General features: G+C 46.4%; 4 protein-coding genes across 7 annotated transcripts; 3 read left to right on the top strand and 1 right to left on the bottom strand.

The window, feature by feature from the left end:
- The first annotated feature begins 25,447 nt into the window (after positions 1 to 25,447).
- Positions 25,448 to 89,532, top strand: LOC131259663 (TLD domain-containing protein 2). Of its 4 annotated transcripts, XM_058261207.1 has the most exons (20): positions 25,448 to 25,495; positions 26,995 to 27,736; positions 44,083 to 45,029; positions 50,587 to 50,658; positions 59,246 to 59,352; positions 60,236 to 60,529; positions 62,504 to 63,434; positions 63,910 to 64,555; positions 64,622 to 64,764; positions 65,285 to 65,419; positions 66,287 to 66,426; positions 67,404 to 67,439; positions 68,384 to 68,546; positions 68,627 to 68,768; positions 68,845 to 68,901; positions 69,223 to 69,300; positions 87,222 to 87,343; positions 87,415 to 87,574; positions 87,661 to 87,830; positions 88,450 to 89,532. In XM_058261207.1, exons 3-20 carry the CDS (start codon positions 44,122 to 44,124, stop codon positions 88,583 to 88,585), a joined length of 4,440 nt encoding a protein of 1,479 aa, XP_058117190.1. In that variant the 5' UTR covers positions 25,448 to 25,495; positions 26,995 to 27,736; positions 44,083 to 44,121; the 3' UTR covers positions 88,586 to 89,532. The 4 variants fall into 4 exon arrangements, with proteins under 4 accessions (XP_058117190.1, XP_058117191.1, XP_058117192.1 ...); XM_058261208.1 differs by lacking the exons at positions 65,285 to 65,419; positions 67,404 to 67,439; positions 69,223 to 69,300; XM_058261209.1 differs by lacking the exons at positions 25,448 to 25,495; positions 26,995 to 27,736; positions 44,083 to 45,029; ... (11 more) ...; positions 68,845 to 68,901; positions 69,223 to 69,300 and adding an exon at positions 75,365 to 76,041.
- Positions 89,533 to 96,903: 7,371 nt separating this feature from the next.
- On the bottom strand, positions 96,904 to 99,512 carry LOC131272202 (lipid scramblase CLPTM1L). The gene is made up of 7 exons (XM_058273861.1): positions 99,093 to 99,512; positions 98,833 to 99,025; positions 98,411 to 98,767; positions 98,274 to 98,342; positions 97,802 to 98,202; positions 97,482 to 97,733; positions 96,904 to 97,409 (listed from the first exon to the last, which is right to left on the bottom strand). The coding sequence occupies exons 1-7, from the start codon at positions 99,344 to 99,346 to the stop codon at positions 97,295 to 97,297; spliced, it is 1,641 nt and encodes a 546-aa protein (XP_058129844.1). The 5' UTR covers positions 99,347 to 99,512; the 3' UTR covers positions 96,904 to 97,294.
- A 664-nt stretch (positions 99,513 to 100,176) lies between these two features.
- Positions 100,177 to 101,237, top strand: LOC131258513 (leucine-rich repeat-containing protein 57). The gene is made up of 2 exons (XM_058259840.1): positions 100,177 to 100,241; positions 100,312 to 101,237. The coding sequence occupies exon 2, from the start codon at positions 100,338 to 100,340 to the stop codon at positions 101,052 to 101,054; it is 717 nt and encodes a 238-aa protein (XP_058115823.1). The 5' UTR covers positions 100,177 to 100,241; positions 100,312 to 100,337; the 3' UTR covers positions 101,055 to 101,237.
- An 817-nt stretch (positions 101,238 to 102,054) lies between these two features.
- LOC131261256 (innexin inx2) lies at positions 102,055 to 117,079 on the top strand. Its single transcript, XM_058263241.1, has 3 exons — positions 102,055 to 102,101; positions 102,462 to 104,524; positions 114,174 to 117,079. Exon 2 carries the CDS (start codon positions 102,629 to 102,631, stop codon positions 103,703 to 103,705), a length of 1,077 nt encoding a protein of 358 aa, XP_058119224.1. The 5' UTR covers positions 102,055 to 102,101; positions 102,462 to 102,628; the 3' UTR covers positions 103,706 to 104,524; positions 114,174 to 117,079.
- Positions 117,080 to 144,179: the final 27,100 nt, after the last annotated feature.

Raw genomic sequence — 144,179 nt, 5'->3', positions numbered from 1 at the left:
TCTATTGCATTCTACTTCAATTTAACCTCTGATATTAAAATAATCAAACAAAATTCAATCGTAACGTACTAGAATTTGGACTGTCTCATGTCCAATTTTGTGTTTCTGTCAAGTATTCCAGTGGTGTTTTACTATTGCCCCCTCCTTCGAGGTGGCGTAGTGCTTCCCCCGTCGTTCGAGACTGGTTCTTTGTTTTGCCTCCGACAACAACGTCTGCCGGAGAGATTTGCCACCCTTGACGCGATTGTAAGGGTGGCGCGTGTCAAAAGGATCGTTGCCGCACCCGTTGCTTGGTAGGAAGTGAGAAGCGTTTGTTTTTATTGACCAGCGTGATTGAAATATCATTTTCAATTTATCCTACCCTCAACCTCTGGCCCCTGGCAGAGGGCCGGGGAGGAAGACCAGCTTCTAAGGAGCTTCAAACAGGAGGAGGTAGTTGGGTGCAGTTTGCCAATTTTGTCCAATCAGCGAACCGGAGCTCGCGGGCCCGAAGTGCCCAACAATGTGCCCCCCTCGTTTGACGTTCCAACGCAATTCCATCGCTCAATTGAACTCGGCCAGAAGGTGCGTAGGGCGCAGGAACGGGGCCCGGGGGGGAATGGTTGTGTTTGTTTTTTTTATTTCGCCAATGTCCGCTGGATGAACGTGACTTGTCACATTTCGGTGACGCTCAAGTGACGCTCTCTAAACAATTCAAAGCAGACGAACCAGGAACTTAGAACGCACATCCGCGCTTGTGTGGGGAGTGTGTTTTTGTGATTTAAATTCCTCTCCAATCCTGTTCTTTGTGTCTTTTGCAGCGACCCGCGCTCGCATGGCACGCTTCTGCGTATGGGGTGGGTTTCGTTAATCGTGCGTGCCTGAAAAACACCGTGCACGCTAGAGTGATTAAGAATATTAAATCGGGCCCGCCATGACGGGAGCTCCGTCCGAAATTTACTACCGCGGGTTGATGACGTTGCATTTCAAACCGGCCTCACGCAATCCAGTTTGCGACACTTTGGCTAGCGAACGACAAAATTGGCTCAAGTCGACGACTGACGGTTGCTTTGACGCAAGGTATCCAAACGAGAAAACGGTTGGTATATTATTTTTTTCCTTTCTTCTGACATTTGCTAATCCGTTGTTTCCGTCAATCGACGAAGGGAAAAAAACTTCAAATCGCTGCAGTGATGTCTTCCGGTGCTCGGATCCCAGACTGAAAAGAACCCACCGGACGCATACGCGAACACCTCGGCCAACAATTTCAGCCAACAACGGTTGTCGACAGGTGGGTGGGTAACGGGACCGGCAACAAACGAACCCCGTTGTTGGCAATAACAAAAAGCTGAGCAACGGATCATTTTAAACTGACGTATCTGACTGTCACGCTGACGAAGGGTGAACAGGCGGTCGGCCACGCTAACGCCACGACCAAAGGATGTCCTTGACTAAAGCCCCAGCCAACCACGCCGGTATATGGGGGCCAGTAAGCCCTTTTGCGGTTCGCCCAACAATCTCGTTGGGCGCTGACAGAAATGAGTTTTGTGAACTCCTCAACGGATCTTGTTTTGTCTGTGCCGGGATGTCGATCGCGTCGAGTGCTCGCCGGTACGACATGATGCGGCAATCTTCAGTCCTCGCCTAAGCTCCCGATATCGCGTGATTGTCAAATTCTAATGCCCTTTTTCAATGCCAAGCGCACTCGGCGTAGGTTCACGGATGTAGGTTGAAGGGCTCGGAGTACTCTGTTGTGGTGGTTCTTTATGGCTCACGTTATGTTCCGTTTACCGCAACGGGGTTTGCAAGTGACAAAAAACCCCTTTAAGACTGAAATGAGCAGTCAATGCGAGGTCATTACACCACCGGAAGCAGAAGATGTTGCACGGTTGTTTTGATTAGCACCAGACTTCCAGTTCCTAGTTGTGTGTGTGTACAACACGTGGTAAAACTACATATATTTATTAACTTCGATGGTTTTGTGTGTGCGAATGATTCCCCGTGAATCATAACCACCCAAACGATTCATGAAACGTTCGTCGGAGATGAACGTCGTGATCATTAAATGGCATGGCACGTTAATTCATTTGTATGATCATTGTTACCTTACAGTCGTTGCCACCTATCTTTGCCTCCAACCCACCCATGATCGAAATAGTACATCAACGTCTGTCTCTAACACACCCGTGTTTGGCAATAACTCGTTAGGTTTTGTTACCCGATGGATATTTTGTCCCTATCTAAAATTTTGGTTAAGAATTAATATAAATATGAATATTTTTGTTCGTACTAAAAATAATTTTATAAAGCTACATAAAAAAGGAAATGAAACAAAATTATTAATAAACTAAAAACATATTACTTAACAAAAGTTTTAAAATATACGAAATGTTTGTAAACAAACAAAACAAGTGACGTTTAGCAGCTCAACAAGTGACGTTTAGCTTCTGCTAGCAGCAGAAGGCACCGCTTGTGTGTGAATTTCGCAATGGCCAAAGAAAATGTGTTTAAAAAAAGACACAAGTTAGTTTTAAAGCATTAATTAATCAATGTTTGTTGTTGGTATAGCGTAATAATTCAGGAAACCCATAATTATTCTTTTTATTTTCTTGTTTTTGACTAGAGACAAAACCTCATGAGTTAGAGACAAACCAAAATGCTTTAGAGACAAAAGTGGTTGCGCTATTCGAAAACTAGGTGCCTTTCGAGAAGTTTTGTGGCAACGGCTCTATTCCATTTGTATTAAAAAAAAAAACACCACCGACCCTGTGCTGTGTCGCTCTCAACGTTAATGTTATCCATAACGACAAGCAATAAACAATTCATATCCGGCCATAGCCGGATGAGTTCCGAGAGAGAAGGAGGGCTTTTTAAACGTCTCGTGCCATTTAATCTAAACCCTGGATTTATCGCTGCACAAACTACCCGTGACCTACGCTGAAATACAACCTCGCCTCGGTGGTTTGTGTTATTTTTCATTTGCATACGGATTGCACTTGAATCGTTTGCGGAAGGACAAAAAGGAACCAAACAGATGACCCACCGGGACCATTAAATCGTCTGTAAATTGTGGCGATAAGACGCGCTTTCTTGAAGATACTTTGCGTGGCATACTTTATAGCCGCTCCGAGATGTGCCAGCAGAACATGGATAAAATTGCATCTTACACGCGTTTACACCCAGCGTGAGGTGCCTTTTTTTCTTCCCAAACAGTCAGCGTTATGTTCCCTGGAGAGTTTGCATGTGTAGGCCAGAGTTTTTTGTAAAACCAAAACATATTCCCCTTTCCATTCGTGTCCTGATTCCATCGGATTTGCACGAACTGCAATGCCTGCATCCAGCCGGATTGAACACCGTCGGATGCGTGTAAAATCTGGAGCATAAACCAATTGACCTTTGGCTTCTTGGCTCGAACCGTTTCATTTGCCTTCCTCCCGTCTCCCCGGTACCATCGGGCGGTGACAGTGGGAATTACCGACAAGCCCTATCTGCGGTCGGCAGCGCCAATCACCGACGCCCGCGAATGATTTAAAGTTCAATGCAATTCATCGACCTTCGTCGTCCGTTCGGAACCAGAACAAAAATGCACTGCCCCGGCTGTGGGATGGTGGAAAAATGTTAATTTTCCCCTCGGCTCGATTACACGGCACTCTTTTATAAACCTCTTTAGGCATGCATTTCTTGTCGTGCCGCTGTTTTCGTCCTTTCGCACCATTGAACTCCCTGGGTTTCGCGTTGTAACTCGATCACCGATTTGCCACGATTATGCGATAACAATTACGGATTATTAGCATCATTGTTTGGTACTTTTCTGTTCTGTGCTTTGTTGTTTTGTTTATTTGCATGCTCTTTGTAACACTCAAGTGCCGTGGCGGATTGTGGCGCGGTAGTAGCCTTAAGGCACGATTTATGTGCGTGCTTCTTGAGCAGCAAAAGTAGTTAATCCTCGTGAATTCCAACCAATGCTGTCTGAGCGGTATCCTAAGTGGAAAATTGGAAGGCGCGATTGTTGGTAAAGGGCTACAAACGGGCCTTGTCACGTATAGATTATCCGTTATTATGAACAATCGAATGAAATAGGTTTAAGGACGTTAAAAATAGTGTAATGCAATAAAATTTATTATAAGTATACTCTTTATGATATTGTGTAAACCCTCGACAAGCTGTGTAACGAATATGTTTGATGCATATTTGGAACATTCACGAAATCGTTTACAGTATCCCGCGGGCACTAATTGTCGTTCTTATCTACGGCTGCCGGTCGAGTGCTCTTTCATTAGTCCGATGCAAAATTCCCCTGTAATTTGCGCGCCACTCGGATTTCCAACATAAAAGGCGATGCAGAAAGAGTGCGTATTGTAGGTTGGGGTGAGAAAACTCAACGGCTCGCAACCGCCGTGTCCTTCGGACCAATCGATCCATCGTATCGATCGATCAGTTCTGCGTACGGGCGTAAAACCAATCCGGTCCGGATAATAATCCATTTCCTTCCAATCAGAACCAGTGCGCGACCTGGTAAAATAAAATTATAACGCAAAGAAACTTTAAAAAAAAAATACCCTCAAACGAACGGCACCACCATCGCGACCTCGCGTTGCCCTCTGACCCCACACAGCCAGCACGTGGTGGACCTGCCGCGCCGCTGCACCGGGGAGGGTGGAAGGTCACCTACGGCGAGCCAGGTTGCGCGCCGGTTCATAACTTAATCAATTTCAATATTAACTTAACCATTATGGCCGTTGAATTATTCATAAGAGTCCCCCCGGTCGTGCGTCTCGCCGGTTGGCCAGGCTAGCGGGGGGAGCCGGGCGTGCGAGAGCATGTGTTTGCCATCGGAGTCGATTGGCGTGTCACGCCGGTGATCGTACTACTTGCGGGAAAATCTCGTTAAAATTGCATCGTCGCGTTCGGGTGGGAAGCTCGCTCGAGCGTCGAGTTCTTAGACGGTGTTGGGGGCAAAGGGACAAATGGGAGAACACGGGCGGGCACTAGGCTGCCAACAAGTTTAACATCGACCCCCAACCGTTTGCGATGCACAGGAATGTTGCGAAACTAGTACCCAGGAGAAGAAAAGTCCTTCCTTCGTTCAATAGAAAACCATCACCACAATGGGTTTTGTGCCTTCCTGGCCAACTATTGGCCCTAGGAAAATTTACCTCACCCCGCGTCACCATTGGGAAAATGTGCATCCCGCTCGGCTGGGAATAAAAAGTAGGGAAAACGTTATTCATACTCTGGAGCACATAATTTCAAATGTATTATGTTCGTACAGCAGTCGACAATAATTAGTTTTCCCAGCACGTGTTGTGTAATTATTTTAAGCTAGTTTGACAAGTCTTATACTGAAAATGAATCCTTGTTTGAAAAACGTTGTTTAGGAGATGAGCATCATGCATTGTTATTCTTTTTAGAAAAAAATACGAAACATGTTATGTAAAAATTAACTCCCAGAAATTTTTAAATAGAGGAAATGAAAATTTTTATCGAAAAATATATACATTCAGGCATGAGGAACGTGGATCGGTTATTATTATTATTTCATTATAGTTAAATATTAAAAACTAATCTTGCACAACTTCTCAAAATGCAGATTAATGGTCCTTTCAATAGGATTTACATGAAATGAAACTTTTCAGGTGCGCGATCGCATAACGAACGCTCCTTCCCGTAATGAACGAGAAAATCGAATTCAAAAGTCATCCTTCGTTAATGGCAACCAACCCAGTTCGCAGCGTGTCTACCTTTCAGGTCCGCGCACAGGACACATCTAGCGTTACTGATGATGATAATGCACTAAACCGACCTGTTGCTGCCTGAACGGGAAATTTCGCACTACGCTCCATTTATCCCGCAGAACATTTGACTTTCCAACTCCTCCTTCCCCACAAGGGGCAATGGTGTGGGTGGCCGATGGGAATGTTTTCCCAGGGTAGACGACACGGGCCTTCCACTCGGCGTAACGAAATTTGGTTGGCAATTAAATGCAGTGGCTTGGTCGGACGGAAAATGTCGCCCGGTGACCGCGACGATGCACACAAATCCCCGACGGCTTGCCAGCTTGCACCAGCATCATCCGCGTGGGCTGGATTAGATTGATGGACGTAATCAAATCAGATGGCTCGAACAAGACGCCCAACGTTGGTTCTTTTGTTACATTTTTTTCGTTTTTGCTTGTCTTTTAGCCCCAAATGTAGTGGGACTGTTGGTTTCGCAAGAAGAAATGCCCTGGTTAGCAGAAGGCCGTACGTCATCAGGTGGACACGCGCCCTGTTTCGATATAATTCCACGTCATTCCATGCCCACTCATCCAGCCGCAGAGTGCACTAAATAATGTTTGTGTCGGATTCAATTATGTCTGCCATTTTTCACGTCCAATTTACGCCGTTTGTTTCATTGGCGCTGGCGTTGTAGGTTTTTGTTTGACGACTACGAACGCACGGATATACGATTATTTCTTTTATTTGCACTTTTCAAATGTAAAATAAACATGAATACCTCGGTTGTGAAATAAAGGATATGCTATAAAAGTAAGGAAGGAAGGAAAGGAAGGTTACGTAATAAATTCAATTTAAACTCTTGGTATAATTTTAAGCCGAACCACGAGTTCCGTAGAGCCTCTCGAGCCCGTTTAGATCTTGATAGGAAAACATATTTCTGCCATCCAACCATTCGGCGAAATAGGATGGCACACGATTTCAAATCAAATCGCAATATTTGCGCCCCAACCGGGCACCAGGCTTTTTTGTGTGCAACCGTGTTTGAACCGTGTGTTTTAATACAAGTTCCCCGTGTGCGTTACCGGTCTCGGATGGTTTCGCATTTGGTCGGCATTCTTTTCGCCTTTTTTTGCATTTATTTCTCCGCCGATAGCGGTAACGCTCGTAACGAATACATTTGCATCTCATCAGGGCCTGGAAGTTGGATTGTTGTTCCGGTTCACCATCGGTTAGTTGGACGCGTCGTCGGGCCTAACTGCGCCATCCGACCAACATCGAAGAAATAACATTTTATGCTCGCACACCCCCTCGCATGCTCACCCTACCGACGCGTCGGCCGGATGTGTCAGCACCGGTGGCCGAGGGTGGACGATGACACACCCACCACCCGGCCTAATGACGGATAGAACGATGCGGTTATGCTGTTTTGTTGTTTCCTTTTGGTTTCGCTGGGTAACGCTCGTTTTATCTTTCCGGCTGTGCGCTCTGCGAGCCGCGCGCGGAATTCTAATTGCGCGCCCATAATCTGCCCGGCCACCAATCCTTCGCAACCCCGTCGACCGTTTCCACCGGCGAGGCGTGTTTGCATATACTTTAGATCCACCCTGGGGCGCAAGTAATTACGCACTCTACGTGTGGCAGAATGTGCAGCATTCGGTATCATCTGGGATGGGTCGTTTTTCCGTCCTCTTCGTGGTGGCACACTCTTGCTCCCAGCGGGTAAACGATGCTGCTCTGCTGCGCAATGCATTTAGAGGACATCGTTAGCTGCTCTACGTGGCGTCCGAACACTTATTGCTTATTGCGAACAGCTTTTTCATTGGAGGAATTCAAACATTTTCTGGGTAATCAAGGAACGAAATAAGAGATGGAAAATTATGTCCTGCTTACAGTGACCGCGAACCTCCAAGGGTCAAGTTCACAAGATTTATATTCAAACAAATATACTATAGAATGCTTCAGCATTGTTTAATGTTCGACGGGTAATACATTGGAACGGAGACAGTCGTAGAATAATGGGTAATTTTACTGTATCCTGTAAAAATCAATGCCATAACAAAATAATGTCCGGTATATAATCAGAGTCGAAGAGATTAAATAGTTTAATAGTAAATCGAAAGCAACAAACATGTATTTGCATCAAAACAACAAGGTTTTCGAAAACATCATTTTTAACATATTCTGTTAATTGTTGTCATACTTTTGAACCCATTCCGAATGAAAACAGTTATTCGTTCTAAAACTAGGTACTTAGTTAAACGAGTACTTTTAGTGGATCTTAATCGAGAAGTACATATAATGACATAATTTTCCTATCCTTTTCAATGAATAAGAATTGTTAGACAAAATTGGCAATATCAAATATCCCGTCGATGTTTGAAAACCACATGAAAATGTATTGCTTGTGGAAAAAAGGTATCATTGAATTTGTTGAAAACCATATAAGCATAGAAGCAAAGCAAGACGAAAATCTAAATACGAGGTAGAGTGTAAACCCGATAATTTAAATTGATTTTGTTTATTGTTTCAAAATAAACAACAGCAGGTTATTTAAAGAATCTAGCATATTTATTATTCAAACGGGCTGAAATATTTCGTATGAGAATGAATTTCATAAAATACATGAACATGTTCTAGTGTGGACAAAATTTAATCGAAAAATTAATGTTAATAACACAAGCAATTAAGCATGAAAATAGTTTAACCACTTGAAATAACCAATCATTTTTCTTCATAATTGATTTGAACTGGATGCGAAGCAGTCCGACTACGATCCTCATGCACAGATCAGGTCGGCTTAGTCGCCGCAACCACATGCGCTCATCCATGCGCACAAGGGCATCGGGGAAATTCTATACGCATTGCCTAACCCCACGCCCAGCCGACCTTGAGCCCTTGCTGAACCGCCTGGCGAGATGCACGGTGGGTTGCAACACTTTTCCTCCCGCCGAGAGCGAGAGTCAAGAAAAGCTTCCCCATCCCCGTCGGCGTCCCCGACGATGGATGCCCTCCGGCGGACGTTCACCCCGTGTATTCACGCACCCACCCGCCACCTTGTGCCACACCGCGCAGCCGAAGAAGGGTTGTTTTACACGGTGTGAACCCCGGGCGCGCACGCAAAAAGCCGGCGAAAACGGTCTCCGATCTCGATCCGTTGGAGACAAATCGTGTGCGACTGGTTTAAGATTGTTATACATTTCGTTTTGCGTGCATATTGCATCTTGTTTACGAACGGGCCACTGTCGTTCGCGGGCGACAGCAGGAGCGGTAACAAAACCACGCACTCGAAGAATGATAGTTACCCTTTCAACAGGAGTTTTACATGTAAATCAAATCAATGAACATTTTAATGGCGACAAAACCGACTCGTTTCATTAATGGTCGAAGGGTCCTTCTTCTTCCACCGCTTGGTTACTATCTTTATCGCCTTGGAAGCTACCAGTAACGATCGGTAAAATGCAAGGAAATTAATTATGTTTCGAAAACGAACGAGAGAACCCGATCGTTTTCGGCTGGTTGGAGTGTGATTGGTATTGATTGGGAACGCTGCTGTATAAGTAATCGAATAATCAATGTTCAAGTTCAGTATAAACCCTCAAATGTGAACAATTTTAGCTTATTGTATGTGCTTTATTAATCAAAATAATATTTAGTTTATTAACAATGTAATATTAAGAAGGAAACATTATAACGATTGGTCGTACAATTGGATTATGTAGTCCTATGTCAAACATATACCAAACTGTAAGGGTTAAACTGCACTTCAATTCACCTAGATCTGGGAATCCCTCAATGCTGGTCGAGTCAGTCGTTCTAGAATGTTAAGTTGTTTCGCTCCGATACTGGTTTAGTTCCGCCGGTCCTGAGGCAGACAGGAAGCTGTCGGAAATCGCGCAAACTTCGCGGCGTAATTAATTACGCACGTCGGCGTGCAGCATGGAATTACACGGCATTACTGAGAAGCGAGTGGCGAATTGCGCAGCTTCGAGACGGAATTACGTCGACGGTTTTGTTGAACCACAGCACCTTTTGATCCGGTGCAATGTGTATTGTAAATTGACCAAAAATTCTTGTTTTACGACAGTACGAAGTTTAATTGAAAAGATGAAGAATTTAATAAGCAGTCACCTGATCTCGCGTGTGACGCGTCCCATCTGAACAACAAGTGACGCAAATCATTAAAAAAAAGCGACCTCTCGTAACCTTTTCCGATTGCTAAGTCCAAGCCGGTCTATTTTATAGCTCAAAATTCGAAGCATTGGGGGTTAAAAGATGAAGAACCATAAAAACTCGTGCGCAATAGAAATGGTTCGCTTGCCGGCTTGATGGCGCAATACTTTGTAATCAAATTTAAGTTCAAAGTGGTTCACAAACAAACAACAGCCGAACCGTTACGGTTGTGGGGCACGCACGTGTTGAAAGCGTCCCCATTTAAAATCGTTCCAAACAACCGTGATTGGCACGTCGATTGCAAAGCGAACGTTAACTTGTTTATATTGTTTTTATTTTTTGTAGTTAACTTTTTTTCATATGTTGACCGGTGCGTTTACCACGACGATCTATTTCGTGTTCGATCAACCAATAGGGCTGGCATTTTCTTTGTGTGTTTCGAAGGGAACGGACGGCGTCCGGCCGGCTCGAAATAAATTGAAGTCGATCGAAACCGATCGCAACCCGCGTCAAGACACGATCGTGCTGCCCCCCCCCCCCCCCCCCCCCCTTTCGCCGATCGCAAACGAACCGTTGACAGTGAACATGAAAGATTGTTGTTAGCGAAAAGTGCATAGGTTGCGGCGCACGCACCGCGTTTCGCCCGGGCGGTCCGCGAAATCACGAAGTGCATCAGGGGGAGAGGGGGGACAGCATCGATCGCAAGGTTTATGCGCTCGTAAATCGTCCACCGCCGAAGGGACGGGAACCATTTTTCATCCCCCAATCGCCGTCGCCGCGCCCGAAAGAATTATGTCCGCGTCCACACGCCGGACACATTTATGATGGTCCGTTTAATTAAATCCGGTCCGCTCCCGTAACCCACGCCGTGGCCGCATCCATCCGAGTAAAGGGCCCCACCGGGTGATCGTCGCTCGAAGAAGGCCCATTAAAAAATAGAGCAAAAGTCAATGTCAAATGTTGAACTGCAAAAACCTTCGGCCATCCGGTGGGCTCTGCAGTTTTTCGTACTTCGCCCCCGTCACGTGTCACAGCAGCGTACAGCAGACGTACGCTAGAAGCTGACGATGCGACCTCGGCCGCGGCCGGTCGGAGAATTGAAACGGCTTTGCACCGGTTTGCCGGACCCTGGTGCCACCTTGAACCGGGCCGGGTTTTTCTTCACCAACAGGCAACACATCCTCCGACGGCGTCGCGCTGTGACGTCCGTCCGACCGGAAGACCTTTGGCTGCGTTCAGGGCCCCCCGAACTCGACAACGTCTCAGCAGCGCGCGCTGGTTGGATTAATTGATCGAAATTGTTTGGACAGCGCACACAAAAACTACCAAAGCCCAAAAGATGCTGCTGAACGGAAACGGAAAGAAGAAAATATAACATCACGTGCGCGAATGGTGGTGTTTGCGCCGAAATGCGGAACTGCTTGCCAGCTGGAGTCGGCGGCTTCCAATCGGCGCTTAATTGGTGACAAACCACAACAGAGCCTAATAAATGGCGGTCATAAATTGGATGCAATCAAACCTAACTATGTTGCGAATCGTCGCTCCGCGTACCTTGGGGCCTTTTTTCGAGTCAAAACAAATGCTTATTGGTGGTCGAAACATCTAAACTAGCTTTTTATGTACCTCGTCCAATGTTAATATTTGACGAAAGATTTGCTACCAAACTCAGTCACGATTTTTTGTGGTGGCAACCATCAAATCTCCATTTTAATTTTAATTTACTTTAATGACTTCAGAATACAAACCCTCTTAGAACGTGTGAACAACTAATTTTTATTAAAGCCCAACACGTTGTTAAAAAAAAATTAAGCAAGATTTTCAAATTGCTCATTTTTTTTGAACGATTTTTTTTTATCTCAGAAGTTCGCATTCTGCCTCCAAATTCTTCCAGTCCAATTAATCACTCGATGGATCAAGGCATTCAAGGTGTGCGACCGGATTGTTTGTCACCGAGAAAACCATCTTTCGCACCACCATCTCCCGGTTTAAAAAACCGTTCACCTACACGAGAGACGTTGTTTGTTGTTTACCACCACCATTCACCTCGGTGACAACGCTGACAAAGACCTGTCCACGCGGGGCCCGTTCGCCGGCTTAGATTAATCCCGCTGAACAAAATGTTTCGTCCTTGAACTCACGTGTCACACGGTGCCTGCTACTGCTTGCTCTATGTACTGGGGAGGGGGGTAGCTAGAAAACATTACGATAGTGAATGACGGGGCGAAGGCAGGTTGACGGAGGCTGGAAAAGGACCACAGAGTATGGTATAAGGCGACAGCCCGCACGATTCACTACGAATTGCTCCAGTAAAAGGCTGGCACATTTTGCGTGGTACGATGATTATTTGTAACCGGTGCTCGCAGCGCCATCTGCTACGGAGTGGTGGGAAGTGGAGGGGAGAGAAAGAAAGAAATCCGAACGACCATGTGCCGGACGGACGGATTCCTTCGCAATGATGATCAAAAGCTTTGCGAGGTGTCGCTTCCGGGGAGACAAGCCTGGCTGTCATTCCGCCGAGCTTCCAACCGACCGCATGGAAGCAAAACAGGATGCCATACGGAGGAGAGGTTGGTGGTGGTACCACAAACCCGGCCACGGTTCCATTTCCGACATTCCGACAAAGACACACAAAGACCGGTGAGAGTGCGTGCCATGGATGGGGGAGGCGCTCACACAAGACCAAGGTGAAGCAATGGCGGCATTCGAAAGGAGTAGTTCTGGTACCCGTGCGGGGATAGCCCCCGGTGGAGTGTTCTGGTGTGGAGGAGTTCCCGCGAGGTGACTATTGTTTGGGGTGGCAGAATAATCATATGCAAAGCGTATGCATCCGCTCCGGCGCAAGCGACATACTTTTGCATACATTAATAAATCGATTTGTCCGACCCGTTGGCTGAGGAGCTGACGGATGTCGGAGGACTTAGCGCTTCAGTTCTACCGAGTGCCGGAGAGCTGGAAACGGGGCAAAGGCCTGGTGGATGGTGTGGATGAGAATTACCATACCTTTCCTTTCGCGCAACAACAACAACACACTTCGAAACTCCACCACAACCGCCACATCGGAGTTCGGAGGGCAACCCCATCTGTCGACCCGGCTGTGATTCGGTCTCGTGGGGCTTTTAGTCAGACCGCTGGAAGGGCGGTCAGGGTTATGATTCCAGGAAACGAATAAAAAGCAAGTAGCCTGACCCTGCCACGGCTCCAGGAATCATTACCAGTGCGTCGCCAAAGGAAGCCTGTGGAAGGGAGTTTTTATTTCTACGAAGGAGAGATGCCTCTTAAGTAACGGACGGCGTCCGACGATGCCGCACGTGTCCTTGAGTGTTGAGTTGGACTAAAACTTTGGAAGAACGTTGTTTTGCTCTTGGGGTAGGGGGGGATTAACTTTTGCACGAGGATAGAATCGCATGCTACAATTAGCCCATCGGAAGGATTACTCAAGTTTTAAGACACGTGCAGATCCCTGAGCTCTCTTTAATGGACGAGAGACTAAAAGGCAGTTCCGTGTTGGGGAATCCAACCATAATCTTTATCGGAACTACGTAAAAGAATCTGCACAAATGCTGTTTTAATGTACTTGTTAATTGCACTTGGAAGAGAATTCCGTTGTTGGTTATAGGCATCTTTATACCCATTAACTCATCGACCTTTATCCCAATATCTTGTTCCTCCTCCCAAGATTTCGTGCTATTTCGATCGCGAATTCGTACGCGATACACATCCCGTGCCGATGGAGATAAGGGAAACGAAATCCCAGAATGCTACCTTGCTTATTGCGTGCACTTGCGAGGATTACTCAGAAGAAGTGCGCACGTGACCAACCACCACCTCCACCGGCCCGATACGATTCGTCGTTCGGCGGTTTGAATGTCACGGCAATTAATCACACACGGGGCGGATTCGGAAGAGGTGGCGGCCAGTCGCGACTTCTCCACATTGTTCCTCGCTCCGGATCGCTCGATCAAACTCCGCTCGTCATATCGCTCGGTGATCTTTATCCAGGGTTACCGTCGCCGATCCTACCATCGATCATCGGCGGCCTGCCACGGCAGGTGCGCGTCCCTCACCTCACCTCTCCCCCCCCCCCCCCCCCCGCGACCATTCCGGCGAGATGAAATCACGGTTCGGTCGACAAGGTTTTCCGGGGACCACGGAGACGCTGGATCGCGCGCAGACCTTGCGTAGGCGCAAAGCCGCCCTGATCCTCGACCTGCACCGGGGGTTTCATTCAACTCCGACGCAGCTCCGGATCGACCGATACGAACGGGCTTTGGAAGTGTTGAACGCTTCTCTAGGTCAACCTCAACCTCTAAGTGTATGCAGGTCTGTGTGTGTGTGTACCTTCACTAGGACCACCGGAATCGTAAAGGGTGCTGTCATAATTTGATCAAGGATATGTGCTTTAGCTATCTCAAACCGACTACACCTCCACATCAGACTCTCCAGAGACACCACCTCCTTCCTCAGACCCTAAGACGTCTCTCAGGACAAGTGTCAGGTGTTATTTGCGAATCGCAGAATCGTACCAAATTGCTGTCTCCTCCCCCCATTCCGCCTGGAGCAGGTTCCATTCTAGTACGTTCGCGATTGTGCGAACACGCTCCGCACCGCGTGCGTTATTGAAACCACTTCCGACTGTTTAACGTCACGGATTAAAGAGGTAAATAATTATCTGCTCATTAATCACCTTGTCGATCGGGTTGGATATATGGATTCGTTTGTTTTTCCCCTTCATTGAGCCATTAAGATATCTTTTTATTGCGTTGCAAATTGATAAATTAAATGTCATTCACTTTAGATTGGCGAATGTCCTACAGACACCTGAAACACTGGTTGTTGTAGGAGTTTTACATTTAAAGTTAGTTATTATGATTTTGTAGCAGAGGAATTCATTAGAAATCTCAATATGGAGCAGATGCATTCAAAACAGGGAGAAATGTTACCTTTTCAAAACTTCTCTTAAAGATCTGGTTAACGAATACCCATCCGGCGTAGCTTTGGGTTGGAATAGGACACACTACCACTGAGCGCGATTACGTCAGGCGTTGTTTGGTCATGGTTTTCCTTTTCTTCCCGCTAGTAATCGCTTCGTTTAATCTCTTCCAAAACTCTTTTCTCCGCAACCGCGAAGTTCAACAAACGATTCGCCACACCAAAGGGTTTCCAATGGGCTGTCGAAGCTCATAATGTCTGTCAAATATGGCGTCCCGGCAAAGGTGTCGAGTGGCTCGTTGTACCATTAAACACCACGAAAAACCGTTACACAAATCGATTACCCCCGCTATTTTCATTCCACCCCTTGGCAAGCCAACCGGTGACAAACATTTGTCATTGCGAAACCCAGCACACTCACACACACACACATAATCGTACGCAAGTGGCCAACATTAAAATCGATCGCTTGATGACCGCGTTCCGCGATCGGTTACGGTTTTTTTTTCCTCCGTTACCTTCCGGCCTGCCGTTAGCCTTCCGTGTGTCGGCCGAGGGTGCCGGCGGAGGGCTCGTAAAACCGTCTGACATAATTATGGCCGCGCTTTGCGCCCCGTGCACCGCATGACTCCCACCCCCGTGCGCGAGTGTCGTAATTGATTTGATTTTATAATTAATTTATCGCCGAACGTTAGCCGAAGGTGGACTGTCGGGAAATTATTGCTGGCGATTTTTAACTTTTTACGCACCGTACGACCGAAACGTACGCCGAGGTGATTGAACTTCAGGAGTCGGCAAGGCCATCCGAAAGAGGACCCTACAGGGAATAGTTTGTCCACCACATTTACGGGTAGCAGCGTAGGTAAACAACCCCGTGACGTCGTTTCAGTGTTATACAAGTTTTTCCCTTTTCCTTGTTCGTCAACGTTTGCCATCACGTACGAAACACTGTAAAAACAAACCGCGAGCTTCCGAACAGTTTATAACCGAATGAACTCTCAAATGTGGGGCAAGTGTGAGCCAAGTCGGTCCTGACGATGCAACAGATGCACGAAACCCGTGAGTCAATTTGAGCAATGTTGTTGCCAAAATTCCGCGGAGGGACAAAACCCATACTGCACTCTACTGATAAGGTGAGCCTTCGAAAACACCGGGCTAGAACAATGATTTATTGCAATGTACGAAAACAAGAAAGAAAAAACTGGAACCCCAAATAGGCAAATTCATAAGTTTAATATGTACAGGCGTCGGAAAAGATATCCACGAGCTGCTCTAAATAATCTGCAACTGTCATACGAAGGCTTTCGCCATACTGCAAACATTAAAGCTCCACGCGTAGGATCCCTGTCTTCCTTCCCCTGTAGCGTCCGGTTTTGCAAACGGTGGAGCCCTTTTTCTCGCGCCGCTCGCTTTTCCTTCTCATCGTGCATCTGCGCGGGGTGGTAGTGTGTGTTCTGTTTGCCGGGTTGATTGAAATGATTGATTGGCCGCAGGGATGTTGACTGATGAGTCGTCGCTCTTCCACCAAGCACCCCTTCTTCCCGCGTGGTGCGCAAATACGCACTCCGTCACGCCACCCCATTGAGGGGTGGTTTTATTTGCGCTCATATAACGAGAAATTGCAACTGCTGCCAATTGCCGTGGGCAGTGGGTGTGAGCTGTGTGCAACCCTGCTGCGAGGGAGGGTGCGAAGGGGAATTGGCACATCTTTGCAGAGGCTGGTAAAATATTGAACCATCCCGGACCGTAAGGGCCACTACAGCTCCTCTGTATCAGCAGGAGACGAGACACCGGCCACGATGGTGGTGGTACAAAGTGCTGCACCACGTGCGCGGAACCGTATCGGAACGCAAATGGTTTGCAACGTTTCCGGTATGACTTTCTTGCGCCACGAATCAATCAAGCGATGAATTCCGCCCTGCCATGTTGCTATTGACGGCAATTCGTTTGGTGCGAGACGTTCGGTGCACATTGTTGGTCAATCAATAAAAGCAATAATCGAATGAATGGATGGAAGTATCTTATCAAATTTCTCATTGGGCACTTGAACCGCAGCACTCGTTGAATAAAGCGAAGCAAAACTAGAGAATGTTTTCGAACAATCGCATCTTACATAACTTCGCTAAACTATATATATTTTAATCTGGTCTATCAACTCCAAACGTTGCCTTCATATAAACCATAGTCCAGGTGTTTATGAGAAAAATTCTGTCACATAATCTGTAGAAAACAATAATTGTTTTTATGTAGGACGACATCCTTTAATGGGACAAGAGCGAAGAGAACGCTTTCTGTGACCGAAAAACGGTATATAGATCGGTAGTTAGCCGTTCGTAATACCGGAAGGGTGCCAGACTCGAGATTCGATCCCACACCTGTGGCGTGATGTTTCCTCGCTCTACCGCTGCGCCATGGGCACCCTCAGAAAACAAAAAATATTTACCTTTTAATATACTGCTGATGATAATGTAATTAATTAATTGATGTAATTAATCTCACAAAAAAGGATCAATTTTAGACGCTTACCTTTATTTGACTGTGTTTAATGCTCCCACTTTTAACTGATTTATTAATTAAAATTATTTAACTTTTCTACTGTCCCTTCCGCCCTCTTAATCACCAAAGTGATCAACTATAATTATCTAAAGCAATCCGTTTTATAGGGTTTGTAGTTCGTTTTGCTTCCTCCTTAAAGTCAGATACCAAAAAAAAAAAATACTGTCGCATGCTCGGCAGAAGTGAAAACGCTAAATTGTAATTTACTGCCTTAAATACCAAGTGTTCGTCGTGCGTCTAAATCTAATCAACAGTAGCTTGTCGACAGAGAGGTGCCATATAACCTCATTAGGACTAATGCTAATGCTCGCTCAGGATGATCCTTGTGGTTCAGTAAATTGTACAAACAACGGCTGAGAAATACTTCTCCCGATCGTCCTTCACTGAGTCGGAAGCCAACATTAGTTAGTAAAGAGGCAAGTACCCACTTGCCAAGGACAACGAGCATAATGTGTCCGTTTTCCGATCGCCACGATCGCGTTTGTTCGCCAGAGTCCGCGCATTACGCATGCGAAACACGAGCGCACGCGTACTTCTCCAATGCTAACAACATAATCATGCGCCAGTGCGACCAGCCAGCTTCCCGCGCGACTGTAGGAAATAAGTTCCAGCTAGTGGAAGAACGACCAGACAAAAGCTTAACCACTGTCCGCGCCCTTCCTTCCCCCTTTTTACCTACGCCAATGAGGAACGGGCGGTCAGAAAGTGCAACCATCATGTCATTACCATCGCGTAAGTAATCGCCAGTCTGACTGATTGCTCCTGCATTACCATAATTGATAATTTGATCGTATTCTATAAATTTTGCACCCTCTGCGGCTGCCAAAATGCCGCCCTTTCCCCGCCGTTTCGTCGCTAAGGCGCCGGAAGTTGGCTTAATTTATGTTATTAATGTCCTCCGACCGCCATTAGTAGGGATACATTAATCGTTTGCATCCAATTCTGGCGTATCAATTACAGAAGCAGAAACCTTAAAGGTTCAGTTAGTTTCTACTCAGTACACGTGGCAGACACACGTTAAGGGGTTTTATCTTAAAGGTCCAACTTTAGTTACAAACATCGTCAAGGGAGCTATACAATCGATGAGTTAGTTTCCGTACCCCGAGCTACTCACCGCAGCGACTTACATTGGTCCACTACAGAAGTCAAAACGAGATTGAGCACGTCCATTTATCAACGCCAGTGCGACTCGCTTGACCCAAATGTGTAATGCAAATAGTCGTGTATCAAGGATTCCGGTCCCCGGGACATAAACGGGGCGGGACGGGACGGTTCCCTCCACCCCGGATATGGGAGGTGGTTTCCCGAGCGCAACTGTTTGTTTGTGCACTCCTCGAAGCCATATCGGCCGCGGTACCGATGCTACTTGCCACCTTCAACCGGTATCTGTTCGCACGAGGGCTTTACTTTAGCTCGAGTGTCTGACCAAGAAGGGAGGATGGGGAGGGGTGGAGGGAAGCCGTGTCCATAGCACAAAGTAGATCGACACCGCACGACAGCCCGTGGACCGTGGTCGCGCGTTTCACCCGGATGACCTTATGACCGGCTCTCTCCGTCGGCCCTCCCGAAGTCGATCTCTACCCTCCCGACCGTATCCCTTTTCACCGGGGGCCGGGGTTGGTTTTTGCTTTTTCCTCGCGTGCGCATGCCCTTTGCTTGTGCTTGCTCCAAGCATTCGTTTCGTGCGCCGGAGGTGAAGGTCGTATCCTCCAGGTCGGTCGCTCGAGCCGGGTTACACCAGCATTACGCTGCCATCGTTGAGGTATTGGGTTCCTTATGCAAGGATTTGATGTTCATATGCGTTGAGAGCTGTGTTGTAATTCTAAATGTAATTTTAGAAGTACCAGTAGCACATTTTCTTGTTTTATTACAACTCCGAAATGACTTAAACCATCTTTTATATATAATATATTTCTCGGAATTTGAACATGATCATACGATGAGGAACATGTGAACATTCACGTGAACATCAACAACGCTATGTGCCCCACCAGACGATGTTTAAGGCTTCAAAACATATTTCATGGCATGTAGTTATTTTGGTACAATATGTCTCAATATATAGTAAAAACAAATGGTAACTAGTTAACATTACAAAAGTGAAAACAACGAGTGGAATGATAATAAAACTGAGCCAACACTTGTCCAAATGCAGTTGATGTTCACATTATTCATTGGCCTGAGGATCCTCCAGGATATAGCTTAGCCTCGTCAACATTGCTCGTCAATCTATTAAGCTTATCCATCGATCCATGGATAGCTTGTCAATTCGTTCGTCCATCCATAGATAGCTTGTCAAAGAAATCGTGCACGTATACGGTAAACGTCAACATTGCCAAAAAGATTGCCATCGTTTGGCGGAACTTTATCATAAGCTAGGAAAACTACTTTACAAATTTCTCTCAAATCTTGAAAAATTCATACCAAAAAATGACCTCCGTCGGGTGTAGCAGACTGCCAGACGTTGCATAAAATGGCGAGAATCGCCACAAACAGAAACCCTGTGATGCAGTGCACAACTAAACCCATTCGCAGACGCGCTCCACCCTTTTCGCTCGAAGCGAACTTTGTGCCTGCTTACGGCTACATGTGCTACGGCTTACGTGTACCCTCAGAATGCACCCTAAGATCCATTGCCGCCGGGTTGGTGGGCCACCCGTTGTTGTCGGTGTGTTGTGTCCGCCAACTACTCACCCCCAACTCCTACCCCACCGAACTGCAGGCACGTTTCTCGAAGATATAAATATTGCACCGTGGCAAAAAACAGAGACACGGTGCGGTCGGACGATGGTGTAGCTGCACGGACCAGCGAACAAATGTTCTACCACGTTGGCGCGACACGAGCATTTCAGCATTCTACCACCGTGTTGGGGTGGAGGTGATTTTCACCCTTTCTCCACTACACGAATTATTTTTAAACCCCGCTCAACCGGCGGAACATTAGAAAAGCAACGAAGTAGATGATAAACAAACGTAGGAAAATGTAATGAGGATTCTATTTGAATCCTTGTTGGGTTTTACCGTGGAAATCGACCCGGTCTTTCCTCGTATTCCTCAAAAAAAAAAGATTACCGTCTCGGTGGTTTGAACTGGTATTTTATTTGACCGTAATCGTGTGGTAATGTAAAGTTGTCATGTTTCACTATGGGACTTAAATAGTTACTTATCGCCCTACCGACACAATGTGTAGAACCCATTCCCGATCCTTTGCAATTCAACTTGTATTGTCACCAATTTTTAAAACCCGATTTAAAAACTGCTCATAAAAAATCGCAAACAAATAAAAACCCCATTCCGGTGTCATAAATTCGCTCGGTCTTCAGAGGACAAGCGAAACATATCCAGTCCGCTTTGGTAGCAGCACGCTTTACTATTTGTTCGAAAAATCCGTCCATTTCGGTCGATAAAAGGGCGGGCGGGGAGGTGAAAAACAAAAACATTCATAAACGAACCGAACCGAAATGCAACCGTCTCCGGCGAACGCCCCGGACATGCATACACCCCGCAGGGTGCAGGGTTGCAGTAGCGCACGGGGAAAGTGGAGAAATATTACGTTACAAGTGTGTTCGGTGGTTCGGTGCGGTTGGCTCATGGAGCAAGCAAATCGGGGACAGCGAAAGCGGAGAAGGCGATTGGAGGGAGCTTTAAATGGCAATAGTGGCATACCGAAAATACTTCAACTTGCAACCCGAGCTGCCGTTGCCTTTTCCCACCCTCCTGTCCGTCTACCTCTCAGTGTTTCAGGGTCGACGGGAGTGCTATCAACGTAAAAACCCTGGTACGGAGTTTAACACGAGTCCATTGATCGAAAATTCCCCTGCCGAAACCGAAACAACGGCCCTCCGGTGTCCATTATTTTCGTTTGGACCATCGGAAGGAGAAGAGTTACTCCTGCTGCTGCTGATGACGATGATGTTGATGATGCACCATTGCAACCCATCGGCACGTTTGTTTATTGTGTGAAAATGCCCATAAAAGCCACGCTTGGCGTACCTCTCGAGTGGATCTCGAGTCGAAAAACAAAACACCCCGGGAGAGAGAGAGCGAGGTGGTTGGAGGATGGTCAGCGTGATTATGTGGCGCATATTTAAGACAACAGCCACTTGCATTTGCTGTGAGTCCCACGGTCGAGTAGTGGACCGTTGAGAAAAAAAAAAAACAACTAGATAACATACGGACGCATTTTTTGGTGATTGTTTTCTTCTTCGGTTTTGCCTTCATGCTGTCCAACCGGTAGCTGTAATTCTGTAAGACCAGCTTTAAAGTACTGCTACCCCGTGGATGGGGATTTACAGCGACGGGGGTTTACACTCCTGGCGATGGGAATTCCATACGAGTCGAGAACATATTGCCCCGCCCTTACGTGGTTCGGACCATTCGGTACGAACCCATGGTTTCGGTTCCCTGACAGATGGACAAGATTTATGACCCCGGCGGACCAATGGGCAACTCCTGCCCGGGGGTCTTATCCATGCAGAATCTATACACACCATGGTCCGCTGGGAGCCGTGCAGTTGATGCAGTTTAGTTGCAGCAGTAACACGATTCGAGTCCCCTCGCGTGTCCCCGCTGGACCGTCGGAAGGCGGAACGGAAGGAGAAGAAAATTCTGCATTACCACCGGAAACACTGATGCACTTGCCAGCTCAACAGCCGGAGGTTGGTGCTCCGTCGCACGCTTTACGACCTGCTGAACCCGCTCAACTGCTGGCCGAATAATTTATCGACTTTCGCCGACCGACGGTGGTAGAATATTTCTTGACATGTTTTTCAGGAAGAAATTATTTATTACAGTCAACCCTCCTAATCTCTTTTTAGTTTAGTTGGTTACGGAGTGTGGAGGAAAATAAGTGTGGTTGATGTTTCAAAAACACTAGCACGCATGGACGAAGCCTTAAATTGACCGTTCTGTTATGGTTACTGTTAGGTTACGTTTGTAACCTGCTTGGTCTGTAACCTTGTAACTAATTAGGGAACGCGACTAGAGCGACATATGGTAGATATAATGGCAATGAGTTTCCACCGGAAAACGGATAAGATCTTTTTCACACCTTGGTCGAGATCGGGTTGTTCCGGTGGCTATCGAGAAATTTGTCGCACAATCAAAGGACACATCACTCACTCCGCATGCCTGTACTCTACATTGACGAACACTGTACGGCACTTTGAGCATCGGCTGTGGTCAGGTAGGAAGCTGGCCCGGTGAGGAGTCGTGAAAACGCAAACACTATTAATCACCGCACCGTGAAGCGCGTTGTGCGCGTGCCACATAAGCCACGTTGCCTGCACACACACACACACACACCGGAGGTTCGCATCGTGATCGTCACGAGTCCCGTGCCGTTGGCACGTTGGGGTTCGTGCTCTTCCTGGCGTTCGAGTTTATTTAACGCTCCAATCAAGTGTGACCTTTACGGAAGTAAAGGAACGCATGGAAAATTGCAAAACAAAAAATAAAACAAACAAACAAAAGTAACGCATATCTCAGCCGACTGAAGTGGCTGAACGAAATAATAATCATCATCGTCGGCATCGTTGCCGACTTCGGAGGGTGCATCCTCCGGGAGCCGGGAGAGGACGTGCACGTGCAGGGATGTTATTTATCGTTCAAGGATCAAGGGTACGATCATCGCCGGGCTCCCGCCATTGGCCTTTTCAGCGCACTGCCCCACCAGGCCCCACGAGAGGGTGCATCGTATTTTTAGCACCGGTAATCACCGGATGATAGCACGTTTTGCATTTTACAACCTGTTCGTTGCGGTGACCTCCGTCCCGGTGCATTTTAATGTTATTGTTTATCGGTCGTTGCAAAAACAAACAATTGCACAAAATGACTGTATTATTGCCGCCGTTGTTTCGTGGCTCGTGAAACGCGCCGATGGTTCAGAGCATAATCGATCGATAAGACATTTTATACAAATTCTTTCGAGCACACATCTCGCTTTTATCTCATCTCGCGGCAACTTATAATGGCCTCGCAAATCGGGTCCATCGTGCAGCGAAGTGTATGATTATGAAGCAATCAAAGGGTCACCCCGAACATGATTCGTTACAATCTTTCATCTGCTAATGTTGCGATTGGTGAAACCCTTCTCGAGAGAACCAAGTCCCGTCTAAACAAACTCTCGGACAGTACTTGCATGGCCGGCCTATTTTGAACCGTTCTTGCCCGGGGTTAGGTTGTTCGAAAAGTTTGACACATTCCTCTCAGTTGTAGCACCTGAAGGGAGCTGCACTTTGCCGTGGCAAGGGATCGGAACCCGCTTTTCTGACAACCTCCTCCAACCGTTGTGCTATAAATTGGTCGCTCAGAAGTGACAAGCTGCCAGCGGTTTGAAGCGTTTAGCTTAACAAAGTTAGCCAGCCCCGCCTTCGCCCCCTCCCCTAACGCGCACATGGGTGAGAAGTGTGCCGGCCCACGGACGGGTCCGCCTTAGATCACGTACACGAGCGCACGGCACAAGCGGTGGAAGCTCACGATTGAGGCGAACAAATTGCACAAATTTGCGTGAGAACAACAACACTCCACCACCTGGGTGCAGCGTTATGGGTAATAACCAACACCGTCCGCTTCCAAACGGATTGGGGGGGAGCTGAGTGGGGTAGATGCTAATAATGGAGGGTATTGGGGTGGAAACTAGGTTTTTGCATAGGTGGCGCCTTCTACTGTCTGCCGCTGCACCGTTGTTGCACCGAAGCATCTACGAGCACTAGAAATATGGTCAGAGGTAAAGTGACCGTCTCTGTCTGGTGGCCACGTGAACCTACCTTTCACTTTCCGGCCAGCGCACACGGGCAATAGAGGGCGCAACGCACGAAGCCTGCAGAACACTGGCCGGCGCATGCATCTATAGTTCAAAGTCCGCCGACTACTTGTTGGAACTTGTTGTCTAGACACAAAAAACAGACCCATTTAGAAAAGAATGCTCGATACACCTCCAGGTAACAATGTTGTACAACTGATCGAAGATTTTCTTTAAAGCACGACGGCAAGAGTTCTCGACCCCGCCACCAAGGTGACCCAACAGGTGACCGGACCATTCCACCCCGAGGGAAAACACTTAATTGACCCTTTTGTCCTGACCGAAGCGATAAGTTGTGATATAGTTCGAAAGCACTACAATGTTATGATGCTAAATGATACATTTCATCAGAATAACCATTTCGAAAGCAAACTGAACATGAAATATAGTTTTGACGCAAAGGTCGTTAAATAAATGTGCCAACTATTTTTAGTAAGATGATTTAAAATCAATTAGAAATAGCTATCACGATAAAAAGCTTTTCTCAGGTTTAATACAAAGACAAAGATCGTGATAACTCTCTGACCATTTACACAATTTTAGACTTACCTGAGTCGTTTTAAAATATAGACAATCACAAACAAAGAACATCTTGGGTCACCAAAACTCCAGGGAGCAAACAAATAATTTATGTATGCAATGATGATTGAAATTAAAAATGTAAACGACACAGCAAACCATCATGAGCATGAGTTATCTGCATACAACGCAGATAAAACAGTACCAGACAACAGTACAATAGAACAACGTATGAGTTGTTTACTCATCACACGATCGTAACAATCAGTGCGTTTAAACGATGAGATTACTTCAAACGTAAAAGTTTGCGATCACTGATCCCGGTGTTATCAAGCTGCATTAAATTGCGGTCGAGATCTGCACGCTTTGGCGGCGACCCGCGTTGGGGCAGGGTGAGTGAACGATCACATGAGAGTACACGCAGCGCCGTACGTGGTACCGCGCAGCATCCGCAACAAAACAAAACAACAAACAAAAAGGAAAAAAATCGTTTTAAGCGATCGCACTCAAAAGCTCCCCATGAGGGCCCCTCCGAACCGTGAGTGCGCGTTGGGGCGCGCACCGCGAGTTCTCCGAATCGCGCGAAGCTTTTATCCCCCCGTGGCGCGGTGAGTTCCGCGAAGAACCGATCGTGGGCCGATCTTCGCCTTCGTGTCTTGCGTCTTGTGCCGCCTTCACGCGGGCGCCCCGCTCCACCGGGCAAGATCGAGTGCGGCGTTCGGGCTATTAAACATTTTCGAACGGCAGCGGCACCGTTTAGTGTCCAACCAGTTGCCCGACCGAACGCAGGCGCTAGCAAAAGGCTCTCTCTACCTCTTTGGCTGTCAGTTGGTTTTTTTTTGTTTAATTATTTTTCCTATCCCCCTCGCTCCTCCGATCTCCGGCGGGAGGCTTGTGTGTCCTGCCAGTGGTTCACCAAAAAAAGTTGTGTGGCGACGGAATCTATCGACTTCCGTGGCCCGATCCGCAAACGCAATGCAAACCGTGGAGTAACAAATCGAAACAGCGCAACCTCGCCCGTGTGGCGCTTCCTTTGCCGTGCGTGCGCCCGGTGTGTCGTTCCGGTAAATGACCAGAGTTTGCAGAAGGAGGGGAAACAAAATACCCAACGTGAAGATCGGTACGTGCGTGGCCGCGCGTGTCCAGTTCGTAATCAAAGTGCAAAACGAGAGGCTTGTGTTTTTTTTTGCCGCTTCTGTTCACCAGCCTTCAGCTGGTATCCGGCTGGCGGAAGTGTCGGTTTGGTTCGCCGTCCGGATATCGTGTGCGTGTTGTGTGCGTTCCGACTCATCGGTGAAGCTGTCAAGGCGTGTGTACTACTGGCCGAAAGTGGATCCAGTGCCGTTCTCAACGGACTACTGATGATCGTGGCTTCATTTTTCATCTGTCAAATTTGTGTGGCAAACCCGAAACCGTAGCACCGTTGCCTCAAAAATGGACCTTTGTGCGATGGAGCCGCCTTTGTTGGCCGGGCGAGTGGTTAACAGCAGGTTTTCATCTCAGTTTCTATATTTGTACTTTTTTTTCGATGTCAGTGACAGCTAGCGGGACCCCGGTTTCACGCGTAGACACGGGTACGCCTGGTCGGATTGCAGTTTACCCACGGCCCGACGATCCCAGCCAGCGTTGTTGCGTCCAACGACTTCTGGCTGTCGGAATGTTTTCGTTATCGTAGTGCGGCATGAAGAGAGCACGTCCGTTGAGCCATCACCGACGTGTATCGGTGCCGCTGGGAGGGGGGCCGTTTTGCAGACTGCTGCTGGCCACTCTTTTGCAAGTGAAAGTTAGATGGGCATGAGATGGGGCCACGCAGTTTGCCTGTCGCGCACGGCGGTGGAGGCTTCTCCGGCCTGGCGGCGCTGGTGTGTGAGTGTGTGGTTTTTCATGCGCGGCCGCATGCCGATCATCATGGTTCTTTTTCAAACCGATATCTTTCGCGCTCGCTTTCGAGCGCTCCGATATCAGCACGAATACATGTTGCGCCTGTTGTGCAGAAGGGCGAAGATAGACGTAGCTGCAGCCATGGCTTAGGTGTGGTACGCCAGCGTACTCTCAGATGTAGTAGAAGAGGCAGAAACAGTTCTTGAGCCCGGTGCGAAAGCTGGATCCGAACAGCCACGAGGAGTTCGATCTGGTGTACAAATGTAAGCTTTGGGCAACTTATGTCAAACTTCTGCAGTGTAGTTACGAACTCTTCGTTGCGAGAACCATTTCTTTCTATTAGGACTTCTTTTGAGACTTGAATTAACGTACATCGTCAAAAGGTCGGTTTCTTACTCTTTCACAAGAAAGTGTAATAATTTTTCTTGTTTCCTCACACAGTGCAAAGAAAACCAACAAATGATTACTAGTGCAATGTGACTGCCAACACCAACATACTAACGTAAAAAAAAAAGAAATTCGACTGGCCCTTTTGTGCCACGAAAAGTGTCCCTCCAACTTCGACGCCGCCACTTTTATACTAATTAGGAGTGTGTGCAAGAGTGTTATCCCGATTTTGTGCTAGTGTGCACGTTTGAATTGTATTTTGTGTGTGTCTGAATTTGTGTGCCCGTCTACCATCTTCTGGCATCCTAGCCACGAGGGTGTAGGTCGGTGTGTGGATCCTTCCACACTTCGTGTCCGTGTTCGAAAATACAGTGAATGCAGTGGCCGGTGACATCCAAAACAGCCGAACGCCATTTGTAACACGTTGATCGCAGCAGGCTAGGACGACCATTTACGATACCCGATCCTGACCTAACCAACCTTATTGCTGCCGTGTCTTATCTGTGTGTTCTGTGTGCCATACTGCGACGAAACGTCACCATCCTCACCAACGTCAAACATCCTTCGATACGGAGCAGACAGCATCCACTTTTGAAAACGAAATCGACGAATACACTAACCACGAGCTGTCGAATACCAGTCAAGCTCCTGAGAAGTGAAGACCGCATCCGTACGTTTTCAACTTGACCGAACCGTTAATTGTTTCCTTTGTCTGTGACACCGAACCGGCGATACATCGTCCAGCGTAGATAGTGACCGATCTTCGAACTCGGAGTGTTTCATTTGTTTAACTGAAGTGAGTTTTTGGTTATACATTAAGTGTGCAATTTTATGTATTTTTATTTTACATAATACATCGATAATGCTCCAACGTTACAGCTGCAAACGATCGTACTTTAATTCTTTCGAACGAATTTTATTGTGAAAAATGATGCTAGGGTATACAGTTTTATGTTCCGATAGATAAGGAGATTCCGCAAACGACCGAATCCTTCCTGGCCTTCCTTTTGGGGGAATACATTCCGAGCACTTTTCAAATACAAAATAAATCAACCTCTAACCCGTACAATCGGATTTCATTTGCCTCGTTCAGCTGTTCAGCAGCCTGACGACGTCACCTTAAGCGAACATCTGATTGCCAGGCGCGAGTAGAAAGCCAGCCCCGGATGGTATTGGTACCCTTCACAGGTCGGCTAATAAACTCACACATCCCAACGACTTTTGCCGGTTAAGTATTACACTTACCAACGAGCCTGCGCAAGAGCCCCGCTCCGCAGCACGAGACTTCGGTCCCGTGACGCAAAGTGATCGCGTGGAGCTACCCGACCGGGTCCGAGATCCGTCCGGCTGGAAAAGGGAGGAAAGTCCATCCGTCTAACGCCGTGGCACGCACAGTGTCCGGATCAATCCGGTCTGTGTCTCTCGGGGGATGAAATTAACGGTGGATGGCCCGACGAGTTGGCTAGCGCGGACGAGCGCAGATCGTGACCAGTTTCCGATGGGGCTCGTTTCGTTCCCTGCGAGTGGCCTGCGATCTGAAGAACACGATGAGCATACGGGCCTTAAATATTTCCATTTCGAAAGAGAGGGTGAACGTGTTCTATATAATATATTTGCCAGAATATCTCCAGAGTGGCATATTTGAAATTTTCTACCGCTGGTTAGGTTGTTAATCTTTATGTCCTGATTTGAATGCTGTCTATCTTAACTACTTTTCAAACATAGACCATGTGTATGGCATTCCGATTCTCTCATTATCATAGTTTGGCAATTAATTTAAAATCAATCTTAACATTTTCTAGCCGAAGTTCATTCTAATCGTGTCTATTCTGCACACACTGGACTGGACTATACGCCACCCAATAGTGCACGGATCGGTAGACATCGCAACTCAACGACGCGCGTTAACTTAATCTGGACACATTTGAAAGCAGGTTTTCGTCTACTGCTCCAACCTGCCTGCTTTCCGTACTCAGCTGCGTAGTCCGTTCGCTCGGTTATGTACGGTGCGATTTGTTGTTTGGTTTTTGCTCCTTCTTCCTGTTTGCTGCACGGTTTCGCAGGGTCGGTCCACTAGAAACCGCCAAACCGTGTGTTTCAACGCACCGCATCGCCGTTTGGAGCCGGGCCCCGCGAGAAATTAAAGCAAAGAAAAACAACCCCATTCCCTCCCACGAGACGCACGAAAACCTGTTGCCGTGCGGTAGTTTCGGTCCGATTCGATGCCGAAATAACATCCCTAGTGTGGCTAGTTGTCTTCTTTTTCCCGCACGAGAAAACGCACGTGGAAATCTTGAACACACGGGCACACCATGCGCGCGCTTCGTCACGCCCGGCCGGTTGGTGTGTTGGTGAAATCGGTCGATTTACCGATATCTTCGAGACGGGTGGTGCGCATTGTGGCGATGGCATCAGGAGGTTCTTGTACACAAAGAATCGAGTTTGGTTTGGAACCGGCCCCGCGAGACCACATCCGCGAACGAAAGGTCAGCCTGCAGTCGTAGTTTAACGAGTTTTAAACTACCTCTCGCGGAGGCCGGAACGATCGTCGTCAGATCGTGTAGTAAGCGCTCCGTCTCGGATGTGTCCATCGGTGGAGTGTCTGGCTAGATCAACATTCCTCGACTGAGAAGCACTCCAGCGGGGAGGTCGAGAATCTTCAGCAATACATTCAATGCCGCATGAGGAGTTTAGAGGCGTGTGTAAGGTGCATAGCTCCTCAAAAATTTTGAACAGATCTCATACTTGTATATATGGAGTTGAATTGACACGGAGTTCCGTTGCTTATGATGTGGTCATCGTTCGTGCTTCGTGGCGTCCAGTAGTTCATTTGAAGGTTGAGTATTCAACTACACGCTGATGGAACGAGGAATTTGAGACAAACAAATCGTTATGCATCATCGGATGATACTGAAAGACCACAGATTGGTTTCAAAAGGGATGCTGTACATAGGTACACCTGCTCAACCAAATGATGTACGATGAAGAAAAAGAAGGGTGCGATGGTGCGATTCGATTGCTTTTTCGATTCCGTACGGCAGATTACGACTGCAGTCGTTGAACGGGCAGCAAATGCCATTCGTTACACCAGTGAGAACAAACACTGAGTGACGCAGAGTCTTAGTGATTTTTTTTTCGAGATCACTGCGAAGTCGGCAACCACCGACTTAGCAGGGATCAAGTTTTTCGACGTCATCACAGGTTCCTTCTTACTGTATAAGAATAAACTTCGTTCGACTTCGATTTCATTTCACTTTATTTAATATGGATCACAGGGGTTCCTTCAATAATACCTCTGCTCCATGTCCCTGTTTATAACGTCTGAATATTAATGATGCACACTAGTTCTAACACCAACGGGATTATTGAATAATCCTTACCTTAATCGTATCCAAGAAAGATCGCTCAGCGCTTCACGGCCATACAGCTTGGACATTTCGAATGGCTTAAAAGGGGATGGCCAGCATGTTGAAATTTGTCACTCCCATCAGAACCGATGACGTAAACAACGTGGAAGATTGAAAAGAAAGGCTCCAGAGAAAATCCCCTATCAAACCTTTGCGGTCGGTGCCCTTGGGCTGGGTGATTCCCTATCCGAGTCATAGTTTTCAAAGTTGAATTCTGCGTTATGACTGCTTGCCTGTCTCCAGCGGTGACGCTTAAGCTTTTGGGAACAGAACTTTTATTTTAGAACTTTTGTTTTAGAACACAACTCCACTAATACTAGATCACACTCCCTTAAATGACCCTTAACATCGCTACGAGCCATGGCGATTAGCACGGTACGCTTCACTTTCGACGGAGGGCGCTCGAGACAAAGTGGCTGACCCTTGGCAGAAGGTGTGCAACCTTCACGTGCCTCAATTCCAATGCATACCACCCGACTCGCCATAGATACCAGCTCGCGTACCTGGTCGTGCCACAAGTAGCAGCAATTGCGACGCTCAAAGTATCACGGTGTTCGCACCGATCGACAGAACCTGATGACGTCCGGTGACAATAAGAGCACGGCCTAACGTGCGCACGCATATTGAACTCGCGATGTCTATATCCACAAGCTCTCGTGCGTCGTGCGACCATCCGATCCGCAAAGCAAAGTGGCGACAAACCGTGCACCTCGCTGGTCCCAGGTCAGGTGCAGTAATCCGTGGCCACGGAAATAAATCCGCGTATAGGCGCGCATGCCCGTGTATGCGTGTGTGTCTGTCGCGATGAACTGAACTTTTACTGCGGGGCCACTAATTAGCACCGGTTAGCGTTAATTATCGCTTCCTGGCTTGCGGGGCAAGGAACGCGCCCGCACTGAAGAGAGATACAAATAAGGTCTCATATTGGCCTACGGAGTGGAACGACGCACACTGAACCGCACAGAGATGAAAATATCACCCCATTAGCACACTCCCGGCCGCATGGGGGAAACCCTTACCCGATGGGCTACAAAATCTGTCCAGTTCGAACCAAACCACCGGCGGGCACTCGACTTCGGTGTTTGCGCTGATGATGAGACGGTTAGCGCACCCGACGGCAATCGAAAGCGAAAGGACAACCACATCTCTCCATTCGAGGCTGAGCGGGTCATTTAAGTCCGTTTGGATTTTACTGCCGCGCTCGGTGCGCTTCTCGTGTCCTTTGTTCTCGGTCAACTCACTAAGCGGGATTGGTGGGTTTTTGAAAAATGGATTCCAATTTGCGAAAGCACACCACCATACTGTTGTCTGTACAGCAGTATCGCAACCTGCTCGTCCTCGAGCAAACTAACATTGAACCGTCAGGGACGGACATTAGACATACTTTGTTGGATTTAAATCCCAAAATTATTCAGAGGGCTTGGCCATAGCCAGGATTCGATCATCTAGTCGCTGCAGCAACGCTCACATGGTGTAGAATATTTCTTCAAACCTGTTCCATGACAAAGACATTCGTAATGCCTTCATTAAACCGCACACCAGTACTCCCAAAGTGCAGACCAACGGTACCATTCGGAGCATGATGAATCCATAAACAGTATTTTCTTCCCACGCCGAGGAGGGGTGGGACGGTTGTAAATATCAGGCAAAGGATGCTGAACTTTACTACAACCAATAAGCAGTTTAAATTCACTTAAATCCAACCTTGAACGACCCGCCAATGGTTGGCGAACAACTGCTCGAATCGCGCTCGACCAGCCTGGCGCGCTCCATAAAGTAGTCGCTTGCAGTCGTAAAGTATGACTTTAAGGTGCATATTATTTCCATGGATATATTGAGCTGCAGGGATCCCCACGACGCGCCCGCAAACTGTTGCGCCCCTTCCGCAATCGCGTCATACTGTGGTGGACCAGAAGTACCGTTACCTCTACGCTTGTGCTCCCACCTACCCTTTAGGTGGACGAACTCAAAACCCCCCAATGTCAGGTGTGGAAAATAAACCCCATACAGCCGGTAAACCACAAATCCGACCCCGAGAGGACGCTCCGGTTGCCGGTACGAGCCCGTTTCCACCAGGTTGCGCTTGTTCTTTTTACCCCACACGAAAGAGGTAGTGAACGGGAGGGGAAGTTCTCGCGATCGCGCCCTCGATTAGCGGTTCCGCGGAAATATGAAGCCGGCCGTTACCTTGAAAAGTGCAGCGACAGCAGTTTGCCGACTCGTTCTTTCGGATCGGTCTGCGTCGGTTCGAGCACGGTTTTAATTGATCCGCGCGACTACGGTATGAATTTATCGATCTGCGATACGTACCTCCAAGCATCCTATAGACCTAGCTTGCCCATCAAACCCGAGCGCAACCGAACCGGTGACCGGAAAAGGAAAAGACCTAACTCTAGGGTGAGCTTTAAAATCGCCATCAAAAACCAAAACTGCTGCCCCCCCGGGTGATTCCGGTGTCCGATAAATCCATCCACTTCGATAGGGCACTTGAATTTTATCGATTTATTTTCATTAATCTTAACTGACAACCGTGTCGAAATTGGAAATGAGCTAGTGTGTTCCGTCCTGGGGGCAAATGTTCACCTAATGACATTTATCCACAAGAGCAACACCTCCCGCCGCGTCGGGGGGCAGACATTGATTTTATCTCCGCCGAATTGGTATGCTGGATTTCGTGTTGTTTTTTTCTTGTTCATTAGCCGGTGCGTGATTAGAATGTGACGATTTTTGAAACCGTTGGAAGGTGAAAAACATTTGTTAATCAGAGGGTTGTGCACAATAAAACATAGATTTAAAAATCATAAAAGATATCTCTATCTTAGGTTGGTTCAGCAAACGAATAAATGTTTGATTTGACTAAGCCGTTTTTTGCAAATTAAAACCGAATGTTTGTCGTTCACATGGTGGAGGTAAACAAAATGTTCCGCTCGATCGGACGGTGTTTGTGTTTGTCTTACGACGAGTGGTTCGTGGTCACCTCTTGGCATCTTCCCACACGCTCGGCCGTCTCGTGATCGTCACCGTCACACAACACGACACACCCTACTGGCAACGGAATGCTGTTTCTGCTGCAGCAGGTAACAAACAACACCACGGTCCGGTGCAGAACCACCACCGAACGTGCTATCACGACAGCTCTTAACGCTTAGTGCATGGTACTACCACAGGCGGGCCCTTTTGACCACTACCGATACGAAGTGCAGCGGTGCATCGGGGGTTGTGAGTCGCTTTTTTTTTTTTTTGCACAGTCCGGCAATCGACGGCGATCACGTGTTAGCCTTGACGCCGGACCTGAGCCAACACTCCAGGTTGTTCTGGGGGCAGCCGACCCAAACGCTCGGCCACGTTTGAGCGCGCGATTCGCGTTCTCGCCGGTGCGCAAAAGGAAACGCAACGGCAAGCCATATCCGTTCTGGGGAGCCCACCGTAAAACACACACACACACACACCCTCTGTCGCCGCCAACACGCCGATGATTGGCACACGTAAATCGAAATGTTTCGAATCAAAAAAACCGGTCCTCGGTGCCGGCGCGAACGTAGTGTGGTAGTACCCCGTGCTGCACAGCAACGCCGTAGGACCACGCAGGTGCCTTGGTTGCGTTCTGGTTGCACAAGTCGTGTAGGTAACATTCTGGTTTGCAATATTACATGGTCTGATCTTATTTCGTTTCCAAAGAGACGGTGCTATAAAATTGATTTTTATATCATAGAAGTAACACTATAATAATCGTTCAAAATCGAAGACATTTTTCAGAAGAACCGAAACGGTGCATCATAATTCAAAGAAGAAAAGCTTAAAGTCGTAAACCGTTTCATGTGGGCCGCTCCCAAAGTGGCAACGCGCACCGATGGGAGCTTCCAGCAACGGAAAACCACCCTCTGCTTGCTCTGGCAGAAAACCGTAAATATTATTGTTGGCTCAACAGCTTCAGCAAAGGTTCTTTACCGACGGAATGTACGCAGTTTCTCGGTGGTACGATTTATGACTCTTTTTGTCGACTCTAAGGAGGGCGATGACAGTGTAAAGAATATCTATATTTCTCTAACGCCATCGTTAGTCCGTTTAATTAGTCTTGGAAAAATTCAACGCCCGTCCCTGTGGTACGCACGATTCTAGGACGCAAAAAAAGCACGCAGATAACAAGATAACGTTTGGTGCGTGGTCCAAGCACAGCTGATTTGCAAGCAAATTACACTCATACCTTCTGCATCAAGAGACGAAGATAAAGTTGTTTTTGATGTTCCTGATTTGTTTCTGTACGAACGAATGAATTAAAAACGATCAAAATTGTGTTCAGTTAAAACAAATTTTTCTGCCTTTTCTCTCATATATTTCAATTCTTGTGCTTATTTATTCTCGATGGCAGGAACAGCACGCAACGACGCATTAAATGATAAACCTTTTTTCATCATACTCACCCCGCATATTAGAGAGTCGCTGCCAGTGCGCACCGGTTTTAGAGCTCTACCCTATTCCCACGTGGCGTGTCCTCGGCGAAGGTGGCAGTTAGGTGACAATTAAAACCGGAACGTGTTGCGCTCGATTTTTTTTGCGCCCCACCAACCCCGTTGTGTGCGGTTGAGATGGTCCGGTTTTAATATTTCATTTGAATATGTTTGCATCAGGAATACCTACATCTGGATATAAAAGTCAGGCTGATGGCAAAGTTGGAGAACTCTCTCAGAGGGATCAAAGTCTGCGGTACCAAACGTTACCCCAGCAGTGTTGTAGTATTTCTCTCGGCCTGCCCCTCACGGCGACCATCGTGCAGCCTCCATTCCGACGCAGGTTCTGATTGACAGAGACCTGCTTTTTTAAAAGGTCTTGCAGAAGGTGGTCTTTGCGGACTCGTTACAATTTTGCCACTTTAGTTTTGCTTATTTTTTTTGCTAATGCCGGTGTCTTTTTTTGCTGACAGAATACCATCCAGCAGTACCACTGACGTTGACTGGCGCAAACCTTGAGCGCTAGACAAGATGGTAGGGAGACCGGATTGTTTTAGATTTGCTAAAAAAAAAATAAACAGTATATGTTTAAGCCATAAAGCAGCGGCCATTTGTGCGGCGAATGTTTGCATTCTCGCGCCACCACCACACGACTCGAGAGTACATGCCTGCTCTGTTCACTAAGAGCACTCGTCGAAATGGAATGAAAACATGATCCTATCCAGTTTTGGCCGCGGTTTGACCTTTGAGTTCGAACTTACCTACTCCCAACGAGACACATTTTTAGCACACACACCCTTCATTCGGGCTCGGTTCAGACGTGAAACCGTCAAACATTAATTTATGTGCTTTAGATCGAACGGATTTTATGGAGCTTTGAATCCTCGAACCTAAACTTTTCACCCACACGGGGTGGATTGGTCCTGGGAGGGGTTGTACAGCGGTAGCGTATGGGGGAGTGTGATAGAGACGGAATGGTTTTACGGTACTTCGGGAACCGGGACGAACCGGATTTACAGGCGAGAATATAAAATAGACTGTAATTAAACTGATATCGTATTTTTATCACCGTCTACATTCACGTTCGTGGCGCGGTCGAGGGTTGACCGAACGGAAGTGGTAGCGTGTGTGTTGGTGGGGGGAAGGTTTTGCGGTAAGCGTTGATCATAAAATGTGTGCCCCCTGTCCCCTCCATGCGCCCTCCATTGCGAGTTTGGATACAAAACTCTCGTTATCCCGAACGCCAAAAAGATTCGTGTAGCTTTATGTGTTGTGTTTTTAATTCTTTGCCCATAAAAAGAACATTATTTCTGCCTCGAAATGGTATGTTTTAGATTTTGTACTGTTGTTTCCTTCCATCCTTTCCATTGACGGTGGGAATGGATTACAAAATCAAGCAAGATTCCCACGTCGTCATGGAAAAAGAACGGCGTAATTTCGTTCGATTTCCTAACGCGCCACAAGGTGTCGGTGAGTCACCACCCGTTTTGGTTGCGATGGTCCTCATCCGGGGCTCTTCTGAGCGCGAACCGAATCCATCATCCCGATGGGTGCATCATGCAGCTCACGTTTACTTTCACGACCCGTCGCCAATCCGGTAATGTATGAGCGGCACCTGCTGTTTCTGCTGCCTTCGAGGATGCCGATGATAAACACACCCCCCTGTGGGAGAGACGGAGTGGGAAGGGTGAAGTGCAAGGGGACTTAAAAATACGCTTACGATGTGCCGCCATGCATCGTGCGCGCACGGTGTGAATGCACTTGTTTCCCCACTGCAGGAGGTACTGTACCGGCACGGTGGTTGTTGCACGGTACAACTACCTGGCCGTCGGCCAAACGTTGACCGGTGTTGTGCACTGTGCGGCAGGACAGCGGCTCTTGCGGGCGTGAGATCACACCGTAGGAAAATGCAAAAGCGAAAACAAACGCCTTCTGCCGAATGGAGGAAAAGTGACAACTTTGCTTGTTTCCGTCTGGCACCCCCAGCCGTTTGGGGCAGAGAAATCTTGGCGCGGTTTACAACAACGAAAAAGAAAAGGGAAAGTACATCCCCAAATGATACGCCGCCGAACATAGGGTGGCGAAAGGAAAGTATGTTTGTGTATGCTTTTCCGCATGCTTAATCCCAAAAGAAAATATGTTTATCGTATCTTGCGGAAGTGATAATGTAATTCTTGCATTATTGGTCCCTATCCGCGTTTTTTAGAACGAAACACTGGGGAACTGACGCAATTTACATGTATTAGCGGAACATTACAGATTTCAGAGATATTGAACACAAGTTTATCTATTCTAGTGTGGATACTCAGCAGGTTTAGAAGAGAATATTGGTTATTCTTCTGCTTCGTATGATATCTGTAAACAGACAAACATTTAGATTTTTTCATTTCAAAGAACCCCCAAAAAAAAAAGAACTCGACTTTGTAGCGTAAAGTATTAGGCCAAAATTGAGAATCAGTAATAGTTCAACATAATAAAACAAGTGAACATCGGAAGATAGACAAGTACTTTGATCTTTTGATTTAAATAAGGCTTTGAATCTTTCGTTGCTGTCTTACCTTTAGGCTCAGAAGAACAAAAAACGAACTCCCTTGCAATTGCTACATACAAAAAGGAAACGAAGAGTGCTTCGAGCGTAACTACATGTGACAGGCTGTCAAACCAGAGACTCCCCAAGTGAGCCATTACTGGGTGTCCTGTAATCGCCTTCATCCATCGATGGCCGCTTTCTTCGCCACCGAGCCGAGTGGATGCCTTCGGGGCCTTCTGACAGCGTATCCTTTGAGGTTTGTTGCACCAAATCGGTCAGCAATTTGCCTTACTATTATTTTTTTCCGTTTAATTCCAATTCCCAGCGTTTGGAGGGACTTGTGGTGTGCGGTGCAGAGCGCCAGGGGGTGAACCAGATATAACGACTTCTTTCGGGCACGCCAAACACGAAACGGTGCGGACTAGAGTAGGCCTGCTGAAGCTGTCCAGCACCGACCGGTTGCAAAATCCTTCGAAGGGCCATGCCCGAAGGTTACGTCGGAAAGTGGAACGGAAATGAAGGGCCGCTTGGAGACACCTCCGCGCGCGTGTTCACGTGTGTTTATGAACGTGGGGCGATGGCTATTTCTCCGTCAACTGGCCGGAGGGAGCGGTGGGAGGACCACATGGTGGATTGTAATCTACGTGATTACTTTTTTCGCTAGTATTATTACAGTTTCGTCCGGTTAATCAGCACCACCTTAGCTCCGGGTGTCGTTTTGGTTCTGTGTCCCATCCCTTTCGGGAGTAGGTATGCGAGGTACAAAATGGGCCATTTCGTGTGGAATTCTCTTCTAATTGGCGTCATTTTCCAATTAAACGTGACTGCTTTATCAACTGTCCCCGCTATCTGCCAATTTTACCTTTTTCGATCACGAGAACTTCGAGGCTATATACTCTAAAATTTAGTGTCTGCTTACATCATTCCCGACACTGTTTTGTTTTTTAACGGTTTCACTTACATCCCATTTTAGTTTTCCGCTGTAGTTTAATGTTGTTAACATTCGGAGACAAAAGTTGTTGTATTTTGGAATTACAATAACCCCAGGTAATCGGATGATGTAACTGAACTGGTACATTAGAGGCTCCGACTTGTTGGTTATATCGTAAGTACAATAAATCCAGTCATACAGGCAATGGTACATCAGGACACATTACCTGTTAACCATCAGATAAAACCCTCCTGAAGACACACACGTTAGGCCCTTAATGAATGGTCATATATCAACGAGGCCGAAGCATTAGCCTCTCTGGTTGGCCCCTTCAGCTTAATGCGCCACGAACGTTCAAGTGTGCGCACACTTTGCATTACGATTGATGTGGTGTGCACCATTGTTGGGCAGCCGGGATATTTCATACCCAGTGACGGCTCGAGCCTTCCTTTTTATTTGCTACCTCATCCGATGCCGATCCGATATTTGGGCTCTCACTGCGCTTCTGGTGGTAACGGCCATGTGCAGCCACAACAAACCACGGCAACAAACGCAATCCGGGAATGATGCAATGGACGGGCACCTCGTGCCACGCCACGGCGCGGGCCAAGATTAATCAGTACTTACACAATTTATGGTATTTCGTAATTTTCATATTTTCCTCCACGCGTGTCAGTTCGAGCGCTTGGCGTGCATAACGGCATCGGCTGTGCAAGCATCGAAATCCTACTCCGGACGGACGGTTGCTGCACCTGCATCGGTCGATCGCGCGGCCGCTGGTTCGCGAGGGCAAAATTGCAAATGTGTGTTTTAGTCTTTTCCTTCTGCCTTGATGGTTTTTCAACGTACCCGTTTCCCTCGTGAGCAGTCGGAAAAGTGTGGTGAAATTTGGTTTTATCTTTCAACTGTCCAATAAAAGGGCGTATGATCCGTCGGGGTGATCGTGCAGATTTTTTAGAAAAGGAGAAAGAATATTAGAATGGTTGATAGCTGGAAATGTTTTCCTATTTTTCTCACTGAACTATTCCAAGTGGCCTATATTGTAGACAACTTCGATCGTCAAGAGCTTTCTTGAACAACTTGTATAGGATACATTTACCTCGTATAACATTTCTTTTACATTTTTGTCCATAATCGATGACGCTACAAACACTCCCAGCAAGTCTTTTGCAACGAATCCTTGGTGCATCGATTCAACACACATCTGGAACGATCCTGAGGTAGTTTTCTAGTGGTCGCAATCGGAAGAAGGTTCCAAACGATGCGTTCGAAAACACGATGGCATCGTGTTGCAACGAACGTTTATAACGCTACCACGCGACCACACAACAAACGCAATCGCTTTGTTTCAGTTCCATCTATCGTCAAGTTCGATCAATAACTTCTTCCATTTTTTACCACAACAACAATGTTGGAATTTAATGAATTCGAAACATCTCTGAAATTGATGGTACGTACTTAAAAACAAAGTCACCACTTTATGCTTGATGATAAACTTGTTGCTATAAATGTGCGTAAGCTAGGCCTACAAACAGTAAAACAAATGAAATATTACACCTCGTAATTTATTTTAATTGCCAACAAATTGGATTTATATATGGCTTACGATTTCTTCATTCCCGCCCAGTCCGTCGTCCACTTTTGAGTCGCGAATTGAAGCACCGTGCGTACTGTTTTTATTGCCCATTTTTTCTGCTACCGTCCTCCCCAACTCTTGCCAATGTGAAATAATATTGCTCGTTACGATTAGCATAAAACCCATCGCGAACGATCCATCCGTCTCTAATATGATTTACGAAACCGGTTAGGCCGAATAATAAAGCGCCCGGCCGATGGATAGTTCATAAATTTACATTATGATTCCGTCTGCACCGGCGTACATTAAGCGGGGATTACATTCATTGCATTTTGATGCTATGGTGTTGCTTTGATCTCATCGCTATCGGTTGCAGTAAAATTAAAAAGAAGGGGGAAACGCATGGCAGTTTATTGCGATTTTTCTCCCATAGTATGACCACAAACTTTACTATCGAGCGATGAGGAAGTGATGGTAAAACATAAAATTAACCCCGTTCGCTATTTCACGCACCATTGGCGATCGGTAGATCTGGTCAAACCATAAAGAAACTATGTGGCTATCGGAGCTCTCAACGAAGCAATCATTACTGCAACCACTGAACCGGACGGTAATTGACTGGACATTCATATTCTACACCGTACAGCATCTATCGATTGCTTTTACGCAGTTGTTTTCCAGCAAAGGGCACTACTAATTCATTTACGACGGAACGAAGGCGCCGTGCTGAAAAGATGCACTTGATGCGACGATCGTATGCATCGCCTGGACCGGGCTGCCCCGAATAACATTTGACGGGATGTTTCTTCAACTGTTTCCAACGGGTTTTGCTCATTTTCATAATTGATCACTTGATCGATCGATCGACTGACGTTGCGGAAACAAATGTGCGCACACGCGTGCACGGACAATTAGCGTTTCCATATCCCCTTTCCCATCCCACAACCCCACCCGCTGTGGAGGCGATTAGAACGTCATTCGACCGACTTCGTTCGATAATGGAAATGCAGCCTCCCCGTTTTCTGCGCGCACCGTGCTCGATGCAGATGAAAATTGGCGATCAATTACTTTCCTAATTATTGCCAACGAACGAGGAAATGGCTCAATAGAATGGCTTGCACGCGGATCGGCTTGGCTTTTTCGGTAGAAGTTGGCCATAGTCACGTATCAGCTCGATGCGGAAAATACTTCGTGCAGAAACGGTGGCGGGGAAAAAAACGGCATAAACAACTATGAAATCAACAACGGAGACATCTGTACATTCATGAAATTAGATTGTTTTAACGATAAATTTGCTACATTTAAATTACGTGTTTTTGAGCACCTGCTATGAATCCCATGTTTTGCATCGAACATATGTCTATAATACGCCGTTTTTGGATAACATTAGGATTCCACCAACCCTATTTCCATTGCCAAAGTCACCGACTCACCACCTCTCCTAGTTTTTGACACATCAAAGCGCGAAATCGAATCGATTATGAGCCACCCAACAAGCCCCCGTATCATAGTTTTCCCATTGATACGCTAGCAGCGCATTCGAGTTGCGACTGTGATTGCATATCCTATTGTGTTACATTTTGTTACAACAATTTCATTTTCTCTCTCTCCAACTGCCTTTGATCGTCTCTTGGCCGCACGGTGCTCCACCGCTATTTAATTGGCTCGTGGGACCATCCACTACCATAATATTCCGCGACCGCGGACAAAAATATATCAATAGGGGGCTGAAGAGTGCACACAAAAAAAAATGCATCGGCCAGACAAATAGCTCGGGGTGGGTAACAAGTAAACGCAGAAAAACCCCGGACCAACATTTGGAAACGGCTGATGCGGTGACACGGAAGGGAAACTGTGTGTGGTTTCCAATTACACGTATCGAGAGACTCCATTGGTGTGCATGCGAACCAATTCGCAATGTAAAACGAAAATTTGGTTTTTAATCAACGTTCAATGGCCGCAAATTTGAGGGGTGGCTGACGGTGTGTCGTTCTTTGTGTGTGTTATTGTATGTGTCCAAAAATCCATATGGTATATTGAAGTAAAATGATTGTTCATTTCCAAACGGTAGATTGTTCGCAAATACTAAAATATTGACATTGACGCGAATACTAAAAGATGTGGACACTATAATTTGGAGGATTGTACTTCAAGAATCAAAATTAAAAACATCTATTCCCTCGTATTGGGAATAGTTCAAATAAAAAGCTGGGTAAAGAAGAATGTATTTTGTGGAAAATGAACCGATTATAAGACTCTCCTTTTCAAAATACGATATCAGAAGTAAAACACTAACGTGTCTGAAAAGACGTTCAACTATCATCTGATACACCCGATTGATAGCTCGTGAAGCTAACAAGAGAAAAAAGTATTTATCAACCGCAAAGCGCCACCTCGACCTAGCGCGCGCGTTACTTGCGCATCAGTTGTTCAAACACCGTCTGACAAGATCTTAAATGGAAATCGAAAGCACCCATTCCAGTCGGCGGTTCGTAATGATTGCTCCGCGAATGCGGGCCGGCACGATCAGCGAGATTACCGGCGGCTGCAATCTAGCGACGATTATCCACCGATGAAGATAGCACTTGCCGTGCGAACACCCCCGGGACCGTTTAACCGACGTCCCGGCCCGTCGTCATTTGACAACAAGAAGCCGTTCGCACGACGGCAGTGTGTGCGATATGTGTACGCCACACGTTCATTATGTTTTAATGGTTGCCCATTTCGTCGCTGCTGCTGCCACCGCGATTAAAATTAACCGTCTCGAGCCGGAGCCTTTTCTCGGTTCCGGTGGCCTCACTCGGAAGCGAATGGAACAATTTGATGGAGTATAGAAGTCCCGTCGAGGTTACGGCGGTTTGACACGATAGGAGCAGAGCAAAAAAAAATGGGAAAATATCCTCTCAAGGTCACGGACAACCCACCGCCCCATGTTTTCCCACGCATTTGATTTTCCCAAAGGCTTTCAGCGTTAGAATGGGTGCATAATGGCGGCACCAGGAGCACCATCACACCAGCGCAACAACGCGCACGCCCACGTGGAGATGATAAATTAATTATTTATATGCCGCGCCTTGCGACAAGCGTCATCTACGGTATGCCGCAGTTCCTCGATGGGACCAGTTTCATTTTTGCTCGAACATTTAAGTGAAACCAGTGAGGAAGAGGCGCGACCAAAGCTGGACTTGGCTGGGGGGCACGACAACCTTGATCATGAAACGGCGCCCCGCTGTAAGCGTGTGCACACATTCTCTCTCTCAACAGCGACAAACGCGACGTTGCGACTTATCAGAAACAAAACGTGACCGCTTAAGAAAGCGAGTACGTGCTGTATAATAGCGGCTGCTACTGTAATGAAGCTGCTTTGGGGTCCGAACGAGTATCGTAAGGTGCCATTTGAGTTGGGGTCTATTTTAATAAAACGTTTAAACGTGTTATTTTCGGGAAGGTGTTATACGCTATCTGGTTTTTCGTAGTGGCGCGCTTTTAATGTAAAAGTTAGACGTGAGGAAATCTGATACCTTATCTTGAACGACTCTGGCACCATTGATTAAGGAAGAGACTTAATTTGGCAGGATCGGATTAAGATTTATGTTCATCATGTCTATACGCCTTTGACATGCAGCTAGCTGTCCAAAGCTTGATATAACAATCTCCAAACATGCATGGTTATGGTCATGGTAAGCCGAAGACTTCCCATCCCTGAACTAGACTTAATTTAATCGGTGACTAAGCTATATCGGATGCTTTAGATTAGCCTTGGTGGATAATCCTCAGGGTGTTATTTTTCGATTACACACCCCTAGAGTTGGATTATTTTTGTTTTTATTTTTATTTTCTCGGGGCTGTATTTTAAACATTAATACTATCTGCAAATGACCTTAGGTTTACTCGATATTAGAGGCGTAAATCTAAACTGCCCATACAGGCGCTCCAAGAGGGATATTTCACTGTCCCGTCCACGACAGGGATCTTCTGACCAAGAGTAGGATTATGCGATTGGGGATAATCCTGGAGAATGAGGGAATTTTTAAATAACTCAGCGAGTTGGATAGTAATCACAGTTCGACCACAATATAGCTGTCGTCACCGTCTAGGGGAGGGAGAAAAGTACGATCGTTTGCAAGCGTTTGCAGCATTATCGATGGACAGGTTTCACCTAACCGCCGAAGGAGAACTTCCTAGTGTGAAAAAACCACTTGACTCAACTGTTTCTTCTATTCACTCTTCAAAAACATTCTCAACCACAGCCCGTAACGCCTTGTGACGTAGCCGATCAGCAAACCACTATGACCAGTATACTGTCTGCGCCGGGGAAATACCGGTCGCGGAAGGACATCAGCACCGGCTCGATCCCGACGCTAGTGTCGCTGGATGAAGAATCTAGTCTATCGACCACTACGACGACCTCCGTCAGCAGTGACACGGTGCTGTTGCAGAGTCTGCGGGCCGCTGCCAGCCCGAGTGCGGGAAGCGCAAACAGTGCCGCAAGCAGCAGCAGTAGCCATCTGAATATCAAAAATGGTCTGGCAAGCAAACCGCCCCGGCGTAGCTCACTCGGACTAGCACTCCTCGGTGGTGGTGGCGGTTCCCGTAGCTCCAGCAGCTCCGAGAAGGGCAACAAACGACGCAGCTCCATAGCGGTCGTGTTTCTCGGCGGAGGTCGCAAGGACTCGAAAACAACACCTTCCCCAGTGGCAGCTAACGGCGGTAGCCAACAGCATCACCACCATCACCACCACAACCAAAACCACAACAGCCATCACCATCATCACAATGGCCATTCGATCAGCACGATCCCGGAGAAGTACATCAAGACGGGCGAGTCGGACATCGAGAACGATTCGCCGAACACGGACACATTCACCATGCTCTCGCCGGGGCTGGCCCTCGGTGATGGGTCAGTCGGTGAGGGCCTCGATTCTTACGGTGCCAGCGGGGGCAGCGGTGGTGGGTACGACAAGAAGCGCCGCCGTTCGTCCTCCTGGCAGACGAAGCTGGAACGAAGGCGCCGCAAGGGTATGATGGCGCTGGACGGTGGTGACCCGATGCCGCAGGACTCGGCCAGCTTCAGTAGCTTCGGGTCGGCCAACGGGCTCGACACGTCACCGTACGCGAGTGGATCCGGTGGAAAATATGGACGGGAGAAGCGTCACTCCTGGTGGAACATCTTCGTGCCGGACAATCTCAAGCAAAGGTCAGGATCTTTCACGAACCCTTTGAGGGTGAACTCGTCTGCTCTTTGTGACTACGAGCCACAGTAAATGGTTGTTGAAATATTTGCTTACTAACGAATGTCTGGATCTTCTTCAGTCGGCCGCATATCTAACAAAAAGCGGATAAAGAAATGCACCAGGTTGATGACTTTGTTTACCATCATCCAGTTTGCCAATTCCTGTTCATATTATCACAGCACGACCGGTGCTAATTATCACATCTGGAGTTCAGAGTATACATCCAACAACTGTTCTTGGGTCTGGAGACAAAACAAAAAACGAACGAAAAAGAAAGAGTGTAAATCATTGCTCCGTCGGTCAGTCTCGTTCCTACAAATATTTACAGTTTTCCTTACAATCTTAAGCCGGTTAATCATCTTTAGGCCTTGGGGGAGAACTGTGTGTAGACAAAGCGCGAAGGAGATGTCTAGTTTTATCTCCCTGCGGGTTTATAGAGATTTCTCTGCCATTGTGATAACTTGCCTTAGCTCACCACAATAGTAGTCTTATCAACAGCATTGCAACATTGGAATGGCAGCAATAGCCCCAAGAAGGGGGAAGTTATGGAGATACCTTTTGTGTGATGCACCGTCCACTGAAGAGAGATTGTGTATACCCATCGGACCATGACCTACATTACACGCCTAGGAATTTACATTCTGCTATGGTGTTACGCGTCCGCTTTATGTCCATAATCTAGTTCCATTTAAATCGAGCTCCAGAATCGTTGCTGGACATCTCCGATTCGTGGAACTTCCGGAAGCCACACAACCGCTTTGTATTTGTTTGTTTACACAGCCGATCGATGTTCGATTTTGAATTTATACTTGACGCGTGAAAAATACAAACACGTGCAAACTTTGGTAGCCGGTTCCTGCAGAGAGTCACGTACCAGTTCCTCCATCGACGAAGCGGGAATAACATTCACGGCTTGCTCTAGCACCAGATTCGTGAGACTTCAAATTGGATACGGGCGATGTGTTGAAGCATTCGTTGACCTTTTGACCATGTTGCAACGATATCGCCGTATATTCTTGGCGTCGTCAGCGTCTGACGGTTCTTCAATTATTTTCCGTTTGTTACTTCTCGTTCCAATATCCATCATTCACCTTCGATGGAGCTTGTAGCAGCCTCCACACGTTGTTTGATGTCGGCGGCGTCATCGTTGAGGGCTACGTGACTGGGTACAGGCAGCGTGTGCGTGTGACGACGCGTGACATCATGCCATTGATCCGCAGAGCTCAGAACCCCTCCCCCACAGGAGCCAGGATATGATCAGCGACGGAATTGATGCTATTTTTAACATCGGATGCCACGACGTAGACACTAGAATGGAGCGAAGCAGGCTGTTGAATTGTTATGGAATACGCAAGGGCAACTTACAAGCGTCTGTTCTGCTGGTAGATGCGTTTTTGAAGAACACTAGCTGCACAAAATGTGTGTTGTGTTCGCCAGCGTACAACCTATGGAGATAAAGGATTATGCAAACACTTTTTGCTAGTTCACACGTTCGGAGTACAACACGTATCTTTTCGCTCCCTTTTGAAGCCGCCACTATCGTATGCACATAACGATAAAATAAATCTCATAAAACTCGCTCAACACGGTCTTCGGTAGTTATTCCACACTGCCGACGGACGGTTAAGCTGGCAAAAGTAAACACAACCATTCGGCCAACCGATCCAGTTGCACTAGAATAGTTCCACTGATAGGCACTGGTCCAATAAAACTGCGCTCCATTCACGACCTGTCGCTTGGCTTTGGACGCAATCGAAAAATCGATGAGTACTCGATGTGAATGCGGCGGGCATTTTCTTCAAGTGCTCGGTAGGTTTTGCGCAAAGCTAGAGTGGGATCAAAGGTAGGTTAAAAGGGGATAACATTGACATCGATGACTTCCAATTGATGACACTTGCGTTGATGAGTGTCTCGGGTGGTATGGAATCTCCGAACGGTGGCATTCCCTGTAGAAGAAAAAAAAAACGGGGAAATCTTTAAATCCGTAAAGGAAGTCTTTAAAGCACACCACTTGATGTGGAACGTAGCACGTCATGCCGTTATCCATGTGTACAACACGCGGTCACTACCAACTGTTACGTTGCCTGTAGACGCAACTGAATAAATAGCTATTTGCGTGCAGAATAAAGCGGAAACCTTGTGGACATTTTCTTGCCGGGAAAGGATGCCATAACAGTGTGCCGCGATACTTCCCGGACTGCTCGGTAAATCGGTCCAAGGTCAGGTGCAAGTTATTGGTTTGGAACAACGCTAGGCTTATGATGCAACAAACTGAGTAACGTATTGGAACCTTGCCTGGGATTAGACCAGATGCCGTCGGTTTCGGTTTCCGATACGCGGCTGCTTACCCGTTTCTAATCAATCACCCCGCGTGTGTCAGCATTTTTCTCTTCCTTCGTTTTTTCATCTTTAAAGCCAGCCTCCAATTTTTCCCGCACGCCCTTATCTGGCGGCCTTCGGCCGAAAACGATAAATCAAATCAACGGACAACAAACAGTCAGTATACCTACGCGGGTCCCTGCTTGCGTTCGTGAATCACTGTTTGTCGAACTGTTTACATCGTGTCCGTCGGCTGGATTCTGCTGAAAAGAGCGCAAAAACAATCATCGCACCCCCCGCCACAACCGCCACCAACGTCGACTCCGACGGTCTGGTTGAGTGGCGGAAACGGCGAAACTTGTTTTACACCGTAGCCTACATATTGCTATCTATTGTTTCTAAAGCTCCGTTCTGGCCACGACCGGTCCCTGATAAAGGTCCGACTGGGCGGCGATGACTAATAGACAAATATTGTATGACCCCAGAGCGTACAATCTGGGACCAGGGATTAGACAGCGACAGGCAGCCGAGTCTGTCGCCCCCTGTACACGTCCACCAGCCCGGAAACCCAGTGGAGTGCGTTAATGGAAGCTCAAGGGGCAAAAGTAAAACCAGAATCGGCTACTCAACTTCAGAGCAAACAAAGCATCAAACCTAATCTGCACGTAATACAAGGTCCTTCATAAAAGGATTACGAGTACACTCTCTAGGTGGGCCGTAAGTACATGCGAATGTGTGTGTCAACACTAGTCCCAGCCGTATGCCGACGGTGTGAACCGCATCGATCCGCTATCAGTAGATGTCACGTGACGCTGGGAGTTTTCAGGCGCAACCAGACCATGGACTCGTGGAGCAGGTGAACGTACGGGATATTCGAGAAACTGGAAGCTAGTGATAGGCGTTGTGGAAGACTTCAAGACGTTCGATAAAATAAGAAACACACGCTGCACGCACACTCATCTGATGCGTTTTTTTTTCTCGCATCATCTTGACACCGCCGTCGTATGCGGCCAGCATTATTATCGCCGACGCTCGGGAACGCCCGGATGGTCGGCGCGGCGATAAGCGCCCGAAGTGGTGGCACACACAGTGCAGGAATCAATATTTGGAAACCAACCCGATATCCCTTGGTCAACCATTCCATCCCCTCCTGCTCTTCCCTTTCGGGTCGTTCAGAGCTTGTGAGCTTTGATGCGATAGTGAAGTGTGGACGACTAAATCTTACCCAAACCAGCGGTATGGCCGTTAGAGGCGAGGGCAGCGAGACTTATCAGTCAGACTGGCTGAGCTTGATGGTTCCCCACCGCGGCCTAAGGGCTACCGGGGGGCTCCTACCTGTATGCACCATCGTGACCACCACGATGTGTGTGTGTGTGGGTTAGTTTTCTCCTGCTCGCTCCTTCTCGTGCGAGCTTTGCGCCACCACTGCCATCGGCGCTTATCGGTAACCGGTGGCATTTTCGGGCCGGCTCACCATCGACGCACTATCACACGGCACCGCGCTAGGAACGGGGTCGACCATTTGTGCGATGCTGCATCCCGCTAATAGGTGCTGCTGACCAGTTTGACCGAGCGAGAGTTACGTGACACTATTGGTGTCCAGCGGGAACAGTGCGCGCCTTCCTTCGGCTGGCGGATTGCAGTAAAGAAAGATAGATTGCAAGGTTATTAAAGAAAACGTGGATTAATGTTGACTGTGTCGCCGAACGAAAAAGGCAAAGTTTTCCTGAAACGTGTCGTCAGCAAAAGTTGACTAGTGACAAAAAGATAATATTATGAAACAAATCAGTAAAGTGCGAACACTGTATTCGTAGCAATCCATGAAAACATATTTTGTTAGCGGGGAAAGATTAAACAATTCCGTGTGTGAATCTATTTGAACGTGTGTGTCTGTTAGTGTGTTTTATGTGATCAGTTTGAATGTGCATTGATCCTGATTGTGCCACAAAGCCACACACATCATCATGGAGCAACCGAACGAAAAGTCTGGAAAATCTAAAAAATTGAAAAATCATTTATCAAAGTTTAAGGAGAACTACTGGTAAGAAAGGAGAACTACTGGTGGCGTGGTTGGCCACCGAGCATCCTATCATACGATAGTGTTCATATCAATGAATGATACGAAAAAAAAAAACCCGGCGTCTCATCAACATAAATCTTGATGAATTTGTTTTGCGAGAGATACAAAGTGTTGCGTAAATCAAAATAGGATGATTTTTAATCATCGTTTGCACAAACGCACACACCTATGCACAATCGCACAGATCGATTTCGGTGGTTTCGCATCGTTGGGGAAAAATGTTTGTTTGTAGGGAAAAATAATTAAATAAATCACAAATCTTTTCGTATTGTGTTCGTTCGCTTATCGCAGACATTCATGCAAAAGGGGTAGGTGGGGTGGAAAAAAGCGGCGGAGGTGAAAGATTAAAAACAAATCGTATCTACGCAGGTTTCGGTAGGGTGGAATGAAAATGCTCAACAGATTGTCACCTCACCTCGTCTAGTCTGTAGTCATCACTGTTGCATAATGGTGACGTAGTGATGACTTCCCACTTTAAAACGTTGGAAACGTAATAAGTACTGTACGGTTGTTTCTTGATTGTTTTACATTCCGTATTTTTCAGCTTCTTTTGAATTTTAATTCATACCTTATTTTCTTGTTGGCTATTTTGGTTATTATTAATTTTAGTATGAACGGTCAGGCCATCCGTGTTGGTTTATGTGAGGCTAATAATATGAATTATTTGTCATATTTTTACACATAATTGTTTCTACATGCACTTACATAACATTCTCTACACTTTTGAAATTTTTCATTTAGTTTTATTAACAGGTTTATGTTAGTTAATTTTCCTCACAATCCATTTAAATCGCCAAGCTACGTTTTGCCAATTTTAAGTTATTAATTTCTCTTCATTTCTGTTCTGTTTTCTTTCCGTTCTTTCATTTTCGTTCCCGATCTCCATCTACTGCGCACGTGCTCGTATGTTGTGTCTGACCTGTTTATCGTGATTTATCCTGCTCACTCTGCTCCTGCCTGGACGCGTGAAACCAAACCTGTTAATCCTGAATCCGATCAAACCCAATTCCTGTTGCAACCACGTGCTCCTAATGGCACGCCGTACGTTGGTTTTTTTTCACCGAATCGCACCATCCACCGTATACTGACCTCGACCTTGGTTTTCATCGCGAGACCCGCAGGACTCGTAGAGCTAGTCAGGATGTGATACTATCGAAAAGTTCGGACACGCTCAGTAGCCCACCCTACAGAAGGTTAGTTAATTTTTATTGTTTTTTTTCTATTTTTTATTTAGTTTAAGTTTGTATGTTTTAACCCTAGGTTATCGGTTCGCTGCTGGTATTACTTATGCTAAGTTCGTTTGTTTTCAGTTTATATTCCTTATGGACTGTTCCACCGTGTTCCAAAGTTGGACTATTTTTTCCGCTCTGCCAATTGATTTATTTACTCCCGCTTCCTCACTTACCGTGGAAGATTGATCAGGTATTATTAGTCGCGCACCACGGCGTCCAGTGTCAAGTTCAGCGCCTAACGGCTTCACGATAATTTGCGATCATAAATTCGTCCAACGCCTCGTATTCGTCGTGAGCCCGTTGAAGGCGGCTGTCATGAAGGGTCACGAAAACATCGGTATTTAGATGGATTGGATAAATAGTGGCTGCTCGTTTCGGTGCTAGGTTGTAATTTTTATTTTATGTTGTTTGATTAAGCACTTGACCCTTCGACAAAAGAAAAAAAAAACAAATAAAACAGCTTTTGTTTTTCGGTGAATGGCTTGCGCTCGCTAACAGTTCTCCAGTTCTATTTTTATCTATCAAATCTCGAGTGGCCGTACGGAAGACAAGCCGATTTCATTCACGGGCCTCCCGGGTGTTGTTGTTTTGAGTGGTGAGCTCTCGGCCCAACAGGACGGCCCTTTTGTCGACTGGATGGGCGCCGTTTTGCGCACTGCTGTGTGCAAGACACCCCATCGTCAGTCGGTCAGCACGGTTTCACCTCCCTCCCCCTGACCTTCACCTGAAGTGATTCCGTAATAATAATAATAAGCCCTTGTGTCCGGCGAGCGAAAGGGAAGGGTTCCGTTTGTCAAAACCTTGTGCGTGTTATGTGATCGCGGCACCATTCGCCGCTGATATTCTACCAAGCTCCAAGTGTTACCAGCTACTGTGTGTGCGTGTTGTGTGTTTATTTCCTTCGACTGCCTTCCGCTTCCTTCGTATCGAGCCGAATCACCATCTTGGTCTTGGACCTTTAATGATTGAACCTGTGCGCCCTACTAGTGGAATATTTATTGCTATGGTGTCCCAATCAGATGGATCCAAATCGATTGACGGTCAGCTGTTGGCGGTCAAATATTTTGACTCTTCACACGCCGTCCATCACGCCGCGGCTCCTTCTCGCGGCTTGTTGACAGTCGAAATATTGGTGCCCGTACACGTGCCCTGCCCCACTCGAGGGCCCCTTTGCCCAGCAGCATCGATTGTTTACATTCTGTCGATACTTTGTCCGATCGGGTACAGGTGAAACAGCTAACAACTACCACGACTGCTGGATGGTATGCCGCGTTGTTCCATGTTGTTGACAGCGTGTATTCTGTAATAATTTACGCCCGTTAATTAAAGCAACATTGTGAGAACATATGCTTCTGACTACTTTCAATAAAAATGTTCTCAGACGTGAGTTCCCTTGACATGTGAACTAAGAACAACCCGTTAGATAAAAGAAAAGTTATCACATTTACTTGAAATTTAGATTTAGTACTTAAAATGATTTTTGGATGGTATGACTGCTGGATGGTATGCCGCGTTGTTCCATGTTGTTGACAGCGTGTATTCTGTAATAATTTACGCCCGTTAATTAAAGCAACATTGTGAGAACATATGCTTCTGACTACTTTCAATAAAAATGTTCTCAGACGTGAGTTCCCTTGACATGTGAACTAAGAACAACCCGTTAGATAAAAGAAAAGTTATCACATTTACTTGAAATTTAGATTTAGTACTTAAAATGATTTTTAACAAAGTCACCTGCTTGACTTTCAAGGCATTACTTAATTTGATTTTTTTTATGGCCTGCGTACTAGTTGCCCCAGCTCTTTGCCTCAAAATCGGCAACGGTCCCCGATACGTTTGCCCAAGGCCGCCATTGCGTAACGTGCGTTACTTTGGCGTTGAGGTTACTAAATATTTGAAAAAAAAAAGTACTTTCCCCTATGGCGTCCGCTCTACATGGGGCGAAATCGACCCCACTGTACCAACTCTCAACCCCCTCCCATGCCCTGGAAATGATAAAAGCGACGAGACGGCCGAATTTAAAGGGAATCTTTCCACCTTGGAGTGCGCCCGGTCACCTTGACACACACAACGCGACAATCGAACCGCGGTGCGTAGCTGGAACTAATCCAAAACAATTGCAACCTCTCCGAGCAGCATCGGCAAATGTTGCGGGAAGAAACGTGTACTTAAATAAAAAAATTTAAAAAAAAAACTATCAGGGCACCCCAAAATGGCAGCACACGCTGGCAAAGACCTTCAGTGGTGGTTTTTCGGTTTCAATGACGGGATGGGATATGGCACGCCATCGGAACCCTGATGCATGACTAATTAATGGTTTTGAAATCGTATGAAAAGGCACCGTACTACCCAATGGGCGGTAATGTATATAGTTTTTAAATTTCAAAAAACCGTCAACATCGACGAATTTGCCTTTCTACCGGATGAGTGGCAGCTAGTATTCCTTTCAACCGGATGATTGGAAGATAAACCTGCAGTTGAATGGTGTTCGATGTCGATACTAGGAAACCGAGACAAAATACAATAATCTCTCGTCAATTGGGAAACTCTACTGCTGGCAGTGAAGTTCAAAAGGCAGTTCCAATCCAATGGATATAAAGGGCTTCTCCGTAAGGCATCCAATATTGTCTACCCAACGGCTCTTGGCCGTCACAAAGGTTCATTAATTATCGATCATATTCTCCTATGATCATGTCCCACGGAACCAACCCCTCGGGCGAACGTGGCGTTGCGATGATGATACAATTTAACTACCCACCCTGTAGTGAATTTTCCAACCTTTCGTCAGTCTCATTAATCCGCCGGAACATGGAATTAAACTTGGATCGCACAGGCCACAATTATGTTGAAGGCTTGTTGAGCTTGATAAATAGGCGGTAGCTCGAGTACGATGTGTTCGGTGGGCTTTGTCAGTGAACAGTAAGGACAAGTCTGTACAAAGTCAAGTAAAAGACAAATCGAAAGTTCCCTTGCTGCTTTTATGTGATAAAGCTTTTTAATCGTCATAGAAACAGAGGATGGTAGTCGATACGTCTAACCACTAGGCCGAAAAAAAGAAAGATTAATAAGAGGGCAATCGTACCGACAAGAATTTCACTACCTTCGTTTTCTATTGATCGAGTAGAGAAGAGTTCCAAATGCGTCCAAAACCAACTGTAGAATTTCAATACCTGCTATGGAAGAGAGCTTCCATGAAAGGTAAAACACAACTCATCCTAAAGAACACTCATTGAACCGTTGGTATACCGATAAAATTAATTTCATTTTTTCGCTATTGATATATTTTTGCTTCCCTTCATCAAATTTCTGCCACTTGTTTTTTGCACAATGGTTGATGATTATCTCATGACCTCGCAGCATCTGCTACATAAAACAGTGAGCATGGAAGCAACCGGCAACCGTCACATCACCACCATCGTGTCCAATCATGGTCTCGTTTCCGATGGCCATGAATTCTATGGCCGTATCACATGCGTTTCTTCGGTGCACTGTTCCGAAATGGGAAACAAAATGAGAACGGATTATGTTTTCTTCTTTTATCATGTTCGACGGCAGTCCAGTTCCATCCCGTGGTCACTCTCCTGACCCTGTTTAGTCTAGAAAGAGCCGGTTAAGACTGCATGCGCGCGTATCCATACGTAGAGGCCTATGGATCCATTGACGTCAAAGCGGTTGATCATTTACATTCGAATGATTACCGTAAAATGTAGCGTTAAGTTCGTTGTATTGGCATACGGAGAAATTTCACTTAAATTGTAGAGTTTTAAAATTAGTTTTATCAGGTTGAGGCTTAAGGGAATAAAAATACATTGTGTTTGATGGTATACCAAGTTCTGCAACTGCAATTTCATCTTCTCTGGATCTCGTCCACTGGAGCTTGCTTGGTGCACAACTAAGGACACGAAACTGGAACATCTCCCCCAAGGGATTTGAGTGTCAGCCTAAGTGGATTCGCTAAAAATTGCTACCGGCTCGAAAGCCACCCAAAACCCAACCGCAAACTGCCAATCAATGGAAGCCAGACGGAATACCAAAGGAAAGCCCTCCGGTGAAACAGAATTGCCAAGTCCTCCCCTCTGCTTCGCTCCTCCAATATGGAGTGAAATGATCGCAACAGGACTTCTCGGGGCAACCAGTTGCGCCAGTGCGACGGATCTGACTCCGGAAATGGGTCACCACAATTTCCGAACGGCGAGTGTCTGCCACGGGGTTCAGCTGGTTTGCCGATGCTCCTGCGTTCCTTGATGTAAACCATCGGCCTTCACTCTTGGTATCTGGAATCATCCTTTCGGCAAAGAAAGAGGGTATAATGCCAAACGCTTTTGCATGAAAAAGCTGTGCCACTTGCTTCATTGACTTCGACATACCTAAGCCTAGGGCTCTCGTGGTCGGATGGGTTCAATAATGTCCGGAGTTGTGGTTTTACCGTGAGCGAAAGGGAAAGACTGGCATTTCGATTGCGTTCGATAGCCGTCTTTGGCAGCCAAACTAGATCAATCGATTGAGGCGATTGAAGTCCAATCCGGGTTTGCTATTAAAGCGATGACCGGAAGAAACGTTTGCGCAAACGGTGCCGGAGCGATTGGGTACTTTGAACTTGAAATTCTTCAGCTAGCTACTCGTAACACGCCGTGCGCGTGCATACATGTGGTCGAGGTAATCGCTGGTTCGCTGAGAGTGGTAAACGCAGCTCGTGCAAAACATACTCGTACCCCCAACTTCCTGGCATGCCAGGACTGCAATCATGCGGAACCATCATGGCAAACCGTACCGCCAAAGACGCAAATACTACATCTCCATACCGTACGAGCACATACCCGACCGGTGGCAGCAATGACACTCACCGAGCGCGTTCAGTGTCCTCTACGGCCCTATGGGTTGAACAAGTCTTACGACAAAACTAAAACTCCCTTCCGATCCGTACCGAATTGGGACTCAAACATGGTGAATCGACGAAGTGACAGATTTATCGAGTCTATAATTTAATTATATGGCAACCGATCTTGCGCGCGACCTCAAAGGGGGGACACACTGTCAAGCCGATCGCTTTTAGTGTCAGGTGATAAGATCTTTCTCCTTAATCAATACCTTCCCTCCCGGGGCCTAGGGCACCGCGTAGCCATACCGAACCGAGTCTCAAGCAAGTCAATCTCTACAGCCATCTCCCGCAGTTCGTCTCTCTTTCGCACTTGTTTTATGCCGCTTTTGGTTGGCCGTTAAGTGCTGAACTCGTGGGATCCCTTGTGCAGGTCAGAGCTCTAAAAATATGTTCCACTGCATGTGGATACGGCAACAGAAGGGAGGCTAGGTGTGTAGGTAGTATCGGTTGCGTTACCGGTAGGGTACTGAGGACTACTATGGCACACGACCACCACACCAGCCTACACTAGCCTTCAACAACGGAGTAGTGGCGATCACACTCAAAGCAACATCGAGCAGGTTTCGTGGACAAGCATGTCCATCGGTTCTGCGCCCGCCTATACATCACATGGTATCGGTAGCTACCGATCGTGTCAAATTTGTGTTATAATTATCTTGATCCACGCCGAACTGTTCGTATCGGTTGTGTGTGTGGTTATATGTAACAGTGTTGTTGCCAATGGCGGAGGCCTACAACCAAAGTAGTACCATATGCACAACCCTCCCCGGTTGGTCGATCACATCGCACCGCATCTACGGCCATCTCTTTGCTTATCGGTTGCCTTACCGGCGGGTAAATAAGTGTCGCTGAACGAGAATGGCTGCAGGAGATGTAAAGCAACACCATGGCACGCCACGCGAACCTTTTGCAACCCATGCCTGCCAGTAGTTGGTCCGCTTGCCACTGCTGACCCCGCCGGCACCGCTGAGCGCACGACAAGTTAATCGTACCGTACCGGAAGCATAAATCTGGTTTAATGTGTGCAACATTTTTCCTTGGTGGCCAGCCCCCCTCCGCGTATGGGATGTGTTGCTACTTTCCTCTCACGTGCTCGCCTCATGGCGTTCCTCCGTTCAAAACGCACGGTGACCGCGAAACGGTCGCAACAGGTCACTGGCTTACACGCGACTAATAGTGCTTCTAACTCCGGTCCAGTAGTGCTTTGCTTTGCTACTCCGACAGGTGTGAGCATTTGCTAACGGATGGAGTACAACCCGGGAGAAGTCACGATCGTCATCGAATGTGGCGCGATCGGTTTTGTTATCGACGTGGAGAAGGAAATAGGACCTTCACGATCACGTGTGTAAGGTGCCTTTGACCCGATCGATTCGCCATTTTTCGCGCCATGAAATAGCAAGCATTTCTCTCGCGTAGCCACGACCCCGCGAGTGAGCGTGAGTTGGTGTGCCGATGATTTATGAACCTCCCGGTGAGGGAGACACACTGCTCCACACAGTGGGGGTCTCGGTGGCCAAACGGAGTATCACCGGCTTTGCTCTTCCATTGCATCTCAAAGGCGGCCGCTGCTGTCAAAGGGCTACCCTACCGTATTTACTGTTCGCGGAGAGCACTGTTCAATTCGCTTGTCCCTGAGGGGCAGCGGCAGTAGCATCAGCATAACATAAATCAAATCGGCGAACAAAGTTGGTCCCAATCCAATGCACGGCCCTGTTTAAAGATCGGTGAAACGAACTTTACCATTCATCATGGGAGCATCATCTCGAAAAGCGAAACAAAAAAAATTGCCATCCAACACTTGTTCCACTTGACTCGAGGAAGAAAACGTAGGCATCGGCTGCTAGGATCATGTTTCGATTTGGCGAATCACGACTGCAAACCGCGCGCCGCATGGAGAATGCGAGCCGGAGTTCCTTCTCCGGTAGCCTTCGGGGAAGTGCTGGAGTGACAGCCCGACCCAATCAATGTCAAATAACTGCGTGTCAAATGCACCCCCGTGAATGGCAGTTTTCCATTGGAATGGATCCGATTTTGTTTGTCTATTTAAAGGCATTAGTAGTGACACATTGGTGTTGGGCAGCGTGATCCTCTCGTGTTGTGCGATTGCGAGGTATCATAGTATTTCAACGATAGAGTCCCTATGGTGTGGTTGATTCTCGAAGCTACAGTAATAAAATGGCTTGCGCCACACGAGACCTGTTAACATTACAATCTTTTCAACAATAAATCATATCATGCAAACGCGTTACTGATTCCAAGTAGTCCAACGAAGCGAATGGAGCGTCCGACGATAAACTCGTTTCCGACGCTTGAATCATTCCATGCGACCTTCGCGGAGAACGAATTCCGGAAATAATCACGCTTCAGGCATGCTGTCATCTTGTATAAAAAAAAAGAATGGTTTTCGATAAGCAAGTCGAGTCCACAAAATAACATAATACTTTTTACAGACAGCAGGATCGAAGGTACGTTGATTGGTATTCGCTACCCAAAAATGCAGAGGCGCTAGGTACACGGCAATCCTCACAGTGAATGGTGTTGACCGCAATCAAGATTCGCCCATGTGCTCGCCGTTCGCTTCCGAGTCGATAATCTCCAATCGACGCGACAGTCCTCTGTCCTTCTGTCAATCTGCAGAAAACAAGTGGATTGTTACCTTGCTTGCAGAGTGTTGTCAGTTGCCCATGTCTTATGTTTTTACTCCGGGATACGCCAATTACCAGAATTCTATCACCTTAAAAGGGCGATCGATCGTGAGATCTTGTGCCGGTGGTAAAAGAATTCCAGTCGTTACAAATTCGCAAGCGCAATGGCAAAACACTGCCGAACACGTTAAAGCCCTCAGTCCAGGGCATAGTTGGACCCTGCAATTATCCAATTAGCGAATGGTGTTCTGCTTTCGCGATCGACAGCCAACATTTGCACACCGCGGACCACAGGGTGCTAAAGCTTCCGTTTTCGCACCTGATAAAAATAGAAATCAAAAACAAGACGACATCTTAATTCAGCAAGACGGTGACAAAAACGTCCAAACAAACACCCAAAATGTTGTTTGTCCAGACAATACAACTGGTTGCAAATAAATGTTAATGAAACCAGATTGTTCGCATGCGGGATAAACTTGACTCCAGTTGTGTTGATGAACGTTAATTGTTTTCGCTAATTGACATGACTACTAAATTAAGCAAATAAATTAGGAATCGGGCGAGTTTCTCCGTAACGTCCATCCAATGAATAAGGTAAAATATCGGAATCACCGAAAAAAAATTTTGCATTATTTAGCTCACGGTTTATTTTAAGACGATCTAAAAATTAATTAATCAAACGTGTCAGGTAAGTTATAGCTGTATGATATTGTACAACGGTTTTGCATATGAGCTTCAGCTTAACTCTAAGCACGTAGGATCTTTTGCGGAACGTGTGCATGCAATTACTGTTCTTTGATGCTATCTAGTGTGTCCTCTTTCTCCAACAGGTTTTGGAATTCTTCCCACCACACAGTAAAATAGCCAAGATTACTTTTATTACCCATTTAAGTAGCTTATAATTACGTTTACGACTCCTACAACGTGCCTGCGGGATCGTTGGAGGCATCGTATTTGAATTCTGTCGTTATGGACAACTTTTAAGCGAATTTTTTCTTCTCTACTTTTTTTCCCCCGAAATCAGGAGCAAATCCAGAAGTGTAGATCATGGGCTAGCCGCACCATTCGATTTGGATTCGCTGCGCTCGAAGGTAGAGGGCCGGTTCGAAAGCATCGATCGACTATCAAAAGGTAAACACTGAAGATTCCGGGGATGGTGGCGTACGTAAATGTTGAGTAAAACGTATCAAGGGTTTGCCTAGTTTGAGAACTAGAACAATATTCTTTCCATCGCCAACAATGTAACAAAATGTTGATGAAACATGAGCTCGTCCCGGCTGTCGAACAGTCAAGAGGGTATAGTTTAAGCCGGATACTTTGTTGTTCCTTTTTCTTGCCGATCAGCGTATTACGAACATAAACCATAAGACCACTTGCATGCCAGATGATCTTTTTCCCAGCTCGCCAGACAATAAGTTCTGTTGCTTGTTTTCTTCGTTGAGAGGCGCACTGATTGGGCACTTCATTTTGGAATAAGATTTGTCTCCATTGGCAATAATAATGGTGGCCTTATCGTCTTTGTTTATAAATATTATTCCTTTGCCCTTATGTGAACGTTTCAATGTACTTAACAAACAAATGAAAAAATGTCTGGATCAGCATATTTTACAAATCTCTACATTCATACAATGTCCGTAGGCTCTCTGCGGCGTGGCATTGGTCATCAAGCTAGGTCGCTAGCTTCAGATGTCAGAAGATGTGTTGCGTTTGTTGAGTGCAGACCTAGTCGGTTTCTCCGTCGAGTACGATGAGTGGATCAAGTTTATACAATTTAAAAAAAGACGCGCCATATCGAAAGTGTATCTACATTTTGTGTCGGCGTGAGAAACCGTTGCTCAAGTACAACTTTGTCGTTGTTTACTCGAAGTGTTCTGGCATACAGAAAGTGTTTAACATTGATATTTCGTACGACGCACTAAAGTACACAGATTCAAAGAGCCATGGTATACCTGCGAATGGGGAAAACATATCTTAATCTCCAGCATTGAAATTCGAATCTGATCCCTATTTCCAGATGGCGAAAAGAAACGCTCGATGCCAACCATACCCACCATAACGTACACAGTGAAGGACCGGGACACGCTGACGTCCGTGGCGGCGCGCTTCGATACAACCCCATCGGAACTAACCCAGCTGAACCGTCTGGCCAGTTCGTTCATCTACTCCGGCCAGCAGCTGCTGGTGCCGGACAAAAATGCCAAATCGGCCGCGGACGGTGAGTCCGACGCCAGCACGGAACGTTCCTCCAACAGCCCCACCGACGGCCGCCGCAAAGGTTCCCAGGAAGATTTGTCACAGGATGAGAAAGGTAAAGTAATTTTGTCCGATCTTCTCTGTTCTTTCCAGGATAGAAAAGGAAACAAGTTTTTTCTTTAATTTTATGGGCGACCGTTAGGTGTGCATAAAAATGTCTATAATGGAATGTGTAATTATTTCACGGCAGTCACGGAGCAGATTCAAGAAGGCTTGCTCACAGATGGCGCTGCAATCTACTTCCAGCATAGCTTCGTTGGAGCAGTCTTGTTTCAAAATAATTGTTACATCGTGTGATTTTAAAATCGAGAAAAGATGGAACAATGTTATTTTTACAAAGTTATTTGCCTCAAAAAGACTATTCAACGAAGAGGCTAATTGTTAAAATCGGTTCAGGGTATGAAAAGGTTTTCAAAAATTTCGCAATTATTTCAACTTTGACAACCTTTGACAACTTCATGGTTGAAGCTTTGTGCTAGCAATCTTGGGCAAAATGTAAATATTTTGCTACACTGTCAAGAAGCCAAGAACCAGCTGGCACTCGATACTTGCAAAAGTGAATTCAATGTGCAATTTCCAGTTTGTAGTGCATTCTTTTCCCAATTGTCCTCGTGATACTCCGTCAATGTTATCAGCAGTCAGTCAATGTTGTGCAGATGGCTGAAACGATAGAAATATACCATCGAAAGTGTGCGGTATAACTGTTTGATGCAATGATGAAAACGGCAGTGTTTTGCAAAAACGGAGGTAAGCGTGTAATGTGAAGTGTATATCGTCGTTTTGCGGCATTTAGTGACATTTTTTATGCATTCTTAATCTGATGATAGATTTTCTTATCGTTGATCGATAACATATGGGGATATCGATTACCTCCTTTGTGCTGCGCGGATACGCCGCAATACATGCCATGCCGCTTGTCGGTTTATAAATTAGCGATCAGGTGTTGATGTTTCAAATAAACTTTGTTGCTTTTGGTATTTACCATCCACCTGCAATGAATTTTAAACTGAAAGTTATATTCGGCCAGTATCAGTAAATTTCAATTAAGTGCGCGAAAACATAACACAGAAGGTAGTACAAAATAGTTTCAGTATGTAGTGTTACTGACCACGTTATAACTACGACCATAGTTATTAATAACGCCACGTTTTGTGCGGAAGTAAGCTGATGTGTGCTTTAGTTCCGGTTTAGCAAATCAACAATGAGAAAAGAGCAGATTTGTAATTACCACCTAAAGGCTGATCTTAGTCAAACGATCACTGGTGCCACTAACCACTGTCAAGTAATCTTTACCGGCAAATGGTCGTTTATTAAAATGACTGCCATAGCCCCTACCTGCCGGCTGTGTATATGGTTTGTTGATGAAAACAGCCCGTAGGCTTGTAGTACAATTGCTTCTCTACAGATATATTGTACGGCACTGTAGTACATGATAAGAAAAAAGCTCATATCGTTGTCACAAACACAAAACCATCCGTACTGCGGTCTGCTGGATGTGTTAATAAGTATTCTTTACGGCCACGAAGCAGCCAGACGGACGGGGATTGTTGCGACCGGTGGCACAAATCGAAGTGCCCTGGCATGTGTGATAAGGGGCCGTGTAAGGAAAACGCACAGCAGCAAACAACTGTGACAATCTGTTCGCTACTTCTACGTACAAACTGGCAATCAAATGAGCTCACAAACGGAAGTTCTAGTTTCACGATACGACAAGAGCATAAATAGCGATCATAGCGTGGAAGTTTTTCCGGAGCGTGTAGTGTGACGATCGTATCTGCAGTAATGCAATCGTGGACCAGAGACTTCGGCGCTATGTTTTTGCGTGATAAACTGACAGGTTCGTGGTTTGGAACAGCAGGGTTTCGTCGGTGTTTACTTTTTGCTGACGACATTGGCTGTGGTATAGCCATGTTAGTTACGGCATGAATAACACGTACGGCTCGCTTTACGTTTTGTTCGGATCGTCTAGCTATAAATTGTTAATGTTAATCATAATTTTTAACAAAATATTTGTTTTTTATTATTCTAGATTTACTGGAAGGGCTGCGCCCTGGATCACCAAAACCGGGTCACATCGAGCGTGTTGCCTCGCCGAACACACAGAGTGGTGGTGGTGGAGGCGGAGGAGGAGGAGGTTCGACTGGCAATGCGGCCACCGGCGGTGACGAGGACGATCCCGTCACTATACAACGCTTTTTGAAGATCAATGTGCGACACATTACCGACGGACAGGGGGTGGTCGGAGGTGTCCTGCTCGTCACACCGAACGCCGTCATGTTCGACCCGAACGTGTCGGACCCGCTAGTCATCGAGCACGGACCGGAAAGTTACGGCGTGATCGCACCGATGGAGTTCATAGTGAACGCGGCCATCTTCAACGATATCGCACACATGCGCGTGCAGGGTGCGGCCGGCGGTAACGAGACGGCTGAGAAGGCCGAGATCTACCACCCGGTTCCGGTGGAAAAGCCATGCTCGCGCTGCGACACGCACTCGCCCGGCAAGGATTCGCTGCTGGTGAAGGATGAAACGTTCCCGGAGCTCGGTGTCGGCTCGGTGGAAGGATGCGACGACCAGGAATCGATCTGCTCGAGCAATGAGCGCGATGGCGATGCGTTCCCGAAGGCGTTCGAGCGGGATCTAGTGACGCCAAACAATCTGCAGCGCTTGCACGGCGATTCGACCGAGAGCGGCGGTAGTTCGGTGGAGCCGAAAGCGTCGTCGGCGGAACCGCCTATGTTTCTGTCGTACGATCGTGACTCGTCCCAATCGCACACACCGAACTCGCTCGACAACAGCGCGACCGGGGCGGCGGCAGATCAACAGGCGTCGAAGTCCGGTGGCGATAAGACTGACCAAACCAAGACCAACAGTATCTTAGAGGATCCCACCATGCGCTCCCTGGAGGAACGACGGAGAAGTCTGCTGGATCAGCACTGGGCCATCCCAAGCAAGGACAGGTTAGCACGTGTGCCAAGCTCTCACTCTTTAAGTACTTTGTATTCATTTCACCCTCCTGACAACTCACACGCCATTGCATGCAATCATCTGAAATTTACTAACAAACTTGTCTCAAAAAGGCTTTACTTTTGTATAGGAAATATTAAAATTGTGTGACAGATACTAACCAATTTCACTTTTTGCTGTTGATATTGTTTAAAGTTTAAGTAAAGTTTCACCAATTGCAATATCAAAACAACACAATAGATATTTTGTGGATCAGGTGAAATCTAACGGATTTAATTAATAATAGAGAATGTTAGTAAATTTCACTATAATCTTTGTTTTATATTATGTTTTGCTTTTATTTTGGAAATACCGCTTCATGTTTCCATTGTGACCTGTCCTGAACCTATCTATTCCAAACTGGTCCATCCCGCGATCCCATTGCTTCATTCATGTTCACCGACGTCCGCCTCCGCCCGCGGAGAGTAGACTGAAATGTAATTGCGATCAATCGTCATCCCGAAGATCTTTGGACGACGAGGAAGCGGCCAGCACGGGCAGTGGAGCCACGGCGGCATCCTCTTCAACGGCTGGGGCGAGCTCGATCGGTGCTGGCCATCACGTTCCACCGATCGCTCCGATCGCCGAGGTCGCTGTTGGTGGCGATGGACAGCTGGTGAAGCAATCGTGCCACGACTCGGGTATCGACATCCGCGACCCGGGAGCATCCGGTGTGGCGGCTGGTGGTCATGGGGCTCTACTAGGCCTCGGTGGAGCAACCGGTGGAAGCGGTAGCAGTGCAGCCAGTTCCGTCGCCAGCATTCCGATTGTGGCTCCGATCGCCACTAAGAAAGTATACAGCGATGCGGATATCGTGCTGAGCGCGGATTGGGTGCCACCGTTGACGATTGCACCGACACATCTGCACGACAGTTCACCCCGCAGTAGCAGCTCGCTCGTTTCCTCGTCCCAGCACGGCTCTACCACTCTGTCGACGGTGACGTCCGATGCTGGCGGGCGCAAGAAAACATCCAGTGTTAGTTTCAGCGTGGATGAGCACGACCCACACGGTGCTGCCGGTCCGGCCGGTTCCGGATCGTTCGAGAAGGGAGCTGGTGAAACGAAGAAAAACAAGGTATTTTCATTGAACCTTTCACCCTATTGCGATAAAAATACTTACTCCATTTGATCTCCGTTTTAGATGCTTAAACGACTCTCCTACCCGCTTGCATGGGTTGAAGGATTGACCGGTGAAGGCGGTAGCAGTCACAAGTCGGACTCGATCGAATCCGCACCGAATACGGGCGACTCGAATCAGAGCGTCTTCTCAAAAGTATTTTCCAGGTAAGTTTCGGCATCCATTTGGGCTATCGTTTAGTGAAAAGATACAAACCGAATATGCAATGGTTGCGATAAATTTAATCTCAAGTTTACGCACCTTTATAAACTGCACAATTTATGGATTTTCCTTGGTTTTCGTTTTTGGTCTGCTTGAGTTAGATCTGTTCACTTCACAGCTGTCTCGCGAGGCGAGACAGGTTTTGGAAAAGGGAATGAATCTTTTCTCGCCAACGTTCGTTTAACAATTGAAATTTGAAAAAGCCTTTTGGTTTTGACACACGACGTACACGTTTTGTTTCAAAGATTACATTATACCCTTTAGTTGATATGGTTTGATATGATTTCCAAACGCACCCTTGCTCGATATAGCATCTAAGTTTGTAAAACTAACGCGCAGCGATTAGAGCAGCAAACTAATCCGTAAACCTGTCACTTTACTCAAACTATCCCGCCGGCCCTCTTATCGTACCTTCGCCATCCCCGCAAAAAAAAAACACAAATCAAATAAACACATCAAAAACAGCTCCCCCATCACATTGGTCTCGGAGCTGGGTGGAAATTTGTTTTTGTCCAAAACCCCGTCGGAAGACTCCGGAGGCTCGCCAGTTCCACCGCTGACACCGCACGAATCGCAGGCAGGGGGGTCGGTTGCGGCCGGGTAAGGATTCGCAAGCTCACCCAAATACCAGCAAAGGGAAAAGCCATCCCGCCTTCTTTCACGGCGCACTCTGTGCTGTGCATTTCTATCACGAACTCCTCTATCCCTCTGTCTTACTCTCACTCTATCACTTTTCTATCACTGTGTTTGTAATAAGGATGTTCTGATATTGTAATTTGTTCGCTATACTTTAATTTCGCCAACCACAACGTGCCGAGGCAATCGTGGATATATATATATATTTTTTTTTTCATTTTGGTTCACTTGATCTTTCCATTGTACTGTACTTTATGCAAAAGTGTGTACATATGTTTGGTTATGTTATTCATCCCTGTTGCCATAGAAATAAGTGTACCCTAATCGTGCCAGGGGACATAAAATTTTTAATTTCGCTTCATAACCTGATCAATAGGATCAAACCTGTAACAGTTCATTATTTTCGGTTTGCTGATATTAAATCTTTTAACCTGTAAACGATATGCATCGGAAGCTGTTGCTATCTTTGGCATTTTCTTTACCCTCTGATACAATTTCTTTTTGACGATCGTATCCTTTTGTGTTAATTCTGTTGATGTTCGTTGATGTTAAAAAAAGGAGGATGAAAGAGAATATTGAGTTTCCATTTCTTAAGCGAATTAGACCACTAGACACACAGTAGAAAACTAGAGCTCCTGCACCTCAACACTTGCGACTTCGCGTAGTGTGAAAGTACTCTTCCTGTGTAGTGAATGTTGTTAGACGGATACCCGTTGATGCCGCGTATAATGGATGTATTTGTTATGCCTGTAGAGAGTGAGACTGCCTGTCTCCGCTCGAATTAACGATCGATATCTTCGACGAGTAACATGATTCCTTTGCTATTCACAGGCGGTCGTCCATCGGTACCTTCATTCGGCCGCATCCCTCCGAAGGAAGCGCCCATAAGCAGAAACAGGCGCCACCCAAGCTCGACTACCGCTCGATGGTGTCCATCGATGACATGCCGACCTTATTCGTTAGTTTCGACAGTAAGTATCCTGCGGTAGTTCCGGCCACGGCGGCTTATCGCACCACTGAATTTTGAATGCCTGTTGTTTACTTACGAAAGTTCATACATTAATGTTGGTTCTTTTAAGAGTGAACAGAATTTCTTTTTATCTTTTAACTAATTGTTTGGATTGATACATTCATAATTTTTATTTGTTCTACAATTAAGCAAATTTGTATTGGAAAAACGACGGTTAAGATTATTTCCCCTTCAAAGGGAACTGTTCATTTTAGATTATTATCACTTAGGATAGATCGTTGTTACTTCTTAATATTTCAAACGCTGGATAAATTACTGTTTTTCTTACCTATTTCAACCACTAATTGCCGAGTTAAAGTAGTCCTTTTACTAAGCTAACCAATAGAAATATCGCAGTTTCTTGTATAAAGCGCTACAAATTAATTCAATCGCACCTCGAAATGTAGTTGCCACTCATTTAGGATTTAGCTGTAGATACTTAGACGCACTCTTTAGCGAATTAAGTGGCGCTACTTATTAGAATTGCTGCGGAAGACAGGAACATTCCATGATAAATATGTTTCACATTTCACACTAGACAGAGATGTGAGAGAGGGTATTTTGATTTATACAACTCTCTGTTTCGTTGTTTCATTGTCGTTTTGACTGTTCTGTTCTAGATGTAAATTTATAATTTGGATTCTTTCTTTTCTTCGGATGTTTCTTTCTTCTCTCACTTTTTCTATTCTTCTATCCATTGTCATTTACGCGCTGCGCTCGCTCACGATTCCAATCGATAACTTCTTTACCACAAACATAAATCATTTTATTCCCACCTGCTTTACCACAAACATAAATCACTTGCGTTTCAACATCAACCACTATTTTCAACTACTACAACAATCCTATCTACAACCGCTCGTCATGAACCAACAACATCTACAACATAATGTACAACAAAACGATTCCAAACAACCAACTTCTTCTACTCGCACCCAGTGAAGGCACCATTGTTTCCTCAGCTTGAGAAACTTGGTAGGTTGCGCGCGCGTGAATGTGTGTGTGTGTGTGTATGGGTGAGGGTGTGTGTATACAGACCAAACAAAAATACTGTGTTTTGTAAACAGTGATCATTCTATACAGCATCCATCCGTTGATCATTTCATTTCTCTTTAATATTCATCACAATACACCTTCTATCAAGCAAATGCGTGTAATCGTCTGAGGTTCAAATTGGTTTCATGTGTACAGTTTTGGATTGTAAATAAATCCTTCACCTCCGTCTGCATCGTCAATGTGGGTTTTGTTGTCGTTGTTGTTTCAAGTATCTTGCCACTATCTTTCATGGTTCCGTTCGGTCGCGATCGAAATGGTAAATGTTAGCCCTGCTAGCATCTTTTTTCTTTTCTCCATCAAATTAGATGTTCTTAGATAAATATAATTTAAGTTCTGTATCGTTTCAATAGGTGTATCCTTTTTCGGGCTTATATAGGGGGTTAATTGTGCTTCTCTTGATCTCTATATAGTAAATAATTCTTCTTGGAAGGTGTAACAATTAATATTTCTGCTGTAATTTATTGTTTTTTTTTTATAATCTAATGCTGGTTTGCATGTCAGCTTTCATTCGAGTTGCAATAATTTACTGTTCATATGCTTAAAAAACGTATGAAAGTTATTGATTGGTTGTGTGTAATAACCTTACTTATATATAAGTGCTAAATTTTCGAAAACAGATAAAAGATTTAAACGCAATCAAACGGTACACGTTTGTGTTACTCGATGCTTTCCTACAGTGTTTAATGCAATAATTCTACCCAATGCGGCACGTAACAGTTTGGCAGTGCATGATACTCGTGCTAAATGTTTCTAGTTCAATGTCTAACCAAAACAACGGACTCAAAAACAAGCCCACCCTGATCTCATTCTGGCTTGTTGCTCTCCCGTTTGCTTTCATTTCATCTACTTCCCCCCGTGAACAGAGCTCATTCCGCGACCGGCACGAGCCTGCCCGGATCCGCCGATGTACCTGCGGTTGCGCATGGGACGTAAGATCGGCAAAAATACACCCCTTCCGACGACAGTGATGTCCTACGGCAAGAACAAGCTACGGCCCGAGTATTGGTTCAGCATTCCCAAGAACAAGTAAGAGCGAGATGATAACGGACTCGCGGGTTTTGATCGTAGATGATTACCTATCTTTTCCCACGCTATGTCTGTTGCAGGGTGGATGAGTTGTACCGCTTCCTCAACGCATGGGTGCAGCATCTGTACGGCGAGCTGGACGAAGCTGCCATCAAGGAGCGAGGCTTCGAACTAATCCAGATCGACACCGAATGGTCAGCGAAATCTGGCAGCCCGTCGAAGGTAATATTTTGTACAGCATGAATCCATCTTGGAAGGGACTTTATTTTAATTTCCTCTTTTTTAAAATCATTTTTAGGACGGTCGTTCCGCTAGTGAAGGAGAAATCTCCGAGTATACACGCGAATCGTGGGAGGTAAGTGTGTTGTGGCAATTCATTTATGCTGCCTAAATGTTTATATCATATTGAAACAAATTGTTAATGTTTTACGAGACTCAAAAACGACCCAGATGGTCAATCTCAGTATGTCTAGTTTCTTTCTCATCTACAATCGTCGATTAAGTGCCTGTATATCTACCGAAATGGAAGGATATCGTATAATTAATCCATCTTTTCGTCTTATCTCTCCTTGTCTCTCTCTCCCGTTTGTTTGATTATTTCTGTGTATTGATTTTCGTTTTTCTATACCTTCCCGACCCTCGCCCGGGGCTGTTCCTTCGTCCTGCCCCAAAACAGCTGCTAAAGGCACCGTTCGTTAAAACCTACAATATAATCAAAAGTCAAACGGGATCCAACGATTTGGACGGCTGTGAGGTTAGAGCTGAAAGCAATTAAATCTTACTAGTCACAAACAATTTCAATGAAACACTCACAGCTACTTTACCCCCCCAAAAACACTGTTGCTATCTAGCGACTCCCTCTCCACCACTCGTACAAATTACAAAAATATCCTCCCTTTATTAGGCTCTGCTGCTCACTATCTGTACACACTGCCAATGTATTTTCGTAACCGTAGTAGAACCCCCGTTACCGTCACACAAACTGTCACACATACATAGACATGTTCTACGTTTTATACATCTCTCGATTTCTCTCTAGTCTTCTTGCCTATACTACCTGCTCGACTGTAGTGTATATTCATACTTTAGCGAACAGTTAATAGAACGGTTGCTGTGTATTGTTATCTGGAAATAGTATGTATGTTACATCTGTCTATTTCCCTATCCGTACTATTCGTTTGTTAGATACTTCATTCAAGCCGCAAAGAAAAGGATTTGAATTTTTGAGATAGAAAATATCTTTGTTGAATCATATACCGAATTTGCATTTTGTTATCCACCCAGAATCTTGTGAATCTCTAAACGTTTCGCATGTTAAATTACCATTTTTTGCCAACACAAGCAGAACGTGTTTGGCCCACACGAGGATACAATTTCTACGGCTAGAGATTTCTGGAAATCTATAATAGAGAATTTTTTTATTTTGCATTTTTGTTGTTGTTTTGTTTTTGTTTTTATCGAAATATAATCTAGTTTGCCTTTATTCTTCGAAATTGGAGTATCATAATAAGCTAATTTAGACAACTAAACAAAAACTATACTTTGAAAAAAAGACACACAATATGATGCCATATTTTGTGCGTGTTATGCCATTCATTCTAATGTTACTCGTTCGGTCTATGTTAATCGCAAAATTGCATCCTTAGTTCACGCTGGTATGTGTTCAATGTTTAGGCCACTTATTCTATCTCCTTTTTGGCAGTTAGCTTTTATGATTGTGATTTAGTTGCTACTGCTTGTTTTCTTAGCAATTAGCCCGCGTAAGGACACGAGTAGGATTCGAAACAGTTGTTGTTGTTAGTAGGATTCAAACTTCTCAAAACTTTACTACAAACAAATTATTCTCGACCATGTTTCTCCTGTGTCCATGTCCCAAACACATCGTGCTGTGAAACATATCTGTTCTTAAAATAACTGTTATAGTACTAGTTCATAAGTCTGATAAACGTGGATCGCAAACGATTCTGATTCGCAAACGAACTTATTATCTCGCAACTTATAAAACATTAAATTCTGTATTCTCGACATTAAGAGGGCATTACAGCTAGCAAATATTCAAGTTCAACAATCGGTGCTATTTTTCGAACATCTGTTTGTAAACTTCTGTACCTCGTGTGCCGGAATTAATGCAAACATGGTGTGATGTAAGTACCTTGAAGAAAAAACAACATTGAACGAATCTCACATTGAGGTCAACGAAACTGCCTACAAGAAGCAAGATTATTCAATCTTACACTACTGGTCGAATCGCGTTTGTTTACTCAAATCGTCTCGCCCATGCCCTTTCCATTCTAGTATTCCAGTTATTTGTTTAAATTTGCGAGCAAAAGAAGAAATGATAAGAAAAAATCAACACCATCGTTTGTTCCATCGTCTGGCATGTTTCGTTGATAGAGGAGCAAACATCACACTCGTCACGCCAAAAATATACAGACGATCGTGTGCCGGCTAAATGAAGTGTACGCTCGCGCGTGGTTTTAATTTTGGAAGAAGAAAAAAAACAACCCAAACAATTCATCATCAGTAAAACGGTGACATAATCTATGTTCGTGCCGTCCACTAGCGAATTGTTGACCGTTCTCGCTGCGGTAGTTGAAAAGGTTATCGCAATAGTCTTCTTCGTCTAGCCAATTGGGCGAATGCTCCAATTTAGCGGATCAATTGCGTCGCGATCAATGGAAGACAAGTTTTCCTGACCGGTGCAAAAGTTTGGTATGAAAAGCTAATATGACAATACATACCAAAATTGTCAATCTTTCACTCATGGGAAAAACAACATTTGTGCGTGCCAGCAAGCCCCTACACAACTCTTCTTCTTCATCGTGAATCCTTTTTTCTCCTGCAACAGCATCATAATGACATACATTATCTTGCCATTGTACGCCATGCAAACCTGTTTATTTGGCGAAAAAACACATCACATACCCATAAAAGGGGTTGAGTAAAGGAAGGAAACGAATGAATCCAAAAACAGGCCTCTTCTCTTCCAAAGCAATTTGTGGTCTAAAAATAGCGTTCGTGCGAAAATACCGGTTTTTTCGGCAGGTTCGATCGGGTAGAGGAGGGGTAATTCTGAAGACGTGACATCCAAGCACCGCCAATGATCGTCTTGTCGCACTCAAGACGTGCACGTTTGCCGCCGTACTCAAGAAAGCCTTCCGTTTTATCGTCTTGCAGCAGCGATGGGAACTGAACTTTGGGTGTTTTTTTTATTAATTTGACTTTTGTTACTTTATACGAAACGCGCCAAATGTTCGTAGTGCTGTCAACAACAATTCGTACATAGATAGGGAAAGGAGGGATTCACCTTCAGAAGGACGTTCGGTCACGGAATTCGCCTTGCGACCGCAAGCGTCAGCAGAAATCCAAGCATCAGGCACGATCGCGTGACTCGGCTACAGTGATGCCACGTGAGGAACTCACCACCGTCTTGGCGATAGGAAAGGGAATGAGCCACCCATATCTCCACCGTCTTCCAAGGACCTACTACACCGATCGTTGTACAGATTTTGATCGCCAATTGCTTGTCGTTGGAATGAGAACAGAATGCATGCTCTCGACTTTGGAACCAAGGTTCGTTTTCCATCCTACGGGGTTCTTAACACTGTCCGAAGGACATACCGGAGGAGACCGTTCCTTTCTCAGCAGGATTCGCTTCTGTTTCAGATAACTCTTCCAACGATGATGCAGTTGTCTTTTCATTTCCCTACTCCAAACATGGCTATCAATCGCGCCTTCTGTCGTGTGGTGAGGTGCGTAAACGACACCCGGGCACGAAGTTGTAGCACCAAACTCGAAACCCCTAGCCGCCAGACTAGAGGCGATCGCAACAGTAGCAACAGCAACATGCGCAGCACACGGGCACATTTGGTTCGAAAGTCACCATCCTTGATACACCGAGCAAAACTTCTTCCATGCCGATTTCTGGCCCGCTTCCTGTATCTCATCTGTCCTTCACCGTCTGGTGTCGATTTCGACGGTACCGCTGGGCAGATCATCTTGCAATGTGTTGTGGTCGTGGTGTAGTTTTTTTTTTTCTTACTCCATGTTTGCAGTTGAACTTAAAATCAAAACAACCCTTATCACGTGTTGATGCAAGTTATTCCACCATGCGCCGGTTATTTCGAGATATCAAGGTTAATATAGCGATCGTATCACCGGTGAGCAACGAAATACATCAAACCTACAACATACGATGAGTTATTTTAGAAAGTTCATGAAGGACACGCAAATCGAATCTTTTGCCTGCTTCTGTTTTTGAACATGGTTCTAGCATACTTGAACGATTCATGGATGATACCACCCTTCAATCGTCACCTAAACGATGACCCCTCGAAACGTGCACTAACCGTACCAACCGTAAGAAAGATGATGATCATCATCGATAGTCAAAAGTTTCAGCCACAATAACAAAAAACAACAGGTCCACATTAAGGTTACAGCATAGGAAAACTACGAACAGCCGGCGGGAACTTGTCCCTTTTTGCCCCGCGGCCAAGGTAGTTTTCCTCTGACAAACAATTTGAGAGCTACCCACGACCGATCAACAGACTTAGGGTTTCGGTTGGATTCCGGTCTTCCGGGTCCACGTTAAGGGTATTCATCCCTGACCGGTTCTGAAACTGTACTGTTTGTGTTGTTATTTGGTCATTAGAACACTAAATTCCCTGTTTGACTGCTACACAGAAGGTGCATCTTTTATCGTACCATCGGTGGCGTCGTTTGAATTGGAAAAAAGTGCCCCTGTTTTCGCCCGAGCCAGAAGTTGGAAGAAGGAGAAGGTTGCCGGACATGCGGCGAGGTTCGGGTGGTTTGTTGTTGTTTTGCGCTACGATTGCGCGATCACCTTGAAAACGCCACAACATTCGCACCCGGACGGCGGCACCCCCCAGATACGTTGGAATTTGAACGGGTCAGAATGTTTTCACTCACGTTTCTGGCCGCCATTTTTGTTTACCCCTCCGCCGAGCGCGCCCGCCGGTAGTAATTTCCCGTGGCCAGCGTACAGCAGTCGCCGGGCGCTTGTTGAGAAAGTGGCCGCAATGAGCTGCACAGTTGAACCCCAGTGTGTTTTCCTTCTATTGCTATGAACCGCCAAATGTGGTGTTGTTTTCCATTCTCGCATTCCATTGTGGCGAAAAATTGTAAATGGGGTGCAACCACGGCTACACAAAGAAGTCTTTTTCGTCCAACCATCCGCGGATGGTCGGAAAACAGCAACACACACACACACACACATACACCCAGCCAACAAAGGTGAGCTGCAGAAGAAATCGCGCATTCGCCTCTCACCGGGACCGTGATATTCCGCGCGGTTCCGCTGGCGATCCGCTGGCGGGTGGGGGTTTTTATAGTTTGGTGGTACTATGGTAACCGCGATCACCTTGCCCACGCACACACACACACTCGCATTGTACGCAGTGAAGAGGCAAGGCGACGCAGACTTTCTCACAAGTCGTCCCCGCGACGAACGTCGATCGTCGTCCGCCTGGCCTAACCGTCCCCTGGCGGCATGGACCATTTCATTCTGCCATCCGCTGCGACGGACGACACGCAGAACTTTTTCCTCCACCGAAGCACACGGTTTGGAAGCTGTGGTGATGGGTGCGTTGTTATCGAATTGAGTTTGGTTCGTGTGTGAGCGGATCGATTGGATTTATTATACTTAGTGTACTACAAACATGTCGAGTCCCAGCGTTGAAGAAGCGGTGTAAAACAAGCATCAAACCCAACTTTGCTTCCAAAAGTGCAACTATTACAAAGGGCCTTCCGTGTGAGGTGTCTTGTGTGAATAACGTGTAGTTTTTGGATTTTCTGAAAAAGAAAAACATTACTTTGTGTCGAGAAAATATACACCGTGTTTTTTTCACAATTAGTTTGGAAAACCCCTGGTTGGAAGGGGTCACAGGTGCGCCAGTGAGAAAAAAACGAATATTCCATTTCTATGCCACCGAAACCCAGTGATTCACCGGGTTACGGTTGGCTGTTTACCCGAAAAACGGACGAGTCTTTCTCAAACGTAGTCAGTCAACGTGTGCCACAGTGTACTTGCGCACGCGCGCGCTCGTTTTTGAACTGATTTCCTTTCGACCAAACCACCGGCACACGATCGCCATCGTTAATCATCGCCTCAGCGCGCAGTGTAAAGTGGCTGTAACGGTGCATGAGTTTATTTTTCGGATCATCGAAAACAACGATCGCACACTCAAAAAAAAAAAACTAATCTTTGTTGTTGGTACCATTTCTCTCTGCCCGCCATCGCCGGATGGATGCCTCTGTGAAGCTGCGATCTTCGCGTCTGCATGATCGCGCTCTCGCCGTTGTGGTGGATCGCGACCGCCAAAGAAAAGAGTCGAAACGATCTTCCTAATCATTCGCGCAGCTCTCCACTGTTGGCCGCGATCCGCGCTTTCCACTGCTCCGCTGTCCGTTTGGTGGGGAAAGCTAAGCTCACAATAAAAAAAACTAGTAGTAGTATACTGTCCCAATAACGCTTACATCCAACCGTACGTTCCCGCTCTTTCTCTCTATCTCTCTGTCTCAGTGCATACTGGTTTTCTTCTGTGTAAAAACGTGTGCAGATCAGTTACATCGGCGACCCCGGATCATCCACCAGCGCACTACGGAAACTGTCGATCGAAAAACATCCCGTAACGAGATTCCGTTCAATTCCATCCCCTCCCCAATACGGTTCGAACCATCCCGATTGGCCCGGTTTTTAGTGACAGTCCGGTCCTGTCATCGGACGGAATAGGTTTTGCGACCTACCAAAGAAAACGCTCGACGACGCGAGTAGTAGAGGAAAAAAGTAGCATCAAGGAGCTGTACCGAAATCTGTACACTATTGAGGTTGTTCGAGTGTGCGTGTGCGTTTGTGTGTGTGTTTCTAGGCCGAATTAATGCCAATCACGCTAATCTTCTTTCGCCGTGTCCACTGTGTGGTGTGTTGATCTGCAGTAACGGTGGTCAGTCGTACGCTCTCTTCCTCGCTGGACGGGACGATCCCATCTCGAACGTGTGCTCTCTTTTAGTTTTGTAAATTTATATTTCATCGAAAGTAGTAGGCCATTTACCAATTTCGACACACTTATCTAGTGACAGGCGGGAACTGTCAACATCAAAATCCTGCATCCTGATCGACGTACCTGAAACTGTGTCGAGAGAAAACGGGAAAACTAAGCCACCACTAATCGAATTTCTCTGTGCTGTGATATAATTTTGGTTTCAATTGCAACGATATACTCAAATACCCCTCTCTCTCGTGATTGTATTACCGATTGCCGATCTGCATACCGTATGGTGATAACTCCGTTGGCGTGTTTTATCAGTTTATTTATTGACCGGTTGTAGTGTATTCGTGTGTGTCCTTTTCTTGAACCCGACGATCTTCGGCTACCGAAGCTGTTTGTTATCTTATCGCCACTGATAATCAATCCGAGCGCAAATGATGTCGAAATCGAAAATCAACAAATTGACGAAGTATTTAAAGACGAAGGTAAAAATTTGGTTTTTTTACATTAACTTTTGTTCGTAACTTTTACCCCATGGCGGGCAATGCTGCATATTTGTAGCACTCATAGTACTTATCATATTATTTTAGCTTCAAAGTGCCAATTGAAACGTATCATCATGATCAATTGTTCAACGTGGAAAGCAACTAAGCTATAAATAGAATCATTTAACTTCCCACAAGATGGCGCAAGTTTGTTTACACATTAGACCAAATAAAGTGGGGTGGCAAATATCAGCAGGCTTTGCCTAATAAAGCGGTTCCACCTGTGCTGCTGCTCGTAGGTGCCAAGAAAATGCTAATCATCCTAGACCTTCCACGCACATAGTTCAATTCACGTTAAGGCAAACCCGCTCCTGCCCGTCGTAAAAATTAAAAAAAATGCGACATGGAACCGACCCGTGTTTTATACCTTCGACAGGATTGTGAACAAACTGTTGTGTACATAGCATGCTCAACGTGTTGTTGGTTCTTTTTTTCTCTCTTGCAGTTAATATTATTCACAAGCACGTCGTCTAATTACACTGACTGAAGTGAGGGCCCGTGCGGTCATTGGTCAAATTCTGTGCAAAAAGGAATTGATAGATCCGGTCCCTCTCGCCCGGGCACATTGTGCTGTAATGGAACCGACGGGAAGGAAGCTCACGTTTACGACCATGACCGGCTCCTGATCGGTTCCGTCGATTATGATGATGTTCGCTTCGATCGACGGACTACAGTGTGCCCTTTTATAAGATTTTTTTTCCATCTTTGCTATGGTCACGTATCTGCCAGAGCCTAAATTCTAATCTATAGCTAGTGCAGGCTCGGTGAATGTTCCGGTTTATCCTCGATAAGGTCATCTAGCATACAAAATTTTGAAGAATGATGGAAAAGATACAATTGGTTCTTGAGCTTACGATTAAAAATAGTTCGCCTCATTAACTAGGTAATATCGAAGCATACTTTGATGTGCATAAAATATCGAAGTGAGTTTCATATAGTAGAACCAAAACAGGAAAATATTCATTTAAAAATGTCATCGCTTTTTCGCTAAACCAAATGTATCATTTGATCCTGTGGTTAAACTGAGCGCGAGTTTTTTGGTGCGAAAATACTACCCCTGCCCAATGGCAATGCAAATGAAATTCACCCTTGCCCACACGTGGACGTTAATGGTCAGTGGGAGGAACATTCCAAAAGCGACCATGCTGCTGTCCCCCGGCTGAATATTCATTTGCCATGGTCGTATTTCGATTCATTTGCTTGCTCGTCACACATTCGTACGTTCGTTCCCACAGCAAGCCACCGCCACCCCCTTCGTAAAACACCCTCCGTATGCAACCGAGGGAGTGTCTCCGTTGCATTAAGTGAGTGGTTTTTTTTTATTACGATCCTAACGATCATCATGATGATGCGGCTGGCTTGTGATCACAGTTGCGTTGGGTTGGTTGAAAAGTACCAGCCATAGTAAAGTAAAACTTATATAGTGTCTAAATACAGGCTAAAATCATATTCAAATGTTATTTAAAAAATATCAAAATTCATCGTCATTAATTGCTATGACCGTTTATGAATAGAAAAGCTTAATTTTGCCAGCGACGCATGTTTATTCGTCCTTCACTCTCGTGTAAAACCGCCGAAAACTGGACCATCGAAGGGGTGCTTCGGTCCACACCGTCCTTACCACCCGGCGAAAGAGTGGAAACGAAAAGCGAACGTCTATGTTGACCTTCATGCAGCACACAGGTTGCATCCATAGAAAGGATTTTGAAATTTAAACCTGATACATTTTTTTGCCTTCGAAACATACTTAAGAATATGACTGTTATTTTTTACATCCTCTTATCAACTTTCACCAGGCGATAACGGAAACCCGCGATAGTGGTAGTGTATGTCTAAACACGTGTTGATTGTCACGTGCTCTAGAGGAACGTAAAGGAACTTTTGGGGGGAACAAACTTCTAAAGCTACGTGCAACCTAAACCGCTTGCAAAAGCTCATCTAACGAAGGAGCAAAAGCTCGCTGGCGTTATAACTATGTCAACGACCTTGCCCTGCACACGCATGCATTTTTCTGCAGGCCCACGGGATATCCCCCCTTGCTTCGACCCAGCCCTTTGCCGGATGATGGTGGTCTATGCTCCATGTCTCCCCTACACAAACATAACGACACCATAATCTCAGGCACATGCGCATAAGGAGATGGCGCCTCCAAACGACGCACACCTTCCTGCGTATCTTCGATCCGTGCACCATAAGCCAGTGTGCGTTCCATCGTTGCTCCGTGTTCAGGTCGCGAGTCCGCGGGGTCTCCCTTTTTCGCTGTGTGTGCGCCAGGTGGAGCCGCTGGTGGTATGGACTGTCAAAAGCCGTGTCCTCCTTTCCAGTTCGGTCGGCGGCGGTTTGCGTGTCGGTGGCTTTATCCGCTGCGATTGCTCTGTGACACAAGGCCGAGACAGCTACCAATCTGTGGCCATATTCCGTTGCTCACATTCGAACTCTCGTTGGGCTGAAGTTTATTCTGTTCTTTTTAAAATCCACACAGAAGCACCAATTGTTAAACTTTGTGCCTTTAATGTCGGAAACTTGTGCACCGTTCGTAAAGTCGCGTTACGAGTGTAAATAAAACCGGTGATAGATGATGTCAACATGCAATCTGATGCACTGAATTAGACATTTTCGAACTCGAATTTTGGCTTGCGCAAAAGTGAATGTGCTGTAGTTTTCAACCAGTGTTGCTGCAACTAAATAATACCGGTTCTGCAAGACTCTCGTCGGACGGCAAGAGCGAAAAAAAGGCGGCTCACTATCGACCGTAAATGTCACGAGACCATCGGAGCCAGTGTGTGGCGTAGCGCACCGACGACAACAACACAGCCAATCCGTGTGAAGCGAACACATCCCACCCCTTGCGATGGCACCACACAACAGTCAGCGATATTTTTAAGCCCTCCACACACGAACCCCTTTCCGGTGCGGTTTATGTTTACTGTTCAGAAGCAAAAAAAAACCACACATCACTGTATCACGAACGACGCATACACACTCGTACCTTTCCCCCCAGAGGACTGTGGGCGGCCAAAGCCAAAAAGGTCTCCCCACCGGAGATACATCTCTGTGTTGACGGGGTTGCGATGTAAGAAAGCAATCTAACAGCACCACACTACCACCAGCAGGAAAACGACACGCCGGAATCGGTTGGGTTCCGATAACCGTTCCGACATCGCAACACGAATACCATCTCCGTCGTACTTCGAGCCAAAGTGTTGGTACTACGGGCGTCGGTGCGCGTGATCGCCCGCGGAGCATAAACATAAACATTAAAACATAACCGCTACACGCCGGTAGTGCTTTGCTGGTGCTTTTTCTGCACGCCATCTCGCAAGCTTACGTGTATCCCCCGGAGCTCCATTTACCAACGGAGCAACAAGTTGCCGTTGCAGGTGGTTTGGGAAAAAAGTATCTCTAAAGACGAACCACAGATAAATTAAGTTCCGCTACAATGTGGTACCTCGTGCTGGTGGTCGCCTCGGCCGCCATTTACTTCGCGTCTCGACGTTGGGGCCGAACCCTGTACTACCGATGGGGGCGCCTAATACCGTTTCGCCGGACGATCGTTAGCAAGTCCCGCCCACCGACACCACCGCTCATCGAAACCTCCATTCCGCTGACCGGTGCATCCGGGATCGACGGGGAAGGTGGCTTTCTTCTGCAGACGAACAGCAAGGAGGAGTACGATGACGATCGATTGCACACGGTAGGAAAGGGCGGGAAGTGTGACGTGTTTCCTTTCATTCAAGGGGGTTGTTGTATTTGATATTTTGTTGCATCCATGACATTTTTCTTGCAATGTTGAGGTAAGATGATTGTAATAAAAAAATTACGTTTAACGTGTTAAAGTTTTTTTAAACATCACAAATCTCATTAAAATAGTTTGTCTGGCATATCAGTAAAAAATAATGATTTTCATGATGCATGCATCAAAATGGAATAGAATGTGGAATGATGAATTCTTATAAATAGGTCCTTCCTTTATCGCGCGTGTATGCGAAGGAGGATTGCAAGGGGAATGGGACGATCTTTCTTTCTTCTGTACATTTTATGTGTTCAAAAATGCCTCGTAAACCTTTTCTCTAGAAAAACGGTTGATGGGAACAAGCGTCACATCTTTGTCCTCTGCCGCCTTACCGGAACAGGTGATTCTAGGAACAGTACTATCAGCATTTCCATCTTGCACTTAGTAACACAGAAGTTTCCTATATAAATTAAAACACATTGATAAGCAGAAACATGAATCAACACGCGGCAGGGTGCAGTGTAAACAAATCCTTTACCAAGAAAAAATATGCAGTGAAGGAAGAGTTGTTGCTATACTTACACTTTCCCTTGCGGGAGACATGCGTGCCTTTGAGGGTTAACACATCCGTAGCACCGTCCATCTTCCGTGCCACCCTCTTCATGGCGATAACGTGTACCGGAATGGGCGAGTAACCCTTCAATCACCCAGATGGCTTTCGTCACTGATAAACGTGACAGCTGTTCGTGGGGGCCATCTTCCTGACCTAGGCCATCAGTCAATGCGATCCGCCAACGAACTGGCCGTGGAAGGAATTTTCCACTGTCCACTAGCAAAGAAATGGGAATGCATTCTGTACTGTAGGTCGATACTGTTTGCATGTCGGGAGTCGCGATCACTGAAAGACCCGTTACATAACCGGTGTGAATGAACTGCCTTGTGGTGGGGTCACACTCACTCTGTCCGCCGATCGAGCCTGTTAGTTTTCAGTTGTTCTTGTTGTCGTCGACGTCCGCTAGCCTGTCAAGCGCTTGTTCACGATGACAACAAGGTTAAATCTGAAGCCCTCGTCTATTGCCTCCGATAAGAGCGATCAGATCAGATGATCAATTAACTCCTAATGACTGCCGAACCAGGCGTGAGGTGCCAGTAGTGCTGTGGAAGTATGGATAAGTCATCTTGTTTATGGCGTTGCGGTAATGTCGATCGTCATCGTTGGTTTCCGACAGCACGCGACACTTGCCCACGTCCTTATGGCGTCCGGTGTGTGATCCAATTAATAAAATCAAAATCGTCTCGATCAGAGAAATATTTTCTCAAACACATGCAACGCCGGACCGGCTAGACGCTTTCAGGCTCAAGTCCACCGGAGAGCCACATCCAAAGTGGAACTGATGGAGCAATCGTGTCAGGAGGTCGATAAGGAAGTACCGCATCGCTGTCAGGAACTCCAGCCAACTGAGGGGAGTCTGGTGGAGAACTCCTACCTTGCCAAATAAATCACACGGCATATACGGCGTTCGCCACACAACCTACCGTTTGGCGCAAGGATCAGCGTCGATATGTGAAGTACAACCTGAGGGTGATGCAATTGGTCGATTCGCGCTACTCAACAGCAGGCGTTTCTGAAGGGCGGCGCGCCGGCACGATTGATAAACGGTCTGTGTACAAAATTTCAACTAACTGTAACTAGTAGGGCCGCAGACCACATGTGCATTAGAATTTGCCACACCGCCAATGTGTGTGGAAAAATGGCGCACAATGTCTGAGCCGCTTTGGAGAGGTAGCTAGCCTGCCAAGGAGGAAACCATTTTTAATGCACGGAAAAACCTGTTCCCACCAAGGCCAAGAGAGAGAGCAACCGTGCACGGTGTACGCAACTGCGGGGATATAGGATATTCCATGGTCACCGTGGTTTGGTGTACCGCGCACACACACCTACAGTGTCCGGGTGTGTTCCCTTGCGTGCGTACGTCGCCTCTAGTGGGCAATGTATTTTATCAACTTCAAGCTGCTCTAGGAACTCACGATCATCAGACACGGGTAGATAGGGTGTGATGACGTCTCGGTGTATAGTCCCACTGTTCACTGAGGATTCGTCAGACCCCTCAGGCCCACGGAGATAGTATCGCACATCAGCTTCCTATTTAGCTGGCGTCTATTCGCTCCACAATAGACAGTCGCGCATACTCATGTGATCGTTCAGGTATTCCCACCGCTACGTCAGTGGAGAAGCGTCAGCTCAATGGGTCTTTCAATCAAGACCCGACGCGTCCCGGAGATCATCCGCTGGACTCCACATATCTCCCATCCGTGCGCAGTCAAGCTGTAACCAATTCGACGAATGCTCTCTACCTCGACAGTGCGATCAGATTAAGCAAGATCAACTGTTTATGCATCAGCTCCCCTTGTCACAATACATCTCGGCTTTATCTCCGAACTACCCTGCGGGTGAATCAGTAGTGGCTGGTGACGTGTGTAACCTGACGCATGGCATACATGATGGTGGGGCGGATTTAGTTCGCAAAACGCATCTATTAACTCACTTCCGGCGGATTAACGGCTATCTTACATCTGGAGTGCGAACTAACTGCATTACCTCATGCGCCGCGGTGATGATTGTTTTTTGCTCCCCTTTTTATGCATCATGTTTAGTCATTTGCAGATTCCGGCTTAGTTGGGCTAGTACATGAAATAAAAACTGTCCTATTATTTGTATAGTCTTACCTTGTTGAAAACGATTCCCTATCGAGTAAGACATCAATCACTGGCATATTAATTTCAAGAAAAAACAATAGCTCTGGCTAGTATTTGGCTTATTTTTTCAAACAATTAACATTCATGTTACTTCGCTCGAATTTGGTCATTCAACAAAATGGCAAATGATTCGTCAATTCATCTGTTCCGCCTCCTTTTGGCATTAGCGCCGGGGAGGTTCCTCGTTAGCACCTCCAGTTGCTAAGCTACGACTCCAAAGTGAGCCTAAGCCCCGAAAACTACACGTGCGTTGGTACTCAACTGTTTGCAAGAGAAGATCACCGTCTCATTCGTGACGGGTTCGTGAGTCTCTTAATAGTGTCTTCCCTCGATGAAAATTAGCCATCGCAGTGTGCCTTGTGCGCTGTCCATCTCCATCGTCTATCAGTCACGGGTGGCGCTTTTTTGCCTATCATTTTGTCAATGCCAGGTCCCGTACCTTACCGTACATTTCTGGCGATGGCCGATCACCTGGCCTGTTTCCGGTCCATGCTCTGTTGTTAAGCTGTCGCGCGATCATCCTGTCAAAGAGGGGTGCTCTGCTGTTCGCGATATTTGCCATAAGTATTCACAGTGCTTTGATTGCACAGTGTCGAGGCAATATCTCCACAACGATGGAGCAGATGTTCTGCTGGGGCGCTGGAGTGTGATAAAGTGTCGACATTAATTTCCTAAGTACTTTCGACTAGTGCAAGGATCTTATGCCGTAATCTTCTATGGGTGATCTGCTAAGTATTTCTTAAATATTCTGAATTCACACTCGACAAAGACATGATAAATAATCGCTATCCAGATCTGTCGAGACGCGTTTACAGGTCCCGTTTGGATTTTGTACTCGAAAGTAACGAACCATGGCACGAGAAGTAACTTGCCTCGCCCGACTCGCGAATGTGTGTGCATATGGGCACACAAACACCGTCTGACATCGTCTGACCAAGATTGTACCTTGAACGCGCTCTGACCGATTCCACCAGGCACTGCAAACCCGACCGACCCCAACCCGGCGCGCTGGGGAAACCAGTACACAAAGCGTTTACGCGCAGAGCGTTCTGTTAGTTTGGCGCGAGACTTCCACCGGACTGGAAGTGTGAAACGACGCCTGGTGTCTGCGCTTGCGGTCAGTAAAAAGTGTAGTTGAACCAAGTGAGGTGTGAAATTTTGTACGCACAAACATCCATTGGCGCGCAGTGTTGTTAACGCTTGTCGGTTATTAGGGTGTGCCGCATGTTTTCGAAGCGATCTACATGTTGAACGTTTTCATAGCACATCCTCGAACGTGCTTCACCTTTGCGGGGTTCATCAAAACAACTAAAGTGTTTTCCCATCACACTGTGACGCGAGGGCGAGATCATTGTGCGTAAATAGTAATTAAACTGGACTCGCAACCTTCTCAACTCACCTCTCAGGGTGCGAGAGCGGATCAGTAGCTTGAGATAAATGCAAGAAGACTGTCCTGTCGCCTTGTGTGTGTGTAAGTGGCTTTGCTAGAAGCACAACAGTGCGTTGCCACCGCGCGTCCTGTATTTTATCCGCTGATTGTGCAGTGTGTAAAGTTTTGTGAAAACATTCAACCTACACAAAACGTAACGTGTATGTTTCAGTGACATATCGTACCCTAGGTACCTCCTGATACCAAGATCCTTTGTCGCCTCTACGCCAAACGGCCGTTGAACCAACGATTCAAACCAACCGCGGAACCATGTGCGAACTACTCAATATGGCACCGTACGGGGACAAGGTTATTATTATGATGTTTTATTTTATAAGCACTCTACACGGAACATTTAAAAACTACCACTTAATGAAATTTTGCGAACTTTTGTAATTGGCCATACCTCTAAAATATTTTTCTGGTGGAATGAACAAGAATGAATAAAGAATAATTCATCGGTAGCGCGATCACACTTCGTAGTTACACAGTTGCTTTAAAATAGGCAACAGTCTTTTGGAAAACCATCCACTTAGCTTACTCAGCATTATGCCAAAAACAATCCTTTCGTCGATTCACTACGCCGAATTAAAAGCAAAATAAATCGCTCGAAAAACATACTCTGCCGTAGCAAATTATTCTTACTCGACCATGAACACACATGAACCCTTGATGGGCGAAGCACCACCGAGCGACAATTGTGTTTACTATTGTTAACGCTCGAGTGCATTACAAAATTATCTTCGCCAATTTGTTTTTCCTTCTCTCCATTCCGATGTGACTTTGTTTTCTATGTGCGCTTGTGCGATTGTTCCAGCAGGCATCATCATTAGCATGGCGCGGATGCAACGGCCATCGCCAAGTGGGATGGACCGTAATAGAAGCTACAATTGGGAGGATGACTGCTTCGTAGCGGCCGCGGCAGTCAATTATCTGATTATCTCGCATCACACAGAATATTCGAGAATTTGGAGCAATTTTCATTGGAGAGGTGTGGGGTTCAAGCCAATTTCAAGCTATGTCAATTGCGGGTCGATTCCAGATAGTATGAAAATTGGTCTGATTCACCACGAAATCGACAAATCACATTCCTGATTTGCGGGAGAGTTTAGTAATAGCTTCATATTCTTTCCCTCAAAATGAGGCTCATCTATTATGAATTTTCAGCATACCAATGATCATTAAATTTAAGTTTGGATCATGTCTGGATTAAAGAGGCTCCTAATAATATTTTTGAACCTCTTGAAAATACAAAACAAAACAAATTAATCAGTTACACTTTGCTCATGTGTAGGTTTGTTGTTCATTCTTTTCATACAAACTGACTAATTGCGTTCCAGTAGGTCGTTCAGATTAGAGATCACAATGTTAGCATACAATTGCACAACGTTGTTACCATGTATCGTATGACGCGCTGCTCGGCGGCATTGTAGAATCATTGAACATCAAATTCATCCCTCGCAACATCGTCTCCCCCCTCTACCCCCTGGCCCGCTACATAACGAGCCTGCCGTCCAACTATAACCCTCCCCACCGGTCAGTTCTCACGCCGACGATACGCAAATCACGTTTCGCGCCCTCAGCTCAGCTGTGGTGTGTGGCCTCATCACCGGTTGCGGTTGTTTGTTCATCTCCAGTAAACCAGGCCATTCGGCGGCAACAAAATTGAAAAGCCCCCACGCATTCGCTTTTCTACGCATTTACATGGGTTTAAAAAACCACCTCGACGCGCACGTGATCTTGGATATCAGATCCGCAAGGCTCTGGCGATGCGCTTGACACTATCACTATCTTTCGCTGGGAAGTACGGCAATATAGGCCCTGTTAACGGTATCGGCCTTAACGAATGTAATCTGCTTGGTTGGAGAGAGAGAGATATCGAGAAGGAGCTCCCTTGGCACAAGGGGACGGTGTGAATAGTCTAGAAACTTAAAACTTGCCAAGTTCTTCTTGCATCCACCTGACCTTAGTTCTCTTTGAACCTACCCAAGATGCATCCTCCACCGGCTAAGAATACATACATCGTATTGCCTTAGCGACGCGGGAAACATTCGCGGAATTCCAAAATAAACCTTCTTCTTCCTAAACGTAGACGATCGCAAACTCATTCTTCTCGGTTGCCGCAGCTGTTGTTACCGTTTTGTAATCTGGGAAATGGTGTTGAAACAGTCGGTGATTAACGTGCGGACAGCTTAAGCTGCCCTAAGATATACAACCGCGCTACTGTCCGCTCGAACTCGGTGGCGTTTCCGCAACAAGACTTTGTACATTTGAGTTGCTCTACTAGTTTGAGGGAAAAAGGGCCTGGCAATTTCAGAATAGTTTGTTCTTTAGCAATACGCTATTCTAATCTGCGGAATCTTTATGGTTCTATCACTCACGTGTTCTAAAGCCAAGCAGAATCTATATGGTTCTATTTTAGATTCCAAATTTTACCTAACCTTGTATGCGATTAGCATTCATAAAAATTCAAAAGTAAATGCATAACAAAAATACGTTGGAAACATTATATGAAGGGCTAATTAAATACAGAGGATATGTTTATGGCATAACCTACCCTTAGACATACGTTTGATGTTACAATGTGCTTCCGCCCATGTCATAAAAAATGTTTGAACATATTTCTCATCCGATGTACAACCTTTTGTCATCTATTCCCTTCCCCCTATTCTTGTCTATATTTATATATGCAGCAGCGAAAATACACGATCGTCCCGTTACAAACATATCAATATACAAATATGCTCGTAAATATTCTCACAGTTTGCTATAGAATGAATGTTTTAATCGTCGTTATCGTTTGTAGTGAGAACAATGTTTAAGACCACAAAACATCGTTTTATTATTTGACGTTTTTACACCCTAAGTTTATGGCCTGCGAGGTGTGCGTAGCCTGTCCGTTAGCCTTTAGCGTGTTTGACACCTAGTAGTATCTCAAGTATCGTCCTTTTAAATTCCTCCTTCTCCTTCCACCTTCCCCCCACTCCCCGCCACACTCACGTAAGCGTAAATGCCAGTATTTTTGGTTTGTTTATGGTTTTTACTTTTATACCGCACCCTGTGCAAGCCTTGTGTAGAGAGCCTATTCCCTATCCCCCACTGATACCCGGCTGAACGATTAGTAGTCAGTAGTCAGGAGTCAACTGTTGCACGGACACTAATGCCGCCTTGTTTCGTCCCATTCGTTACCTCCCCGTGCAGGTCCTGTCGATGAGCACAGATGACTACCGAAAGGCGACACTGTTTGCATCCGGTTCGTTCGACCAGGACTTCCAGATTCCGGACCTGATTGGGCAGACAGAAATCCTCAGCGAAGAGCACAGGTAAGGGTGTTCGCTGGTGCCCATGTTTACTGATACTTCAAACCCTTGGCTAATATCAACTTGTGTTTTAGGGAAAAACTATGCGCCCACCTGCCGGCCCGTGCCGAGGGCTACTCCTGGTCCCTCGTGTTCAGCACCTCACAGCATGGCTTCTCGCTGAACTCCCTCTACCGGAAGATGCATAAGCTCGAGAGCCCGATCCTGATCGTGATAGAGGATACGGACCATAACGTAAGTGATCGGTCTTTTGCAAGCCACATCTGCATCTTCCCAGCATGAAACCGTAATCGAGGCTCGTTTGGTTTATCCTTTCGCAGGTTTTCGGTGCCCTGACGTCCTGCTCGTTGCACGTGTCGGACCATTTCTATGGCACCGGCGAGTCGCTGCTGTACAAGTTCAACCCGCACTTCAAAGTGTTCCACTGGAGCGGCGAGAACCTGTACTTCATCAAGGGCAACCCGGAGAGTCTGGCGATCGGTGCTGGAGAGTAAGTGATCGTAAACAAAATTCCGTAGAAATGAATTTCCCTGTTTTTCCATTCCCCCACCAAACACTCTTTGTCAGATGTTCGTTGTGATAAGGGTGTGTTATTCATTCGACCACCCTTTGGCTGAGGAAAATAATGAGGAATGATAGAAAAAGTGTAACTACGCGACATACATTCTACGCCGTGTAGAATGCGGCGTAGTTGGTGCATTAGTCAGTCGAGGAAGCTTACAAGAACTGGAGCATTTGGTGGGATGTTTTTGTTTGTGATCCTCCAGTGTTTCATCGTCATAGATCACGCGATCGTTCCAAGGTGTGTGATAGAAGGAGACATTGCATGCGACACGCTGATAAGAGAGGCCTGTCAGGTTGATTTGAGCATCAACCGGTTCTACTAATGAGATGGCACGGAACGCGCATCCCCCTGTGACACCCAGTGACTCAGAACTTCGGTACGCCGAGTTCGGTGTTACTGGCGTTTACATTTGTGTACAACTTAAAACAATGTGACCCACTATTACCCTCCTACATTCCTTTAGTTTTAAATAACCTGCTAGAAATTCACCTGCAACTCGACTGCTTGTTCGCTAACCTCCTTCCACTTTACTTCCTCCTTGCAGTGGAAAGTTTGGCCTCTGGCTGGACGGTGACCTGAACCAGGGTCGATCACAGCACTGCAGCACGTACTCGAACGAACCGCTGGCGCCGCAGGAGGATTTTGTCATCAAAACGCTCGAATGCTGGGCCTTCGTCTAAGTCGCCATCCTCGTGCCCCACCCGCCGTCCCTCTCCCCTCCCAAGTGTGTAGTAGTCGCGGGCGATGAATGGAGCGTGTTGTGTGTACTGCATGTGTGTGCTCTGCAACAAGTGCCCGGCTCACCGGCAAGTGTTGAATCCTGTATCCCAAACATCGGCCAACATCGGCAACAAACAATTCCGGCTAGCCACAGGGCTCCATCGTGCGTGTAGCTGCGTATCAACATAGCATCATATTTTTTCAGTTCTTGGTTGGAAGCGAAAACCGTGTGATGATGGTGCAGTGCAGTGCACGGCGGCGACCAAAGGCCAAACGTGATGTGATGTGATTGCAAGGGTTTTATTGCGCTGCTCGGAGAGATTCACGACACGGGATTGGGTGTCATAAACACGTGGACGACGCTAGAGCCTCGTGCTAGGGTAGGCCTCGTCGGCGTCGGTTCAACTTAGCTCGGGACGCATTTGGCAATGTGTGGCTAGGCCTTCGCACCGATCATTGGTACGATTCATTCGGATCAGTTTAGTTTACAAAAAAAAAAAAAAAAACAAACAAACAAACAAACAAACAAACGGTGCAAGGCGGTGTACTGTGTAGAATGTAAAAAACCTGTGGCAGAAGTAAACAAGAAATAAGTTTAAATTTTAGGTGGTCGAGTCGAAGAGAGAGCATACTTTTACCATAGCAGCAGCATGTGGGACTAAACGAAACAAACAAACAAAACACAAAAAAACACACTCACACACAAAGTAAATGTTGTTATAGTCTAGTGCGCATGGCATACTAAGTTAGCGAAGGGTAAGCGATCGGGCTTCAAAGGGCAAAGAACGCGAGCGAGGAGCCTAGGGAATGTTGAGCAGAAAACAGAAAAAAAAACCAAACGGAAGTTTATCTATATATATATATATTTAAAAAGAAAACAAACTGAAGAAAATTGTAATCAAGAGTATCTAATATGTGCGCGTGTATTCGAGTAGTTAACGCAGCGAAATGAAAACCAACAATTGTTTTGCAAAAGAAACAAACTGCTATACCAATTATCATCCCGAGCCTGTGTTCCAGGATCGTAGGCGAGGGGAACCGATCATTAAGCATACAATCACACGCGTGCAACATCAGCGGTTGAACTACAGACAAAAGGATATGAAAATAACGGGCATGTTTGAAAGCGGTGTAGACTAACGGTGTATGCATATGCGACGGCTCTCGATCGCTGCAAAGATCGGTAAGAAGATCGTTCGAATTCTAAACTAACGTAGATATATATATTCATATATATATTTATCCCTGCGTTAATCCGGTTTGTCCTTAGAGCTAGTAGTTGAAAACAAAACAGCAAACGACAGGAAAGCAGCGCGCGGGTTCATGCGGACAATGTCATACCGCTGTGCAAACATGGCTTAGCAAATCTGGCATATTGTCTTTAGATGGTGCTTTTTTAGGGAGTAGTTAAACCGGGTGGCACTCTGTAGTCTGTCTGTCTAATTGTCCGTTTATGAGAGAACCGATAGGAAGAAAGTTGGTCTCTCGTCGTGTGTTTTTTTTTTCTATCCCGGACAAACGCACGAACAACGAACGCTTCGTGTGCCACACATCCTCAAACGCAAAATCTAACTCTATGCAGCTATATACCTGTATTGCAAACCGTTCCAACCGCCATCAAAGCGAAGCATTCGATTGTGGCGTTGAATGGGGCAGGGAGTGGGATGATGAGGATCGAGAAGATGAAAACTCACACATACACGACCGCAGCACACACCCACATTCACAGCAAAAGGATGATCCTCGTCAGTCAATCATCCATTTTTGACGTGCAGTGTTTGGTGCTTTGGATCTGGCGGTAGATGAGCCATGAGCCTCTCTAGGACGGTTGAGACCATATTTCCATTTTTAAGGGCAGTGGCTTACCGCCGCCCTGCACCCCTCACTCCACGTTATCACATACACACGCGAACATTACTTCACAAAAACATTACATCAAAAGTATCTAGTAACCATAGTGCACTCCGTAAGCGATAAGTAATGTTACGTGTGGGCTGGATAAGGAATGTGGCAAAGAAACATCGTGTGAAGATGAAGTAAAATATACATGCACGCGTAGATTAGAAACTGTCCAGGAAAACACAGCATCCCAAATTAGCTATCCAATTAACAATGGGATCGCGGAACCCAGCCGCGTGTGCATGTGAGCGTGGACCGAAGACAGGACGCTCGAAGGAAATCATTGATTGATTGCCGGCATGTTCGATGAGACTGTTTGCTGCTGACCGTTTTTTGTTCAGTTTTGTTTCATTATTTATTTACTTGCCTTGGGTTTTCCTGTATCAATCAGTACACTCACTCAGTGTCTCACACTGCGATGATGTGTGAATGGTTTTGCTCTTCTAATTTGTGGACGGAAAAAATACTAAAGCAGTACAAACACCACAATACATATTTGTGGGGAGTAATACAGTGATCGGGGAACTGACTCATTTTTGGGGTACTTTTTCCCTGCCTCAATTGCAAGGTTTTCTTTTTTAGTAACATTTTCCATACGAAGTGCGCTCGCGTGTGATGTGTGTGTGTGTGTGTGTTATGATTGGATGGTGGAGAAGGATGTAAGGTTTTGGTTGAAGAACTGTATCAGTAGTGCATTGTTTGTCCAAGCTTCTACTCTTTCTCGTCCCATGAACATGTGCAAATGCAAATAGATGTAACACATTATATTTGCAATCTTACAAAAACCTCCTTTCATTCGATACCTTGTGATATCTTGATCATTTGTTTTTACACGTTAAAAAAAAAGTATCACCATGATGTTGAAACCCCTGTAGTAGTCGATAGGGAAGCGACTGAAGGAAGATTGTTACGTATTTTTGTTTTACCTTTTTTTTTTTGCTCCATTCCTTACTCTTTGCTTCAGTATGTTTATCCTTTTCCTCCCGGAAAGGAAACTTCGCAAACTTTGTTTTATTTATTAAATCTCCAGTGTTTTTTTTTCGTGTATCATTCATATCTTTTAAGTTAATTATATTTACAAATAATAAACATTTTATTATAAATCGAACTAGTGATCGCGCATTGGCGGATGAATATTTTTATTTGTCCAGCGAGATTTGTTCACGAACATCCTTCTGTTTTTCTTTCTTCCGATGATAATGTCAACCCTAAATGTTATTTTTTCAGGAAGGCGGTAAGCAGTCTTTTGGTAAACGCAAAAATTACTATCTTTACGCATCGTGAGTCAATTCAGCTTCCAACACATTCACGTTGGATCTCGGATGGTAGGGCAATCCGTACATTTTATTTTTAAACGACCTTATTCTTTGCTAGCAAGCGATTTATGATAGGTAAAACACCATAATGAATTAAAGTGTAACGTTAATCGACGTGGCGAAGCGCGGAGGGTGAGCATATAGAGTAACTCTTAATTGATACAAAAAGTGAAGCTAGTTTTATATGTTTGTTGTAATAACTTATATAAAAAAGAGAGTGGGAGGGGCAGAAATCGTTGCTGAAACAAGAAAGCTCAGATGCTAATTAATGGAACGGAAAAACTATTTTGTAGGAGCTATTACAAAAAATGAATGGAATTTAATATCCCACATGCACTAAAAAAACATTTGAATTGCGCAAGCAATTAATAAAATGTAATGCTATAGCACATTTTTTGGATTTTTGTTGGAGTTCTAATTGTTTTCTGTTTGGTTTTTTAAAAATATTTTTAAAGTTATTGCGTGTTTGGGATTTTTATTTTCATGTGTGTCCATCACAAAGCACGCACATACGATCGAAAGAACACATTACGTACCGATATGTTATGTATTTTTTTATTTTCTCCATATCATCACTACCATTATATTTTTCATTTATTTCTTTTATTTCAGCACAACACTATAGGTGAGCACGACACACATAAAACGAAAATTAACACTCGTTAAATCGTACGGGCCTTCTCTTGCGACGCCGTTCGGTAGCAAGAAGGACCTGTAAAACAAAAGACACAACACTTGATCGAGGTTAGCAGCGTGTTCCGTCGTCTGCCACAGAGAATCGAACGGGTAGATGGTCCATGATGCTCTCCTACCCAGTGAGGTTTTGCTTTCCCTAATGTTGGCTAGGGATTTGCTAGGGAAGAAGCAATGAAAATGTAGCGAAATGATAACACATATGGCTGTTAAGAAACAAGTAAAGAAAATATTATAAGATGAACAATATATTATACAACACTTATCCCCAACCTTTACTCATCATGTTAGTAGCAAAACCCTTAATCGACCGTAGAGGCGCACTAGAGATATACCGAAAGCGAAACTATATAATTGGTAGAAAGAGAGGAATTAAAAGAAGAAGAAAACAAACTACGACACATATAAGATGAAAAGTAAACAAAACCGTTTCCCGTTTAGTAAAGTTTGTAACATTTTTAGAGAAATTTATCGAACACTCCGAACACACAGTGTAGAAGGAGAAGACCGAAAAAGGGGGAACGAGCGGAAACACTAAACCCGAAACACTACAAAACTAATCAACAGAAGGAAACAGAAACACAGGACAGGAAAGCAGAATGAAAAGGATGAACAGGATATGAAACACGGCTAGTTTGACGCAACAAATGCTTTAAACACTATGATACTTATCCATCCCGGCTTATGAACACTTTTCTGCTTCGTGCTGGAAAGGGAATCAAATCTTTAAAGAAAAAAGGGAGGACGATAATTTATCGAATGCTCTTTGGAAGGCAACAAAAAACGTGTTTGTACTTTGTATTGAAAGGCGCGTGCTAAAGGCGAACAAGTGTAATACAGCACTATCTGTATGCGGCACGACTTATTCTAACCGTTTGACCAACTGTCTGGGGGAGCTGCAAAAATCTAAAAACACTGGGGAGAACATGAACCTCATGGTCGCTTTCGAAAACGGGTTCGGGCAAACACGCAACATCCCCGATGAAAAAGGGAATGTCAACGAGGTTTGTAACATTTTGCATTGCTTCTAGAACCCTTGTGGAAGCGCCCCCGGATGTGTTCCGGGTAGGAACTCCGGATTTTCTTACACAACCACTTTATATCGCTCGAAGAACCGAGGAGCGCACAGAAGGACTCGGAAGGGCACTATCGAATTTATCGCAAGACGCAGACAAGTTTGACAAAAGATACACAGGCAATGGCAGCAAAGGCTTGAACCAAGAAACTAACGAACAACAAAACACTGTACAGCTCCACCGTCGACGGACACTGTGGAATATAGAATCAATTCAAAATCAGTGCTACGGCAAGCTCACAACACACTTCTGAAGAGGAAGTCTATCGTAATGGCATTCAAACTACTTTACAATCGTACAACTTTCGACCAATTTGCGAACCAAAGTAAATCCCGTACTGGATTGATGGATGATCGTAGGGAAAGGGATCGCGCCTTTTTTTTAAAGAAGAAAAGGAAACGTTGTTCATCAGAAACACATTTATTTCTCTACCCTCTTTTCCTCAAACTACAAATTATTTACCTACGAAAGTTAGCTAAAGGAAATTATATAAAATAGAAAGAACACTGTTTTGGTGTGACCGTTTGTAGGAAAACCAAAAAAAACAACTAAACAACTAAACCAATTAAACTATCGCGGGTGTGGTTTGGTTGTGTTTCTCTTCACCTATACGATACACGAACGTATACCGATCAAACTTCATAAAACGTTCAGGCATGGCGTGCCACACGCGTGAGAAAAGAAATCGATTCTGCAAAACAAAAAAGAAAACAGAATTTAACTACTCCTATATGATATCCTTCATAATTGTGAACATCTTATGCGAATAGAAACCAACACACAGATACACAGACTAAGTAACAACATTGAAAAAAAAAATCAAAAGTAAACAACACACGTACGTAACCGCTCAATGGCCAAAGACAGCAACAAGAGGTCAGCGAACATTTGGAGTGCTTACTGAACTGGAAAGCTTACGCTGAATTGGCGACATCACAGTAAAGGGCATTAAAACCATTAACCGACATACAGTTGAACAAATCACAGACATACACATATACACACCCTCAGTAGCGAGTGTATAAGAACAATGAAAGTAGTCAACATAAATTGTACTTCATATAAGAAAAGTGTTAGTGAATGTTATATAAATGAAAGGAAGGGGGTAATTATCAAAAAAGAAAAAAAACATGTTAAATTATATAAAAGAGAACCATTTAAATAAAACTAAAAGAAAAATGAACAGATTAAACATTCCCAGTGGCTAGCGACAAGCGAAAACGAACGTACCGCGGACGAAGAAGCAAACTTCTGTCAATTACAAATGTAGAGACTGGAATAATGTTAAAAATTAAATGGAACAAAACCAACACAGACACATACACACACAAACACACAGATCGCTACTAAAGACTACATTCACTAGCACAAACTCAGAGGTGCGTATGAATCGCAACAGCTGATGATGAAAGAGATCTTGCAGAGGAAGGAGTAAAATGAATGTTTGAAGAGGTCCTCGTTGTGAATGGGCAGAGGAGAAAAGCCGAAGCATTCGTAAGCGCACGTAAGTGAAAGTATATGTAACGGAAAAAAAAACATTAAGAGCGAAACAAAAACAACTCATATAAAAGCTTACCTATGTACACATAGAAAAGAGTGAATGCAGTATATGCGTATTAAAAAGGACAAAATAACCAAAAGTATAAAACCGACTCATGACATAAGCAAGCAAAGCAGCATTTGTACGCTTATATTTGTTGCTGGTGTTTTTGTTAATAAATGTGACCCCGTGCATGTGTATGTTGGGCGCCAAAGCACACAAAAAACATACACACACTTTACACAATGGCCCGAATGGACAACAATTATTTTGTTGGTTGACAAGAGCATGGCGAAACCGGAAGTCACTCAACATTGTTACTGCTAGCGAGGGCGGCGAGAAGATGTTGCTTTTTTAGAAGCGATTTATGTTGCTTCATCCTTTGTGTCCGTTCGTATGTGTGAGTGTGTATGTGCTGCTTGGTCGTCAAACACACCGGCTCGTTGTGAATGACCTGATCGTACGTTAGTGACTCTCCCCCGAAGCCGGGAGGGGGAGGATTAGGATCGAGAGGATAAATTAGATGGTTGATTGTAGACAGGAAGAAGTCCAAAGTGAACTGGTTTGTTTGTTTGTGACACAAATTTGAATTAAAAAAAAACATGCAACACACTATACAGGATAACGAGAATCAAATGCAACCTTGTTTGAAACCCAATTCCCTGCTATCCGTTAACAGCGAATGCGCTCTGGCGTGGAGGAGGCGAAGAAAAGGGTCCGCCGTTTGATGGAAGGATTTTTATCAGGGAATCATCACTATTGTTTCTAGATTAACTGATTTCAGCAACCATCGAGCATATGTTTAGCAACTTGTTCATATTTTATTTAATGTTACATACATGTATTTAAAAAGGAGAAAAAATAAAACAGCAAAAACTGAGCAAATGGAGTAAATGGGGAAGACGTCTCGAAAGAAACTGGTTCTTCCGGAAGTTACGTAATTTTATAAATGAGATTATTTTTTGAGTTAATGAGGAAATTAAATAAAGAAATGGAATGGTAATTTCGACGATTCATCAAAGCTCAATCATTTTAAATCTTATCAGGTAAGAAAGAAACATTGTTGCGCTAAAATCGTCTGACTAGAGGTTCCATTTTTAAAGTACTCATGCGTACGCAGAAAGTTTGCGCTGGAAGATTTGCGGCAATTTCTGCGAGGAGTTTCGAGGCCCAAACCGCTCCAAATTTTTCGATCTACCACCAGGGTCGCAGGATTACAGAGAGGTAGCCCAAACCCGTTGGGTAGACTGGACCCTAGACCAATCAGTGCTTAGGACTGGGAGTGCAATTGCTAATAAGGGGAAGGGGCAACGCTTGGTATCCAATCGTTATCAGTTGGGCATCGTGTCGCCGGTGGGACAAGGCAAGGTAGATCGAGCCCCACCAGTGCGTAGCGAATTAGAAAGAGATGTTTATGACGCGCTAATTGCAGCGAATCCAAATGAGGGCTAGCGCTTGCTAGTTCTGGTCTCCTGTTAATGAGAGTTGCATTTCTCGAATGGGGCTCGTCGGCGGCAGTTCGTGTCAGATCCACCTCGACGCTCCAGATTGACTGCCGGGAGGGGGAGGATTAGGATCGAGAGGAAACTCAGCGTATTCGCATAATTCTACTTTCCTTTTATTGTGCATAACATCAGGTATACAAGATAAAACAAATGTTGTTTGGACGGTGAAACAAATGAAAATCTTTTACAAAGGTTTGTTTTTCTATAAACACAAAGTTGTACTGTTAATTTTCTATATCGTATCGTACCAAATGATGCTTGTACTGAACACTGGTATATAATATCGTTTATACTGTTTTTCGTTCTTTTATCGATTGCCTATTATAATGATTATCTTCATCGACATTGCACTAAACACATTCCGCGACTCAACAAATGCTAAACACAGTCTTTGATAACCTAGGTAGGCTTTGCGCAGAAATGGAATTTTAATTTGAATATACCGTTATTTACCATATTTTTAATTTGGTTTCGATATAAAAATGTTTTGTTTGTCCAATCGAAATCTGTTCACTTTATAGGGCTATAGAAAAGCATAGCAAATATGGTTGTTTTTCGATATTTAGAAGTGTTTTTCCTCCTCATCACCGTCGATCATTGTGGTGTTAAATGGACGAAATATGTGCCAAACAATTAATACTTATTTGTCCTTCTTAGTATCCTTTTCGTCGACTTTCCGTTCTGCCGAATCGTCCTCCTTGCCTAGCAGCGCACGCTCGTCCTCATCGATACGGCTCTTATCAACGGGGTACAACCTTTAGCCGTGGGGGAAAACAAAACAATGGTTATTGGTTGATCAGTTTTTCTATACCATCGCATTCACTCACCATCGTTGGTAGAGATACACCAGAAACACAATATCGTCCCGGAAGCAGGCAAACCGGTGGGCCGTTGGCATCGTAATGATGAAAGCGAACACGTCGTCGATGAACGTGTTGAACGCCTTGTACATGAAAACGCGCCACGGAAGGGCGGCGACCGATTTGAGCTTGTAGTTGATGAATAGTTGGGGCAGCATAAACAGAAACCCGAACGCGTACACACCGTTCGCCATCGAGCTTATCGTCCACGAGTACCAACTGTAGGACAGAAAAGAGATAGTTAGTTTCAATAGTGCCCCGGGAATGTCCGTTCCTTCCTCGTGTACCTCTTGTGGGGCAAATAGAGCAACGAATAAAAGGCACCACCGATGCACAGCGGGTAGAGGACGTAACATAGATACTGCATGGCCTGCTTGTCAAGTTGCAGCGTGTTCTGTTCCTGCGTATGGATCGACTCGTTGCCTGCTTCGTTTGATCGGAATCGAATTCCTCCGCGGATGCTCACATCGAGCTTGAGGATTTTCTTCGCCTTCCACATCTCGATCAGCGTTCCGATGCCGGTTGGTATCAGGATGAGCAGCGACGTTTCTTCGTCCATCAGATAGAGGAAGATAATGATGTGGCTGAATGTACGCCACAGTGTGCTTCGCAGCGATAAACCGGCGTAGTGTCGCTTACGTTTCCAGAAAAGAATATCGTTCTTGAAGGATAGGAAGTCGATCAGCAGCTGGAAGGACAAGGTACACCAGTCAATTGATAAAAGGTTTCTACTAAAACGATGTGCGTAAGTGCACTTACATGCACACTGCTGATTATTATCGTTCCACACAGAAGGTAAACGTTGGTGTCCGAAAAGATTGATTTTACCTAGAATCAAACGAAATCAAATCAAGTTGCGCTATAGGATGCCTTTGCTACCATTCACAGCGGTTCACCTCATCGATGTCCTTCTCGCTGAAGCCCAACTTGGTAAGGTCTGCCATGGCCCGTTCGATCTGGGCCAACATTTTGATCTTTCCGACCGAGCTTGGTGCGTAGTGGATCGTCACGGTAGCCTCCAGCGTCTTCGGGTCGATTTCGACCAAATCGGCCAGCTTTTCCTTCGAAAAATCATTCCGAATGATTGGCATAACCAGATTGTCCGGCGTGATGCGAATGTCTCGCGCTAGCTCGGCCGGTACGTCACGCGGTGACACGGAAAATTCCTCCGTTATTATATGGAGGAACACATTTTGTCGTATATGCGCGACACGTTTCTGGTTCAGTGATTTGTGAGGCTTTTTCAAGGTGGTCTAACAAAAAGCAAAACAAGATGTTGAATAATATATTCAAATCAACGGGCAATAATAGCACCTACCTTATCGTTCAACAGATTAATTGTGGCCGTTTTCGGCACCATGTAGTGCGTGAGGGGTAGCTTTTTGATTACCGAAGTGCTTTGGCTTCGCACAGCGTCCCATTCGAGTGATTTGGCCCCTTTGGTGAGCACTGCGAACATGTACAGCGTACCATTGGAGCGTGTTTCTTTCGGCAGGGTTATGGTGTACGTTCTGAAAGAAAATTTGATAGTACCTTAACACTGTTTCCTAATTATCTAACAAGAGTTGCAAGATTTACCTATCTAGATCTAGGAACGGATCGAATGGATTGACGGTTCCCAGCTTGGTCACCTTTGCTCCGTTCGGAGGATTGCCCAGTGGAGAGGTGTACAGCGAAAGCTGCAGAAACTTTCCCTTGGTCAGCTGGGACCGATAGCAGGGCGTGTCGGTGCATTGCGGAGCCCGGAACAAAATGTACAGTGTGTACGTGGAATGTAAAACATAGCACAGAAAGACAAGCCCAAACAGCGAGGTGAACGATAACAGCTTCATTCTCGATCTATCGCAGATGGACTGGAATGGGTTTACTGAACTTGGGTCTGTGGAAGTGATGTGGAGCTTTACCGGCACACCATTCCTATTATCACAGAACTCGTTAATGCAATCAAATTAGTTGCTAATCGCCTAACTAATCTGCCACGGACAAAATTAAGGGTCCGGCCGGGTCAGATTTTGACAACAAGAATCATTTATTTGTTTACACTAGTGTCGGGAGCATCGGGATTCGGAAGATTCGAAGACTAGATACCGGTCTACCGGATTGGATCCAATTTGACGGACTCGAACCAGATTTGAGTCATTTGATTGGCTTGGTATCGCGGTAACAAGGATTTTCGGAACATTCTTCTTCTTCGATGATCTACATCAGCAGCATTATTAAATCCAGCTTCCTGGGCATATGGAAATGAATCTGGTGATATAGAGCTCTACTAATTTTAGCACCGACTGCTAATGACATCGAACATATCCGATCAAACCGGTGCTGAGGCTGTATATGTCCTTCGGAACATTAAGTTTATAAGAGGAATATGAGCACAGTAGTGCTACCCGGAGGGTGAACATTGTTAGCAAGAAAATTCAACATGGCTTGCCAAAAGGATACTCAAATTGGCCATATTCGCTTCAGAAACAGAAATGACATCGCTTAGTACGATTAAAATTAGTATTGCTAATAGATCCGGTTCGTGAGGGTTTTAATTGTTCCACCACTATTTTACACGTTTCAAAATCGTCGAATCGGTTGAACCGGTTAACATTTATATTTTTTGACGAAGGTTGCGCTATCCCGGTGAAAAAGATACAAGTTATTCCAGTAAGTCGTAATGACAGCACAGAAAAAAACATTGTGAATCATTTCTTTACAAAATCACAACAAATTCATTGGTTGGTAAGTATCGAAACATACTTTTCCACCATAAAGGCCCTAGCAATCCCGAGTGAAGGTTAAAATTTTCTAGATCAAAGGCATCGGTAGCACTGCACCATGGGGAACAAGCAAGTTAAGCAACATTTTGAAACAGCGAAGAAAACGGGGGTGCTAAAGATCTCTTTGTTGCGCCTGGATGAATTCCCTTCGGCACTGAAAACATTCCCGAACGTACTGAAGACACTTGATATTTCTGAAAATCGATTCAGTGTTTTGCCGGACGACATAGCTAAATTTACACTCCTGAAGCACCTAAACGCCAGTGGAAACAAAATAGCCTCGGTACCCGAATGCATCGGTTTGCTGGTAAAGCTGGAAACCTTAAACATGATGAACAATCTGCTTACCAGCGTACCGAGGAGCCTTGCATCCTGCACTCATCTCAAGCAAGTTATTCTCAGCAACAATCAGATCAATGCGTTCCCAACGGTGTTTTGCGAATTGAAACAACTAGACCTGCTTGACCTCTCGCGGAACAAAATAACTGAAATACCACCGGAGGTGAAATCGCTGCAAGTGACGGAGCTAAACCTGAACCAAAACCAAATCACCATTGTCGCGGAGGAGATTGCCGACTGCCCGAAACTGAAAACCTTGCGACTGGAGGAAAACTGTCTCCAAATATCGGCAATCCATCCGAAAATTCTCATGGAATCCAAAGTGTGTAACCTTTGCATCGATGGGAATTTGTTCAACTCGAAACAGTTCACGGAGCTACAAGGATATGATGCGTACATGGAACGATATACTGCAGTTAGGAAAAAGATTTCGTAAGATTATTCTCTTGTAGTTTATTTAAAACATGTTTGTTGCACGAGGATTTACGTTTCCTTCACCGTTTTTGAACGAATTTCAAGCAACGATATTCTTATACACTGTTTGTGAAAAGATTCTTATTTTTATTCGTTTTATAAGGCATTGCTAGCGAAATAAACACATCTTATTACCCATAGTATACATATTATTATGTATTTCTTTGTAAAAATAAGAGAAACATAAAGTTTATCAACTTGAAAAAATGAAATGCTGATGAAATTTCCGGACAAATCAGATAATGATTGAAAGGTAATAGTTCGAGTGTTAAACAGAAGATTCTTCTGTAATTTGACCCCCCTACTACAGACGAACATTTAATTCGGATTATTTTTAAATGATTTACTCGACTTTTTGATTAAAATTTTTTGAAGACGTTTGCAGAATTTTGAATAAAAATTTAAAATGGCGGACTGCTTAAATGTGCCGAATTCACCTCGCCATTGTAAACATCTCTCGGGTTAGTGTTGGGAAATTTGTTTTTCATCAATAAAATAGTAGTGAAATTATCAACGTAACTTAACAATTTGTTTTCTTGGTCTTAAGATGCCATTTCTTCAAAAAAATTGTGCAAATCACTCAAAAACTTAAACAAAATTGGTAGCAAATTGACAACATTGGACCTCATCAAGAATTTTTACCAAGGTTCTTCAATGAAGCAATGTCTGCTTCAACAGGTTGGGCCATCACTGCTTTTGCAGTCTCGTTATGCTTTTTTTGCCAAGTGCAAAAACATTCGAGAGAAGTGTTCATTTAAATTTTTAAAAATTCCTCATCAAAATAGAATCCAGAAATGTTAAAATAATTGTATACTTGAAGAATTTAATGGAATAAATGTTTGTTTTCGGACGAGCGATCCCTATCTTGCGTTGTACCTTGCAGTCAAGTACTCGTAAGGAGATAACCTACTCAAGCAAAATTGCTTCGTTCTAGTAATCCTGCTCGCGACTGTTAGTTGACGAATAGCTTTCAAGGAGAACGGACGACGGCTTCGGTAGCTGAGGCTTGGTTGGCATCTTTGTTTTAATAAAATTTTAGCATTTCAATTGATCATTTTGAGGATAATTTACAGTGCAAGTGAAAGGCAAGAAAAAAGTGTATGAATTGATGAATTGTGATCCGAATTAGTTGTTTCATATCGCGAAGTTGCTCAAACAAAGTTCTGTGTTAGCCGTGTCTTGACTATAAAGAAAATCTTAGGAATTTTTTCACGTTTCTAGTGTTTAATTGTTATTGTTTGCTCACGACACTAATGATAGATCGTCTGCAGGATCCTCTTTGCGCGGCTTTTGATCCATGAAATTGGGTCAGGTCGACAAAAGGCAACTAAAATTGTGCGTTGTTTTTACCCCCTGTCTTTCTCCATAGCGACGCGTTTTCTGTTTGTGTGAGTGTGCGTGTGTTCAGATTATGCTGTATGCTGCGCGTTTATAGTTCCCCGTACATGATTTAACATTGTATCGCGCGACTCCGAGAGTGGTGTATTTGACCGTTTGTTCATTTTCGACAAAGTATTAGCATAACCGACCGGCATCATGTTTGATGTATTCGGATCCGTGAAGGGTCTACTGAAGTTAGACCAGGTGTGCATCGATAACAACATCTTTCGGCTGCACTACAAGGCTACCGTGATCATCTTGATCGCGTTCTCGTTGCTGGTCACCTCGCGCCAGTACATCGGCGACCCGATCGACTGCATCGTCGACGAAATTCCGCTCAACGTGATGGACACCTACTGCTGGATCTACTCGACCTTCACCATCCCGAACCGACTAACGGGAGTGGCCGGCAAGGACATCGTCCAGCCCGGTGTGGCGAGCCACGTGGACGGACACGACGAGGTCAAGTACCACAAGTACTATCAGTGGGTCTGCTTCGTGCTCTTCTTCCAAGCCATGCTGTTCTACGTGCCCCGCTATCTGTGGAAGACGTGGGAAGGTGGCCGCATCAAGATGCTGGTGCTCGATCTCAACATGCCGATCATGAACGACGACGCGAAGGAGCGCAAGAAGATCCTGGTGGACTACTTTGCCGACAACATCAAGGGCCACAACTTTTACGCGATGCGGTTCTTCTTCTGCGAGGCGTTGAACTTTGTCAACGTGCTCGGCCAGATCTACTTCATGGACTTCTTCCTCGACGGGGAGTTCTCGACGTACGGTAGCGACGTGGTGCGCTTCACCGAGATGGAGCCGGAGGAGCGCGGCGACCCGATGGCGCGGGTGTTCCCAAAAGTCACCAAGTGTACCTTCCACAAGTATGGTGCGTCCGGAAGCGTGCAGAAGTTCGACGGCCTGTGCGTGCTGCCGCTGAACATTGTCAACGAGAAGATCTACGTGTTCCTGTGGTTCTGGTTCATCCTGCTCACCATCCTGACCGGCATCTCGCTGGTGTACCGTGCCGCCGTGATCCTCATGCCGAAACTGCGCCTGCTGATGCTGCGCGCTCGCTCGCGCCTCTCACCGCACGACGAGGTGGAATTGATCGCGTCCAAGTGCCAGCTGGGCGACTGGTTCATCCTGTACCAGCTGGGCAAGAATATCGATCCGCTGATCTACAAGGAGATCATTTGCGATCTGGCGCAAAAGGTGGAAGGCAAGGAGATAGTCTAATCGATCGTCCCACTTCGCACCACGGGCGCACTCCCGAGAGTCTCAGTTGGCGCAGCGGAGTTTGCTGAACGCCAACCCCATGGACAACCGTGACTTTTGACGCGATGTGAATCACATTGTACCCGGTTTCCTACACCCCTCCCCCATACCGATCCAATCCTCCAAAATCGACGATACCCCCTAGCATTTCGGAGCCTAATCACTACACACAACAGCGCTCTGATATCCGCACCGAAGCCGTTCTTTTTGCACCCATCATCATCACCGTCATTCTCCTCCTTCCCTACCTATAAGTATAAAACTTTTCCCTTCCGGACCAGCTAGATGGTGCACCATCTTCGAATCTGATCCCTTCCGTATACACTACAGAACAAAAATGCCGAATGAATCATTGAACCTGAACCTACTCCATCGCCCGTTCCGGCATGCACGGAAGGAGCAGAATAAAGACCAAGCAACGACGAAGCAAGTACTGGAAGAAAAGGAGCAACATCGTCCAGCATTTCTCAGCAGAGCAGCCAACGCAAAGTGTGGCAAAGATTCCGGTATGCAAGGAAGGCGAAGCAGCATCGTTTGCGATTCGCGCGCACGTTGAAATCGTTCGAAGATCGTTGCGCCTTTCCTGTGTGTGCTTGATTGCGAAGAAGAAAAGCGGGAAGCAAAGCCAAGAAACAAACTCATCATCGATCCACGCGCGTACCTCCATGCATCCACCACCGGAGCCCAGGTGGATGGACCAACAACAGATGTCCGTGTCTCGCTGTCTCTCTTCATTTCGATACTCATCGCTGTTGCCGTGCGGGATAGATCTCACTACAGGTAAGCATAAAACACCACCACTTTCCCTCTTCCCCAACGATGCTTCCTTTGTCCATCCTCTGCCGTAGGATTCGAAGGCGCAGGAAATGGATTTCTTCGCTAATGGTGGGTGGCAGCATACCCCGTCTGGGTTTAGTCTGTTCCACTTCAATGTTCTGTTCTCTTCCATAAGAAGTAAAAATTGGCAATTCGATCTGGTTCAATATTGAAAATTTTGAATAGGCATCTCCGAACCTGTGTAAATGAAAATCGAAAGGGTCTTGTTCGATTTTTACGAAACACTTTGCTTTTCCGTGTCTGCTTTACGGTTAAATGGTTTATCAAATCAATTGAAGATCGCGAGATCGTTTTCCTTTCAAAAATATTAACGTCAAATTGCTTGAAAAGGATCTTGCCGATTTTTTAAGAGGAATAATTTAATCATCAATGTTGTTGAAAGCGACGTTAACTTCGTTTTCCAGTGCACTTGAAGTCATTGTTATAGAGCTTTCGAGAAGATTTAAAAATATCCAAATGATAATGTTTGCTGATCAAAGTGAACGCATATATAGCAGGTAAATAAGAGAAGAATCCGGGCGTCCCGCCTGTGGCCTGATCGGTTCCCATAGCGGCCATAAACCGGAGCCGTCCACCCGGTGGTTGGCTGTGGTTGAGTTCTCTCGCGCAGTTTCCGCAGATCTCCGGCTCAGATGAGTAGGATGAGTTATTGGCGTCCGCTTTTCACCGTCTTTCGATCGTTTGTCTTTTTTTTATGGTGGCGATGGTCCATTCCCTCTTCCCCTGTGCTCTCTTCCAAACTCTAGGGACAGATAAATATATTCGTGGCTGTGTATTCTAACGATTTCCATCAATCGCGATTGTCGATGATGTTCGTCGAACGAGGCAGCGAGTAAAGGAATGAGTGTGGTGGCATGATTGCTTTATTTGGTGAAATCCGGAAGGGAGAAAACATTCCCGAATGATTCACGCGAGCCTATCGCGACGAGCATACATTTGAATGTCGAATGATGACGCACATGATTCATGGCGAACTTTGGGACCATTTATGCATTCCGCCCAGGAGACATTCCCGGCTCGAGCTGGCTGCCGTGGTGTAGTGGCAAAACAGGTCATCGTTACCGTGGTGTACCGCCATCATCATTGATTGTAACCGACACTTGAAAAAAGTGAAGACTTGTCGATTTATCAGTAAAGGAATAGTTGAAGTATTCCACAAAATAAAACACTTTACCGACCGATGAGGTGAGAAAACCTCATCGAGAACAGATTAACCGCTCATGATGTCGATAAGATAAAGTGCATCAAAAGCATGTCTGATGCAACCCATCTGCAACAAAGGTTTTCGAAGATACTCCATCCACCCACCACGCCTTGTGGGGAATGAATCGATGAAGGAATGTAATCGATCATCCAACTGGGTGACGTAGGGTGGTATTCACCATACCGAGAAGCAGCCACTCATCTCCCTCGTGAAGGATTCGGTCTTTGTTACTTTATTTTGTCGTCTTAAAGTAGCAATTCCAAATACCCGCTTGCAGAATCGTTGTTGTCAGCCGGAACTATTGTGGCTTCCAGTGGCCACCAAATGCGGGACTCTCCGGCATGATGCTCCGTACTCACCCGTAACTATCGCGTGCGCAAACTATCACCTCCACCGCTTTGGGAGTGCGCTGTTGCCGTCATTTTTATGACCATTCCCAAAACCCACCACAAGTCCCCGCGGAGGGCGCGAAAGAAAATGAAGAAATCGACGGACGCATTCGACAGCCACAAGCAGCAGCAGCAGCAGCAGCGGCGACGCCGTCGTCGTCGTGGTCGTCGTCTTGGTCGTCGTCTTGAGATGAATTTCGTGCGAACGGTGGAGAGCAGGCCACTTACTAAGAACACGCGTTTTACACCGCGGGAACGGGTTGGGTTGGCGGGATGCGTTCTCCGGTCGGCGCTGTCACGGGGACCGCTTGTTATGCGCTTCTTACCCGGTTCGTTCTTTTACCCTTTGAGAGCATCATGTGAGCCACCACCACCACCAACCCCGCCACGAGGTGATGGCGTTGACTCTCGCCGTTGCAGCCAGAGTTGGTTGAAGCCGTCGGAGAGGTAGAACGGCGAGGAAAAACAACAACACAACGTCAAACCACCGCCACCGCCGCCGCCACCAGCCTCCGTTTGCCGATCGCGAAGACGCGCAGCAGTCGAACGATCGCGGGAAAGGCAGAGCGTGATAGGAAGATCGACCAAGAAAGTGGGATCGGAGAGAGAGGGAGAGAGAAAGCAGGAGGAGGAATACACACGTCAACGTTCGGCTGTTGTTGGTTCCCATGGAGCCGTTGTTCCTGTTTTATTTTTTTTTTGTTGTCTTTTTAACCCCGCGGAGACTCTTCTTCTCCAAACCTTTAAGGGTTCTTTTTCACTCTCGGAGTGTGTGTGTGTGTAAGCTCCTCGCGTCGTATGCACTGCTGCTGCCTTTTGGGCTCCGCGGGTCGGTTGTGTGCATCGATTGGTGTTATGCGCATGTTGTGTGTGCGTCTATGCTAGCCTCTAACCAGCACCTCACGCCTACTAACGGGGGGCGGTGGGCTTCTCCGGTGACTGCCGGGTTTGGGTCTTCTCTCCACCGGCTTTTGTTGACTTAAGCGCCCCCCTAGGGGAGGGGAAAGACAAATCAACTACCCCCGAGTGATGGATACACGTACACTACCTAACTCCCTGCTCGTTTGGTTATGTGCAGCATCGATACCCAGCGAAGGCGAAGCATCGGGTGGCGCACAGCATGATCGCATTTCGTCTGTCTGTCTGTCTGTCTGTGTGTGCCAGTGAGCCTCCTTTCTTCTCCGCTGCTACCTGCGTCGCGGAAAGATGCAGAAGAAGGATGGGGTGGGCCTTTTATTTTTGCCCTTCGATGCTGAATTTCTACCCTCTTTCGGTGTGCACCGTCTTGGACACGTCTGTCGCACGGTTTTTACGGCTCACGACAACGCACCGCGATCGACAACCATTTTAAAAGGCTTCGTTAGGGTGCTCGGGGGCAAGATGGAACGTTTACCAAATGTTGATGCGTTGAGAATTAGTGAAGATTTTTGTACACACTTTATCTCATCAAATGGTAGTGTAAAGTAACATAAATAGGCGTAAGATAAATTCAGGCATTAAAAGGAGGGCTATTCGATATTCATTCTTCCAGGATTCAGCCAAATGAAATTTCCATGCTTCTTACGTGGAAATAAGAATTACTCAAGATTTAACAAACACAGAACAAACGTTACTTATGTACATTAATCTCATCTGAATTTTTAAGCGATGAAGCAGATATGCTTCATATATGGTGTTCATCAAACAAAGGCAAACTTCGTTTATTTTGTCATCAAATTAATCAATGGCCATCAATCGTTTTATATTTCGTTTCGAACAAATTAGCCTAAAGCGGGAAACCTGCACCAAGTCGTTTATTATTAGTCCGTGTTCGAATCTTCTGTCATCTTCTTCTTCTTGGCGTAAACGACCTTGTTGGTTTTGCTTACCCGTTAAGGGCTTACTAGACTTTTACCCTATGTGTACGTGTACATTCAGTCCTCTCGTACAGGGGAGGGTTCAGTCTCGGTTGAGATTCGAACCTACGCCGTCGAGGTGGTGGGCCGAGATCAGTAACGGAAAAAGTACTTATTTTTACTTCACAGAGAACGTATTTCATGTTAACCATTAACTTAATATAAATTTCATTTTTAACTTTTTGGTTTACATAAAACCAGATCCGATCAGTAAAGATTGAATCTCAAACTTGCTTCAGTGCTATTTGCAAATTTATTCACCAGAAAAAGTGACACTTTTAATCGTCATAAAGGAACGAAAATCCACAGCAGAGCGATTTTATGTTTACCTATTCCACTCGTACAGTGTTCTGCTTTTTTTCCATCGAGTTTTGCACTTGTGGTTCAGTTTACCCCGAATGCCCCTACACTGCTGCACTGTTCAGTGATGGCTACTTGAGTTGTGCTGTTTCCAGCGCTTTTCCAGCATGTCATCGGTTTGGAATGTACCCCCCTCCTTCCGGAGCCTGCTTCTTACATCGATTCCCTCGCCTCTTTATGGTTGTGTGTCAGTTCTGTGCACTGTTGCACGTTCGCAGATTGTGGATGGTGGCAAGGTTTTTTCGTTGGCTTGGTTGGTGGTTGGTTTTTTTTGTTTGTTGTTTGGTCCCGTATATGCTACCGTGGTCTCGTGTGTCACGTGTCCAGGCATAATTTTGCTTATGACTCGAACCTCCCCTCTCTTCTGTTCTGCACTCGATCGGTTGTCTCCTTCGTTCCTTCCTGTGAACAGCTTCGTTTTTCATCGTTTCTACCGTTGCTCCGTCCCTGTTACCCCCTTCCCCTTGGGGCGGCTTTGCAATAAGTGGACTCCACAGATTTTATGCTTCGTTGTCACTTTGGTCGGCGGTCCGTTGGTTACTGCCCCCCGCTACCCAAACTCTTCCCTTTGGAGCCTTTCCGCTGAATTTCAAACCGGGTTGCAAAGCGCAATGCCGAACAACAGAAACCCTCCAACAAGGGTGCGAGAGGTTGGCAGCCGGGGGAGACTTGGGGCCTGGCACATGGACGGATGGATGGATGAATGGATGGGACGGAGATGAGTTAACATTGAATTGACCCTTTCGGTCAGTTGCCGCTGTCGTTGTTGTTCTTTTTTGTCGTCGTTGTTGTTGTGTTGTTGCGTTGTCAGGAACCTCTGTCGTCGTTCCACTGTGTCCCCCACATCGTTTGCGTCGTTCGGTCGTGCACGGTGGACGAAATCCACCGGGAATGAGATGATGGGATTGGCTTAAATTCGGATTCAACCAATTGCTACTGCGTTGTTTGCTGCTTGCCAGGCCCGGCCCGTCTCGGCTACTGGAACGGTTCCTCCCGTAGGGGTGTTTCACTTAATGTTACCTTCCAGTCGATCTGGCTCGATCTTTTTTTTTTGTAAATCAGATAATGGGTCAAATTACGACTGCCCCGAGTCCGACAGTGAGCCAGTTGGAGGCATAATGATCGCAAAGTGCACGCGCAGCATTACCTTTAAAAGCATACACCCCCTTATCCCTAACCCCTGCACCAGACAGTCAAGGTGCAGGTGAGGTTTTGAACTGGGGCGAGAAGTGATGTTCCGTAAGGAACCGGTGAGTTTTGAGAAGCTTCCAGAAGAGAAGGGTACTTGTTCCCACGAAGGATCCGTGTAATTTGAATTGCCAAACTCCCGACATCAGTCTAGCGATCGTCTGCTTTTCGCAAACCGATCGATCGTCTTGTCGCTGCTCGTGTCTTTCGCCTGGTGTTAATCGTTGCGATTAACATAAAAATAAAACAGAAGGCTTGCTGCAAGTAATGTCAGAGGGGTATCGCTTGCCTGGCAGGCCGAAGGGCAAGTAGTTGGCAAATTGAATAACCTAGTTGCCGCAGCCTCCCCGTAATGATTCTCTGGGTTCTTGTGTATGTGTGGGTATGCAAAGGTGCGGCTTGCAACAGCAACAACAACAAAAAAAAGCGTCATACATACAAACTGCACGACGTCGCACGGAATGCTGTAGTCTGCCGTCCGGATGGTAATAAATAAAAAGAAAAGACAGGCACTCTCCTTTTGAAGCGTGGTGGAAGGCCGTGTTGCGGTGGTGTCCACGACGACAACGAGTTGTGTCCGTCGTCGATTGGAGGCTGGTTAAAACCGGCTTCTTCAACCTGATTCTTATGTTTCACCGCAGCACTCGCATCTCTCGCTCTCGGGCACTGTTTTCACGTTTCCCCCTGGCCCCGGCGGTCGCTCTCCATCATTATTATGCACAACTTTCAATGCGACACGTTGTTTAATTTGCCGCTTCAATATTCGCGGTTTAACCGCCGCTGTAAGCGAGAGCGAGGCCTTTGGCTTTTCTCCCCGGCCCCGTTTAAGGGAATCGATAAATTTTCCTCTGCTGATGAATGCTGGTGCTACTGGCCACCGTAAGCCGCTCGAACCGTCGATGTCGTTAAAGGTAAAAAGGTGCACGGGTGTGTGTGTGTCTGCGGTTTTCTACAATCTTTTGATCGATCGTAACATTGGGGGTAGCGCATCGATCAACTGGTAAAATGGGGTGTGGTTTTCTTCCCCCTTTTCCGTGCAGCGTTGCACTTTTTGTGCACATAGGGCTCCATTTCCATCCGCGCGCCGGTTTTAAATAACACTGCATCCTCCGAAGCCGCCAAGCCCGAAGGTGACCCGCAACCTTTCTCCGTTTCGCGTGACGATGGTAAACTGTTTCGTCAGCCAAAGAGGTAGAGAAAGTGTCAAGTTTGGTATGCCCGGCTGCGGGCGACCCTCAGGTTGGAGTCTTCTGTTGTGGTGGTATTTTAACTTGGAGAGCAATAAACGAGCAAAAGGAGGCCTCCGGATTGCCATCGAAATGGGAAATGCGGTCGCCATTAAAGTAGTAAGGAGTAAATATTTAACTACATTCCTATCACGCATGATCATGAAATAAATGTTTTCGATGGAAGTTTTATAGCTTTCATGATTCATCGCTGTCTCATGTACAGCTTCGAACGAAATGTTGTGAAATTGACCAGATGATGGATTATTCGGCGATCCATTACCTTGTGACGGTACCGACCGGCTGGAAGGATGGTCCCGTACGCCGTGTGCCATTAAAGATTTTTGCGACCAATGTCAATTCGGGATCACATTCCACCCAATTGAGCGCCGCCCGGAGGAATTAGTCTTCCTCTTGCGGAGAAGACATTTTAATTACAATTGGAAGCCGTAAATAATGTTTCATTTGGCTTTCATTCGACTCGAGAGAGTCGCTGAGATCGTGAAGGCGCTTGAAATCGTCTTTGACAGCACTCGCCACGGCATATTGCGCAACGGCAACGAGGGGCCACTGGAGTGAAAAACCTCCTAACTAACTCCCCCCCGTGAGGTGGAGCGAATTCCCGATCCGGGGCCCACGTGTTTGACAATCAGTTTGCACATTCATCTTGCTACTTTTGCGCAGACGGCTCGGTGTGAGGGTGGTGGCCGGTAGCGGTGGTTTGGTTATGATTAAAAGGTTTCTCCTGTCGCCCGAGAAGGGCAAACAAAGACCTTCGGTTGCGTTTAAACGGCGCGCGAAGGGAGAAGTGCGGGAGCGCAGTAAGATGGCAGTTCTCGTTCGGTGGGATCACAACCGACCGCCATCGAAACAGAGTGGATCGCAAATCTTGCCGAGTGTGGACCTAGCACACACCACCACTAGCACAAGCATACAGGGCGTCGTGTGCGTGGACCTGCTTAGTTGACCCAGTTGAAGCATAACGACGACGTGGCTCTGGGTTGCGACGTTGGGCCGCAGACCCCAACCGGTGGACGCGGAACAGTGTGTCTTAATTGACGCCTACTGTCCTTCGCCCCCCCCACCACCTTCGTTAGCATCTTTGCCTTGTTTTCCCCAAACGCGAGTGCGCGTGCTTCTGCCGAGAAGGGGTCATATGGGAAGTTATCAATTATTTACTCATTCCCCTCCGATCCAATCCGTTTTGCTGGGAAGCTGTTGGCGAGCCGTAGCAAAACGGATGATACCAGCATGGACAGCTGCGCTAAATGGAAAAAAATAAACAATTCTCTTCACTTTGTTTTTCAAAGCAATCGCAACGCGTTTTACTACGCCAAGGAACCGAACGCTTCATTAATCTTTATTTAAATGAATTGGAGCTAATAGGGCACGGATTGCGCACGTACGACGATTTTAAGACTCTTTTCAAATCCGCTCGGCAAGCAAATCAAAAAGTTGCCACATTAAGTTTGGCCGAACGGTGCATTTATGAATTTAAAGACCACAGATGGTCAAGTGGCACTGAATACGTTCGATCAGCATGTTATGGTTCTATGCAGGCTTGGCTAGAATCGACTAGAACTGTGTGGGCACAGTTACAGGTGGTTTAAATTGCTCGAAATGGGAATTGAGTCATAGAAATTAAACAAAATGTAAACTAGTTACCGGTAGAGAAGCACAAATCGAAATGTAATCGGTACCTTTTATCGATGTTGTTGAGTAAAATAAAAACATTGAAACGAGCAGAACCCAGCATGATTATATAACATTCTCTGTTGCATCAGTTTCAAGAAAAATATGCTAAAAAGAAACTCGTTTCCTCTAACGAATTCCATGAAACATGACGTTGAATTCTTGATTAAACACTTTGCTCGCAAGGGAAACGTGAAAACAGCATCGTTTATATTTCATCCGAACACTCAGACGAGATAATAAAGACAACAGCAAATTACCCTTGAAGGGGGGCTTTTTTTCTTTTTTGCTGATACTGTGTGTTCTTGGAACAGAGAAATCAATATGATTACTGTCATATTGTACTCCTTATCGCAACGCTTTCAACCGCCGCACGCGGTAGTGTTTACTCAGTTTACGCTTTCTGCAACCGTTTGGATGGAGAAATTGCGTGTGTTTGTTCTCTTTCTTTACCCCTTTTTTCTGTAAGGGCAGTTTAATGTGTAATCATTTCTGATAACATTGCACATTTTGGTCCGGTTCGGTGTTGTTCCGTCTTTGGCATCGAGGGGGTAAGTCAAACAGATCAATAAAAAGTAACCACAACGCTACGTCACGTTTGTTTATCATATACGTAAGCGGAGCAGTTTGCGTTGGGTTGTGTTTTCTTTCTTTTCTCTATGTTGCAAACACACATTACTGACGTCTTATCGTAAAAGGAATTCCTCGGCCACCGGTCGGTTTGTGTAACACGGGCAACATTGTCGGAGTGGCCGATTGGCGTTTTTTTCTGCAGTCTGCAGAGATCAGATTGTGCGATGATCAGATTATTCGAACGCTTACGTGCCCTTTAACACATATTTTCTTACCTTTTTTTGTACCTTTACCTTCACTCGTCTGGCCCCTTATCAACCGTTGGACCTTCAAACGGCCCAGGGAGCAGTCAGCTTGTCGTAGTCGGCCAGTCGTCATCGTTAAGCCACCACCACCCTGGTCGTATCTTATCACCGGATCTTTCCATTTTTGTCTCCGATGGCTCGATAACCGGCGCAGTTCAGGGTTTTTTATTGCTCTACGTGAGGAATAATTACACCTCCTCCTCAACATCTTCCCCTGCGCTCGTGTGAGATTTTAAGGAAGTGAAGTTTTATGGTTCCATGGCGAAATGGCATTTGGCCAATCTCTAGCAAAAAAAAACCCCGTGCCTCTAGGGAGAGTTACGTTGCATTTCTCACGTGTTTTTTTTACCCACTCCCCAAACCATGCAGGATGAGTAATGTAAGCATGTACCTCACACCAAGACGCCACGGTGTGATGAGGTGGTCTTTTGTCAAAACACTGGGGTTTCCTAACGTTTATGATGGTGCGTTTAACCCTCGCTCTCAAGCTCAGGAGCTCAAATTTGTCAACCGGAATTCAGCGGAACCGGCATGATGGGCTTGTGCAACTCAACGGTAATGATGGCGTCAGCCGCTGTTATCATACAGAACGCCCGCGTGAAACAGGTGCAAAAAAAAAACAAAAAAATTAACCGCTATCGTATGTTTGTTTGCAAAAAGTTCAAATAATCCATCGCGCGTGTTTTATCCTACCCTGCACCACAAAGCCACCTAAAGCCCTGTAACTAAAATCTTACCATTTCTCCTTTGTTTTTTGCAGATTATCTCCTTAGCGCGAGCTTTAGTCATCCCTATGGCGAAGAAAATGCTGCTGCGTTGTCTGCGGTCTCCGTACCTTAGCTTAGTGCTGGCCGGCCTGCGAATAATCTCAACGCATTTTATCAACCTGGACGAACGCATGGCGCATGACGAGCTCAATGTCCAACGTGGATGCACTACGGGCCCAGACTAACAGTAATCAAATTGTCTTGTTTTAGTGCTACGCGAACGACCTGCAGTTAAACAATGATTTATGGCACATTGGAGGATGTGTGGATGCTGGAAAGATCAAACGAGACGCACGTTTAATCGTTCGTAAAACGAATTTTCGACCGAACTCCATCACCTTCGGAGACTGTCATCATCTTGACAATCCTCACGAAACGGACACTAACAGCATAGAGTGGAGAGGAGAGGACGACCCCGATAAAAAAAAACGTTCAGGTTCTAATGAGTCAGATAAAAATAGTAAGAAAGGCAGCGCGTACTGAAGATCCGGCAATTTTGAGTGAGATAAGATAATGGCGCGCCAATCGATGTTCAACTAAGCACATTCCGATATTGAAACAAACGAAATTACTCATTGACTGCGTAACGATGATGATAGATGTTTTTTTTCCCCGCCCGATGTGCTCTTCCAATCGCATGCTGAAGATATATACTGCCTTTTGACACTTTTTTCTCTACAAATGCTAAAACACAAACACGCTATTTTTGATAAGGATATATAAATAGGCTTAAGTTTAAATTGCGGAAGGGTAGAACGCAGCGTAGTGAAATGTACGAGAATAGATAGAGAAACAAACAAGCAAAAACAATACTTTACATGAAAGTAAGAGGATAGTGTTAGTAGTTAGCGCAGCACGTAACACGAAACGCAATCTCTCGCACCGATGCGGCATGAATAGGTAGTGTAGTGTGACCATGTGAGCAAGCAAACGGATTTCCATCTTTTAAACGGGCGATACCTGACGGTGTCGTCACTATTACGAAAGTACTACCATGCCATAAGGAAGGAACGACCCGCATGATGGCGACCGGAGGAAAGTAATATTTGCAACATGATTTATTTTATCCACCGGATTAAAACTTGTATGACCATTTGGTGGGAAGCCACGGCAACAGAAAGACGCATAACCTACGAGTATAGTAAAACGGATAAACTCGCGCGCAAAGCAACAAGTAGCCATTTTGATATGCATTCAGTAACATTTAAGGTGCAACAGCTGTGTAAGAGGACAGACGGAAGCTCTTAGCGTTAAAAACTCTTCGGTGCAAAGCAAAACAATCCCTTTTTATATTCATCTCCCGGGTAGCTACCGGACGACGCAACCATACGACGTCATGATCGGGTGTCCCTCTGTGTGTGTATGTGTGCTGTAGTGTGTAACGTATTTGAAATGGAAGTGAATTTTAATCGGTTTTTAATTTAATATTTACTCTTAATGCCCATTTCGATCGATCTTGGAGACTTTATTTGACGTTCCGTCGACAAAATTACCCCCTCCCAAGCGCGGCTTTTGATTGTTCTGCGCGAAAATTTTCGGAAGATAGAGTAACAATCTCGCCCTCAGACTACATCCGGCTGACATGTTGGCGCTACGCGGAGGCCAGAGTCCTAAATCCTAAAGGTAGAAACAAGGTTGGCATTTATTATTTCCTAATGGGTATCCCCCGGCATCGAGGTATCAATCCAGTTTTAATCGAATATGCTTCCACCATATCCGCCGGCAATGGCGCCGGGAGAGTTGGCGATAGGATACGATGGAAGCTATCGGAAGCTAAATTTTTAAGCTCGACGGACAGAAATAAGAGTTTCTTGTGATAAACGTATAAATTATAGATTGTAAAAGAAGGGGGCAGTAGCATATTTTCCTGCCAAACCCCTAAGCTTTTTATCCTTTTTTTTCTGTATCATTCTGCATACCCCGAGCCCACTTATTCCGATGGAAAGATCGAGAGCACGTGAAGGATTTTTTGTTTCCATTCGAGTCGTGTCCAAAATGAAGATAAGATATAATTTTCGAAGCAAAACAATACGACGTAAGAGTCCTAACCTAGTAGCGACGAGTGTAAAGTGTGTTATTTGAATCGAAATTATCAGGCAGTCCTTCCATATTCATACAATAAAACAAACAGTTAGATCTATTTCCTTTAGTTGTTAGACGACGGACCGGGATTCGGTCAGATCTGTTTTCATCATCATTCCAGTAGGCACTTCGAGATAGGGCGGAGGCGCATTTAAAACAAAAATAAAAGCAAACTATAGTGGTATCTATTTTATACACTTTTATTAACTCGCCAAAATTACAGAAAGCGCACGCAGATTATAGAATAAACAGAGAGATACACAAAGGGTCCAAGGTGCAGTTAATGGTTGTCGAATTACACAGAGATCCCTACCCCTCTCCGGGGCCAAGCTGTGCCAAACGGAAATGCCATCGTATCGAGCATTTAACGGCCACAGGATTATCGCACGACAATGCTCCGGAAGATTTATATCATTTGTTTTACCCCCCCCTGCGCACGTGTAATAAAGCAGGGGCGGAATATATTTAGCGAGACATTATACTAAATTTTATAAAAGTTTTATACAACCCCTTTACGAGAGCACAATATAGGTATTTTGTACTAAACGATAAAGTTTAAAGAAATAAAAACAAAAGGCAAAAAGACAATCATTTTAAGGCAACGAAAAACTCTTGTAAACTTTCGATGATGAGGTAACTATAGGAATGGAACAAACATGTAAAGAACCTACACAGCACAAGCGTCATCAATCGGGGGAACACGAGCGTGTAGAAAGTGGCGTGACTTTCGCTCGAACCCGAACTACTCTTCTCTCACAGTGCCTTTGGATTTGGAGATAGATTTTGCTTAAATAAAACTCACGTATGCTATTGCAAACTTTGATGTTATTTGATAAAATGAAAGAAATGTACTCGAGCGATTCTAATCTGAGTTTAGAGGCTGTACGTAAAGTGACAGGTTGGACCTGAATAGTAACCGGGATGTCTATAATCCCTGCCCGACCATTAACACTCATGAAATATTGCCCCGTGCTGTTTGCGTTTAACGTTCGTCCATCAACCGATCCATCCCAACGAAAACTTTTCCTATATAACTCTGGTTACCAAGATGGGGTTGTTAAAAAACTGTAGACTTTTGTTGACAGTTGATAACCTGATACGAGGCAAAATTATGTGGCTCGACCAAGATAGTGTACGGCTATGCCGCAGCAATTCGGCGCGCTGTCCCGGTTTGTACTTCATCAAAATGCTTAACGATGATGGGCATGAAATGGATGGGAGGTAATAAATACGGTTGCTTTATGGCTACGCTGACTTGAGCTCTTACGTTTTCATTAGGAAAAGAAAGTGGAGCGTCACAGGTTGGGTTCGGGTGGCTTGGGAGGTGAAGGAACATCATGAAAAGAAGTCAATTTACAATAAATTGGTTAGTGTAATGTGGCTTGAAACAAGTTGAACCGTTTTTTATGGTGCTCCACGCGGAAGCAAAGTAAATCGGTCGTTTTGTGAAGTTTGCTTAGAACGGAGTGATAGAATGCGTTTGTATTTTTATTGCTTAACAACTAAGTGTACGAAAACCTGGAAGAACTTTATTGGTCATTAGTTTTTTTCATTCGTTGAATCCAGCAAAATCTCTATCGAGAAGGCGAAGGCCTCATTCTACACAACAAATCATCGTAATGTTGATCGCCTAATGTATGTTATTGTGACCTCTTCAATAAATAAAGAAGAATATTTCCACCGAACACGGGAGCAAAAAATTGTTTATGTCGTTCCTCTTATGGTACTTCACCCCTGCTGGCAAAAGGTCCCGTGGAAGTGCACGATACTTACTCCCTGGCCAGTATTAGACAGAGTAAGTTCAGGTGTTTCATCTTGCTTGTTTTTTCTCCCCCATCCAAACCTCACGTACCTTTGCAAAGGACGACATGAAAAGCTCAATTGTTTGTTTATTATTTTTATCTTCAAGTGGATGGAAAAATGGCGACCCGTCGGCAGGTGACTTTGTTCCACCATTCGTACCCAGAAGCCCTCGAATGGAGTCGGTACCGTCGAGTGCGAGAAGCGGAAAAATAAATTGAAAAAAAAACGTAAAAAAGCGGAAAAAAGCACACTCGTTCCGGAAAAGCGAAAACAGCTTTTGCCAGCGATTGTTGTCACAGTTAAGGGGATATTAGTATTACTCTCGAGAACGAACGGTGCGAGGGAACACCAGCATTGTTGGGCCATTTTCGGGCGTGGGAGCGGTCCACGCGGCACGCAAAGGTAGTGGTGGGTTCGGGTTGAGCAACTTTTGAAAATATTGTACCATCCCCGGAGATGGGAACGTCACGGTGCCCTGCCAGCAAGACCCGGTTGTTGGCCGGGGGTTGCGTTGTATACACGTTGGGTCCCATTTCCGTGAACCAAAACCGTCCACCTGCAAACGCCGCTCCGAGAGAAGGGATGCAAAAAGGAAAAACGGACGGGCAGGAAGGAATCTGTTTTTACAATAGCGCTTGCTACAAGTGTAGGCACTTGTAAAGGTGAGGGTAGAGAATAGGCACAATATAAAAAAAACAGAAATGGTGGAAACCACACGATGGAACGTATAATGAAATCATCTTTATGATCTCTTTTTTCTTTCCCCGGTTCTAATCTGTACTTCGTTCTTTACCGCATGCAAAGCCGATGATGGTCGGTAAGACGATAAAGTCGAGCCGGAGGAGTGGAACCGAATTGATGCGAAATGCGTTTAAGCGGGAAGGAAAGGTCGCGTCGTCCGATGCTCACTTTTCTCCGCTCGATTTCTGCCTGTCGATTCAAGGCGACTTGGAAACGTGGTCTGGCGTGAAGTGGATGAAGGTGAAGCTGCAGGGACATCCCAGGGTAAAAGGGGTGTTGTGAGTCGAGGAGTGTGTCCTGGGAGGGTGGGGGAACGGGGAAGGACAAGCGACACAAAGCTTGGAGCCACACAAACCCCGTACCCGTCAGGGGCGAGTCAAGTGTCAACCGACGGAGTGGTAGACGAACGGGGTCACCAGTGGGATGGGTGGTGGCAAGGGATGCGAGGGGAACGGGGTAACGTGCCCGAGACAAGTGGCAATTGTGTTTCGAAGCTAATTTCATGCTTTCTTCCACGACAATGCGCCTCTGGTGGGGCGTTCTATGTATTTTTTGTTCTGTCTTTCGCAAACGTCCTTTATTTTTTCGCTCTGCCTTTTTCTGTCGTCGTACCTTCCTGTTCCGGAGGGACAGCATTCGCTGGGACCGGCTTGTCGTGCATGCTCGGGGGCAAGTACCTTTTTCCTGCAACGTTTTTTTTTGTTTTTTTTTGCTTTTGTCGCCGTGTAGTTTCCCTCCCATCCCATTCCGTTTGCCATATTTCGTTGTTTTCAATTTAAGCCCGCCAAGCCTACTTTTCAATCCCGCCTTTTGCGTATGTCGGGTGCTGCCGTTTGCGCCCGTTTGGCTGCAAGCCGCACGACACCAAACCGTGCGCGACTGGTTCACTGCAAAGAGATCATCGCACAGTGGGTCAAGCGATGGCAGTTGCGGGCGGTAATTTAAGGCTTGATATTTGTAAGTAGTGTTTGTTTAACTTACCACCACAACGAATTACAGAAGGTGCCACGCGCGACTTTGTATAATCTAAATAAAGTAGTTTAATAATTCATATCTTCCAGTTTTAATTTCTAAAATTGTTTTGACATGTTGACGTCCTTGCGCTCTTTTGCCGCACCTTTGATTCTGTAATAAATACAATAAGTATTTCAATTCGCGTGTTGCCGGCTGTTTTGTCGTGCTCTGTTTCTTTCCCAATTCGTGACATAACGAACAAACCCCAATTATTGTATTTTCCTAATGAACTGATTAAACACAACAAATCATCTAAATATGTACGTTGAGGTAAAATCGCGTTGAAACTAAAACAAACTATTTATACTACACCGATAGTTCTGTCATCGCTTCAATATGATGTGATTGGCTGCATCAATCAGTGCGTTTTTAAGGTCTCCAATCCAGGAGGATTAAACGTTTTAGGGGCCCAAGCAGCTATAAGTTGAAGGCCCCAAAAACATTCACCATTCAATTTTATATTTCCGAATTTATAATGTTTCAATTTTGATAAAACCACACATTTTTAATAAGGTATCGAATTAAACTTGCAGTAAAATTTTCTTTAATATTATTTCATTGGAATGTTTTCATTGCCAAAAGCCTGACTTGCAAAGCCTTATTTATTGTATGTAAGAAAGTATAAAGTGTGAATGAAGAAATGTTAAAAGGTTATGTAAAACATTATGTTAACAACAACCCACCAGCCAAAGAATGGTCACTCAGAAACTTATAGCAGTTGCAAACTTTTGCACCACTTCAGAAACTGTTTTAAAGTGTGAAAAGCATATTATTCTGGAGTAATCGTTCTCATTGTAAAGTGTTCCATCCAGCAGACCACTCGCTGGGCCAGTGTGCAGCATAGACACTTTTCCTTCATGCCATTTCACTTGCGCGTTTTTATTTTCTTTTCGATCTGTGCGTTTTACCTACAGTTTGCCCTTTTCCGCTCCCAGTGTGACGCTCCGGGGCGGTGGTCCCACTTTTCCACTTTCTTCGCACTGGATCAGGTTTCTCCCCGGTGCCGCTTCCGGGATGCGTTCCCCACGGAGACGTCTCCCCGTTCCCACCCTCCCGCACACGCACAGATGACCGTTTAAGTGCTTGACGAAATGGCGTTACCTTTTTTGCCGTTGTTTTTCTTTTCGTGGATCGCAAACGGCAACGTTTATTGATCTTACCGTTGTTTCGTTGCCGTGTGTTTTTTTTACTGTTGCCCGTAGTTTGTTTGGTTTCTTCTAACTTCTTCCTGTGCTCCTTGTTTAATGGCTTTTTTTATTCTATCTTTTTCCCGTTGCGTTTCCATTTGTCTTTTTTTTCTCCTTTCGTGGCCTTTCGTTGTTTAAACCCACACGACGTACACGGCGCGGGATGGTGGGATGATTTGAAATGGCCATCTCAAGATGGGATGGTTTTGATTTTTATTTCATACCGTCCCACGTCTCCTCCTTGAGATTCTTTTATTTTCGGTCAGCCTCGGAATAAATCATTTTAGAGGAGTTCTCAAGTGCCCTAATGCGAATGGGAGGGTTTGACCTTTTTTTTTTGTTCCTTCCCGTTTCTCCAGAACCGTGTGGTGCGTGTGCGTGTGTGTTTGATTTTCTTTTCATTCATTCCTGCCTTCCTTTCTTGCCCGCCACCCGATCAACGGTTCGGGCTCTGACAAGCCAATAGCTTAAGGGCTGCTTAGATAATTTTTCATGAGCGTCGTAACTTAAAGCACCAAACGCTGGCCTATGAATAAAGCACCGTGGAATTTATGATATCAATTGAAGGATGAATAAATTTTGACAATTCCTTTTGACGTGCACCTTTGCACCGGCCAGGTGAGAGAGGTGAAATAAACATGTTTTTCTCCGGTGAAATTTTTTGTACCGCCCGTGTTTATCTTTTATGCGGTACAATTCACGTGAAACGGCCGTTTCCAGGGATCGGCTCGCTGTTTGGAAAGCTCCCGAAATGGGATCGGCGCAATATAAATCAAATTCCGCCGAAAAGATTCGATCGTTTCGCAGGAGGGTTTGATGCTCATGTAAAACGTTGCTTTATTGCATCGACCATCAAACTTCTCTCCACCCCGGGTCCTGGTCGTATTGACGGACCGGGGATCCATTATGGAGCATGTTGAATTGACCCCGGCTCGGAATCAAATCAGCTCCGGCTGCTGGGGGATCAATGGGAAGTCTTACCGATTGGATTATTTATTTATTAAATCATTTTTAAGTGCTTGATACGACCCATCGAACGTGGCTAATCTCGTTCGGTTTGATGCCGGCGATGGGGGCTAAATGTCCGATGAAGAAAAGCTACCGAAACGAACGTATTAAGCAGCTTTCATTGGATTACCCCCTCACTCGGTATGGTGCTCGGCACGGGATCAAAATCGACGTCTTAATCCAAAGGGCGAGGACAGGGGACAGTTTTTCTCACGACATTCGATTTTCATCAATCATAAAACTCGCACACACACACACATACACACTCACACAGTGTGAAGTTGGTTCGCGGTTGCGAAGTCGCTAATCACGGCGCGGCCCTTGAAACATTACCCGGGAGGAACCCGGGGCCAGCCGGTGTGGGTGAGGGGGCCGTGTTACGATGGAAACACGCCGGCGCTCGCTGATGGTCGAACGTTTGATCGTCCTTCATGGAGACGCCCGGTTGCTCAAGCGCCGCTCATCCGAGCATATAAAAGCGAACGGATGGAGGCGCCTGGTGGTTGGTGGATGGTGGCCGGGTTTTTGCGCCCATTAGGATGGCATTATTGGATATTCGTCTAATCTCTCCCCGTGGGTGCTGGTGTTTCAGCTCCCAAGGGGTGGCCCGATAGTCAATTCCATCCATCGGCACGCCAAACGCTCATCAAGCGTGCGCTGAAATGGAAACAATTTTTAGAAATGATTCTATTTACGATCCGGCCGGTTTCACCGCCGGTTGCGGTCCGATGATTTACCGCTCGGGATGGAATCTTGACGAGGCTGTTGCGTGCCGCTAGCTCGGGTGGGATCGCGGCCTTCCCCGTGCCGTACGTCAGCGACGCTCGGAATGACGTGGCACACCGGGGCCGTGGATGCTGTGGACCATTTCGACCCACTTCAAAGGTCCGCAAGGTGAGGAAAAATGGGTGTTCCACTGTTAAACACCACCTCCGGCGTGTAACCTTCGTCCGAATCGCCGTCGGTGGCTTGGAAGAATTAAAACGGGTCGAAAAGTTTGACCCGATTGCCAGCAATTTCCAATCCTCGGGCGGCGTATCGGCGATACCGCTTCACTTAACCTTCACCACGTCGAGCGTCGGAAAACCTCTCGAGGGACTAATTTATTTCACTTAAGGCCAGCACAGCATCCCCACCCTTGTGTGCTCGTCCCCCCTCGGGGAAGTGAATTGAATTTTAACAGCCCGGAGGCCACATTTAAATAAATTTCCCAAACCCTAAGCCAACCCGCGACCCGCGCCCCGACGCACCTGGTGCTCCATAAACAATGATCGTTATTAATGTGCTCCTCCGCCACCGGCACGACGATCACGAGCGATCGTGTCACGACCTGGAAGGTCATTTTTCGTTGAAACCGTTGGCGTGGGTGGGGGTGGTGAATGGTAAGATAAAACGTCCTCTCAAACACACACACACACACATTCACGCCCCGGGGCGAAACAGGTGGGCGATCTGTTATTTTCGGGTGAAAACAAATGAATTATTACGGCGTTACCGCTCGAAAGAAAAAATCTGTTTTTCCGTGGTACGCGGTTTGGGCCCTTCCAAACTCTCCCACCCCAATGCCCTTCTACCTCATCGCAACGTGGGTGGGTTTTGGGTGTGCGAAGGTTAACGGTTTCACTTTCACACCGCGCACGGCACTCGGAATGTGAACGTACGGTGGCCGCGTCCCCAAGTGGTTGGAAGGTGAATGTGTATGTATGTGTGTGTAATTGTGTGCGCGTGTTTGTATGAATCGGTTACGATGGGACCACTTTTCTCCGAATGTTTTTTTTCCCTTGCGTTTTACTCTCATTCTTCCATTCTAACCGCAATCTTAAGGCAACCGACCAGCCAGCTTTCCGCCATTCTGACGCGTACGAGCCCCAACCGCAGCCGGACGGCGGTCGGGTAAAGCGAGACGGAAAACCGCAATAAATTCCACATTGTCTGTGGTTCTCGCACCGGACGCCGTGCATTGAGTGCGGGGTGGGTTGGGGGAAAGTGGCTATTTTCTCGAAATGGCTTGAAGGAAGCTGAGCGGTAGCCTTTACGCCACCTGCGGCCCCAACAAACACACACACACACACACACATACTTTAGACGTCCGATTGGTTCACGGACCGGAATAGTTCGCCACCTAGACGGACAGGAACTGACTCTCCGTTTTTTCCTCACTTAAGCCCACACGCAAAGAAAAGTTGGGTCGAAAGAAACGATTCGGAACGCCGGAGAATGGTGTGCGAGATAGAACGCAATTGGAAAGGAAAACACACACCCCCACCGCAACGCTGGTACGGAACGGTTGGGATGGTGGCCGTTACGAGGATTTCGTGTCAAGGATTCTGGAAAGAAAATCCCCCTCCCCCGTGCATTTTTTCTCCAATTTTTTACCTCTTCTTCACACTCGCGGTTGGTCTGACGAAAAGAACATCAGACACATCGAGCGACCTCGGGATGACGAAGGAAACGAATCCTTCCGGCATCCATTCGCATCAGGACGCATCGATCCAGGGTTTTCCCTTTTTTTCGTCCAGGGAGCGGGGGAAAACCCCGAAAGAGTAACATCCCAGAAGGCACTTCAATCAGGACTCCGAACGAGGAAAACGAGAAAAGAAAAATGACAGAACCGGGTAAGACATTTTTTACACGCTTGTCTCCCGGCGACGACGACGACGAGAACGACGTGCTTTTCCTTCCAAGAAGGTCTGCATTTTCCGCAAACCGTTGCCCGGTGCGTCGCTTTCTACGCCTTTTCTTGCTGTGGCTCGCGAACGGAGTTTTCCGTTGTTATGATTTTGTTGCGGTCGCGCCTCCCGCTCGCACTTTCAACATCGCATGGGATGCGTCCAATGTCCTTTTTACCACCTCCCTTCCCCGCCGATCCATTCCCAACTCCTCCGTGGGACCACATTTGCATCGGAATGGGCCATCGGCGATCCCGCACGAACGCACGAACGCACGGAAGCACGGGCGCATTTATGTGTGTGTGTATGGAGGGGGGAGTGTGTAGTGTAGTGCCACCAATAAAAGCACAACTTGCTCGAAAAGGAAAACTAGATGGGGAAGGAAGGGGAAGATAGGAGGTAAGGGAGCAACTTGGGAGGAAAGAAAAGCATGACATTAAATAAACAGACCGAGTCGTTCGGGTGCTTCGGCATAAAGGGGCACGAAGCGGAAGGCTGATCAGCAAACCAGCCGCCGGAAGTGTCGTGGCATGGATCGCTACGGACGCGTTTCCTCTGCATTCGCCTTCGCTTTCTTTCTCTGATATTCTCTCTCTGTCACTCCCACTCTTTCTTCCTCTTTGTTGCTAAACTGCACGGGAAAATTGCGCATGTCGATGTGAAGCTTGTGGTGGTGATCGTTCCAGAGCAGAAGAGCATAATGAGTCCCAGTGAATGCACATGATGTTCTGTTCGTGGCAGAGAAAGAGAACCCCAGGTTAGAGGAGTTTGAAAGATGGAGTTTAGAAAAAAAAAACAAACATACATCGTGACGAAAGGGAACGCGCAGGAGGGAGCGGGATAGAGTGGCTCGTTGGTTGATGAAGAGGTTTAATGCTCCGAGCGTAGTGCGTGTAGTAAAAGCCTCCTCGAAGCCCACTTCCCGCAGGATGTGACGGGGTTTTTGCAGACAAAAGCGAAACACTCAGCGAGGAGCGTGTCCCGGAGCACCAACACCATCCAATAACTGGCGAGTGGCTGGCATGTTGGGCTGCCCAGGCCTTCCTCCTTTCTTCCTTCGCTCCCAATCGGCGTTGACGATAGTTATATCTTTACTGCTTGTAAATTGCAGTTTTCCTTTGCTTTACTAACTTCGTTTCCGCCACCTGGTGCCCGCAGTCGGTACTAGCGAGTGAGAAGGCCACCAAAGTAGGCGTAGAGAAGAGGGAGGGTAGAAAGGGGAGAGACGGGAGGAACTGATGGTACCCAATGCACCCTTCGGGGCTGCTTTGTACATACATGGGCCTGCTACTTCTTCTTCTTCAGAGCGCTGAAAGAAAATTGCGGGGAAAACGTGGTGGTAAAATTTTGGCACATGTTTCTTCCGTTTGCAAGGAAAACTCGTTTGGAGATTTTTCCGTTTGTTTTTTGTGACGCATTGAGCCGGAGCGGCCGGAGCGGCGCAGCTGGGGAAAAAAGCCGGAGAAAAACTACCCGGATGCGGATGCACTCTGCACTCTGGGGTCATGCAACTCCGCAAACCGTCTAATGACGTCAACGATGACGTTGGACGCCAACAATGACGTGTTGGGTTGGGCGGTGGGGTCTTGTGGTGGATGTTTCCTTTGTTTTTCCATGGGAATGTAAAATGAAATGCTAGAACTCTCCGTGTTACCCCTGGAAAGGGAGTGAAAAGGGCTGGGGATCAAAGTTTTTCATAATTTTAACCACACAGTGGTAGCACTTTGGTGCAGACTGAGTCAGAGGAAAAACCCGACCGACTGAAGTAAATTTGATAAACGATGTCTAGTGTACTAATCGTAGTTCTGCTCGTATGGAGAAGGTTTTTATGGACTCAAGAGAGTGTGTGGAGTGAAAGGAAAATTAGTTCTGGTTAGCTAGCTATTTATGCTTATTATATTTCTTCGCATCACTCCTCGGTTTGGTAGCGAAGAACAGTTGCTAGGCTTGGCTTTTGCGAGCGAAACTAAATTCTTATGGGATGTTTTGTATTTTAAGTACGTATTGTTGCACGTTTTATCGTATTTGAAGAATAACAAAGCGAATTAAATCATTCGAACGGAATTGAGGATCAACAATAAACAACGTCAGTTTAGTATTTTTAGTTCAAGATGAATTTGTTAAAGATCCAACCTAGAAAGAGAATGGAATCCTAGGAAAACAAATGGTTTAAATATGCTTCCTTTTTAAAAAAAAACTTCTCTCAACTGAAGCAAACGTTAAGGGATCAAAAACATCAAGCGAAATGGTATCTTAAGAAAATTGTCAAAGATAAGTACTTTAAAAAACAGTCATTGTAAAAAGAAAATTCACCGAATCGTATCAGAATGTTACCCCGTTATTATCCAAGTTAATTTTTAAAAACATTTTACTAAAATTGTGAATAAGTTTAATTTATTGCTGGAACATGCTAAACCTCAGCCTGATGATTAGAAATACCGACTAATATTTTTTTGTTGATCACCTTTAAACACCCGTTCACCCTCACTTGCCTTACGAGCGGCTTTGAAATCCATTATCCTTGTTGCCTTTTTTTTGTCTGCAGCCTCCGTTCTCAGGCCACCATTTTACAACCACAAAAAAAGTGCTCGGTACACCGGATAACTTCACCACAGTACAATAGCGACCATCCGAGGCTGCTGCGACCGGCGGCGTAAAAGGCGAACGACCTTAATTTTAGTAATTTTTTAACAATTACGATGCAAAGGGAGCAAAAGAATGGCGCGGGAAAAAAACAATCATGGTAGGGAATAAGTGTGTGAAGAAAATTCGAGCGAAGGTGGGCAGCAGCAGCAGCGGAAGCAAACATGCATGATCCAGCGAAATGGAAAATGTTGGAAAAATCGCACGAGCCCAAGGCCCGGCGTGTCGAAGGCGGCGTGGAAGTCATCACAAACGAGCGAACGGGGAGTTGCATTAATGTACAAACGCCGCGTAATCACTGGCAGGTACACTCCCACACGTACACTCCCCCGTACCTCGTGGCCGGAGGGTTTGGCGGGGGGAGGGGGGAAAATGCCAAACGTTAGGCCAAGAATTGTTATTAAAGGAAGGCAGAAAAAAAACACAAAGGAAAGGAAACCTGAGCGCGAATTTTTAACGTACACAAACACTCGTATGTGCGAGCCCTCCGTATGAAGATAGCGTTGTTGATATGCGTGTGTGATGCGGGGTATAAGCGGAAAGAAAAAGTGAGGGGGAGAGAGGTCATGAGAGTCGAGATAAAACGAGATTTTAAATCCCGCAGGAGGCAGAAAAAAAGGGGGCCAAGCTGCGGAAAATACAGGTGATGGGAAAACAACAACATCCCCACGAAACATTGGCCGCAACCCGCATGCCGAGGTCACACGTAGAGGTTCAGTCCCCTCACCCACCTTGCTCTTCCTTGCATCCTCCACCCTCCGTCGTATGGAAGAACGGTGTTCCACTTTTGCTGTGTCCCTACTCCTCTCGCCCCGCCTCGTATCCTTTCTTCATTTTTGGACATTTGCATATGATCGGTCGAGTTTTCGAGACTCGGTTTGGACACAACGGCAGCATTACGCTGTCGGAGGTAGTTTTCTTTCGCTTGTTTTGTGTGCTTGTTTATCTCGTGCCACGGAAATTGTTTAGAGGAAAGAAAAAGGAGAACACAAACACGACCGGATCCGTTGAAGGTGAAAAGATCATTCGCTGGTAGCTCCGGCGGAACATCCTGCCAACGGTTCCTGGAGGTTCCTTTCCAGCGGGAAAAAAAGAAAAAGTAAGAAAAAGTATTTGCACCGGAGGATAATTCCGGTGTCCGTGTTCGTGAGGGGTAAGGGTGTGCATCACCGGGCGGGGCAACTAAGCGGGAAACATATCGATGAATACGAGAGAAGCGTTCGAATCCGGAGCTTCGTTTCAAATTTCATTCCCGACATTTGAAAGTTTTTCCACCGATGATCCAAATCCGGGACATCCGATCTTCTACGGGTAGGAGGGAAACAGAAGGAAAAAAAACAATACGAGCAAAGAACAAACACAGATGTTCATTTGGCGCGGTGGGATGACAATTTCCACCATGCTTTTCGAGCGTGCTTGCATTTTCTTGCGTGCCGTTCGTGAGGCGTTTTTTCGTTTGTTGGGTTTTTCGCACACGTATGAGTTTTCCCGTACGTACGAGCCGTCGTTCCAACCAGCTGGGGTTAATGGGAGTGCTCAGGAATGTGATGAAGGGTAGTTGGGAGCAGGTGGTGTATGATATCCTGGCATGGGGGATGGGGGAGGTGATGTGGAAGGAGGATAACATCAAACAGCGTTTAATAATCGTTCGTTCTGTTGTTTTGCACCGTTTCTTCGACCCTTCTTCACGCTAGCGAGGTAGGATGGGAGTAGGAAGGGGACTAAGGGTATTGTGTTGGGGTTGGTATGCTTGTATCTTTGTGTGTAGATGCATGACTGGTGTTTTACATACATTAAATGAGTGAAAAATAAAATTAAAAATTGAATTTCATCTCCTGCACACGCTTCAACGGGGACGAAGTTTAACAAACCTGTAAAAATACTCAAATAACCGGTGATGGTTAGCTTAAAATGCAAACGTTTTAAATAACTAATCCTGTGTTTGAATTGAAGGAACTTTGCGTTATGAAACAACTTGGTAAACCGTCTGTTTCAAATGGTTTTGAAATTTCTTAATCGTAAATGTTTTGTAGCACAAATTTAAAATCAGTGACTAAATATCCTTGTAAATATATAAATTAAGTGCTAAATTTTAGTGTCAAAGAAATGACATAATAACAACATATTTTTTCTAAGTACATATTTCACGATCCTTCTTTAAATTGAAATTAGCAAATTGAGAAAGAAAAGAAGATATGAATAAAATAAACCACGTATTCATTAACTGACAAAGTAGTAGAAAGATATTGAAAACCACAACTTTAACTCGTTGCCCAAATCCTGAGTATGAAGATGAAAAACAAAAAGTAGAATAAAATAGTAAGTGAGATATCGCAGTAAGAAAAAGTATCTAACCTACTTCAAGCGCGCACGTGAGGCGGAAAACGTTTTACGCTACCATCAGCAATTACCAGCAGCTCACGGTCGGTTGTTCCCGAACCGGAAAAGTTAGACTCTCACTTGCAGTTACTTTTGGTAGCACAAGAAAAAAAATACACACACACACACAAAGAGAAGTCGAAAAAAGAAGTCTCGTTGGTGATATTACACATGACTTACTATCGTCAGTATTAAAGCCAAGCCATGGTGCTGCGCTCGACCCGGGCACAAAAAGGACCAAAGATGACGATTTTCCCGAACGTCGCAAGGCAGGTGTAAACGGTTCCGGAGCAGGTCAGGAAGGAGATTAGTGCTATCCGTCCATCCGACGGTGGGGGTGGGTTTTGAATTAAGGAAAAACATTACCCGCCCCCCTCCCCCTGCCACGGTTCCCCCGGACTCGTGTCCACCCGGTCGGGGGTTTGGAGGGTGAAGGCAGATGAACGTGATGCAGATCACGGCTGAACATCGGGTTGACTTTGGCTGGATAAGTATTCGCTTGCCTAGTTTTTCTCTTTGTATATGTGTGTGTTTTTGTGCTGCATTTATCTTGGCAATTATTCAAGCAAGGATGAGGAAAAAAAAGGACGAAGAACATGTCCTGTGTAGCGCAGATGAGATGAAAAGCTATACAAGAAGATGTGCAGAGTAGGCGAGCGAATATGGGAGACGGAAGTTTGCAGCAGTGTTGGCAACACATTCGAAAGAGAAGGAAAATAAGCAAGAGTGAGACATAAATTGGAGGAAAAGCGCCCAATCGTATGCTGTGGAGCAAACGGGAAGCTGCCAGAAACGCAGTAGTCACAGGAAGTACGCAGGAAAGCGAAGGAAGCTTTTCCGCGAAACATTTGCAGCATCGTTGAAGCGAGAGCGAAGGGAAGGAGAGAGAAATAGCCAAGCCATAACATTGAATGCAGGCTCCTCCGTTGAGGAGGACACGAATAGGAAAAAAATAAACCCTAGTAAGACTTACGCCGAACGCGCTATTGAGTTTGCATTTATTGCGAACAGAGAAGGAAGGGGGGGAAAAACGTGGGAAAATATTTACTCTCCACCGGAGAAGTGAAGGAAAAAAAGAAGAAGAAGAAAACATATTTATAGGCCGAGAGTGGGAAAACTGGGAGCACTCGAGAGAAAGAGAGCGAGCGAAAGGAAAAGGGACGATGCGATATAATGATGGAAATCGATACGCCAGAGTGGCGAAGAGTCACGTACAATCAACAGCAGCAGCACTACCAGCGTTCTTTGACGCTGTAGTATATGTACCCGTGTGCGTCCGTGTGTGTGTGTGTGTGTGTGTGCATGTACTGGCGTGTTGAAGATGAAACGTAACGCCACGCGGTGGAAAAAGCCGTGAAAAAGCCGTGGAAAAGCCGTCGTAAAGCGGGCACTTAACGGGAAAATCGTTTGCGGCTGATGGTTGGCTGGCTTTTGCCGCGCGTCTTTCGTTTCGATGTTGGAAGCGGTACCGTAAGGTTGTAGCAAAAGTTGCCGCCGGAAAAGCGGTCCACTGGGTTGGTTGGTTGCCCCGAGTTACGATTTTACTAAAAAAAGAACGACTCATAAGCAAAATGTTTGCGTTAAAGTGTTTCGGGATGTTTCGTTTGAAATGAAATTTGTACGAATTAGAAAATCGCCCTCTCCCCCTTTCCGTCAACCCAAAACGGTCGGCTGACACCGTCGAGGGTCATTTGATTCCAATTCACCGTGCAGCGCGGCACAGCTGCTAATGAGAGGCGAGATGGTTGCGCTTGGAGTCGCAGATTTTCCGCGTGGCGCACCGACGACCGACCGGCGGATGGTGGGGAAGGGGTGGAGGGAAGGGTGAAGAATGCCGCCGGCCTCGGAAGTGCTGCTGCGAGGTGCGAAAGAGACAAACCGACTGGACCTGGACCCACTACTTGGCAGTTTTCCGCCGTTCGAGCGCAAAAGAAGCGAAACGGAAAAATGCAAAACAAGGAAATGAGGACGTCCGGACGAACCGAAGCGGGGACGGTCCGCGTCGTGGGAGGTCGATGTGTGTAGAGACGCCATAGTCCCTACCCCTTCCCCCGTCGTCCTTTCCCTCGCGGTCCACCGTGGAATGGCGAGATGCGCCTGGGAAATGGCCGACCGGGCCGGACCGAAAACGCGGCGTTAATTTCATTCCCGAGCTGCCGGCGGAGAGAGTTGCTGCTGGTCCCGCGAAGCGCTAGCACTCCCGTGTGGTGTGTGTGTGTGTGTGCTAGAGAGTGCGTGGCTGTACGTGTGGCGCGTGTTGTGTGCAGTCAGACCCGATACCCAGGGCAGTTTTCCCTGCGCTGGCTGGCGTCTTCAGGTTCCGGTGTTCGTTTTCCACCGAACCGCCAGGTAATCCGGTGGAAACGGAAACGCAGGCACACTCGCGGTCAATAGTTACGATTTTCAATTCCTCCGTTGCTTCCAAGTCATTCTCGGTGTAATCGAGTGTGAGTGTCGTTAGATCATTCGGGTGCGTATTTACGATCTCCAGCTGGCGAACGGCGCCACCGGAAGTGGGGTGGCGGTGCGTGAGAAACGAACCGCTTACCGAACCGAAAGGACGAGTCGGACAACAAACAACTGGGAGTACCGGAAACGACGGATAATACGACAAGTGCATCCGAAAAAGAAAACGGGGGAATGTGCGTTCCGCGGATCCCTTTGTCGGAGGAAGCGAACGGCAAGCGGGACGGGGACGAAAGGTTTGAGCCTGGCTTCGCTCATCTGACACCTGAGGTCGCCTGAGGGAGGGAGGGGGGGGGGGGGGTTACAGAAAGGGGGTAATAACCCCGTTGGTTCGGGGAAAATCAAACACAAAAAGTCTCCAACCGACGCGAACTCCGAGCGCGGTGAGGAAAGCGGTTATAATTTTACCCCGTGTGTGATCACTTGTTTGGTTGTGTTTCGAATTTCCTCATCCTTTTGCCGACACTTTTCCGACCCCGATCACTCCCGGCCGGGGCTTTTCCCGACCATCGCGCCGATTCCGCTGGTGGAAATGCTTGGATGTAAACATCTCAAAACATGCTTATGATTTTATTGGCCAACGCGCCCAACGTCCTCCCTGCTCCGTGGATTGGCCTCGTGGATGGGGAAGGGGAAGGGTGGGGGTTGATACGGGGTGGTGTGAGCGGTGTTTTAATTTTGTCCGCAACGCCAACGCAATGTGTTTTGCTTTCCGATTTTGAAGATGTTTGTTCCACGGATTTGAAGCGAACCGCCCTTTCCGAGCGGGTTTTGCGGGAGAAAATGTGGAAAAGCCGAAAGGGAATGGGCAAGGCAACGGTGATGGTGGTGGTGATGGTGATGGTCTGCCGTTTGAATTGGTTTGGTTTTGGGGGCCGATTAACGGGCGGGCCCATGCTAGCATACGCAACGAATATTTTACGCGCAAACAAGACTAAACAACTTTCGTGCTACGTTTGCGCCTCGCGTCCGCGCAGGGAGATTAACTTCGGGGCATGGTTGGTGTCAGCTACGGAAAAGAAGAGCGTGGAGGGGATGGGAAACATGAGGATCTGAAGTGGAATTTGAGTGGAAGCTGAGGTTTTCGTTGCTTTTCTTTTCCTCAACCAGAGCGCTGGTTTTTTCTTTCTTGGTACGCGTGGTTTGGGAAAACGCACCGCATTGGAATGGCGTCGGTCAGTGTATGGGACGGTTCCTCGCGCTCGCACACACCGACGACCGAGGCCGAGACGTCGAGGAGGAACCACCTTCCGACCTCTAATGAACCGTGCTGCGTTACCTGAACCCGCCAGAAACGTCAGTCGGGCGGATGAAGCTGCCAGCTCAGCCGCACGTCTATATCCACTCGGAGTACTGGCGGAGGACCGGAACGGCGGGAGAGTGACCGTCGACAACGTTCTCTACGTCCAGACGCAGTTTGAACGTGGGTCTTCTCGTACGCGGACGTCTCGGGTAGCGGCGTTAGTTAGGCGTTGCCGGTTGGAATGTCCGTTTGGGACGAGTTTGTTGTGATCCGATCGTGTTCAGCGGCCCGGTGAGTGTTGGTGCTTGTGTATCTAGTATTAAACACGGGAATTTCGGGGAGCTCCTTCAGTCAGATTTAAACGAAGTCTTTGGACATGAGAAGTTGGCACAATACGGCACATATTCTCAGCAGATTCCCGCGTTGGTCCGTTGTAATAAGACCAAGTTTATACAACTTTCGAAACATTCCTCCAACTTGCATTCCCGGGGTTAGACGCGCTAGTTCATGTCGTAGTCCCTTTTTTCCTGCTCGGCAGTTCTTCTCAGGTGACACCGAAAGAATACAATCGATCGATTGGAAAAACAGTTCCATAGCGGACCGTTCAGCTTCCAGGATACGGTCGCAAAGTTTACGTAGGAAAAGAGCACAGAGACAAACCGTCATCATCATCATCAGCATCATCGTACACTACGCCACCGCCGAGTCACGGAGGACAAATAGAGGCCTGCACATTTCCCGAGCATCCCCAAATAACTTCTTTCCCGATTGCCGAATCGAACGACGGTGGAGCGCGGGGGGGGGTGTGGGGGCAAAACCAAACGAAATCAATGCGACACCCGCAACCCGCACCCAGCGATGTGCTATCGAACTGCCGTCAGGATAACGAACACACATACAACCTTCCCATGCGTTCGTTCCCCTGAACCGTTGTCTTCGGTGTCTTTCCACTTGCTCGACTTGCTGGCGGGCCAAAGTGTCACTTGTGCCGAGGGTAGCATTGATGGGGGAGGGGGGGGGGGGGAGGTGCTTTTCCAATTCCCCACCCTTTGCTCCTCCCCGTCCACCAGCCCGATTCCGCTTCGATGGTTTATGTCTATGCCTCTGTGCCTCTGGTACCTGGGTGAGTGTGTGTGTGTGCGTCGTAGTAGTAGTCGGCAGTACAGTCTCTCCGGCCATGCCGTTGCAGTTGTCTTGCAGTTCTCGCTGGAGCTTCTTCCGAAAAGCGAGCATGTCGTCGGATAATTCATTCTTTCGAGATATATACGTCCACCCTTCAGGAATGGCGACGGGGGAGGGGGGGGGGGGGGGGGATACTGTTCCCTAGCTGCCCCGTTTTGGTGCATTGGCATTATGATATTAATTCTGACTCCTGCTCCCACGCCATCCATCCTTCCGAAGCGGGGGAAAGTCGACGAGTGACGAGGTCGGTCGGTCGGTTCGTCGGTGGATAAGCACCAAGGGATGCGAAAAGAAACACCAACACCTACACAATAAGGATAACAGAAAAGAAAAGCGGTCAGTGTGGGGGGGGGGGGGGGAGCGTTGGAGGGGGTGGGACGGACCAACCGATTATGCAGTGACACACTGCACTGATGCTGCTGCAGCTAGTATTATTCATGTTATTACCATTATTAGAGTGCGCCGCAGAAAGCTTCGCTCCCGGACCTGTTCCCTGGTCGTGGCCCGGTGGAAAGGACGATGACTTGGTGGTGGTGGTGGGGGAACGAGAGGGAGCACACAAAAATTGAAGTTTTTCTGTTAATAATGGCGAAGCAACTCCTCGCGAAGGGACGTTCGCTCGCTATCGCCCTCGACGTTCGTTAGCCGATGGACTTGCTTGGTCCAGTAAATAAGCGCTAGCAGAAACTAACATCGCATTATTTTAACTGACTCTTTCCCGTTTTCCTCCCCTCCTTCTTTACAAGCCAACCCCCGTTCACTCGTACTGTTTTTCTTTCTGTAAGTTGTACGCTGGAGTCGCATTCATCTTGGCCAACACCCGTTCGGTGGCGTTTTCTCCCCTCCCCCCCTAGAGCTCGCGGTGTACCAGCTGCAGTACTTTATTAACACACCGAGACAACCTCCCACCCCTCTCCATCCCCCTTGGAGGGGAAGAAAAAGTGTAAACATTCATCATGCGGCCATTGGCGCGCTGGCGCTGGCAGGCAATGAAATGCAACGCTCGTTAGGCAACTTACTGCTGCAACAACATCCGGTCCCGGCTTCGGAAACTGTTTAACTGTCGGGTGGAAAGTGGGAGGAAAGTGCGGGTGGCTATGGGGTCGAATTGGGGGGGGGAGGGTGAAGGATAAACAAATCACATCCAACCGGGTTCCAACGGTCACCGTCACCGATGGTGTGTATGTGTGGGAGGAAGAGGGGGGGGGGGGGGGTTCGTTCGCAGCACGTTTCCTTGGGAAGGGGGAAAATGAGGGAAAGGCAAATCAAATCGTCGTCAATCGCGTTGTAATGTTTGCCTGCGCCGTTTCATGTCCAACGGAGCGGGCGAAACACTGGCCCTGGTGTTGATCAAGTTGTGGTGTCCTAGCTGGGTGTGTGTGTGTGTGTGTGTTTGTAGGACACTGGTTTATTATTGCCCTACCGTTGTCGCCAGCGTTTTACTTGCACGCGGATTGTGATGTTAACCATTTGCCACAGTTTCTTTTTTCGGGTTCGTTTGACTGTTCGGAATTACACCGAAGGGAAGACGGACTGCGTGTCAAGCGGACTGCACTCTGGCCTTTTGGTCTAACCTCTGGGACGATCCAGGGGGAGAACGATGGGGGAAACCTTTCGAGTTTCCAAAAATATTATCGCCCACAACGCGATGCCCGACGACGACGACGACGACGCCAAGCGACAGTTTGGATTAAGTTGCTGCATGTCGTGGCGTTTGGCTGAGGATCAATAATTTTAATTCCCTCTGCATGAGGGGTTGGTTTTTTTCGCCCTCCTCGCTAGCCGGTACATGTCGGTAGTGTATGTGGGCTCTGATGGCCGACCGTCGGATTCCTCTTCGACCCGTTTTCCCAACTCCCGCCCTCACACAGCTGAACGGTTTTTCCCAACGCTTGTGATCATGTTTCGTTTCGCGTTATCGCAGTTTGGGCAGCGCAGTCTCGTTTCTTGCGTTCTTACTCGCCTTTTGCTCCGTCTCGTCGGGCAGCTTTATCGTCGTTAGTTTTTCGAGTTGCGAAACGGGGGACTGTAGCGTGTCTTTGTTTGGCCGGCGGCGAAGCGGTTTTTCGGTGGGTGATAGATGCCGGGACCGTGCCGTTGCGAATGCTGCGGAATTATAAATCGTTCAGTGTGGCAGTGGGAAAACGGTCACCCGATCGCGGGAAAACTACTCGCCCGAGCCTGAGAATGGACAAGAAGGCCTGCCAAGGATGGATCTGGGGGAGGGGAGGTGGTGGTGAAAGAAGGTGAGACGTGTGAAAAATGGACAACGAAGGTTCGGCTTCGGACTAGACTTGCACCGCGTGTGTGGACGTTGGACGGTCCGCAGACCCGCACGGTGTATCTGCGTGTGTGTGTGTGTGTGTGTGTGTCAGTGAAAATACGTGCCAGTGTGTCAGCCGTGGTCAATAACTTTTGTGCTGGCGTTTTTTTTTCCCTGCTTCACCCCAGACACAGCGAGTGCGAACCGGTGACTAACGATGCCTTAATGTGTGTTCTTAAAGTTTTCTCGCCAACCCCCCCACCCTTCCCTCCTTGCATTCGTTAGTACCGAAAGGAGGACATTCTTCGAGTGATTACCCTTTTCCTTCTCACTCGCCAACGGGTGCAACTTCCAGCTTCCGAGTGGTAAAAGTCCCATCGTATTTCTTTTCCGATTTGCCCACTTTCGATGGGCTCTGAAGAGTGCAACCAGGTGCGAAGGTCCTCGATAGGAGACGGTGGGGGAACACTCAGCGATCAAAGGATTACAAGAGCTCGTCGCGAATGGATCATTCGCTCACCGATTCATGACATCGCTCCGAAGCACCTGCGAAGTAGGCGGCTAAGTCTAACGGGCATGGAAATCCGTAGGCAATCGTAAGGATTTACGCGAATGAATACATGTGCTCATAAAGACTCATCGTGTGTTCGCGTGTGTGTGTGTGTGTGAAATTGTGTGGCTCCACCAGACCATGTGACGGAGGATACACCAGTGTTCGTGTTTGGTGCGATTTGCTTTCGATTCTTTCCCCCCCTTCGCTTCCCAGCAAAGCTCCGGCCTGTTTATGCAGTGGAATGCGTTTCTTCGCCTGCTGCGTCCATGTTTGTGTGGCTTGGAGTTGTGAAGCCGACCAGCGGCAGTGCTGCCAGCCGATGTTTGATGTCATATAACACATTCCCTTACATACTGGCTTTGCTGCTTCGTCCGAACGAAACGAAGATGGCTCTCTAAATCCGCTGCTTGTGTGTCCGATCGAGTGGACACCATATTGCTTCGGTCCTTTTTCCTCCACCGCGTACCGTGTTTAGTGTTTTGTTATTTTTTTCTTGCTGCTTTGGTGTGGTAGTAGATTTACATTCCCACGCGCTCGTGTGCGAACGTAGTGGCGCATCGTGTTTCGATAGTGGTGGATACTAAAACTCAATGAAAGGACCTTCCGAGACCAGTCGCAGCAGCAGCAGTGTGGGAAAGAGATACCCTCGGAAGATAATGAGAGCGGGCGATGAGAGAAGGACTACCGCCGGAAAAGCGGGACAGAGGACCCCATTTTTCCACTCGTGTTGTCCCCTCCGAAGCTTCGTTCAATTGTGTCGCGATGAAACCGCTCGTATGATTATTATTGTTGTTGTAGAACGTTTCGTTTCTGTTTCGTCCTGCTGTTTCATTATCTTTTCCCCCATCCTCCTCTCCTTAGATGAGGAAGCCCCATGCTACCGTTATTTTATTTCCCTACCATTACCATTCCGCACGGCAGTCTGGCACTCTCCAGTCGAATAGAAGTTGTCGCTACTCTGTGTGCTGCGAAGCATCGGAACTTCGGGCTACAGGATCTTCAGTTCATTTTAATTATCTTCCCTCGCCAAACTACTGCATGCTGCCTGTTTCGGGTCTTCACGTCACAGTTGCTTTCTCTTTTTCTCGATAAGATTTTCCCACCCCGTCTCGCTCCGTTCCGTCGTAGAAGTTCACGCTGCATCCCTGGCGGAGTGTCCTTGTCGCAACCATGCCCCGTTAACCCTCGCTTTTCACCGAGGAATCCCGTCACGAGCACAAAGGACATTCGGGAGTTACGCATATCCGTTGCATTTGTGTAGGAAAAATGTTCATCAGTTCTACAATACTCGTGAACGGCCGGGAAGTACAAAGATCCTCAACCCGCTACCGGTGAATCCGAAGTCTGGCAAGGGCCAAACGTTATCCTTTGCTGCCAGAAATGTCACCAACAACCCGCATTCGCCTCACACGGACGAGGTGGAGCACGTGGTGTCACTGCTTTGGGGGGATGAAACGCTAGGAAGGGAGTCTAGGGGATGTGCTCTCCTGGGTTTTTTTTTCTTTTGGTAGTTGAAAGACAGAGCGCATTTTCCGAGAAGCAGCGCGTTCGATTGCAGGCCGATGTGGAAAACGCAACGGCGAGTCAAAGCGAGAGGGAAAAACTTTTTGAACACAGGTTTGGAGCTCGGATGAGTCGCTCGGAAAAGCGAGACGGATGGCGGAATGGAACGGGATGCCAGCTAAAGAGCAGGCAGGAGTAAACATGTTCTTTTTTTCTCATTCCTTGGAAATTCACTCCGTGGAAAATTTAAACAGAGAGAGCGAAGACTAAAGAGCGAGAAAGAATTCAACGATCCGACTGGAAAACTCGAACTTCGCTGAACAGAGAGAGAAAAAAAGAGAGTGAGGGGGAGAGAGTTATTGATAGAGATAGAGAAAGCAAGAACGAGGGGGTGGAAAATCCCTCCCCCTTCTTCCCTGTCCCCACTTGAGGGGGAGAAAACTTTACTCCTGCAATAAGGAGATGTTGAAGTTTGCAAAACGCCATCCGGAGAGTGAAGTTGTTCGTATCGGAATGCCCGGATGCGGGATATGAACTGGGGAAAGCTCGACGATTGGCGGGGGGAGATCCGGGGACGGTGGACAGTGTGCGTTCTGTCTCGCTCTGCGCTTCCGATGGCCGTACTGGCTTCCTCCGTTTCCGTTTCGTTTCGGAACCGTGGGAGGCAAGCGCCACAAAAGGGGGTCAGTGGTACCAGTGACAACCCCCCGACCACCGCCACCATCCCTTCCTTGTTCCATCTCTTTTCAACACCAACACACCGATGGGTTTTCGCTGCGGCTGTGTGTTCGCGACGGATCGTCCGCAGCTTGGAAGTGGCCAGGATGAGTTTTTCTTTATGAAACATGGATTTTTTTTCCTTCCTTCGTGTTCGGTCCGATTTATTCCAGCTCGCATCAGCATCGCGCCATCTTTGTCGGCCACGACCGTGTGTGCGCGTGTGTGTGTGTATAGCTCGGGAAAGCAGCCGCGGCCCGTTGTGCCCGCTGGTGGCCGAAGAAGTTAGTGTGGCGAGCAGTGTTACGGCGAGCAGAGGCCGCGCGATATTTTTCTGTGCGATGCGGTACATAGATATTGTTTTTTTGGTCTCCTAGTGTGTGCACGTCGTTGTTGGTGTTGTGTTTTTCGGTGTTTCCGTTGGGTTTTCGGTTTTGCGTTGTTTCCGTGTCCGTGTGTGTGGTGTGGCTTTTCCGTTACGCGCCCTCTCCACCTCTTCCCCCCCAACCAACCAACCAACCAACCAACCGCCCTTCCTTTCACTTGGAAAAAAACTATCTCCCCCCCCGATCTGTCCCATCTTACTCCTCGCGCGCGCACCATCTCCGCGTTCTGCCCGTCATCGGCATCGGCATCCGCATCCTCTCCGGGCCGGGATCTGGGACTCCGGGAGGGACCGCCCTGCGAGGCACCGTGCGTGCGTGCGTGCGTACGTGCGTGCGTGCCAAACCGTGCGTGAGTGCGTGGCTCCCTTCCCCTTCCGCCAGGCGGGGCGCAGGAGGGAGCTGGAGCGGGAAGGAGGTCGCATGGGCTGCTGCAATCCTGCAATCCTTTTGGTGGCAAACGGGAGAACAAGCAAACGGTGAAGATGGTCGTTCCGTGTCCGCAAAGCGGGGTTGGGGAAAGGGTGCGGGGGGGGGGGGAGGTCTCAAATCCTTTTCTTGTTCAAGCGCCAGCCTTAAGGTTCTGTTTAGTTCAAAAGGACATTTGAGGGAAACTTTTCTTCAAAAGTGAAAACATGAAATAGTGACGGAATTTCGGATGAAAGACTTTGGGAAGACAAGGGAAAACCAAAACCCAACATGGCCTATGCGCGTGAAGTTCACCCCTGCAAGGACTGCTGCAGTTTCCATCTTACCCCGCGGGGAAAGGACAGAAGAATACAAGGAGGAATTAATTAGGAAGCAAAACGAACTGGAAAAAGGATAATCATAAGTGAAGTTTGGCTCATCGTTTCCTTCGTGTTCCGTTAAAGTGTGCTAAAGCTTTCGGACACTCGCTGGTGCAGGACTGTCTCTATGGTGTGATCAAAGACATGCACGCACACGCAAGCACACACACACACACAAAGACTTACTTACCGCAGTGCCTGTGTGTGGGGCCACCGGGACGTGCGAAAAGGGAGCTAGATCGCATCGGCATCGGAAGCAAGCACTATCTATTTCCGATCGGCCCTTTCGGGAAGTCCGTCAGTGTCGCCAAAAGTGAAGAGTATTCAGGCCTAAGGGAGGGGGTGGATGGGGGAGCGATGTGAGGGGAGATCGGGGAAACCTAAAACGAACTAAAACCCCACGCCACAGAAAAGAAAAAAAGAAGGGCAGCCCTAAAACGTAATCGTGCTCCGGTGCGTGACGTGACCACTCGCGATTTTCACGACCGCATCAAAAACCCCGAAACGGGCAGATGATTGGTGGCTCCCCGAGCCTTCTGCTGCTACCCTACGGCGAAATGCAAACGGAATGGAAAAACGATAAGTTGCAAAAAAATGCCGATGCTCGCGCGGAGCGCGCTCCGTTGAAGTGAAGGAAGATGAAGGAAATAATATTATGCTATAATGTCGCTATCGAGGGCACAAACGCGACGAGCCCTTCCGTGCTTGGGGCCACTGCTGCAGCAGGAGACAAGCACACACAAACATACACACATGCTCCACACTCCACATAAAAAGAAAATAGCAATGCGCTGCTGCAAAATAAAAGATAAAGATTTGAGCGGATTTTTTCTCCCCCCTCGATCCTACGCGAGGTCGGAATCCGGTAGACGGTCTGACGGCGGATTTGCAAGAATTTCGATTTGGCTCGTGCGCTGGTTGTGTGTGTGTATGTGTGCGTGTGTGTGGCAGAAATGAAATCTTTCATATTTGATTCAAGTCTCGCCCGCATCGTAAAACCAGCGAGCCTCGAGCGTCCCAAGAGGAGGATAAGCAGCTGGAGGAATCTCGAGACCAGCGAAAATTCGCCCGCTTTCCCCGATGATGGGAAGGGGTTGTTGTGGGGGAGGGGAGCGAGGGGCAAGATTTTGTGAAGTGGGTAATGCATAAATTATGCCAAAGTCGCAATGTACAAACGTCATCGCGACCGACCGAAATAGGACATTTGGAAGGCGATGCATAAAATATTGGCGAAACATGTGTGCAGTTTTTCGTCGTCGCCTTCGAGATGCTGCGAGGGGCAGAGAAAAGTAGCATCCAATGGTGGAGGAGACCGAAAAGGATGGGGCGGGGAGAGAGGAGTGAAAATTGGAACAATGTTTTATGGTGGCCGAGACTCACACCAATTTGAATCGGGTTGAATAATCAGTTGAAGAAAAATGAAGAGGGAACCTTCCCAGGATCGATTGATTCACGAGGAGCACGACATCCAGAAAAGTCTTAAGTATCAGTTTTCCCATGATTTTTATCAAGAACGTTGGGAAAAACCAACCCAAAAGAAAAACACTATCATGTGCTAATCAATATGGATTCGAAGGGAAACGTTGGACTACACTATGCTCTTGTGTATTTGTGCGTGTGTGTGTGTGTGGCTGTATGTAGTGTGCTGAATTTCCACAAGACGATACTGACCCCGACTCGTAAGTGAATGTGTGTGTGTGTGTATGTGCTTCTCTCTTCCTTTGTGAGTCAACCCTGTCATGTCTGTGAGATGAACTAATTTGACCTTTGTGTGAGTGTTCGATAATGTTTTCGTGGATGCAATTTTTGGACAATTTTCCGTATCCACCCCCTCAATTTCCACCCTCATTTAAGCGGTAAAGTAATGGAACGTTGCGTCAGCTCTTCAATGTTTGCTAAAGGTTGCGGTTTTTTTTACGTCCGAAAAGGACATTACAACTTTTCCAATTGCTGCTTCGTTCCGAGCGGGAAATATCTCCCTCCAGCGCCGATGACCACGTGATTGGCTGTTTGCTTTTGTGTATCCATAGCATGTCAGCACACAGCTACATACACACACACACACCCAAACAGGCGCGCGTGTGGTGTGGAAAGTTTCCGTCCAATTGTCACGGCTTGCGATGATGCAGAACGAAACGGGCCAACATTTTAACGCTTGACGGTTCGTTTCGCGTCTTCTTCGCGTTGCTCCAAAAGTGCCCACCTCCCCCAAAGGGTAGGGCAGGGGACGCGTCCGCGATGTCAAACCATCGAACGACCCACTCCCCCCGTCCCGCCAGTGCCCGGTCCCCTTGTCACCGAAGACGACAGCGAAGAAGTAGACAATTTGAATGTCGCCTCTGTTCGGTTCGCCTTCCATTCATGAGTGGAAAAGCTCAAACTGGCAGTAGTGGAACACCCTCCCCCCCTCCCCATCCGCCCCTTCTTAACCATTTCACTCGCAGTGTTCCCTTCCCGAGCCTATCTCCTCCCAATCCCTCGTCACCAATCGTTAGCGTCGAAGAAGTGTCTAAGTTTTCCCAATCTCGGGTGACATGTTTTGTCTCATGTTCTGACTTCTTTTTGCCGTTTTATTTGGGAACTAAACCAACCCCCCTCCCTCTCCTCCCCATTCCGTCTTTTCATAACAATACCGGCCCCGTTTTCGCGCTTCAGAGACGGCCGTTTTAATCGCTTTTTTCCGGAAAATATGGAAAACCCGATCATGCATAACGCTGCTGGTCGTGGCGATTTCGCTGTTTGGCAGAGCGCAGGAGGTGTCCAACGTTTCTAGGACTGGCCCGCTGGTTACACGGGTGGCCTGCCGGTTCGGTGACCGTCAACGGTTCATCCTTTGTGGTTGGAGGTGGTCTACATTTGGAGGAGTTTGATTTTTTGTATTGATTTTCCTCGCTATTGAAGGTAACAACTGTTCTGATGGACGGGACTGACAACATTTCTGCTCGAACGCTCGATGGGGGTTCTTTTTCGCGAACTTTAGTTCTGTGGGAAATCAACAAAAGAAGTTTTTACGGGTGGAAACGCAATCGATGACCCCGGGGGGGGATGAACGGTGGCTGATGTCTGACTTGGACGTGGAAGTTGCGGATCGGGATTCACAAATCAATCAAACATCAACCGGGCAGTTCCGATTCGGCGAATTGGCAATGATTTTTTTGTTTTAAATGAAAGGAAAACACAAGGAAACGAACGGCCCGTTCGAAGGGCTAGACACCGTTTCTTCTTGCCGCCCCGAGGAGACTCTTCCTTGCCAGTCGCCCTTTCTAAGCCCCTTTGGACCTTGCACCTTGCGCCCGTTTTCGAGCGAAGACCACCGAATCCGTCAACCGACCGCCACCGCACCACCTCGGCCTCGGACGCTCAAAATCGTGAACG

This window comes from Anopheles coustani, chromosome 3, assembly GCF_943734705.1.
Source record: "Anopheles coustani chromosome 3, idAnoCousDA_361_x.2, whole genome shotgun sequence".
Classification (NCBI taxonomy): Eukaryota; Metazoa; Arthropoda; class Insecta; order Diptera; family Culicidae; genus Anopheles; species Anopheles coustani.
The sequence above is the reverse complement of the archived record's forward strand: the minus strand, read 5'-3'. Positions and strand labels throughout refer to the sequence as shown.

Excerpts from the sequence above, each read along its gene's own strand:
- LOC131261256 (XM_058263241.1), top strand. The coding sequence starts at position 102,629 with ATGTTTGATGTATTCGGATCCGTGAAGGGTCTACTGAAGTTAGACCAG.
- LOC131259663 (XM_058261207.1), top strand. The coding sequence starts at position 44,122 with ATGACCAGTATACTGTCTGCGCCGGGGAAATACCGGTCGCGGAAGGAC. Across the intron at positions 45,030-50,586 it reads CCGGACAATCTCAAGCAAAG|GACTCGTAGAGCTAGTCAGG; the intron begins GTCAGGATCTTT and ends CGAGACCCGCAG. Across the intron at positions 87,831-88,449 it reads CTGGCGATCGGTGCTGGAGA|TGGAAAGTTTGGCCTCTGGC; the intron begins GTAAGTGATCGT and ends TCCTCCTTGCAG.
- LOC131258513 (XM_058259840.1), top strand. The coding sequence starts at position 100,338 with ATGGGGAACAAGCAAGTTAAGCAACATTTTGAAACAGCGAAGAAAACG.
- LOC131272202 (XM_058273861.1), bottom strand. The coding sequence starts at position 99,346 with ATGAAGCTGTTATCGTTCACCTCGCTGTTTGGGCTTGTCTTTCTGTGC. Across the intron at positions 98,203-98,273 it reads TAATAATCAGCAGTGTGCAT|CTGCTGATCGACTTCCTATC; the intron begins GTAAGTGCACTT and ends TTGTCCTTCCAG. Across the intron at positions 97,734-97,801 it reads CTCTATTTGCCCCACAAGAG|TTGGTACTCGTGGACGATAA; the intron begins GTACACGAGGAA and ends TCTGTCCTACAG.